This window comes from Molossus molossus, unplaced genomic scaffold (genome assembly GCF_014108415.1).
Source record: "Molossus molossus isolate mMolMol1 unplaced genomic scaffold, mMolMol1.p scaffold_m16_p_4, whole genome shotgun sequence".
NCBI lineage: Eukaryota > Metazoa > Chordata > Mammalia > Chiroptera > Molossidae > Molossus > Molossus molossus.
In genome coordinates this window covers 79,240,542-79,373,917 of record NW_023425377.1, presented here as the reverse complement: position 1 = coordinate 79,373,917, position 133,376 = coordinate 79,240,542, and the positions used below count along the sequence as shown (strand labels likewise).

The window sequence follows — 133,376 nt, the reverse complement described above, 5'->3', positions numbered from 1 at the left end:
GCGTCTCCTCACCGCCCGGCCGTATGTCAGACCAGGGTGCTGGAGAAGCACTGGGAGTCATTAGCCAACCGATATACCTCCAGGACTTTTGGCCGCTGCCACTGACGATTCTCTTGGGCCTATGGGCTCAGCCGGCTTGAGTGTCCCTGGTCCTAGCTGCAGCTTCCAGGACCCCCCAACCTCCCTCCCTTGTCCCAGGGCCCTGCCTTCCCCAGCACAATAGAGAGACCCTGGCCTCCCCAGCCCTTTCCCCCCAGTCATAGCCTTACTCATGTGACCAATAGCCCTTAGCTTTCCGTTGGGGGTAGATGGGGTCGGTGGGAGCCCCCTCTCCTCTTACCCCCTCCCAAGGGCAGGCAGCCAATCCTCCCTGCCTTCGGATCACCAGCCTGGAATTCACAATCTCATAACCAAGATCGCCACGCTCGTTGGACAAGCCCAACCTGCACTGGCCAAGCACCCCTTTGCCGAAGATACCTCTTCAAAGAATTTTTTTTTTTTAATTTTGATCTTTCTGAGCAGGTACAAAGAAGAAAAGAGAAGAAAAAATAGGGGGGGGGGATCAAACAACAATGGGTTTTTTTTTCCTAGCTGGGGCTGGGAGGGAGATCCTGTGGGGTGCCTCTATATACCTACCCAAACCGTGAAAACCCACCTTGAAGCACAGAGTCAAGTTCGTTTGGTCGTCCAGCGGGGCCGATTGCCAAACGAGGCGCCAGAGAACTTAATAAGCTCAAGAAAAATAATTTTTGGAAAAAAAAAAAGTGTTCCCTTTTGTTTCTACCAAAATGTGTTGACTGACCCAGAAAAAAAAAAAGAAAAACACATAGTAAAAAAAAAAAAAAAAAAGGAAAAGAAAAAAAAAATCTTCTGACCAACTTGTTTCGATATTCCAGAGTTTGATAATTGTTCCAAGACATTCTCTAGTGTGCCTGTGTCCTGTGCGTCTGCGTGTGCAAGCGTGTGCTCAGGGGCCGAGAGGGGGCCTCGTCTGTGTCTCCGGCGCCCACCAAGCTCCTGCCAGGCCTGGCGTGCAGTGGCGTGTGTCCTGGTCCATGTTTACTGGCTGTAAATACCATTTTTATACTCCACACCGAAGATCTACATGATTTGTATAATGTACTTTATTTCTGCTACTAGTAATTTCATGAAGTTTCAACTTGCAAACCAACTTTTGGAAACAAACCGCCACACATACATACACACACACAAAAGAAAGACAAGAAAAGGACTTAGAAGAAACTCTGGGTTGATGAATTTCGTGGCTGGAGAGGTCCTTGTCACTGTGGCGTGTTTCAGGTGAGAAGCTGCAAGCATCATCTTTATGTCCAAAATGCCTCTCTTTGATCTGGAAAAACTGAAAGTTTATTTAATAAAAGTTTTACTTGCTAAAGGACTGTGCCCTCCCTTATTTGTCCTTTCGTGTCAATAAAGACCAAGTATATCTGGCCCCATTGAGTTCCTGGAATAGAGAAAAATTCAGATTCAGAATTGGGAGACGCAGGAGGAGATATTTGAGAAGGTACGTCTGAAGTTCCTGTAGCCAAGATTTCATTGGGTTCATCCAGAATTTGAAGAAATGAAGTGTTCTTTCTCAGGAAGAGCAGGTGCCTATGTTTCTTGATTCCCACACTCATTCAGTCACTTCCTGCACATCTGTCTCTTTGCTGGCCTCCATGGGCACAGCAGTGACCAGATGGCTTTTGTCTCTACCCTCACAGAAGCAGCCCAGGAGAGGAGACTCTATACAACACACATTTTGTTATTGTTGTTCATCCTCACTTAAGGATACTTTTCCATTGAATTTTTTATTATTTTTAGATAGAATGGAAAGGAGAGAGAGAGAAGTATCAAGGTGAGAGAGACACATCGATTGGTTGCCTGTCACATGACCCCAAGTGGGGCTGGGGATCAAACCTACAACCCAGGTATGTGCTCTTGACTAGGAATCAAACCTACAACCCTTTAGCCTGAGGGCTGACGCTCTAACCACTGAGCAAAACCAGCTAGGGCTTTACAACACACATTTTTAAAAATTGGAGTAAAAGTCACATAACCTAAAATTCATCATTTTTTAAATCATTTTAAAGTGTACAATTCAGTGCCATTAAGTACATTCACAGGGTTGTGCAGCCATTACCTCTATCTAATTCCAGATCATTCCATCACCCCAAAAGCAATCTCATCTCCCGTAGCAGACACTCCCCATCTCCCTTCCCCATCCCCTGACAACCACTAACCCACTTTCTGTCTTTGTGGATTTGCCTTTTCTGGACATTTCACATAAATGGAATCACACACTATGTGGCTTTGTGTGTCTGGCTTCTCTCACTAAGCATCATGTGTTCAGGGTTCATTCACGTTGTAGCGAATGTTAGCACCTCACTTCTTTTCATGGTTGAGTAATATTCCAGTGGGTAGATGGACCACATCTTGTGTATCTATTCATCCTTCAGTGGACATTTGGGTTGTTGCCACCTTGGTCCATTGTGAATAGTTCCACCATAAATATTCATGTACAAGTTTCTGTTTGAACACCTGTTGCAGTTGTCTTGAGTAGATATCTATGAGCAGAATTGCTGGGCCATATGGCAATTCTATGTTTAGCTTTTGAGGAACTACCCAACCATTTTCCATGGCAACTGCCTCATTTTACCTACCCACCAGCAGTGCACAGAGTTCCAGTTTCTCCACATCCTCATCAGCACTGTTGTACAATAGATTTTGAATTGGAAGGTTAAGGGAGAAAGTCCACAGTTGGACCTGTAGCCAAGGACCCAGAAGTGGCCCGAGGGAGTGAGGTCTGAAGGAGAAGAAACAAGAGGAATGATGTGGCTTTGGTTCTTGCCCCACTCCAGTGGAGGCCTCAAAGTTCCTAAGAAAATTTCTGGTACCTCCAGGGGAGGGCCTGGGATGGGGGTGTGAATAGTGGAGATAGCCACACCCAAGCTGTGCCTCTTAAAATTGATGGGAGTCAGACTAACCACTTGATTTAATGAGCTCCTTATTATCCTGCCAGATACTTTACAGACTATATTTCTTATTAGTAATTCATCACACTTTATGGTTGAGGAAACTGAGGTTAGGACATGAAGTGCATTGCTATAGCACCCACAGAGAGAACACGTCTGATCTGGGATTCAAGCTGGGAAGATGAGCTTGAGTCTGCCTAGAAGGGTTTTCTGGGTGGAAAGAACAGCCTGGACAAAAGCTCACAGGCTTGAGATGGTGTGGTGGTCAGACAGTTGGCTAAGACTGCAGCACTGGGCAAAGAAACAGATGCAGAGATGACAGTGTCCGGATTACAGAGGTTCTTTCATGATGAAGCACCGTGTGCCAGACCTTGACCCTCCCAAGGCCTCAGTCAAGGAGAGAGGTGAACAAAAAATAAAAGTACCCATCTTTGCAGGAAAAAGTAATTCTAGAGCATTCTAAAAGTTGTGACCACAGTGAGATTAGCAAATCTGGGACATTACTTTAGGGCAATGAAGGGCTTTGAGCAGGGGAAGGGCATGAAAATTGGAGTGTTAGGAGGATACCTGTGGTGACCTTCAAGCTGGTGAGGTATAAATTGACACTGGAGGATAACTTGGCAGGATAATATTTCTACCAAGCATTTATTAAGCACTTACTATTTGTCAAGCATTGTTTCAAGCCTGTGTCATCTAATACAGTAGGCACTTGCTACATGTGGCTATTTAAATTTAAATCAGTTTTAATTATCATAAATTATCTTCCTCAGTCATACTAAGCCACACTAAAAAAAAACATTTTTTTTTTTTTTAATCTTCACCTGAGGACATTTTTGCATTCATCTTCAGATAGAGTGGGAGGGAGAGAGGGAGGAAGAGAGAGAGAAACATAGATGTGAGAGAGACATATCGACTGGCCACCACCCACACTACCCCAACCGGGGTGGGGGACAAACTGCAACCGAGGTAATGTGCCCTTAGTGAGAATTGAACCCAGGTCTCCCTGGTCCGCGGGCCGATGCTCTAACCGCTGAGCCAAACCGGCCAGGCAGGGCCTAAGCCACATTTTAAGGGCTCAATAACCACATGTCCATCACTACAGAAAATTCTACAAGGCAGCATCGGCCTGGCCTAGGTGTTTATGTGACTCAACTCACATAGGCTGCCACCATCCTGTGAGTATGTTCTATAAATAGCCCAACTTTATGCGTGAGTAAACTGGGGCCCAGAGAGGTTAAGTGACCTGCCTAAGGCTGCACAGCAGGAGTTGAAACCAGGCCCTCAGGCTTGTCTCTTAACCACTGCTTTATCCTGCTTCCCTGTGCTGTGTAGTGACTGAAATTCAAATGTCAGATTGTAATTCAAGTTATTTTTTATAATCATTTAAGCTTTTAAATTTAACTCAAAGTTGTTAAACATTTAGAATGCATTTTTACAATACAAATGTCTCTGTAGAGTGAACAGGTTTGTGCTTGGGATGGCTGAGCTCTGGCTGTGGTATAGGTGTTCATCTAGGGGGAGAGGCTAAGTGATATCCAGAGTATATCAGTTAGCTATTGCTGCATGACAAATTACCCCCACCCCATTTTAGCGGATTAAAACAACACAAGTTCATTATCTCACACAGTGTCTGTAGGTCAGGAATCTAGGAATGACATAGTTGGGTGGCTATGGCTTAGAGTCCCTCATGAGGCCACAGTCAAGATGTGAGCCAGGGATATCTTATCTGAAGGCTTGATTGGGGCTGGAGGGGACCCTTCTAATGTGGCTGTTGGCAAGAGGCCTAGCCCTGGACAGTTTAGCTCAGCAGTTAGAGCATTGGCCTGAGGACAGAAGGGTGTCAGGTACAATTCCTGATCTAGGGCATGTACCTGGGTTACAGGTTCAATTCCCAACCCTGGTTGGGGTCATGTGGGAGGCAGCCAATTGCTGCCTCTCTCACATTGATGTTTCTCTTCCTTTCTCCCTCCCTTCCTTTCTCCCTCTCTCCCTTCCACTCTCTCTCTAAAAGTCAATGGAAATAGCCCTGGCCAGTTTGGTTTAGCGGTTAGAGCATCGGCCTGCGGTCCAGAGAGACCAGGGTTCGGTTCCCACTAAGGACACGTACCTCGGTTGTAGTTTGTCCCTGGCCCTGGTTGGGTCGTGCAGGTGGCAACCACTCAATGTGTCCCATCGATGTTTCTCTCTCTCTCTCTTCCTCTCTCTCCCTCCCACTCACTCTATTTGAACAAAAAACGAAAAAAATGTCCTCGGGTGAGTATAAAATAATAATAATAATAATAATAATAATAAATAAAAGTCAATGGAAATGTATCCTTGGATGAGGATTAACAAAAATAAAAATTAAAAAAGAGGCCTCGCCCTGGCCGGTTTGGCTCAGCGGTTAGAGCATCGGCCTGTGGTCCAGAGAGACCGGGATTCGGTTCCCGCTAAGGGCACATACCTCTGTTGCAGTTTGTCCCCGGCCCTGGCTGGTCATGCGGGTGGCAGCCACTCGATGTGTCCCTTTCACATCAATGTTTCTCTCTCTCTCTCTTCCTCTTTCTCCCTCCCACTCTATCTTAACAAAAAAGTTGAGGGATGTCCTCAGGTGAGGATAAAGAAAAAAAGAGGCCTCAATTCCTCTCCATATGAATATCTTAAACCCTACCTTTTGTGACTTGTCTCCATGTCACACTCCATCACCTCTGCCTTATTCTATTTGTTAGAAGTGAGTCACTCAGTTTAGCCTATCGTCACAGCAGGGGATTACACACAGGCATAAATACCAGGAGGTGGGGCAGAGGCCCCCACAGAGAGCACCCCCACTGTGGAATACCATGTGGCTATTAGAGAATGGAATCATCTCCAGGTCACACTGTTAGATGAAAACAAGAGAGATGCAGAGAAATACACACAGCAGGAAATAATCCATGAGGGGTGTGTGTGTATGTGTGTGTGTCTGTAGTTTTAAAAATATATGTACATTCTCTCTGGGGCCTTGTATATGATTGTAAGAAAGAGAAGGAAAGACAAAAAGCACATACATCAGAATGATGAAGGTGTTGCCTTTGGGGAGTGAGGAACTAGGGGCCAGGATGAAGCAGTGTTGAGCCCTAGCTACACTCTTTACAAGGTAAATATTTTCAAGTATTATTTAGGAAATTAAGAATTCATTTTAAATACATTTTCAAAAGAAGAATGGAAAAGGCAGATACGAGAGTTATTTGGGGGAAAGTGCCTACATTTAACACAACTGCCCTACTGCCCTGTGGAGAGGCCCATGTGGCAAGGGCCAATAGCCAGCCAGGAACTGAGTCCTGCCAACAACCACACGAGCTTAGAAGGGGACCCTTCCCCAGTCGGGCTTTCAGAAGAGACCCCAGCCCAGCCAACAGCTTCGTTGCAGCCTATGAGAGACCCTGAAGAAGAGAACCAAGCTAAGTACCCCCTGAATTCTTGACCCACAGATACTGCAAGATAAATGTTTTAAGCCACTAAGTTTGAAGGTAATTCATTATGTAGCAATGATAACCAACACATCAGCAAAACCTTATCAACTACAACAACAAAAACTACAAAGTGCCTGAAATAAACCTCAGGAAAGCCTGGAGAACATGGAACATTTTCTTGAGAGACATAAAAAAAAAAAGCGGTGAACTGGACAATGATAGTACCTAGGGCAACTCACAATTTTAAACAGTCATTTCTCTCTCGGATGAACCTTGAATTTCTTCTGCCCAGTCCAGATCCCTACAGTAGTTTCCACAGAACTGGACAACTGGTTCTCAAATTTATATGGATAATTAGACAGTAAGGGAAATAAAACGGGAATGGGCCAAAATGAATAACTGTTTACTGAGCACCTACTATGTGCCAGACAGTTCCCAGTGGGTCTTATCTTATTTAATCACCACAGCAGTCCTAGGAGGCAGGATATAGTTCACAGATGGAGAAATACAGAGAGGTTGGCTGACTGGCTGCAGAGCGTGCCCACTTAACCTCTATGCCATGCTACCCTATAAAACACTAAGACACATTATGAAGCTATAGTAACTAAAATAGCATGTCATCAGTGCCTGCCGTGTCTAATTTACTTTTCTATTCCCTAGAGTCCGGCACATAGTAGCTGCTTACTAAATGTCCTAAAAGCATAGTGGTTAAGTCTAGAGGCTGACTGCCCAGGATTTGAATCCTGGCTATGACATTCATCAGACCAGTGGCCAATCTCTCTGCAGCTCAGTTCCCTCCCTCTACCCACCTATTAGGGCACATGCTTCTGAGGGTTGTTGTGAGAGTTAATAGTTATAAAGCCTAGAATAAGCTTCATAAGTGTCAAAAAAATCCCTTTGAAAAGTAAAAAAAAAAAAAAGTGCTTTCCAGAGGCTTCACCTCTGACCACCAGCAGGGGCCAGCAGAGACCCATGCCTTCATTCAGTACTGGAGCCTTCATTTGAAATGTCTGAAGCATTATTGAAGCCCCAAGTGCTTGCAACCTGCTTTGCAGCTGGGTGAAGTTGTGAGGGCAACTCTGGGCTCTCTCCTGGGACACAAAATCTACTCTGTGAAAATTTCTTAGCTTGTCCCACCTCCCTTCTCTCCCCTCCTTTCTCCGGATTGAATGTAGTCTGAACCCTCACCCCCGGAGTTATGCCATGCTAAATTGGAATGGAGGCATACATGATCTTTCAAGCACAGGGAACAGCACAGGCCAAGGTAGAGTGGTAGGAATTATTCGAGTCCTAGTCAGAGAATAAAAGGCCTTCAGCCTGGTTGGCCTCCAGAGGACAGAAGCAGGGCATGTGGTGATCAAACTGAAATCAAAATCGAACATGAGGCCTAGGAGGACAGAGACTGACATGCTTATCTCTGGGTTCTCAATATTTGCTGAGCGATTCAAGGTTTGCGTGCCCTTGAGCAATCTAGTTCTCTCTTCAAGCCTCAGTTTCCTTGTATGTAAAATGGAACTCATGATAGCATGAGTCCAGGTCTGTTTAAATGACCGAGGAGATTAATTAATGCACACAGATAACAGCCTTGCCATTATCATATAATAGTTTGATAAGGCAAAACAGGAATTCCTCCAAAATCAGAAAAATAAACTTTTAGACATCACTCCGACTGGATTCAAGCAGCAACGAGCATTTATTGAGTGCCTGCCATGTGCCAGGTGCTGTGGGAAGTACTGGAGACACAGCCAGGAACAAAAGGCACAAAATTCCTGACCACCAACACCCCCAGGGCCCTGCCCCCAGCCCCACCTCCTCTCTGTTCCCTTTTTCCAAGTCTACAAGAGTAAGTCATATGAGAGGGTAATCTACATATTCATAAAACCATTAGCCAATCCACAGTCTGAAGTCGGGCTTAACTTCAGAGCGTGGGTGATTATAACGTCAGGAGTGATGCATTCAGTGGTCCTTAAAGGAGAAGTAAATTGTAAATGGGTTCCATACTTCCCCTCTTTTAGAGTGACACTTACCTGCCTCTCTTTGGGGAAATCTGTGTAATGCAGGTTGGAGTGTGCACGGCATAGAAACCATTGCAGACTAATAGCACTGAATAGCTTTGCCATCCTGGGCGAAGTCCAGGGACGTGTTTTGAGCGCTCGCTCCCGCCAGGTTGCAGCAGAGAGCTGGGGTTTCAGCACTGGGGGTCGCGGACAGCTCCAGAGTCTGGTCGTGGGCTGCTGTGTGGGTGGGTGGATGGGTGTTTAGGTGGTTCTGGGGACAGGGTCCAAAAGGAATCCCGGGCCGTCAGCCTGCCCATGGGGAAAAAGGCTTAACCTTTCTCTTGCCTGTCGGACACCCATCGAAGCCTCCAATGAGCCCAGCCCTAAATCTATGAACCCACCTGACATCTCCCAGCAGATGTTACTCAGGTCAAAACTGTTCCTGGTTCCCAATCCTACTCCTCCACATCGTCTTCATCTCAACAGATGGTAATCCTATCCTTCCAAGTGCTGGGGTCAAACAGCACCTTTCTTTCTTGCTCACTCCAGGTCCAATCTATTAGCAAGAAGTGTTGCCTCTACCTTCAAAATATTATCCTATCTGTCCACTTCTCCCCACTCCTCTGCCTCCACCTGGTCCAGCCCCATCATCTCCCACCTACACCTGTACAGTCCTCCATTCTGGTCCCCAGGCTCTCCTCCTTGTACCACCTTTGGTCCATTCTCCCTGAAGCAGCCACCAGAGGGTGCGTGTGAGCACCCTCCTCTGCTCCTCTGCCCCTCTGCCCACAGCCCTCCAGGGCTCCCACCTCCCTGTGGGTAAAACAAGTTATCTCCTCCACCCACAAGGCCCTGCATGACCTGCCCCTGTCTCCTCCCAACCCTCATCTCCTTTTCTCCCCCTCGCTCACTTTGCACCACCCTTACAGGCCTCCTTGCTATTCCTCTTACATGCCAGGCATGGTACTGCCCCAGGGCCTTTGCATAGTCTGTGCCCTTTGCCTGGAACCCTCTTCCCCCAGATACTCACCTGCAAACTTGTTCTCACCTTCTTCTCACTCACGAGTATCCTGGCAGGGAGTGGAGGTGGGAGAAGTTAGCAGGGGATTAACTATGAAGGCATCACAAGCCCCAGAGACCCAGTGAGGACACTGATCTCTATCCCAAAGGCAACAGAAGTCCATAGGAAGGTTTTATATGGGGTAAAGGTTAGAAAATCACATCTGCATTTTTTTTGTTGTTGTTGTTAATCCTTACCTGGGGATATTTTTTTTTTTTTTTATCCTCACCCAAGGACATTTTTCCATTTTTTGTTCAGGTAGAGTGGGAGGGAGAGAGAGGAACAGAGAGAGAGAGAGAGAGAAAAAAAAAACATCAATTGGTTGCTTCCTGCATGCACCCCTACCAGGGCCAGGGATTGAACCTGCCACCCAGGTACGTGCCCAGGAATCAAACCTGAGATCCTTCAGTGCACAGGCTGACACTCTAACCACTGAGCCACACAGGCCAGGACCACATCTGTATTTTTAAGTCTCCCCCTGGCTGCTGTGTAGAGAACATGCTACAGGGGAGACTAGGTAAAAAGAAGAGGCTTGTACCACTTTCTAGGCAAACAAGGGTGTGGTTTAGATGAGGCCAGGGCCCCCCAGAATTCTTCCAGAATCTGTCACCTTTGTTATTTAAACATGAATGTATATAATTATGTACCTAATGTCCATCTCCTCCAGCATACTGTGGGCTCCCTGAGGGCAAAACTGTGGTCTGCCTTGGTCCTGCTATGTTCCCCAGAGCTCAGTATAGGACCTGGCATACAGCAGGTGCTTGGTAAAAGTCTGATGAATGAATAAATAAATATCTCATGCCCAGAGCTCTGGCTTGAGGACATCTGATATCACATTAAATCTCACACCAAAACTGCAAAGAGGGCATCATTAGACCCACTGTATAATGGGAAATTTGAGGCTCAAAAAGGGGAGCAAATGCACACCATATGAGAGAGTCCTCTGGTGGTCATGGAAAGTTTCCAGGGGAAGGTGGCATTTGGGTAGGGGCTGGAAGGGTGTGGGTAAAGGTCAAGGGTCAGAGAAGGTCACTCCTGGCTACAAGAAGGGCATGAGCTAGAGTCAAGTCCTGCGATTGCAGGAAGATGCGATCTAGCTGGATTTGAGCGTCAGAGAGATGTTCCAGAGCTGGAAAGGTTTGTAGGGTGCAGAGAAGAGTGCTGTGGACTGCCAACTACCATGACATCTGCCCAGCACTGCTCTTGGGTCAGCCCCTCCGCTTGGGTGTGGGCAGGACCTGTGATTTGCTCTAACCAATAGAACTTGGTAAAGGTGATAATGTCATTCTCATGGTTTGTTTATCCCCCCACCCTTGTGGTTTTTTTTTTTTTTTCAATTGCAGTAAAATACATGAAATATAAAATTTACCATTTTAACCATTTTTAGGTGTATAGCTCAATAGCATTAAAGTACTTTCACATAATTTATAACATAAGCATGTGTATTATATACAGTATAAAGAATATGAGCTCTGGCCACTTTGGCTCGGTGGTTAGTGTCTGCCACGGACCAGAGAGTCCTGGGTTTGGTTTCCGCTGAAGGGACGTACCTCAGTTGCAGTTTGTCCCCGGCCCCAGTTGGGGTCATGTGGGTGGCAACCACTCCATGTGTCTCTCTCACATGGGTGTTTTTCTCTCTCTCTTCCTACCTCTCTCCCTCCCGCTCTATATGAAGATAAATGCAAGAATATCCTCAGGTGAGGATTAAAAAAAATTAAGAATATGAAATGCTATAATATAAACATTTATATAAAATATAGTATAAATAATACTAAAAGCTCTAGTTGTTGTTTTTTTGTTTTTTGGTCAATCCTTACCTGAGGATATTTTTCCATTGCTTTTAGAGAAAGTGGAAGGGAGGGAGAGAGGGGAAAGAGAGAAACATCGATGTAAGAGAGACACATTGATTGGTTGCCTCCTGCATGACCCTGACTGGGGCCAGGGATCAAACCTGCGACCTAGGTACATGCCCTTGACTGGAAAACAAACCCGCAACCCTTTGGTTCGTGAGCTGACACTCTAACTGCTGAGCCAAACCAGTCAGGGTCACTCCAGCATTTTTTAAATTAGTGTTATCTTGGTATGTTTTTCCCATCCTTTTACTTGTAACTTATCTATATCTTTTATTTAAAGTGTGTCTTGCACCCTGGCTGGTTTGGCTCAGCAGTTAGAGCTTCGTCTCGCGGACCAATGAGTCGTGGATTCAATTCCAGTCAAGGGCATGTACCTCAGTTGCTATTCGTCCCCAGCCCTGGTTGGGTTGTGCAGAGGCAGCCACTCGATGTGACCTTTTTACATCGATGTGTCTCCCCCCACACACACACTCTATCTGAACAAAAATGTCCTTGGGTGAGGATAATACAATAAAATAAAGTGTGTCTTGCTAATCATATATTTTCTTAGCTTTTGTTTAAATATGAATGTATATAATTATGTACTTAATTCCTTCATTTCGCCTTCATTTACAAATTACATTTTCATTGGGTATAAAATTCTGTGTTGAAAGACTTTTTCTACCAGCACTTTGAAGATGTCACTCCATTGTCTCCTTGTTCACACCATTTGCAATGAAAAGTCTGCTGTTATTCTTGGTTTTGTGCCTCTGCAATATTTATTTTTTTCTGGCTGCTTTAATTTCCTGCATTTTTAATGTTATATGCCTGGGTATGTGTTTGGGACTATATTTGTTCCATTTGGTATTTTCTAAACTTCTTGGATCTGTGACTTAATGTTTTTAATTTTGGAAAATTGATGGTCATTCTTTCTTAAAATATTCTGCTCTCTTTTTTCTCCTTCTGGGATTCCAATTACACATATATTAGGTCATTTGATCTTGTCCCACAGCCCTTGGGTTCTCCTAACCTGACTTATCTGTGACAACTCTCTAATTCTTAAGTATCTTTTTACTGAAGAAAGCAGGCTTCAGACTTGATCTCTGGGTAGAGATGAATAAGATTGAGGAGGTTCTTGTTGCATTTATGTTTATAGCTGCCCTTGACTCATGGCAGCCTGTAGTTGTACTTTTCTCTTTAAATAAATCTAAGTCTCTATGTATAAATTGTTCAATAGAAAGAAAAATGTTCAGTAATACCTGGACACAGACAAAATGTGTGAGTTACAAAAAGTTGAGAGTTCCCTTTCTAGCCTTATCATTTTGAAGCTGGGGAAGCTGAGGCATAAAGTAGACCTGGGTCCTCTGCCATTGGTATTGGGGGATGGGATGTGGTGGAGGAGCTGGGAGCCTTCACAGAGATCCAGGTCCTGGCCTAGCTCAGCTGCTGCTGGAGGTTTAGGCATTGGGCTGTTCTTCAGGGGGTCTCAGTTTTCTTGAATGGAAAATGTAGCTGATAAACCAAGCCTCTCAGATGTGAGTATAGGGGATATGACCTAGAAGCCCCACAACCTGTGCCATTGGATGAGGTGTGGCTGGGTCTCTTGGCCTTTCTTGTTCTGTCTCTCTGTGTGTCTCTGTCTTCTTGGTCTCTATGTCTCTCCTTGCCTCTGTCTCATTCTGTGTTTATCTCTCTCTCTCTGTCTCCCTTTCACCATATTTACATCTCTCTGTCCCTCTATGTGTCTGTTTTTATTTCTGTGTACATGTCTCTGTCTATCTCTTTATTTCTTTTAATGTATGTTTCTCTCTTTCTCTCCCTCCTTCCCTTTCTCTCTGTTTCTACTTGTCTTCTTTTTTCTGTGTATAGTTTGTCTCTATTTCTCTGTTTCTCTCTGTGTGTCTCTGTCTCTCTATCTTTCTCTCTCTGTTTCCCCCTCTCCTGCTGCTCTCTCTCTGTCTCTGTCAATTTCTTTTCCTTGTCTTGATCTCTCTCAGGGTAGTTCTCTCTCTCTCTCTCCCTCCCTTTCTCTTCCCTTCACTCTCTCCCTCCTTTTCTCCCTCTCCCTCCCTCCTTTCCAGTTTGAAGGCTGCCTCCCACATCTGCCTTCCGCCAAGGCCCAGGCTCTGACCCGCCATCTGAATGCCTCACTCCAACCACACATCTGTGGGGTAATTGTCTCCTAGACCACAAGGTACTGAGGCAAATTATAGTTACGGGGCGGGGGCCTCCATGTGGGCGAACCGCGTCCGCTGGGCCGGGTTCCGCTGGCCTCAGCTGAGCGAGATGGCTGAGGCGTGGCCCCACTCAGGCCATGGGAGCAATGCCTGGCTTCTTGCCCCTCCCCACCCCCCTTGCCAAACCTGCATCTTTTATGCCAAGATATAAATGCCTTTTGTGAAAGTCAGCAGGAAATTCCAATGTTTGCAAAACCCTAGACCTGTTATTCATTCATTCATTCATTCGTTCATTCATTCATTCATGTATGCATGCGTTCATTCATTCATTCAACAGACATATTACTGAGTGCCTACTCTGTGCAAGGTACTGTTCTGGGTACTGAGGCCAAAGCAGTGAATAAGACAGACAAAAGCTGACATTCCACTGGGGGACACAGACAAGAAATAAATAATAGTAATAAAGAAAAATAAAGCTGGAAGGGGTGAAAGTGCCTAGGGGAGGAGGAGCAATTTTAAACAGGGTGTCAGAGAAGGCTTCCATAGGATGGTTACACCTAAGCTGTCACCTGCAGGAGGTGAGGAAGGGAGCTGGGTGAATATTTGGCTCCCCTGAATCACAGGGGTGAATTCTACTTACTGTGTGTCCCTGGACTCCTGACTAAATGTCTCTGAGCCTCCGTTTCCCTGTCTGTAAAAGAGAAACAATCGAAGTATTGACCTCACATGGCTCTTGGGAGGGTTGGGTGTGATTGTGCACCTGGCACATAGTAGCTGGATGATCAATGGTTTCTGTTAATAACAATGATTTAAATAACCAGGTTTGGCCCTGGCCAGTTTGGTTCAGTGGTTAGAGCGTCGGCCTGCGGTCCAGAGACCAGGGTTCGGTTCCTGCTAAGGGCACATACCTCGGTTGCAGTTTGTCCCTGGCCCTGGTTGGGGTCGTGTGGGTGGCAACCACTCGATATGTCTCTCTCACATCGATGTTTCTCTCTCTCTCTCTCCCTCCCACTCTATCTGAATAAAAAATGGGAAAATGTCCTCGGGTGAGGATTAAATAAATAAATAAATAAATAACCAGGTTTAATGCCCTAGCTTACCCTTTGTCAGCGACCATTGGAGCCTATTGTGTACACAGTCCTGTCCTGGGTGACTGGGAGTCCCAGTGAGTGTTCAGACCTGGGGCCTGGGGCCGGGAGGTGTGTGTCAGACAGGCATCCTTTTCTCAAGAAGACTATGGCTGATAATCTAGGCCTCGTGGGTGGGAGGTAAGTGTGTGACCCAGACAATGGATGAGCCGTGGGTGGGTGTCTCTCTCTAACCCTCTCTGTGTCTATCTCACCCTCTCTCTCTTCTTCTCTCTCTCCATCTCTATCTCTTTCTTTGCCTCTGTATCTGTTTCCCTTTGACTCTATCTAACTCTCTCACTCTGGGGGTGAGTGGGGAATGTTGGGCTTGGTTTTAAAGGATGCATAGGAGCCTGGCCAGTTTGCTCAGTGGTTAGAGCGTCGGCCCGTGGACCAATGAGTCTCGGGTTCGATTCCGGTCAAGGGCATGTACCTCGGTTGCGGTTTGTTCCTGGCCCCGGTAGGGCCGTGTGGGAGGCAGTCACTCGATATGTCTCTTTTACGTCAATGTTTCTCTCTGTCTCTCTTCCTCTCCCTCCCTTCCACCTTGTCTGAACAAAAATGGAGAAATGTCCTTAGGTGAAGATAAAAAAAAAAATTTTTTAAAGGATGCATAGGAGTCTCCAGGTGATGGAAGAGGAGGTTGTGTGCCAGGCAGAGGGGGTGAAGGGATGGGGGAAGCCAGCCCCTGTCCCAGTGGGGCCCTTAACCTGGCGACACTGGGGATCAAGCAGGGGAGGGAACCATTCAGAACCGTGTTTTAGGAAGACCTCTCCTGGTTGTTGTGGAACAGAGGAGAGGGGGCAAGCCTGTGATGGCCACATTCCCACATGCCACTCTGTCTTAACTCCCAATTCCACAGGGATCAGCCTCAGTCCCCACTTATGTCCAGCACTTACTGCTCAACATCTCCCACTCCCTCCGTCCACTCGTAATTCACAGCCTAGAAGGCCACATGAAAAACAGAGGCCAAATGCTTTCTAGCCAGACCCTATCATGGCCTTTCAGAGTTCATGGGCAGCCCCTTGTTGGGAAGTTCTTCCTGCTATCTATCTTCAGTCCCTCATACTGCCAGTATGGGGCCAGGACATCCAACCCACACAGAGCAGTGACCAGCCCCTTCTCATCTAGCTTGGACACACACTCAGCACTCCCCTAATGCACAGTGAAAATTAGATCATGAGAACAAAATAATCCCCATGGCTTGCCTCTGCTCAGAGATTGGAGAAGGAAAGAAAGAAAAGAAAATCATGACAATTACATCCCCTTCGCATTTTGTCTCATTTCCACCCTCTCACCCTTTCACGGTTTTCAGTGACTATGTGCCATTTTTAAAGTAGGTAGTGTGAAGCCCAGAGAAGCACATTGATTTGTCCAAGATCACACAGCCAGAACCTAACACCGCATCTCTTTCCTAATCTAGGGCCCTTGCCCCCGACTCTCTTCACACACTGAGATCACCTTTTCCATCTTTCAAAACATACCTGTTTACTGTCCCGTGGCTTCAGGACCCTGCTTGGAACTAACAAGGCCTTAGAGAATGTTCAGGGGTGCCCTCGGCAGCTGGCATGGAGGGCAGGGTGGTGAGTAGGTGCTGGCCCCAGGCTTTCTTCCCTGATGGAGTCGATGGGGAGGCAAATAGGCGGGGGAGGGGGGTAGATGGGACAAGCCACACTCCTTCCGGGGCTGGAGGAGGTGGGTATTCCCAATCAGAGTTTCATTCACAAATCCATGCTTTGGCATGATCATACTGACTGCTTGACTGCCGATGCGCACACACACACACACACACACACACACACACGGCCTTCGACAGCCTCCTCGGGCTGTGGGTGGCCACTTGCATGAGACTGGTGGCCTGGTGTGTCTCAGATTAACGTATCTCCATTCCTCCGCCTCTCTCTCTCTCTCTTTCTCAAGTCTATGATCTCCAGCTCTGAACTTCCCAGGCACCCTCTTCCGACTTCCCGAAGAAAGCCCCCTTGCCCAGGGCCATGGAAGCTGGATCCTTGCACCCCAGGCAGCCAGCCCAGCCCTCAAATCTATCTGAATAAGGCTACGTGGGGCCGACTGCCTGCTCCGTCCAAGCATGGAGGTGCCCGGAGCTCCGGTGTCCAGCAAACCAGGCGAGACCTCGGTCAAATGGCAGCTTTGCTACGACATGACGGCCAAAATGTGGTGGATGGTGAGTGGGGACTCAGGCGACCGTCCTGGGGGCGGGAGGGGACAGCGGGCAGCAAGGGGGCCTCTCAGATGCGTGGACACTTGAGCATTGGTACCGGGGTGTCAGGCGTGGTTGGCTGTGGCAGTGATCCTGCCCTGAGCATTTGAAAATGGGAAAGGTGATCAGAAGCGGAGAAACCGAGACCAGACAATGGAGAGAAACGCCATTACAGAGTTTTGCACTTGAAAGCATGGCCGAGACTTCCCAGATGCAATTCAGGGTCTGAGTGTGGCAGTTTCCATGGCCAGGGAGGGTGCCAAGGGCAGCCGCTGTCTTGGAAGATGGGTAGTGAGTTAGCTGGACCTGGAGACTTCACAGCGGCATCACTGTGATTCCTGTGGCCCCGGGGCCTGCAGTGGGAAGTCGTAAGTGCAGCGAGGTCTGGGGGCTGGAGGAGTGCACCCAGGTTAACTGGCCAGGAGGCAGGAGGCTCAGGGTCGGAGCCGCTGTGGGACCGGGGCTGTTTCTGTGTCCCTTGACCCCAGGGAGGGAGTGGGCACCCTGCAGCATCCACCCCTGAGACTTAGCACCTTCTGGAAGCTTCCCAGACCCAGCCAATGAGGGGAGAAGCCAGAAGTGTGCAAGCCATGGGGCCTGGGGCTGGAGGTCCAGTGTTTTTCAGGTCAGCATGAGGCCATTAGTCCAATGCACTGTTGTCTGCTCTGCTGTCCATCCATCTGTCTACCCAGGAATAGGCCTGTCACCCATAGTGAAACTCTGAAACCTATCAACATAGTTCTAGATCACACATACCCAGGTTTGAAACTTGGTGTGCTGTGTGACCTTGGACCAGTGGCTTACCCTCTCTGGTTTCCCAATCAAAAAAATGGTATGGAGCCTGAATGTCTTGGGCTTTATGGCCAGTGCTCTGTGAGTCCCCAAGTAGAACTGTGCCTCAGGATGGGATACAGCATCTTACGACCTTCTGTGACCCCTCATGGGTGGGGCTGCTTCTTGGGTTCATCTGACTCAGGCATGTTGGGGACAGTAGGAGTTGTTCCCTCTTGTCTCAGAGTATTGAGGTCTCAGGGTCCATGGGGACAGAGAGTTTCCCCACATCCCTGGGGATTGTCATGGTTGTTTTCACTTTTTATCCTTCATTCAGCCAGCTTTCATTAAACACCTATTGTGTCTCCTGTTCTCATACTGGGGACACAGCAGTGACCTAGACAGACACAGATCTCTGTCATGTTGGGGCTGATGTTCCAGTGGGAGAGATAAAAAATAAAAATATCAGTGCACAAAGTAGGAGTAAGTTATGATTGTGTAAGAGGTTATAAGAAGGGGCTTTGAGACTGAGCGGTCAAGGAGGGCTTTGCTGAGGAGGTGACATTCGATCTGAGACCTGGCAGATGACAGAATTCACTAGAAGAGAAGAGGGAAGTGTTCCAGTCAGAGGGAATAGTATGTGCATAGACGCTGAGGCAGGACCAGGCCTGGCATGTTGGAGAAACAGCAAGGAGGCCTGTGTAGCTGGAGCAGAGTGAGTGATGGGGAGAGAGGGGGGAGGGGAGGGCACGAAGGGAAATGCAGGACAGGTTGTGTAGGGCCTTGTGGACTGCGGGGACTTGGGCTTTTACTCCAGTGAGATGAGTGCCCTGGAGGGCAATAGACAGAGGAGGGATGGGACCTCTTTTACATTAAATTTTTGTTAATCCTCACCTGAGGATATTTTTCCATTGGTCTTTAGGTGGAGTGGAAGGGAGGGAAGGGGGGAGAGAGAGAAACATAGATGTGAGAGAGACATATTGTTCGGTTGCCTCCCGCATGACCCTGACTGAGGCTGGGGAGGGAACCTATAATCCAGGTACATATTCTTGACCGGAAATCAAACCTGACACCCTTCGGTCCACAGGCCGATGTTCTAACCACTGAGCCAAACCGGCCAGGGCCTGTTTTACATTTTTAAAAGCTCCCTTGGGCTTCTGTGGGGAGAAGGAATAGTCTGGGTCTGACGTGGCAGCTGGAGACCGGGGAAAGGCTGAGGCCACATCCAGAACAGCGATGATGGGGGCCTGGAGGTGGAGAGAAGTGGGTGGGTTTCAGACGAAGAACGGAGGGGACTCGGTGATTCATTTGGAAGCTCAAATAACAGGGTGACTTGCTCAAAGTCACAGCAAGCAAAGGGCAGAGCTGGAAATGGGAGGAGAGGCCTGGGGTCAGAAGCGAGGGAAGCAGTTCCTCACCCCCCATCCAGGGTCCTGGAAGACTCAAGCAGAACTGGCAATTTGAGAAAAGGAAGATGTTTCTGTGAAAATTTGAGGTCTTATCAATAGAGGTAAAAGTCAGTACAGGGGAGGTTATGGATGCACTAATCAGTCAAGGGCAGGTGTCAAACTGGGATACATTGGGAAGAGGGAAGAGGATGGAGTTCAGCAAGCTGGCAGGAAAGAATGAGAGACTTAGGACTTTAGCCAAAAAAAGAAAATGCCTGGGAGAATTCAGTTCAATAAGCCATTTCCTCCTGACCTTTCTCTGGGCTTAGCTCCAAGTTGGGTCATCTGGGTTCCCCACAGGGGATCAGTTCCAGCCCCAAGAAGGAGCCCCCAGTCACAAGAGCTGAAACAGCCAGACACAAGACAGGTCTCAAATCGTCCCAGCAGGGCAGCCCTGAAGAGGGTGGGGTGTGGGAGAGGTCTGTTCAACACCAGAGGTCAGAGCTCAGCCTCTGCAGAGTCAGTTCAACCTCCATGAGGACTTCCTCCTAACTGGCTGAAAGGTAATGAGGTGTTCATCATAGGAGGCATGCAAGCCTCAATTAATGGGAATTTCAAGCTCTTAAGTAGAGTGAACCAGGTGATTCTGAAAAGGTCCCTTTATGCTCAGAGCATCAAGGATCCCCAGGGATTGAGGTGTCCAGGCCACATTTTTGTGGGCTGAGCCCTGACCGGTTTGGCTCAGCGGTTAGAGCATCGGCCCGTGGACCAGAGAGTCCTGGGTTCAGTTCCCACTAAGGACACGTACCTCAGTTGCAGTTTGTCCCTGGCCCTGGCTGGGGTCGTGTGGGTGGCAGCCAGTCTATGTGTCGCTCTCACATTGATGTTTCTCTCTCTCTCTTCCTCCATCTCTCCCTCCCGTTCTATCTCAAGATAAATGCAAAAAAATAAAAATAAATAAAATGTGGGCTGAGTGAGGGAGAGAGGGTAGGAGTCAGAGATTCAAGCCTTAGCCCCCAAATCCTGAACAGAATCAGTGCTTCCCACAGCCACAGGAGGCATGGCACTGGGGGTCTACCAGACCTTCCGGGTCCTCATAAATATTTTAATTTTTACTTTCTTTACAATCAGAAGCAAGAAGCGAATATGCTATAATGAATATATATAAGTGAATTCAGCCTGATTCTATTTGTCTGTATACCAATGCAGCCCTGAAAGATAATGTTTAATCATTTTATTTTCAAGGAGGAAGGCAAAAAAAAAAATATATCAGACCCTCAAGTCATAATGCAACTAAGTTCATTCGATCTCTGTTCATTTGTTCAAAGAGCAAGTTAGCTCACCACCTCTCTACCTGTTTCCTGATCTGCAAATGAAGGGTCATGATTAATAGAACCTCCTCACAACAGGGCCTTTGTGGGGAATCCAATGAGCAGATAACTGGGGAGGTATCTTGCAAACTGTTAGGGACCGTGCCCAAGTCAGAAACTGTGTGATATTCACGTAGCTAAAGCAAAAGAAATTGTGGTCAGATTTCAGGAGGACTTCCACAGTTGCTCCATCTATTCAGTGAGTGCCTGTTACATGTCTGTGGTGAATGGGCCTACTCAGCCCTGCTCTTCCTGGGCTCATGGCCCAGCATGGGGAATAGTAAAAGATAAAATGAATAAATGCATGAGATAATTTCAGATTGGGGGAAAGCCGGCAGAGACTTTAGAAGAGGGTGATGGAAAGGGAAGACCTCTCTAAGGATGTGACATTGCACCTTGTGTGATCTCAATGGACCAAAAGGTCTGGGGCAGACAGAACAACAGCACGTGCAAAGGTCCTGGAGTAGAACTTTCCTGGCATGTTGGAGGGACAGTGAGGAGGCCCATGGGGTTGAGGCAGAGTGAGTGAGGGGGAGAAAGGGAGGAGGTGAGGACAGGTTGGGCAGGGCTTTGTGGGCCTCAGGGAGGACTTGGGTTTTATTCAAGGGGCACTAGAGAGCCTGGGAGGACTGTGAGCAGGGGAGGGCCACCCCATCTGCCCAAGCAGGTCCCTCTTCCAGTCTGGGAGTGCCACCCACTGCCTCCCCCACCCGGTGCCCGGTGCTAGAATGGGGGGTCGGGGGGTGTGCAGTCTCCCCAGCCCCCAGCCTGCGCCCGCCTGGCCGCCGCCCACTCTGCCCACATCTGAGGCTCCGAGGAGCCGGACAGTCTGCTGCAAACCACGGAATGTTTCCCGGAGCGCCCGGGCCGGGAATGTCGGCGGTGAGGAGGGGAAGGGTGGGGAGCCCCAAGAAGAGAGTCGGGGAGACACAGACAGCAGGCCCAGGGCAAGGAGCAGGCCTGGGCAGCACCATGGGCCAACATAAAGTTATTGTCACTGTGATGCCCCCTCTTTACAGATGGGGAAACTGAGGCACGGAGTGGCAAATGGACTTGCCCACAGAGCTGGAAAGAGGCAGCACTGGGATTCAAACCCAGACCACCTGGCTGCAGAGCTTGGGGGCTTAACCACTAACCCAATAGTAAAGGAGTCAGTGCAATTTTTTTCAGTGAATGAATGGATGGGTGAATGAATGATGTGAGTAAATGAAGACAGAAAACTCCAGCTAGCTCAGCCTCCCACTTCAGCCTGATACAAACCACAATCTTGATGGCACCCATCAGACCCTCATTGTCCAGTTCCCGGCACTTCTACCTTCTGGAAGTCCTTCTTCATATCCAACCTCAGCCTCTTCTTGATCCTTTTTCTCCAGAGCAGACAAATGTGGGGTGTTCAGACCCTTCCTTGGGCTCTTGAGGCTCTCCCTCTAGGAGAAAGGTAGAACTGGGCTGCTGCTCATTCTAGAATCATCAGAGAAGGGAAAGTCAAGGCTCCGAGAGCAATGACACATTTTCCAAGATCACACAGCAAATGGCTGTAAACTCACAGTCTTGAGCTGAGACTTCAGATAATAACCAGTTGGAGTCATAACCAGCTGAGCCTCCCATGTTATATTTTGTTGTGTCCTCCCAACAAGCTTATGAAGAGGGAACTATTATTATCATCATCTTATAGATGGGGAAACTGAGGCTCATAAAGGGGCAGTCGCTGTATGAGGTTACAGGGTAACACGATGGTTCAGCGCTCACCTGCTGGATCAGAGTGAACAGAGATATCAGCATCTGGCATTGCAATCTGCGAATGGATGATCTTCTGCGAGGTTGCTTCACCCTGGAAGTGTGTGTCACACCCTAGTTTCACACTAAGCACTCATGATTTTCTTCTTCTTCATGATTTTCTGTCCTCACCCAAGGACATTTTTCCACTTATATTCAGAGTGGGAGGGAGGGAGGGAGAGAGAGAAACATTGATGCGAAAGAGATAAATCGAATGTTTGCCTCCCGCAACCGAGGTGCATGCCCTTGACTGGAATCAAACCACGATTCTTTGGTCTGCGGGCTGATGCTCTAACTGCTGAGCCAAACTGGCCAGGCAGCACTCATGATTTTTATGATATGGTGCTTTTGTCCAACTTTGCCCCTGGTGTCTTAGCAAGACTCCAAGAGCCTGAAGAACAGAGCCACTGGGAAGGTGGAGGCACCTGGTCCTTTGATAGAAAGTCACAAGCGGGAGCTGCTAGCTTCCTGGAGGAGGAACTGCTCGGAAGTGTAGGGTGGGAAAGTGCGGGGTGTGCCGGCTACAGCAGGGAGGAGGTGAGAGAGATGGGCCAAGTCAGACCATGGCTGTATGCAAGGGAGCAGGGGCTTTCTCCCCAGAGCATTAGGGAGTCATGGCAGGTGTTTGAGCAGGGAGTGAATGGCAGGGGCAGATCTAAGACAGGAGAGGGAATTTGCAGGAGGAGATAGAGTCGTGATTCAGATGGAAGGAAAGTAGACATGAGGGAGGACCGAGTGGGTCAGGGAAAGGCCCCAGAGGGGAGTGGGCAGAACATGGGGCCTGCAGGCCATAGGGAGTGAGGGGGAGGGAGGAAATGAGGCCAATGGTTGGATTCCTGCCTCAGGGATGGGAAGTGATGGTGGAATTGACTCTTAGATGGGAACACAGGGAGGAGTGGGTTTAAGGAGGAGGATTCGAAACTCAGGGCCCCTGGGGAATGTTCTGAGGGGATGCTGAATAAGTGTTGAGAAGACCACTGGGCCTAAAACAGTGCCTGTTACCTCCTATGTGGTCAATAACTGCCTGTCAATGGAATGGGTGGATAGTCAAGGGATGGAAGGTAGAGGGAGGGAGGGAGAGAGGGAGGGAGGGAGGAATGGATGGATGGATGGATGGATGGATGGATGGACGGATGGATGATGGATAGATGAGTGGATAGACCTATGGGTGGATGGAGGAATGGATGGATGGATGGATGGATGGATGGATGGATGGATGGCGGCTGGAGACAGGAATGCTTGCTCTGAGTGTGAAAGGCAAAGGACCCAGCACAGCCACAGGAATACCCCACCTTAGGGCCAGGCAGGGGAGATTGGGGACCCCAGAAACCATGCTAGTTGTCCCCATAACTTTCTCTCAGTGAGGTCTCCCCACCCAAGTCCTTTCCTCTGCCCTCACTCCCCATAAACGACGTTGGAACTTGATGTTCCTCTGCACACACATGGCTCAGCTCTGGGGGGCCCACCGCAGACAAATCAGTGGAAAATTAAAATAGTCCCTGTGTGCTGGTGATCGGCGGCTTCAGCTGGGCCACTTAATGACCTCTTTCTGGGGATTGTTACCAGCTGGAGGTGGTTGGGGGAGGGGGTCAGCGCCAAGCCATTCAATCCGCAAGGGAGAGGGAAGGGGGCTGGAAACAGTGCTGCTGGGAGAGCCATATGGTGGTTGTGATTGATGGGGAGGGCCAGGGAAAAGTGACCCTGGGCTCTGGGAATGAACTCACCTGTGCCCCTGCATCCATGTGGGTCCTCCTTCAGGTCCTTTGCCCATGCAATTTCTCCTGCCAGGAGTGCCATTTCTCCCCTAATTTACTCAGGTCATCTTTTAGGTCTCAACTCCAATGTCACCACCTCCAGAAAGCCCTCCCAGATTAGGTCAACTCCTCCAATCATTTACTGTCCGAAGCATCTTCCCTGCCCAACTACAATCTTAACCTCCTAGATACACAGGGATTAAGAGCAAGAACCCCACTCTGCCACTCACCAGCTGTGTGTCCTTGGGCAAGTCACTTTCCCTCTCTGTGCCTTGTTTTTCTCATCCATAAAAGAGGGATGATAATAATCCTTTCCTCATAGGGTTGTTGTGGGGGGATTAAATGAGCTACTCAGGACAAGCTGTTATTATTGAGCATTTCCTATGTGCCATACATAGGACTGTCTGGTCACCAAACCCTTGCAATCTCATTTTAGGAATGGGGTCAATGAGGCCCCCAGGAGTTAGAAAAATTGACCTGATAGAATCATCATGTGCCTGGACTTGTACGATTCCTTCTGCCCTGGTCCCTTGCTCCCACCCTGGTCCCACAGTCTGTCCTCCCTAAAGCTGCCAGAAGGTGCCTTTGAGCACCTAAGTCAGGTCCTGCCCCTCTTCTACCCACAGCCCTCCAGCTAAAAGCTTAAGTCCTCCCCCAGCCCATAAGGCCCTGTGGGATCTGCCTCACTCATATGAGGTCCCTAGAGGAATCAGATTCAGAGACAGAAAGCAGAATAGTGAGTGCCAGAGGCTGGGGGAGAAAGATGGGGAGTTAGTGTTTAATGGGAACAGTTTCAGTTTGGGAAGATAAAGGGATCTGCAAATGGATGGTGGTGGTGGCTGCAAAACAACATGAATGTACTTCATACCACTGAATTGTACACGTAAAAATGGTTAAGGTGGTACATTTTAGGTTAATCACAGTATAATTTTTTAATTAAAAAAACAACAACACCGTGATGCATCCATGCAGTAGCCTCTGCAGTCACTAACAGGCTTGAGTTTTAGCTGTTCTGATGGGCAAACCACCTGTAAAATAAAGTGAGATAAGGGCTGCGATGCTCATGGGTGCCGCCAGAGGGCAGCACATGAGCGGGAGACCCACCTTCATGCCATGATCTCCAGTTCGCCTGCCCGTTGCAGAAGGTTTGCTTTCTCCTATCCTCACCACCACCACCACCCCTTTTTTTGGTCATATTTACTTAAGTATTTCTATCCCTTTTTTCCTCATTACCTTCCCTCCATAGATTAACGTTTCAATGCGTATCACCTTATTTCCATGTGTCCTCGAAAAATGTATTTTGTTTTCATATGTTGCATGTGTTCCTAATGTGCCTAAAAAGTGGTACATGGGTGAACAGGTGAGGCTGTGTGCCAATAAATTTTTATTTATAAAAGCAGGTGATGGACTGAGTATGGATCAGTGTTCTCCAGAGTAATGAGATCAATAGGGCTGTGTGTGTGTGTGTGTACATATATGCATGATGTATGTGTGGATGGATAGATAGATATAGAGAGATAGATATAGAAATAGAGATATGAATAGATAAAGATGAGGCTGGCAAGCCAAAAATTTGTAAGACAGGTCAGCATGCTGAAAATTCAGGAAAGAGTCGATGTTGTGGTTTTAAGTCTGACATCTGTAGAGCACACAGGCAGGCTGGAAACTCAGACAATATTTCTATGTTACAGTCTTGAGGTACAATTCCTTCTTCACCAGGAAATCTTGATTTTTGCTCTTAAAGTTCTTCACCTGATTGGATGAGGCCCACCCACATGACAGAAGGCCATCTCCTTCACTTAAAACCAGCTAATTGTAAATGTGAATTGCAGCAACATCTAGACGGGTGTTGGGCCAAATAGCCGGGCACCATGGCCGGGCCAAGTGGATATATACAATTTAACCATCACAGGCTGAATTTGATCCATAGGCCATAACTTGCCATACCTGGTATATTCATTTCCTGGAGCTTCGGTCACAAAGACCACACACTGGGTGGCTTAAACAACAGAAATTGACTGTCACTTCTAGAGGCTAGACATCTAAAATCAAGGTGTCAGCAAGGCTGGTTTCTTCGGAGAGCCATGAGGGAGAACTTGACCCAGGACTCTTTTCTTGGCAATGGCCATCTACATGTTTCCATGGCGTTCTCCCCGTGTGTGCATCTCTGTCCAAATATCCCCTTTCTACAGGGGCACCGGTCATATTAGATTATGGCCCACTCTAAAGACCTCGCTTTTAGCTTGATCACCTCTGTAAAAACCCCATCTCCAAATACAGTCATACTCTGAGGTCCTGCTGGTTAGGGCTTCAACATATGAATTTTGGGGGGACACAGTTTGACGCATGACACCCTGTTAAAAATGTGGGTGGTTCTTTCTCATTGCTGTATAATACTCCATCATATGAATATACCTTATTTTTTCATCTGTTCTAATATGGATGGGCATTTATGTTGTTTCTAGTTTGAGGTTTTTATGAATGAAGTTTCTGTGAACATTCCTGTGCCTGTCTTCTGGTGGACAGATGCAGCCTTTCTGTTGGGTGTGTACCTGTCTGTGTCAACTAGTAGTGACAGACTGCTCCCCAGAGGGGCTGCCACAGTCCAAACTCTCTCACACACACATGGGCTCCCAGGTCTTCATATCCCCACAACCCTTGACATCATCTATCTTTCTTATTTTTGCCTCTCTGATAGATGTAAAGTGATACCTGACTGCTGTCCTAATTTGCATTACTCAACGAGACCTGCATTTCTTCTTGAGCCTGGTGGTCTTTAGGCTTCTGTCCTCTGAAAGTTGCCTGTTCATACATGTTGTCCACTTTGCTCTGGTGGCGCCATCTTTTTGCAGTAGTTTTGAGGAGCAGAGCAGACACATATAGCACACTCCCGGGGCAAACATTCCCATTGGGACTTCTTGAAACTCAATTAGACTGGAGTGAGAATGGCTCCCCATGCAACATGCGATATAGCAGCCCTGGGAGGGAGTTTCTTGTATACTCCAGCTACCAGCCCTGCCATTGATTCTATCCTGTCATCTCTCTATTCACTCTGTTCATCGTGTCCTTCATTGACAGAAATATGTTTTTATTGTTGAAAATCAGTAAAAATAAATTGTAATTGTACAATTTACAAATAAGGATAAACACTCTTCAAGTTACTGGCTTGACATGAAAGTTGGGATAATTAGACAGGAAAAGAAAAATAACATAAATAAATACATTTAAAAAACAGAAACAAACACACATAATAAACTTGGGCATGTCGATAAAATGGTTTGTAAAGAGAAATAGAGCCCCCCTTTCAGTTTAAACCTAATTTAAATACATATGTCAAACATCTTAAGAATAACTCTGTCTGACCATTACTAGATTTGTCTATATGAACAAACAATGGAAGTTGTTAAGGAGGCACAATTACCAAGGTATTAATCTTGTAAAGATAAGTGTGGAAGGTCCAGCCGGTGTGGCTCAGTGGTTGAGTATCGACCCATCAAGAGGTTGCAGGTTCAATTCCTGGTCAGGGCACATGCCCAGGTTGTGAGCCCAGTCCCCAGTGGGGGGCATGCAGGAGGTGGCCAATCAATGTTCTCTCTCATCGATGTTTCTCACTCTCCCTCTCCCTTCCTTTCTCTCTAAAAATCAATTTTAAAAAAAAAGGTAAGCGTCGAAGCCTAGTTATGTGTTAGGGTCTCATACACATTCTTTTGTTGTTGTTGTTAGTCCTCACCCGAGGATATTTTTTTCATTGATTTTTATGGAGAGTGGAAGGAAGGGAAGGAGGAAGGAAGGGAGAGGGAAAGAGAGAGAGAGAGAGAGACGTAGATGTGAGAGATACACATTGATTTTTTGCCTTCTGTATGTGCCCCAACCAGGGCCTGGGCTCAAACCTGCAACCCAAGTACGTGCCCTTGACCAGGAATTGAACCCGTGACTCCTTGGTGTGTGGGCCGATGCTCTAACCACTGAGCACACCAGCCAGGGCTCATTCTTTTATTATTATTATTATTTTTTTTTTAATCCTCATCCGAGGACATTTTTCCATTTTTTGTACAGACAGAGTGGGAGGGAGAGAGAGAAAGAGAGAGAGAGGGAAACATCGATGTGAAAGGACACATCGAGTGGCTGCCACCCGCACGACCAACCAGGGCCGGGGACAAACTGCAACCGAGGTACATGCCCCTAGCGGGAACCGAACCCGGGTCTCTCCGGACCGCAGGCGGACGCTCTAACCGCTGAGCCAAACCGGCCAGGGCTCTTTTATTATTTTTAAATTTATTTTTCAATTAGAGTTTTTATTAAATATTATTTTGTATTAGTTTCGGGTATACAGCCTAATACTTAGATAATCATATACTTTACAAAGTGTTCCCCATGCCTGGCTGGTGTGGCTCAGTGGTTAAGCGTTGACCCAACAGGTGAAAGTTCAATTCCCAGTCAGGGCATGTGCCCAGGTTGCAGGCCTGATCCCTAGTGGGGAGCATGCAGGAGGTGGCCAATCAGTGTTCTCTCTCATTGATGTTTCTATCTCTCTCTCCCTCTCCCTTCCTCTCTCTCTAAAATCAATAAAGAAAAATTATTTAAATAAACAAAACAAAGTGTTCCCGTGATATTTCCAGTACCCATCTGGCACCATACCAATTATTACAATATTATTAACTATATTCCCTATGCTTCACATCTCAGTGACTATTTAGTAACTACCAATCTGCAGTTCTTAATCCCTTCACCTTTCTCCCAGTTCTCCAATTCCCCTCCCCTCTGGCAACCATCAGTCTGTTCTCTCACTGAATACAAATCTTTAATTTTATTTATTTATTTTTAGATAGAGTGAAAGGGAGGGAGGGAGGGAGAGAGAGAGAAACATCGATGTGAGCGAGACACATGGATTGGCTGCCTCCCACACTACCCCCACAGGGGCCAGAGATCAGCCCTGCAACCTGGGTGCCCTTGACCAGGAATTGAACCCGCGACCCTTGAGTCCATGGGTGGATACTCTTACCATTGAGCCATGTGGGCAAGGGCCAGAAATCCTTCATTTTAATGTCACCAGTTTTACACATCTCTTGCCTTCTGGCTTGCGCTTCAGAAGTTTTGTTTAAGAAGTTCTCTCTCACCCCCAGGTCACAAAGCTCTTCTCCTACACTTTCTTCTACAAACATTCCAATTTGGTCTTTCACATTTAGGTCTTTAATCCAGGTGGCATCCACCTCTACAGGTGATTCAGTCAGGAAACCAGCCAGTTTTCCCCAATGCCATTGACCGGACCACCGTCTTTTCTTCACCAGCTTGTGTTATCACTACAGATATTCAAGGCTGCATCTCTGGGCCGTTTGATTGTTGTAAACAGATCGCCCTACTGGATGCTGTCCATGAGGTCAGGACTTTGACGGTCTCCATTTGACAGGCGGGCAAATGAGGCTCGGGGAAGGGAAGAATGCTCCCAAGTCACACTGGGGAAGTTTGACAGATGTCCAGTGCCTGGTTGGTGCCTGTCAGAGAAGACAGAGGGATGGAATGGAGGGAGAGCAGACTGAAGGTTGAAAGGGCCAGAAAATCTGTGCCCTGCTTGGCAAGTCTATGGGGGCAGAAACCCTTCCTGACCACTTTCCCTGGGTCTGTGCTCGTCACAGGGGAAGGGGGTCCTTGGGAGAAGCTGCCGGTTGGGTTTAGGCACTGTGAGAGGGTATGGGTTCTGACGGCTGAGGACAGACAGCTAAGATGGGACTGAGTACATTGTGGGGTGGACCACACAGGGGCCACCCTGTGGGACAGTTTGAGGTCAAAAAGCCTCTACTGCCTCTTTCCTGCCTCTGGGGACACAAGATGCCTGAAAGGGTCAGCGGGCAGCTAGGCCAGGGGTTGGGGGGTGGTAATTCCAGCCACTCCCTGTCTAGTCCAGCTGCTGCTGCTGGTGGAGACCGTGACCTTTCTCCCACATCCCAGAGCTGAGTAATAGTTACCGGAAAAATAACTCAGCCAGCTGTGGTGCATCCTCCTGAGTGCCGGGGGCCACTGGAGACCAGGGTGCCACGGCCACCGATGTGTGACACGGCTGAGGTTCCTCCTCATGTGTTTCCTCGCATGTTGGTCCCAGAGGACCAAGTATGTCCAGAGGAACAAGTTAGCAACTTGGCCAGGAGCCTTGCCATCAAGGAGGGCTGGGTTCGAATCTCAGCTCTGGCTATTTTTCAGAGTTACCTTAAGAAGGTGATCGCCCTTTCTGAGCCTCAGTTTCCTCCTCTGGAAAATGGGAGCAACGACCCCCCCCCCTCACTTCTTGGTTTTGTGAGACTCAAATGTAATACGGACAATCTGAGCATGGTCCTGAGTGGCTATGCAATACACACAAGTGACTCAGCCACCAGTTCCCCAAACACACACAGGGCACCTCCCTGTGCCAGGTCTTGTCCTAGATGCTGGCGATACAGCATCAAACACAACAAAGATACCCACCCTGTAGAGCTGGCCTTCCAGGGAGACAGACAGACAACAAACAAAGCAGCAGCACGTGTCGAGGAGTCTGAGCACCAGAAAGAAAACCGAAGTGAGCCCTGGCCAGTTTGGCTCAGCGGTTAGAGCGTTGGCCTGCGGTCCGGAGAGACCCGGGTTCGGTTCCCGCTAAGGGCACGTACTTCGGTTGCAGTTTGTCCCCGGCCCTGGTTGGTCGTGTGGGTGGCAGCCACTCGATGTGTCCCTTCACATCGATGTTTCTCTCTCTCTCTCCCTTCCTCTCTCCCCCTCCCACTCTATCTGTACAAAAAATGGAAAAATATCCTCGGGTGAGGATAAAAAAAAAAAAAAAAAAGAAAACCGAAGTGATCTTGAGACGTTATTGTTGTTGAGATTACTGTTGACGCCCCATCAATAGACAGCCCAGACTCCAGCTTCCAAAGCCTTCCAAGGTGCACAACTATTTAGTGCCAATTTTGTATCATGCCCCAAATGCATAATCCTGCTAGCCCACTTCCCATAGGAGAAAGCACAGTCTCTGGTTTGTCAAAGGTCACAAGCTAGTTGTGCAGGGAGTGGATCTGCCAGGTCATGGCTCCTGGACCCCAACCCCCTCCCGGCTTTGATGGCACCCTTCTAGCTGCATTCACCCCCCCTCCAATCTTTCCCAAACAGGGGTCCAGGAAAGCTAAGGCAGGCACCTGGGCGGGGCAAGGCAGGGCAGACTGGGAACGGGGTGCACGCCACCCACCCCCAGGGCTGCCTGGGAAACGCCAGCGCCTAATCCTGGCTCAGGAGGACATGTTGTCCTAGAGATTATATAAACCGACCTCTCCCTGTGTTTGTTTAATTCCTGCAGGCTTCCCCTCATCTGTCACTGTTAATCGCCCTGTTAACAGGGCTGGGGGTGGGGCGCTTGGGGCAAGGCATCTTCGAGGAGGGGGATCTGCAGCCCAACCCTCCCTACCTCCCAGCCACCCCCTTCCCTCTCCATGAAGGTCCAGTGGGTCCAGCTGGTGAAGGGGCACGGGGCTGGGCATGGCTGATGGAGCATGTCTTAGCAATGGGAGCTTAGGCCTAGACTGAGGGCACCTAGTCAGGCTCTGGCTCTGCCTGACCCTGGGCATCTCACCTCCTCACTCTGTACCTCAGTTTCCTCCTCCAGAAAATAGGGGCCCTGGTGGACCCAACTTCCAGGTTGTTGAGAAAGCCACACAAGGTATGAGTGTGGCATATAGTAAGTACTCAGTTAACATGGGTTGTTTGCTGTTAAATGAACCCCAAGAGTACTGGTGCCCACACCCACACACATGGGGCACCTGGGCACTAGTGAGCCCCAGGACTGGCCCTGGGCTACTGTGACCCTGGTGGCTCTCACCAAGATTCACGAGGACAGTGCACAACTTCTCCCCGTCTAAGTCTCAGGGAGGCCCCCACAGGGAGGCCTGGTTCAAATCTCAGCTCATCCTCTACCAGCTATGCCATCCCAGTCACTTCACCATTTGTGCCTCAGTTTCCCTGTTTGTAAAGTAGGGATCATATTAGTGTGCCCTCTTCCTCCAGTGTCTCTGAGAAGAGTTAGCTCATTCATCCATGTAAAGCATTTAGAATGGGTGGGGGCACAGGTTAACGTACGTGTCCGCTAAATAAGAGAAAATTAGAACTGAAAAAGAAAAATAAACCAGGCTCATTGCACAAATAAACAAACCGAGGCTGGGGTTCACATGGTGTATCAGGGGCAGGGCTGAGTGTCGAAAAACCAAGTTGGCTGCCTCCCCTCGCTCCACCCCCGTGGTGTCGTGTGGCGGGGCGTCTGGGGCAGATGGAGAACCGAGGTGAGGGCGACCAGTCCCAGTGGGCCTGGATTCGAATCCCCACCTGGCTTCCTCAAACTAGTGGCCATCCTGCTGTGAACCTTTATTTCCCTCCTCAGTCCAACAGGACTGCGGTGGGCAGCAATGTCGAAGTACCAGCCCTCCCCAACCTGCCACCCTGCCCCTTTGCATAACCCAGCAGCAGTACAGCCGGAAATCGCAGTGCCAACGACTCCCGCCCTCTGTAACCGACTTCCTGCCGTTACCCACCACCCTGGGTACCAGCCACCCGCTCCCCACCCCCAACCCTGGGCTCACAGGAGCAGAGGGTTGCAATATCTCACCCAGAGGCTCCCACCCCAAGGAATGAATGCCCACCACCCCTCTGCTGCCCACTGGCACATTCTCCTGGATGTGTTCGTGGGCTGCTGGTGGCCATTGCCAGGCTCCTTTTGCCACTGGTTGGCAGATTGCTTGCTGCCTGCCCTCGGCTCGAAGCTCAGAGGGCAAAGGGCAAAGGGCAAAGGCCAAGAAACCCCCTTTTCAGATGAAGAGAAGCAGGAGTTGCCCCCAAAACTGCGGAAGAGAGACGAACTTCCAGTTCAGCAGGACTTCAGAGCAGCTGGGCGGGGCAAGGGCTGCCCTCGCAGAGCACAGGGAGACCCCAACCCTGGCCTGGAGTGGACATGGGGGACACGCGAGGTGGCCCCTCAGGACACTCCTCCAGCTAGCAGTGCAGTTGACAAATAATTACAGCCACAGTCATCACAGGACTGTGCCCGTTTTATAGATGGGGAAATTGAGGCACGGAGCCAAAGCACGTGGTCTGTAAGCGCAGAGCTGGGGTTTGAACTTCCAAAAGCCTGACTGCCAGGGCCTTGGGGACGTCAGGGAAGGAGGCCTGGGTGGGCTCTGTGGGGTGGAAATCATAATGCCACCACACATTTCTGCACAGAATTAGATGTCTTTTCTTCCCTGCAGCGACCCCTGCCAGGCAGGGAGGTCATGCGGGACAGACAGACAGACAGCTGAGGTGCAAACAGCAGAAGCAATCTGTCCAAGTTCCCACACAGCAGTGGGAGACACCAGCCTGGGAAGTGCCTCAGTTGGGCATTAACAGGGGACATGTAGGCGGTGTCCCTATGCCCTGTATCTCTCAGCAGCTCCCACCCTGTGAGATCCTAGCACCCTTGGGCCTCAGTTTCTTCATCTGAAGGGAGAGACTCCAGAGAGATGGGAGCGGGACTCGGAACGCTGGCCCTGGGGACCGGCATGTGTGGACAGGCTCCTGAGTTCCGGGCGGGGCAAGCCCACACCTAGGTGCTCGCGCCAGGCCCACAGGCAAAGGGCTGGGCCGAGGCATCCCCATCACCCCATGGAGTCTGGGTTTGGCTTTGGCCACCTCACTCCATGGTCTTACTGTCCCCAGATGTGCCAAGTTCAGTTCCACCTCTAAACCTCTGCCCAAAGTCACACAAAGAGTGACAAAACCAGGATTCCATCCCAGCTCAGCCCGGCTCCAAAGCCACTACATCTGGAGAATTTCAAAGGACTCCAGGGCACCAGCTGCCCCAAGAGCCAGGGGTCCCACTCCTCACAGGCAAGTGGCTGCAGCTTCTCAAGGGGCATCTGCCCCGTCTCCTCCAAAAAGGTCATCACTCACCTGCTCTTGGCTCAGGTCCACTTTCAAGGGCACGAAATGTATCCACAGTGGGGAGAAAGATCGGGTAAGTTTCCTGCTCCCCAGATCTCCAAACCTGGGACGTGCTACCAGGTCACTGGCTGCTTTGCTTCTCCTCCCAGCTGTTTACAGAGCCATGGAGAGGAGCCCAGATAGACACTGAGCATGTTAACAGCAGTACATCCCTCCTTCCAGGGGGGCTGGGGTGAGAGGCTGGGGGACCCAACTTGGCAGAAACACAGGCAGCAGCCTCTAAGTATGGGACTGTGTCCCACCAAGATGCCCGGGTGCAAGTCCGAGGTGACCTGGGAACCTACCTGTTGCTTGAGGCGAAGGAGCCCTGGAAGAGACACGTGCCTTCCTGGGCCTCAGGTACCCCATCTGTAAGACAGAGGCAATAGTGCTACCCTACCTCACAGTCAGTTTTGAAGATCCATGCAGTGAGTGTGTGAAAGATTTAGCACAGGGTCTGGCACCCAGCAGGGGTGCCACCAAAGCATTAACAGCCACCAGAGCCTGGGCTGACTGTGAGAACAGACGCTGGTTGTGGACACTGGGAACTGTCTCTGGGTGAGTGACTCTTTGGCTCTTCCTCCCAGGCGAGTGTTGGGGGGCTGAATTGCAGGAGCACCACCTACTGTGCACTCTTGTCAAACCAGGCAGCCTGCAGAGGTGGGTACAGTGGTCCCTGGGTAGAGGACAGAGAGCCCCGGGTAGAACCGTGCATTGGGGTGGAGGGAGCCTGAGTTGGCCTCGGGCTCAGTGTGTGATGTGGGGCACATGCCTCAGTTTGCACATCTGTGAAATGTGGTGAAGAGAGAGGCCCACGTCCCGGTTGGGAGATGGACTCACATGCAGGAGAGGCGTGGGTGGTGCCTGGCACATAGTAGGTTCACAATAAATCTGTCATGCTTTCACTGTCCCCACCTCCCAAAGTTGTCACAAGAATAAATGAAGCTCATTTTAAAAGGGCCTGGCCATGACAGAAAGTTCATAAATACTTGCTGAGTAAATAACAATAGCCGGACAGCCCCTTTCTTGCACACAGCGTTCTCCGACTTCCAAGATGGCTAGACTAGTCCGGCTGTGGCTCAGTGGCTGAGTGTAGACCCATGCACCAAGAAGTCGCCGGTTCAATTCCCGGTCAGGGTACATGCCCAAGTTGTGGGCCCAATCCTCAGTGGGGAGCCTGCAGGGGGCGGCGGGTCAATGTTCTCTCTCATTAATGTTTCTGTCTCTCTCTCCCTCTCACTTCCTCTCTCTCTAAAATTAGTAAAGGAAAAAAATTTTTTAATTAAAATTGGCTAGACTTCTATGCAGAGTTTCTTCCCCTTGACACCGCTAACATTGGGGCCCAGGTCACTCTCTGTGGGGGTCGTCTTAGACACTATGTAGTATGGAGCAGCATCCCTGGCCCCACCCACTCGAGGCCAGGAGCACCCCTAGTGTGAAAAACAGAGATGTCCCCAGATGTTGTCCAGTGTCCCCTGGGAGGTAGAACCGCCCCCTGAGAACCCTGGCTTTATGGCCTCATTAACATCTACTGCAACAGGTCAAAATTCTCCTTTAGCAGAAGAGAGAATTAAGGCTCAGAGAGGGGCACAGACTTGCTGGGGCACACAGCACATGGGGTGGAGCCAGGCCCTGCTCCAGGTTCCCTCACTGGGCATGACTCTGGGCCCACGTGGCAAGAGGTGGGCAATCCACACCCCCAGCCAAGCCAGGTTTCCATGAACTGGCAGAAGGAGACCAGGGCATACCACAGTTGCAACATCTGAGGGCAGCATGCCTGGCCAGTGCCACAACCTCAGCCCTGTGGGCACCGCTAGGAAAGAGGTAGCAACTCAGAACTGGGCACCAGAACAAAAGGTGGAACCCCAGGCCTGGAGATGGCCACTGGAGAAGAAGGGTCAGTTAGAGACTGCGCCTTGCTGCGTGGCCCATTAGGGCACTGCTGGGTATGTCCTGGCCAATGAGAAGGCCCCAGCCAAGTCGGGCCACACCTCCAGGTGAAGCCCATTGGCCTAATGAAAGGGTTGAAGATGGGTTCCTTAGGTCCCCCAAATCCAGCACTCTTGGTCCCTTACAGAGGATCCTCTAACAGTGCTTCCTCATATGGGGGGTGCTAAAGGTTGGTTTGAGGGAGTTCCTGGCTCAGATTTGTGCCCTTAAGCTGTTATTACCTTATCAGAGCAATAGTATGCTTAAAAGTTCAGTAAGCCATTCATTAAACATTCATTGAGGATGTGAAGCTGATTTGGGGAAAAGCCACACTGGAGAGAAAGCTTTCCAGGCTGAGGGCACAGCCCATGCAAAGGCCCTGGGGCAGGACTAGGCCCTTGTGTGTTGAAGGAATAGTGAGGAGGCTCATGTGGCTGGAGCAAAGTGAACAAGGAAAAAATTGAGGGCAGGGTGGAGATGGGGAGTTTGGGCAGGGCCTGTGGGCCACATGAAGGAGAACGGATTTTATTAAGGAGGACTTCAGATAGTGGGGAGATGTGAGGTGCCACCTAAAGGCTGTGAGATTTGGGGACAGGTCCTTTCCCTCTCTGAGCCATAATTTCCTCATCCATCATACCTACTTAGGGAACTGATGTGAAGTTAAAAACAGGGTCCAGTAAGGTGGTTGGCACATAGTAGGTACACAGCCTTCATCTGATCCAGCCTCTATCATCACTCTCCTGGACCTGCATAGTCCCTCCAGTCCCAGTCCCCTGGCTCACGTCCTCGCCCCCACAGTCTGTCCTCTCCGCAGTGGCCAGAGGGCACCTCTGAGCACAGAAGTCAGGTCCCACCCATCCCTCAGCCCACAGATCTCCTTGTGGTCCACAGAACCCTGCATTGTACCACCTGTCCCTGTCCCCTCCCTGCCCTCACCTCCTCCCTCTCTCCTCCTCAATTACTCTGCTCCAGCCACATGAACCTCCTCACGTTCCTCCAACATGGCAGGCCTGTTTTTGCCTCAGGGCCTTTGCATATGCTAGTTCCCTCTGGAACACTTTCCCTAAAGACCCACATGGCTCCTCCTTCACCTCCTTCAGGTCTCAGCCCCTTAAAATTGCACCCTCAACCCTGACCCACACTTCCCCTCTCCCTCTCCCCCTGGTTTTATTTTTCTGTCATATTCACCTTCAGCAGCCCTCAGCTGCCTTCCCACACTGACATTTAGATGTTCACATGATTCTCTTTCTGAATTAGAAGGGGAGTAAATGAAATGGTGGCCATGTTTGTGTTTGTGGGTAGGTTCCATGGCCTGCAGGCCTTGCTACGTGGTTGGCTGAGCCTCAGTCTGGACAGTACTGGAAGATGTCAGCCTGGTTCCCAGGGAAACTGAGGAGACAGATCCGTGCGGGTGTGAGCAGATGTGTGTAAGGGTCTCAACCCCTCTACCCAGCCCAGAAGCCCACCTTGGGTCATCAGGGGCCACTGAGGCCCAGGCCAGCTGAGGCCCAGGTCAGCGCTCTCCTCATCCATTTTAGGCCCAGCAGCTCTGCCATTAGCTCCAGAATCTTTCTGCCAAGGAAACCCCAGTGCTGAGGTTTTCCATGATGAACAAACAGATGGCTTCAGGCCGAGTGGGGTGGGTGTTGAGTTGAGCCCTGGAAGGGACCGGAGGTCCCTGGAGCAGTTCTGCTGCCCTCTCAAATGGGGAAACTGAGGCAGGGAGCTCCTCCATGCCTCTGTGCCCAGGGTGTGGGGTGGAGGGGGTGCTACTCTTGAAATGTCCTCAGATTTGGCCACGTAGCACTTGGCAGAAGACAGTGTGGGGGAGGGCGGAGACCTGGGCCGGCTGCCATGTCAAATTCCTCCCAGCAGCGGTGGAGGCAGAGGGAGAGGGTTTTTGTTTTTTTGTTTTTCCCCAACAGAATCAAAGAAAGAGAGAGAGAGAGAACTCTTGGCAGGAAGAAGGTATTGAGCCAAGACTAGGCGGCCTCTCTCCTGGCCTCTTGCTCAGCGCTCAGCAGCTGGGAGTGGGATGGCGGAAAGCGAGGATGGAGAGGCTCATCTCCCACCAGCATCCCCACATTTTGCAAAAAAGGGGTGGCCTCCTCAAAGGGCACCAAGCACAGTCTTCAAGGCCCCCTGGAGCTGGCTGCAGGCTCTCTCCCCCCAGTTTCTCCACAGGCAGGTCCCTCTGCCTGGGATGCCCTCCCATCCATCTCAGCATCCCCTCCGGCCATCTCGGATCTGGTCTTCCACCCCCTGGATGTACAGGGCCAATGTGAGCCAGGATGGAGCCCACGGCCCAAAGAAATATTAGTAATACCAATCATGTCTTTATTTAAACATGATATTGTCTTGATCATGGATTTTCTTTGTTCATTTGGATTCTTTAAAAGATGCGTTAAAAGATTAATTATGTTGCCCTGGCCTGTTTGGCTCAGCGGTTGGAGCATTGGCCTGCGGACCAGAGAGTCCCAGGTTCAGTTCCCACTAGAGGCACATACCAGAAAAAAAAACAAAACAAAAAAGATTAGTTATCTTGCCCTGGCCGGTTTGGCTCAGCGGTTAGAGCGTCGGCCTGTGGTCCTGAGAGACCCAGGTTCGGTTCCCGCTAAGGGCATGTACCTCGGTTGCAGTTTGTCCCCGGCCCTGGTTGGGTTGTGTGGGTGGTAGCCACTCGATGTGTCCCTTTCACATGGATGTTTCTCTCTCTCTTCCTCTCTTTCCCTTCCACTCTATCTGAACAAAAATATGGAAAAATGTCCTCGGGTGAGGGTAAAAAAAAGATTAGTTATCTCGATGACTGAGTTTTTGGCACATCCCTTCCCTTCAGTGTTGCACCCCCCACAATAAGTGTCTCACTTGCCTCACCCTCATTTCGGCCCTGGGAATCTAGTTTGTGCCAGGGCTCATCCAAAGCCCAGGGAAGGGGAAGGATACAAAGTAAGGAGGTAAGGAATAGGAAGATGGAGGTCTGGCCCCCAGCCCTGGAGACAGACCCTTGGAGACATGACCCCAGCTGACCTGGTCACACCAACTTACCCACTGTGTGACCCTGGGTGAGTCATTTCCCTCTCTGGGCCTGAACCTTGTCTATCAAACAAGCTAATAAGGGTTCCCCTGCCTGCCTCGAGGGCTGTGTGTCCATCAAATGGGATAATAGCCCTAAATGACTGCCTACACAATGTAAGCATTTATTAGGTCTTCATGGCCACCCGTGGGCCTCAGTTTCCTCATCTATAAAATGGGCATAATGATACCTGCTGTTGCTAACCTCCCAGGGCTCTGGAGAATTCAAGGAGTAATGATGATGCTTTGCAGAGGGGACATCTTAAGACTGAAAAAGTTCTGCAAAGGTGGGGACAGTGGCTTCTGCTGGGAAGTTCAGACCCTCTTCACCCCACCCCAATTATATTAACATCTCCTGCAGAAACATTGAAAAGGAAAAAAAATCGGCCAACACCGATGTTACCATTTTGATCACTTTCTTCCTTGTCCATCCCTCCCACCACCACCCCTTTTCTTTCCTGACCTGTTTTTTATAGCTAAGAGCTAGAAGGTAGGACTGTCCAGGATTAGAAAGATGGGCCTTGTGAACCAGACTGCCCAGGTTCAAATCCCAAGCTTACCATGTATTGTCTGTGTGACCTTGGGCAACTCCCTCAACCTCTCTGTGCCTCAACTTCCTTATCTGTAAGTAGGAATGATGACAGTACCTTTCATGCGGAACTATGGCAATGAATTAACTTAGGGATCAGCAAACCATGTTACAGGGGCTGGATTATATTTTGTTCAGCATGTGAGCTAAAAATTGCTTTTACATTTTCACTTTATTTTATTGAATTTTTTTTTTTTTTTAGAGAGAGAGGAAGGGAGAGTGAGAGAGAAACATCAGTGAGAGAGAAACATTGATCAGCTGCCTGCACCCCCACCCTCCAGGGGATTGAGCCTGAAACCCTGAGCTGCTTTTACATTTTTAAATGGTTGGGAGAAATCAAAAGAATAATATTTTGTGATGTGTAAAAATTATGTGAAATTAAATAAAGTTTTATTGACACAGGGCCCATTTGTTGACATGCCATTTCTAGTATCTTTCGGCTTTTGACCTACAAAGGCAGAGCTGAATTGGTGGGACAGAGACCATCTAGCTGGCAAAGCTACTCTGTGGCTCTTTACAGAAAAATTACAAATCCTTGAGTTACTTTGAATACTGCTGGGCACAAAATGAGCTTGGTCCAGGTGTGTTTGCTATTGTTAAATGTATGGTTTGTACAAAAGTCACATGTTAATTTTCCCCTGTGACCATTGCATCACAGCATTTCTCCCACACGGACTGACAATTCTTGGAGGCCCTGCCTTATTCCCCAAATGTGAAATCTCCATACTCCCACCCTGTTAGGCACTTAGCAGCTAAGGTAAAGCTGTGGTGAACAACCTCACTTCTCCAGATGTTTTGTTTGTTCTTTTGTTTGTAACAAACACTTCTCTGTCATTCACTGGGTGATGGGTCCTGTTCTAGGCACTTTGCAAATAACTTATTTAATCCTTGCTATAACTACCATGATTCCCCCATATTACAGGTGAGCAAAATGAGGCTTGGAGATTTAAGGTGATTTACCCAGGGTCACACTGCTGGGATTTGAACCCAGGCTAGGCGGCCCCTATATGTGTCTTGGGTCACTCTCCTCGTTCCTTGAGGTAAAGACTGAAAGCTGAATCCTTGTATCAAATGACAAAGATTCAAGGACTCATCTATGGGCAATCTGCCCCCACTGGACATATACAGAGATCACTTAGGGCCAACCTGAAGATTGATACTTGTGACTCAACTATGGATTCCTAGGGGCAAGCCCTGGAGTCAGTCACCAGGAGAATTAGCCATCCCTGCCAAAACTGGTGAGTGGCAGGCAACCCCTGGTTAGAATCCAGGTGTGGTGGTCCCGCCCCAAACCTGCAGCCACTCCTTTCCCCTGGGCCTGGGGGCGTGGCCACTAAACCTCTGCATAATCCAGCTCCTGCTAGATTTATCCCTCACCTGGTCCACTCCCTCACCACCCAAAGGAGGCGTCTGTTCCTCTGTTCAGTCTCGGCCACCGGAAGTGGGGCAGCTGGAACTCTCGGTCTCTGCTCGTTGGCGTGTCAAATGGTGCAACCACCTTGGAAAACGGTCTGACAGGTTCTCAAAAAGTTAAACATACACACCTACCACCGTGGGGATCCAATCTTTTACTCCTAGGTCTTTACCCAAGAGGAACAAAAGGCTGAGGACATGCAAAGATTTTTACATAAATGCACTTTAGTTGACCCATTCCACTCCCGGACATTCACCCAAGAGGAATGAAAGCGACTGTTCCTGCAAGGAGGCTCAGAGCCGCTGCAGTTGTAACAGTATGGCTGCCACAATAGGCAGCCATAAAAAGGCGTGAACTATTGGTACACGCGGCAACGTGGACGGACCGCAAAATAATTTTGCCAAGCGGAAGAAACCAGACACACAGCCACACCCATTCTTTGACTTACTATGTCTGCTTGGGTGTTACAAAGGCAGCGAGGAGTAGTAAGTAGCTTTGAGTAGTTAGTAACTCTGGGCCTCGGTACCCCCATCTGCCACTTTGTATTGTGTGGCTTTGTTTGTGTTCTTCTTACATAAATGTCAGAAGCATATCTTTATTATTTGGTGATTTGGGTTTTCTCCCCGCCATCCCCCCCACCCCGCCCCAAAACAAAGCATCCTGGAGGTCAGTTCATATCAGTGTTGTGTTTGAGGAAGCCTGGTGTGTGTGTGATTCTTTTATATGTGTATATTTACATATTTAGTATATATAATATATAATACATATTGAATATCTAACATGTACACTTTATATATGTTTATATAATAACATAATACATATTTAATAAAATACACTTATATTAATACATTTTATATATGTATACATTATATGTATCATACTTAATGCATATTTAATACATATACATTTTATACAATACATTTTGTATATGTATATATAACATAATACATAATACATATATTTAATACATATATATGGTTCTTTTAAATGGGATTTACAAGGCCTTTGGTCCCTCTGAGACTTTCATTAATTCCACAAATATTAATTGAGCACCTACTATGTACCAGGCACTGTTTTCAGTGTTCGGGATGCATCTGTGAACAAGCAGACTCTCCCCCACAACACCCTATCATGGAGCTGACAGTCTACTCTCAGCCCATTCTAATTTTGAGTTAACAGTTTAGCTATTTATTTGAGCTTTAGATGCTGGAATGAGTGTAATCCCAGTCTGACACATGACTTGCTTTCATCATTGTTCCATTAATTAGTAAATGTAAAGTTTTGCTAGTAGAATAAGTACCCTCAAACTCAACACCATCAGGATAAACAGAACTTTAGCAACAACCTGTACCCCAAAGTAAACCATTCTGAAAATGGAATTTATCCTTTCCTTACTTGAAAATAATTGTATCTCAAATATGTACTTCCCAAAAAATGTTGTTTCACTTTAGTTACTATAATTTCATAAAGAGGGCATCATGCTGTGTGAAATATTTGGGAGTTTCTTGTTCCAGTTGATGTTATGTTGCTAGATGCATCCATATGATTTGCCTATAGCTGAGAACACCACTGTGGCTGCTGATTAATAGGTTCTTGGGTGAATTTCCCACAATGCATTTCTCCATTCTCTCAGCGATGGGCATTAGGGTTGTTTCTGGGTTTTCAGCTTCTTCGCAGTACAGTGATAAACATTCTGGGGCATGTTTCCTGGGGCAAGAAACAAGGGTTTCTTGTGGCTATGTATCTGGGAGAGGAAAAGCTATGTTATTTGTTTTTTTTTTGTTGTTTTTTTTATCCTCACCCGAGGATATTTTTCCATTTTTTGTACAGATAGAATGGGAGGGAGAGAGAGAGAGAAACATCGACGTGAAGGGACACATCGAGTGGCTGCCACCCGCACGACCAACCAGGGCCGGGGACAAACTGCAGCCGAAGTACGTGCCCTTAGCGGGAACCGAACCCGGGTCTCGCCGGACCGCAGGCCGACGCTCTAACCGCTGAGCCAAACTGGCCAGGGCAAAGCTATGTTATTTGATACATGAATGTTCAGTGTTGTAATTAATGTTAGTCTGTTTTCCAAAGTGGATGCAATGTGGAAGTACCCTGTACATCTACAGCCTCTCTGACATTTAATTGGGGCAATTAAAGGGGTAAGATGGGGTTTCATTGTGGCCTTGTCATGCATTTGCTTGATCCCTATAGAGGTTGGATATCTCTCCATGCACTTGTTGGCCACTCATGTTTCATTGTTCACAATATGCTTGTTCATGCTTTTTGCACATTTTCCTCTTGAGTAGTTGTCTCCTTCTCATTGGAACTTCATTCTTTTTTATTTTTTATTTGTATTTTTATTAATCCTTACCCGAGGATATTTTTCCATTTATCTTCAGATATGAATAGAAGGAGGGGAGAGAAAAAGGGACAGAGGCAGAGAGACAGAAACATCAACGTGAGAGAGACACATCGCCTGGTTGCTTCCTGCATGACCCTGACCAGGGCCAGGGATGGAACCGCAACTGAGGTACGTGCCCTTGACTGGAATTGACCCCCGACTCTTTGGTCCACAGGCCGATGTTCTTACTGTCTTACTGCTGAACCAAACCAGCCAGGGTGAAACTTAATTTTTTTAAAAGGGCTGTGTCATATTCCATCAGAAGGCTATATACCCTTATTCATAGCATGGATTCTCAATTGGGGCAAAAATTTGTTCTTGCGGAGTTAAAAAAAAATCTCATTCTCTTAATGTACAAAACAAAGATATATAGTATATAAACTAATATGCAGTATATCGGTGGTATTAAAATTTCATGAGGAGTGATAAGGACAAAATGTCTAAAACTACTCTGGGAGGAGTGATAATGAAAAATAAAAGGCTGGGAAACACTGATTTATAGCAATTTTCACAAGTATATGGCAATGAAGATCTTTAAGGGCATATAAACCTTTTCCCAAGTTCAGGATAGACTACTGGAAGTTGGATCATATTGTCCAAACTTGTCTTAGACCTCTGCCATACTTGCCAAATCCATACACACATTTACTTCCAAGCAAGTTATAAAAATGTTTTGCCACATTCTCACCAGCACTGGATTTTATTAATTTTAAAATTATCTATTTTAATGAGTGCCAGAACATGGTATGTTTTTATTTTTTGTTATTTATTTGGCCTCTGTAAAGCTGGATATTTTTTATATGTTTGCTAATCAGTCTGTCTTTTGGAAATGTTCTAGAATGGAAGGTCTGTAGGCCAACACATTTGGAGGAAAAGGGATCCTTATTATAGAGGGGCAGAAATTTAGCTGAGTTGTGTCCCACAGTTATACAGAAAGCAGAACTTGTAAGTAAGTGATGAACTTGGATATTTGGTAGAGGGTGGTTTCCTGGTTTCTTCTTGCTGCTCATAGTAAAATGTGGACGGGAAGAACTGTTAAGCAAAAAGAAAGCAGGATTTGATGATTGGGGAGATTCTCAGTCTATTCAGATTGCAAAAGAAGCTAAAATTAGGAGATTCACTGACAGGAAAGCATCTTCCAGACCATCATCGCTTACCAGGTGTCCTTGGTCAAGTATCTAAACCTCTCTGAGCCTGTTTCCTCATTTGTGAAACGGGGATGGAGGTAACAGCATCCACCTCATAGGAGTGTGAGGGTTAAATGAGTAGACTTGTGTAAAGTGCTTACTTAACACTAGGTCTGCGGCCCAGGGGTGGCCTCAGAGGAGAAAATGATGGGTGGAGGGATACTTCTGTGCCTTTGCTTAATGCCCTTTGAATCCTCAATCCCTGCCAAACTATCAATGTATCCCTCTCCTCCCAGGTACCTAACTTCCTGAGTCTGGGGTGAGACAGAGGACTCCAGCTGGGGATTAACAGAGGCAGATTAGAGGTGCACTGAGAGAAGAGGGGGGGGGGTCTCTATCCCCTTAACCCTTCCCTTGCCAGAGCCAGAACCGGAGTACCCACACTGCTTCCTTTGACTTCAGCTTTGGGGGAGGGAAGGCCGCCTCTGGAACCTCTCCGACTCTCATCAGCGGAGGACACAAAAGAAGGCGTTAGGACTAGGTTCCTTGGGCTTCTGACAGGCTGGTTGATTCGAGGAACATAAGTTTCCCTCTCTGGGCCTCACTTTTCTCTTCTGAAAATGGGAAGACGAAAATGCAGATGAAACAGAAAACCTCCTCATCCCCTAGGAGTGAATGCCCCTGGATGGTTGAAATTGGCTACACGAAGCCGATACTTATTGAGCATCTACTATGTTGATAGGGTTGCCCTTACCACCGTTTGTCTGAGATTTCCGAGTCCCCCAGGGGCCCAGCATGGCACACAGAACCACAGAATCAACTTCCAGAAGCCCCAAGTCGCCATGGCTCCAGAAGGGCGGTCCAGGGTCTGATTTTCTTCGCTTAGGGTGCTGCCTGCCCCCACTCTACATACTGTCGTCCTCTATGGGGAGCCGCGAATCGTTTCACCAAAGGGGTCCCTGAATTCCTGGAGGGAACTGGGGTCACAGGCAGGGGGAAACCCAGACAGAAGTAAGACACGGAATCTTCTCCACCCCACCAGGCCCGGAAAAGCCCCCCTCCCATCGTCCCCCAGCTGCGCCAGACGCAGAGCTAGGAGGGGGGAAGGGGGCGGCGCCATCTCTGCGGCTGCCAGAGGAGGGGGGACTGCGGGAGAGCGCTGGGGGGGGGGGGGTGGAGCGCTGCGGCACCGTGTCCCAGCCCACAGCATCCCAAGCGGCTGGGGCGGGGGCGCTGACCCTCCGTGGCTCGTCCTCTGCCCGACTGTAGGGCCTTTGCCATTAATCCTGACCCGGGGAGGGGGCTCCCGATCTCTCCACCTATGGAGCCGCCGCTAGCGCTCCCCGCCCCGCCTGAAGCCCCTGCGTGACCCGCAGCCCCCCCCCCCCGCCCCCAGGTCTGTCGCCCTCGGTGTCTGAGTTTCTGTGTCCCCATCTGTCTTGTCTCTCAGTTGTGCGTATTTGTGACTATATGTATCCAAGACACCTGCACTCATGGGCCAGGGTGTCTGGCTCGATGGCCTAGGGCAGTGCTGCTGAGGATCAGTGTGTGGGTCAGTCCCAGGTCTGTAGTGTCTTTCTATGATTGCCAATCTCTGTTTCCGGGTGACACCCTGCAGGCTGTGAGTCCGTGTCAGGCTCTGGATGTCTAGGTGACACTCCGAAGGCTGTGAGCATGTGGGTCCCCATGTGTCTATCTGGGTGACACTCGCAGGCTGTCAGTGTGAGTCTGTGTTGGTGGCATCCTGCAAGAGGTGTGCATCCTAGACACCCTATCGGCTGTGCACGTGGGTCTCCGTGTGCTTGGGTGACACCCGCAGGTTGTCTGTAACACGCTGCAAGCGCCCAGTGTGCTGGTCTGCGCGCGTGGGTGTGCGTGGTGACCGAGTCGGAGCCGAGGAGGCCCGGGCCGCAAGTGTCCCCAGCTGTCTGTGTGTGTGTGTGTATGTGCGCGCGTGTGTGAGAGCGCGCGCGCCGCGGAGAAGGTGGATCCGCTCCGTCCAACGCGAGCCCGCCCCAGGCTCCACGACCCGCCGCCGCGGCCGCTCGCCTGGCCTCCCCTGGCGCGGGCCGGGCCGGGGATGGAGCTGCCGCAGTCGGGGCCGGGGCGCCCAGCAGCCTGAAGAGCCGGCGGCACTCGGGGCTGGGGGAGGCGGGCCGAGGGGAGGGTCCTGCAGACCCGGGGGGCGGGCGCGGCGCGCCCCCTCCCTCGCGCGCTCGCTCCCTCCCCCGCGCGCCCTCCCTCGCCGCCTCCTCCCGCCGCCTCCGGCCCCCCCTCGCCGGGGACCGAGCGCGCTCGCTCAGGCGCCGGCCTCGCCTCCTCGCAGCAGCGCCATGGTACGTCGCCGCCCCCACTTTCGTTTTCGCCCGGGGAGTTTTTGGGGTGGTGCGTGGGCTCCGGGCGAAAGTTGCCAAGTCTGGGGGGGCCGCCCGGAGGAAGGGCTCGATGCGGGGACCCCTCCCTCCCTCCCGCCACCGCAGGACCCCCGCCCGCCGACGCCCCCCCCGCGTCTAGGGGCGGAGCTGGCGAGCAGGGCGCAGCGGGGGATCCCAAGTGGGGGGGTCCCTCGCGGGCGCCGCGGTGTTGGCAGGGAGGGCGGGGCTCCCGGGAGAGGGTACCCCCCCAACCAGGCCTGGCCCCCGCCCCCTACCCGGCACGGTGGGAGGCGGGAGGGCGCGGCTCGGGGCGCACGACCCCGGAGCGCGCAGCCCACGGGGCAGCGGGGCGGAGGAGGGATCGCCCGGCGGGGCGGGGGTCGCGGCGGTCCCCGGGGGTGCCCCGGCCCGAGCGAGCGCGGCGCGCCAGCTAGCGGAAAATGGCCGCTGCGGAGAGGGGCGGAGAGCGCGCCACGGCCGCCGCCGGGCGCCTTGAACTTGGAGCCGGGCGGGCGGCCGCACTTAGCGCCACGCAGGGGCAGCCCGGGGGCCTGCCCTCACGTAGCCTGAGCCCCGCCCACAGGCCGACCCGGGCCCCGCCGTTGCTAACGCTAGATCTCAGCCGGGAGGGGTCACCAGGTCTTGCCCCTGAGCGCCCCAGACCGGCGAGCGTCTGTGCCTGCACTTGAGGGTTCCGGTGTCTGGTCCGCGGGTGTCGGTGGTATCCGCACTCCAGGGTGCATTTGGGGGCTCCAGTGCTCCCAAACGGGTCATCAAGAGAATCCGGGGTTGTGTTCATGGGGCTGTGCGGTTAGGTGGTCCTGTTTCTCCTTGTCCGTGGGTCCATGGGTCCCGATGCGTCGGGTTCTCTCCTTTATGTGTCTGCGCATCCACGTGGTCGGGTGTGTTGTGTTGCGTGTGTTAGAGCATTGTGCGGCGCAGGACAGTGTGCATGTGTCACTGGGTAACTGGGGACTGTACCGTGTATCCCTGTGGAATGGTGCTCTGAAGCTGTGTGGCTGTGTTGTGTGCCCCCGGGGGGGATGCCCCTGGGTGACCGTATAGGATGTCTCCGTGTGTGATGGTTAGGGGGTTGTCAGTGAGTGGGGAATGGTGGTGTGTGGCTGCGTCCCAGGGAACAGTTGGCTGTCTCTGTGCAGGTGATTGGTGCTGAGTGACTATCGTGGGGATGGGTCTACACTCTCCTCCCTGACCCGCCAGTTTCTTTTTAACTGCCACGGGGCAGCTGGGTTGGGGGGCGGGTGATTCCTCTATCTTACCAAAACCCTGTCCCCTCTTGTCACCCTCACCCCATCCCCTTCACTTTCCCCTGCCTCAGGGTCCGCAATGGGCGTGGACCTAGGTGGTCTCGGCTTGGGCTTAAGGTTCAGGCTCTATGTGGCGCAGGGACATGATCACTGGATCACTCGATCACTCACTCGGTGGCAGCGATCACTCGACAGCGTTGTCTTCCACCATGAGCTGGGCATTCTCAGGCGACCTATCCGGGAGGGAGGCAGAGCTCCGGGGGTTCTCCCCACTCTACTGCGGAGGAGGTTTTGAGGGAGGGTTTACAGAAGCGCAGGGGCTAGTTTAGGCCCAGGGGCGTGGTCAAGGAGACCCCCCTCATTCCCCTAGGCAGGGGGCCATTTCCCTGTCCAGCCTCCTTGCACTTGCCCAGGACCAGGGCGGGGGTCCCTGCCCAGGGCCTGTATATAATTTTCTAAATTTGAAAGCCAGAAGGTCACACCAAATCTTTGCTTTTTTACTTTAAACCTGCATCCCATTTTGGGAGGACTGTTTGAGGAGGAGGAAAAGGGATTCTGTGATTGACACAGGTATATACACACACAGCGCTCAGGGTCACATGCTCCCATCAGCTCCCCCACCCTCAGGCCCTTCCACTCATCCTGACCCTTACCTACACCAGTTACACTCAGACATAACCCTCTCCCAGCACACTCCTGTGCAGTCACACATACCTGGTCTGCCCTACACCACACCACACTTGCCTCCATCCCCATTTGTCTCAGGGTGCCCAGGGGGACACATTCATGCATCTTCACAAGCATACACCCATGACACACCCTCAGGAGGTGCCTGGTCACAGCCACACCTGTACATAACTCCGTGCACATACATCCAAACAGACCCACACTGACACACACAGACGCAAATACACCCACACTCACAGACAGGCACCTGCATTTGTGGGAGAGGGAGGAAACGCTGTTGGGAGAGTTGGTGGGGACTGTCAGGAGGGAGGAACAGGGATGCAATGTGCTATGTGCCATTGCGAGCATGTGTGTGCATGTGCCTGTGTATGAATACGGGATTCTGTTGTGGGTGTGTGTGCTTGTAAGCATGTGTCATTGTGTTTGAGGATGTGTGATTATGGGTGAGTGTCCATGTGTTGTGTTGGGGTTGTGTGTAAACTTGTGTGGGTCTCTGTATCATTGTGTGGGTTTGTATGTGTATGCATGTGTTATGTGTGTATGTCTGTGTGTAGCTATCTTCATGTGAATCTGTGCGTTGTGTCACTGTGTGTGACTATGTGTGTCTGTGTGTGTCATGTTGGATCTGTATGTCTATGTCTGAGTCTGTGTATGTGAAAATCTATGTGTGGCGTCTTTGTGTATGTCTGTGTGAATCTATGATTATATAGTGTGTTGTGTGTGTTTGTGTATTTCTGTGTATGTGTGTGTATCTGTGATTGTGCCAGGGCTAGTGTTATATCCTACCTTTGCTACTCAGGACTGAGGACCCCAACGTCCCCTTCTAGAGCCTTAGTTTCTCATCTGCAAAATGGAAACACACAGGACTTCCCCTCCATGGCCAAGGAGGAGTGGCATGGTCAGGACCAAGCATCTCCAAGGCCTGACTCCATGCTGTGTCCTCTGTTCTCTGGGTGTGGCAACTGTGGTGTTAACACTTGGGGTGCTATCCTCCTGTCATCCCTGCATGAACTACTCTGTGAATGCCACTCGCTTTTTCAAAGTTTACTTTTTAATTACTCAAGCCATTCATAAACATTTAAGGAGAGTACAAAAGTAAAAATGGAAACTTCCTCATTACCCCTACTTTGGTGGGACCTTAGACCAGGGAGGCCCTATTGTCATCCGGCTTTGTTTTAGCAATGCAGCTGGAACAGACAGACATTCTTTTAAAGGACACATGTATATTCTCATAAAGGTTACATGTATGTTCTTATAAAAGGTACATTTATATCTTATAAAGGATACATGTATATTCTTTTGTTATTGTTAATCCTCACCCTAGGATATTTTTTCCACTGAAATTCAGAGAGAGTGGAAGAGAAGGAGGGAGGGAGGGAGGGAGAAGGGGGGGGAGAGAGAGAGAGAGAGAGAGATCTGAGAGAGAGAGATCTGAGAGAGACACAGTGATAGGTTGTCTCCTGCATGAACCCCAACCAGAGCTCTGATCCAACCTGCAACCCAGGTACATGCCCCTTGACAGGGAATCGGACCTGAGACCCTTAGGTTCCAGGGCTGATGCTCTAACCACTGAGAACACCAGCCGGGGCTACATGTATATGCTTATAAAAGGTGCATTGACATCTTATAAAGGATACATCTCTCTCTCTCTCTCTCTCTACATACACACACACACACACATATAATATATATCTATATATAGATACATATATAAATATATAGATAGATATATATAAATTTTTTAATTCCAAATGAGCTCTTGAGTCTTCTGGCTGAGTCTACAGCAGGGATTCTCAACCAAGGTTGGTTCTGTCCCCAGGGGACACTGGGCAATGTCTGAGGGCATTTGTGATTGTCACGACTGGGGGTATTCCTGGCACATAGTGGGAGGAGGAATCTGGTTCAGACCTCGCTTTCCCCAGCATGTCTTCTGGAGATGTCTCCATGTAGGAACCCCTTGTTTTACGGAGCTGCATACTATTCCAGCCTGTATCCATGTTGGCTGTGTCAAACCAGTTCCTTGCAAATGAACATGGTGGCTGGCTCCAAATTGTTAGCAGTAATGTTACAGGATTTCTGTCAACACTACTGTGCATCTGTATCTGGGGCAGTTACAGAGAAGCCTAAGAGCGAATTCTAGGAAGAGTGCATTTTTATTTTTTAACAAAGGAGCTAAATTGTGCTCCCAAATGCCAGGAACTATATTATGCACCCCCTTTCTGAGCCCTTCCACACTAAGGTCCGAATAGTCCACTAGTTGCCTTTTTAAGAAACTACTATGTGCAGGCACTCTTCTAATCCCTCACTGCCCTCCCCAAACTCTCACTGGTTTACCCACAACCCAGGGGGTAGGAACTATCATTGATCACCCCATTTCACAGAGTGGGAAGCTGAGACACAGGAAGGCTAAGCTGGTTGCTGGAGATATAGATTCAGGCTGAAACCCTGCAGCACAGCTGACTTGCTGTGGACCTACTATGTGCACTGCAGGGGCCTCTCCTGCCTGAACTGTGGAAATTTATATATATATTTGCAAAAGTAGGTTTACAGTTGTATGTGAAACACTGAGTTTATATTCTTGTAGTATTTATTAATTATCGTATTATAACTGTAAACCTACTTTTGTGTGTGTGGTTGCTATTAGTGAACTTGCAGAGGCTCTACCATCCACCACAAGTAATATTTTTTTAAAATATATTTTTATTGATATTTTAGAGAGAGAGGAAGGGAGAGGGAGAGAGAGATACAAACATCCATGACAGAGAAACATGATGGGCTGCCTCCTGCACACCCCCACTGGGGATGGAGCCTGCAGCCGGGGCATGTGCCCTGACCTGAATTGATCCTGGTGACCTCCTGGTGCAAGGGACAACGCTCAATCCATTCAGCCACACTGGCTGGGCACAACTAATAATATTAATACAGTCCTCACACACATTATCTCAAGGACTCTGATATCTGCAGTCTTCAAGATGCATCCTAATGTTGCCACTTCACAGATTTGGAAACTGAGGTTCCAAGAAGGGCAGTCTGTGCTCTCCAAACTTTACCTTGGAAAAGAACCTCAACTGCTACATGAAGATTGCAGGCAGGGCGGGGATGGGGTGGCTATCTGAGGAGAATGTTCAGAAATCATTTTAACTTTTAAATGTCTGTGAATTGGAGATTCTGCCATATACGTGCTCCTGGCATCTTTTTAAATAATAAAATATTGCTTTATTTTATGTTGGTATTTGGGTTCCTAGACACCTACTTCCCCCATCCATCCTGGGGTTTGAAATGCCCACCACAGCTGCACAATAGGGATTTTATTATTATTATTATTTTTTAATCCTCACCTGAGGATGTTTTTCCATTTATATTCAGACAGAGTGGGAAGGAGAGATAGAGAGAGAGACAGAAATATCGATGTGAGAGAGACAGACACATCGACTGGTTGCCTCCCGCACAACCCTGACCAGGGCCAGGTACTGAACTGCAACCAAGGTACAAGAGGTACGTGCCCTTGACCAGAATGGAACCTGCAACTCTTTGGTCTGTGGGCGATGCTCTAACCGCTGAGCCAAACCGGCCAGAGCCACAATAGGGGTTTTAAAAAACATTTGTGAAGTGCTCAAGATGTGCTAAGCGCTGTTTGAATAACTGTCAGCCCCATGCAGTGAGGAGCACATGGGAACCAGGGAATATGTCTGCCTGTGAATCCTGCTCCCTCCTAGTCCAGCACTGGAGCCCTAGGCAAGTGTCCTGCATTCTGTGGGCCTCAGTTTCCCCCCCCCCTCGTAATACAGGGAAATATCAGGTTTGCTGGCATCTTTCATGACCCTGGGCATGGGGCAACTGCCCCATGTTGGTAACAGGGTGTCATTGGCCTCAGAATGTTCAGAGAGACTAATCAAAATTGCCAAGCTTTCTAACAGTGTGTTGGTGTACATATGATAGGAAGTCAAGGCTCTGCTAAGTAACATTATCCTTATGCCAACTGACCTCATTGGGTGGGCACTGCTAGGCCACTTTACAGCACAGGACACCAAGGGATAGAAGTGAGGGACAATGTCCCCCTAGTCTTTGAGGTGAGAAGTAGTGCTTGGGCAGCCTCTGAGCTACCTGGGAGAATTGGGGAGTGAACTCAGGAGGGGAAGAGTTGAGGCCAAGGTCATCAGGCACCCTGGGGACTCAGACTGGGGAGGGGGCAGGTCTGTGCTTAGTTATTTTAAAGGGAGAACAATAGAGGTTGAAGAATGTGGGCTACTAGGCCAGATGGCCTGGCTCCAAACCACTGTGCCTCAGTTTTCAGATCTGTGAAATGGGCACATGGCTAGGGTCGGTGGGAATTAATTGATGCCTGGAAAGAGGCTGCAAGGGCTTATCTGGCCGGCCTGAGGTTCTGTCTGGACATCTTCCTTTTGGGGTGGTGAGGAGACATATGGGGGGCCAAAGTCACCCCCTCCCCAGTTCCCCTTTGGTGCTAGCAAAAGAGGAAAGAGCAGATTCCTAGAGGATCCTGGGTTAGCTGAGGTCCCTCTGGCCATTGAAGGCGCTGTTGAAGCCAATCCCCTCTGCCTGGGCACTGCAGCCCCTGTTTGGCTCTCGGGGGACCAGGGGGAGGGGTTGCAGGGGACCCCCCTCTCGTGCCACGCACCCCAGGACGTACATCTTTAAGGGAAAAGCCGTACGCTGCGCGGCCTCTGCACACGTCACTGCTTCATTCTCCACCCCCCCCACCCCCACCCCCTTGGCTCCTTTCCCCAACTTCCCGGCCAGCTCCGGGCGGGTTGGAGTGGGGGTGTCTTAAAAATCCACCTCCGGCCCCCAAAATGTCCAGCAACAGCCCGGCGCCTCCACCCCACTTGACTTGGGTGGGAGGTCCTGGGGGACCCTCTGCGGTCTCATTGCTTAGGGCCACGGGTCCCCAGCGGGTATTACGAGCTGTGCCGAGCGGCTAGAAATTCGTAATTGCAATAATGGGGTTCATGAGGCATAAGGGGAGCGTCTCTCCTTCGTTCGCGCTCTTTTTTTCCCTCGTTTCTTTGAAAGTTGGATGTTGAGAAGTGGGAGGTTCGGGTGGGAGGGGAGAAAAATTGGAGGAGAGGGAGGGAAAAGGTTGCCAGAGGGAGGAGAGACAGAGACACAGAGACGGAGGAGGGAAGAGGGAGAGAGAAGTGGGGAGGGGGGGCAGGAAAAGAAGAGAAAGGGAGAGAGAGACGCAGGAGAGAGGGAGGGAGGGAGCGGGAGGGAGGAGGGAGGGAGACCGAGGGAGGAGGCAGCGAGGAGCGCGCGCCGGCCGCGTCCGCGGGGGGGGGGGGGGGTTGGAAAAATGACTCAGTAAGTTCAGCGCGCCCGCTCCGGCCGGCCCTGCGCCTCCCGCCGCGCCCGGGATGTATTCGTCCCCGCTCTGCCTGACCCAGGTACGCCCCCTGCCCGTGCCGCCCGCGTCCCGGCCCCGGCCCCGGCCCCGTCCCCCGCATCCCGGCGGGGGAGTTTGGAAGCCCGAGGAGGCGGGACGAAAATGGCACGCGTTCCTCCCGCCGCCCCGGCCGGATGCCCTGACCAAGGACCAGGGACCGGTGGGGGATGGGCTGGTCCGGGACCCCCTCCTACACCCCGAACACTCACCCCGGACTCCTGCTGCGCCGCTTCACCCCCGCCCCAGACTCCCAGGACCTTCCCCCCATCCCGGACGTGGGTCTCCGGCTGCAAGTTTGCCCACCCTCATGCAGGACGAGCTCCCCCACCCACTCGGGAAGGTCTGAGCGGCGCCCCCAAAGACAGGGCTCTGCATGAACCCTGTGCCTAGACTGGGGCCTGCCCCTAAGAGGAATTGAGGGGGTCCTGGCTGGTTTCTAGGCTCCCCACCACTCTTGATGTGTTCCTGGGATCCTCTCCCCACCAAGGTTGCACCCCGTCACTCCGGCCGCCTTTTCCCCCATTATTGGCCCACGTGTGCGTGGAGGGGGAGAGGGCGCACGAACTTGGAGGCACCAGCCGTGGGAGGAGGGGTGCTCGACTTCCCGGGTAAATCTCCTGCCCCCCCCCCGCACTCCCGCCCCTGCGTGCTCCCACCACGGTCCCGATGTTTTCGCCGCATCGATTTTGGGATTACTGAGCCGCCGGGAGGAGCCGGGAGGAGCCGGGAGGCCAGTGCTCCGGGGTCTGGCAGGCACTGCGGCGCTTCTCACGCCCTCGCCTACCGGCACCTGCCCCTGCCCCCTCCCGTAGTCTCTCACCCCTGGCCGAGCTCCCGAGCTGCCCAGTGGGCCCTGGTGCAGTGACGGGTGGGTGAACTACCCTTCCCCAGGCCGCATCCAGGGACGTCCCAGCTTCCTCACAGACAACACCCCCCTTCTGCTCGTTCTACCTTTCAGCATTGCCCCCCATCCCATTGTCTTTGAGTGTCTGTAGGCCATTGGGGTTCTGGCCTCAGTTTCCCCTGAGGTGGCATGGGGCTAAGACAGGTTCTGGAGAAAAGGACAGCACGGCCTCCAAACTGTAAAATGCAGTCCTGAGGAGCACTGTGTGCGAGTATGGCAGTGACCAGTTTGGGCCCCAGAGACTGTCAGTGGCTGCCAGGGGTCCTACCACTCATAATCCTGGGGTCCTCCTCATTCACAGGATCTTTGTCACTGGCCCCTTCCAAGCACCCATTGAGGAGTTCCTGGCTCTAAGCAAAGACAGTGAGGGCTGGTGCTGAGGGGTCTCAGGCTTGTCTTACCCGTGATCTTCTGGGTGACCTTGGGCAAGTAGTACCTGCCCCTCTCCAGGCCTCTATTTCCCCCTCTGCGCAACTTTGGGGAGGGTCCCTCAAAGTAGTCAGCGCTGGCCTAACTAAGTCTCTCAGTCATCCTGAAGTTCCCCAATAACAAGTAGGCTTCTAGTCCAGTTGCTGCATGACCTTGGGCCTTAGGGGTAGGTGGCCTGGTTGGCTCTGGGTGCCTCTGCCCCTCTGCTCTTCTGCACACTCCCTAGAGCCACAGGGGGGCCAAGCAGAGGAAGGCTATTCCAGACCAGGAGGTTGGAAGGCTGCCTGTTGTCACTGCGCCCTGGAATTCCCCCATCAGGACGCCTCAGGAGACAGGCCTCCATCCACGTTGCAGAGAGGGGGTGGCAGAGAGAACCGGAGCCCTGGCATCACCAGTGAACTTGGTAACTCACTCGGCGTGCCTTTCTCCAGGAGCAGGGCAAGGATCAGCCAGGTGGCTCTTGGGGAGAAACATGAAATTACAAAAATCAGAGGTTGCTGGGTGCAAGGGACAGGGAGACAAAGAGACTGAGACCGGCAGAGAGAACCAGAGCACTCCTGCTGGGATAGGGAGGGAGCAGCCCAAACGCAAAGGCTCCCCCCACTCTGTTTATTCTCCCATGTGCCCTCCCCCATCCTGGAGGGGAGCCTCCAACCCCCCAACCTCAGTTTAATCCTCGCAAGCCCAGCAAGGTCTAGAGTCTCTAGCTTGAGGACCTGAGAGGACCCTGAGAGCCCCTGCAGGACCCTCACCCCTGGCTGTCTGGCTCAGTCTCCCTAATCTGCCTCCACCCCATTTGTCTCTGTCTTTATCTCTCCCTCTCCCTCTTTCTCTGTCACTATCTCTCCATCTCTGTCTCTCCCTGACTATCTCTGCTTCTATCTCTGCTTGTCATTCCATCTCTCTATCTCTTCCTGTCTCTGTTGTCTCTCTCTCCATCTCTCCACCTTTATTTCTCATCATCTCTTTCCCCTCTTTGTCTGTCTCTCTGCTTACCCCATCTGTCTCCCTGTGTTTCTGTCTCTGAGCCTCCATGTACCCCCTTGACGACTAATTTTACAACCTGAGTCCAGCCTAAAATAGCTCCCTTTTAGCTGATCCCACCCGATCCACCTAGGAGCTGAGACTGGCTTGGGGGGTGAGGGGAGTAGCTCTGGTGCCAGCCGCCCTGTGCCCCCGGCCCTGCCCACCTGGGGGGGTGGCCCTGAAGGATTCTGGGAGCCCCGTCCTTGTTTCAATGGTGGTGACTCAAGCGCTTTTTCACTTTTACTCTTAAGAGGAACTGTGTGGAGCAGCCGTTACTTCCATAAATCCTGCCAGCGGGAAGGCCGGCCTCCCTGTGCTTGCCCCACTCTGGGCCTCCCTCCCTGCCTCCCTCCTGCCTGCTGCCACCGCCACGTTAGTTATTCTGGGTTTGGGGCCAAATCTCTCTTGGCTGCAGTGCCCAGGATTCCCGGGGCCACAGCCAGTGCAGCTGCCAGGGCCCCCTCCCTCATTCATTCATTCTTTCCTTCATTCCTTCACCTGGGTCCTTCTCAGGGAGGCACTTTTTACTGCCATTTCTCCAGCAGGAGGACTAAAGCTGGGAGAGGGCCCCCAACTTTTGTTTGATTTAATAGATGTTCATTAAGTACCTCTTATGGGGATGAGGGGAGGCAGAAAGCAGTGAGGTCTAGCCCTGTTATGGGCTCTGCCAGGGTCCAGCTTCCCCAGCACCTCTGGGCTGGGAAAGGGGCCAAGATCAGAGAGAGCCAAGGCCTGCCCAGGGCAGCACAGCATGGCTGGTGAGGCCAGGGTTGGAGCCACTTTGCACCTTGTTGGTTGGTCACACCTGGGCAGGTGGGCACTCCCTGTGTGCCCCCCACCCAGGGTCTGATGGCCTCTGAATAGACCCGTAAAAGGGACAACCTTGCTCCATGTTTCTGTCTCTCTCTATCTCTCCATGTCTGTGTCTCTCCCCCTCCCTTCTCTGCAGTGGATGTGCCTCAGCACCAGGGCCCAGCGCCTTGTAAATCTGCTGGGATTCTGGCCTAGTCAGCATTCTCTCTCTCTCTCTCTCTCTCTCTCTCCTCTCTCCCTCTCCCTTTCCCTCCCCCTCTCCTTCCTTCCCTCTCTCCCTCCTTCTGTCTTTCTCCCTCTCTGTTTCCATCTCCCTCTCCCTCATTCCCTCCCTCAATCCCTCCCTCCCTCTGTCTCTCTGTCTCTTCTCTCTTCCTGCCTGAGCCTCCCTCCCTCCCTGTCTCATGACAAATGGGTAGAAAATGCCAAGTCCTGGGGCCTCTTGCCCCATGCAGCCCCTGCCCATGTTCATGCACCTCAGTGCATGTTGGCCTGTATCAATAGTGCAGGGGCACCCTCCACACTGCCATGCACACTCACTGACATCACACATATGGGGACAAAGCCTGCCCCACTTCAGATGTGCTCTAAGGCAGGAGGGGGAAGAGAATCCCCCTAGGGGGTCCCTCACACCTACATGCAGATCTTGCTCAGGAGGCTCAAATGGAGTTCTTTCCAGCTGTGTGACTGGGCTGGTGACCTAGTCCTGCCATGCCTCATGTCCTCCTAGTGCATTGAAATGACCAGTAACCTGCAACTCAGGCTGTCCGAGGATTCAGGGAAGCAGAACACCTTTGAGGTGCTGGGCATAGGGCCTGGCACACAGTCAGTCCTCATAAATAGTTGTTGCATGAATGGATGGCTAAATGGATGGATGGTTCTGCCAGCTGAAAGAAGGCACTTGAGTCTCTCTGAGCCTCAGCCTCTCTTCCTATGTCCTCCAATGGAGAACATAATCATGCCTTTTTTTCGATTCTTCACCAACTTCACTCAGTGCTTGGTATACAGTAGGCACCAAATAACTGCGAGTAGTAGTGGCCCCACAAAAACTGGAGCTTTGACCCAAGAGGGTTTTTCTGTTGAACTTTCCTCCTGGCTCAGCCCTGTCTAGGTTTGGTCAGACTAAGTGGGTACCAGCAGCCGCTGTTAGTTGGGGTGTGTGAACGGGACCAACAGGCAGAAGATGAGATTGTTCCTTCACTGATCTGGATTCTGGAGATAGAGCAATGAACAAAACAGATCAAATCCATCCCCTAGAGGGGCTTTAGTTTAGGTGGGGGTATGGGCAGGAAGCAAGGTGATGGGGCAGGACCAGACTGCCTCTTTGGCTGGAGTGGGTCTCCCCAAGGAGTAGGTGGTAGGGGCGTGTGGCCCAGAATGGAGCAGGGGAAGGGAACCTCACAGAATTCAGAGAACGCATACAGACTGCAGAGTGAGCATCCTTAGGGAGCCCCACCGATGGCGTCAGACCACGTGCTCAAGGGGCCCAGCAGGGGGTGTTGAGGAGTCGGGAGGTCCACAGTCATAGGGACTCAGGTTGAAGGGACCCAGCTCAGCTCCTTCCGGGCCCTGTGACTTTGGGCCAGTGACTTCATTGCTCAATGCCTTAGTCTCTCCCTCCAGACAGTGAGCACAGTAAATGCTCAGCCTCCAAAAAGCACAACCTTGCTCCTGTCTCTCTTGAACACCATGGCCCTCTCACTCAGCCCTCATTCTCTTCCTGGGATACCAGAAAGGGAAATCAGAGATCCAGGGCTCACACTCACTGGTCAGTTTGTTAGGGGTTTTCACTCTCTGGTCTGTTTACCAAAATTCCTCCTCTCAACCCATAAGGTCCTGCAAAACCAGCCTCTATCCCCTCCTGCCCTCACCCCCTCCACTCTCCCTCCTGTTCACTCCGCTGTAGTTTCACCTGCTTCCTCCCTGTTTCCATAAAATGTTAGGCACGGTCCTGCCTCCAGACCTTTACCTGTGCTGGTGCTGCTTTCTCCACCTGGAAAGCTTCTACTCGGGATTGTCATCTTTCAGGTCTTCGTTCAAGTGTCCTGTCCCAGCCCTGGCCGGTTTGGCTCAGCGGTTAGAGCGTCGGCCTGCGGTCCTGAGAGACCCGGGTTCGGTTCCCGCTAAGGGCACGTACCTCGGTTGCAGTTCTTCCCCGGCCCTGGTTGGGTCGTGCGGGTGGCAGCCACTCGATGTGATGTGTCCCTTTCACATCGATGTTTCTCCCTCTCTTCTTCTCTTTCCCTTCCACTCTGTCTGAACAAAAAAAAAAGGAAAAATGTACTCGGGTGAGGATTAAAAAAAAAAAAAGTGTCCTGTCCCATAAGAACCCTCCCTGACCACCCCCAGCTGAAAAACAACCTCCATGCCCTGGCCCCCTTCAAATACAAAGCTTTAAGTTTCTTCAAACCACTTAGTTCAACCTGATGTTTTATTACATAATTGTTGGCTTGTTTAATGTCCATCCCTGCCCCAGATCAAGATCTGGGTGAGGGCTGAGCCTAGGTCACTGCTGGGTCTGCAGCACCATGCATGGAGCTGGCACCCAGGTCTGAGCACTCAGTAAATGTTTGTTGAACAACTGAATGATTCTCTCCCTCATTAGATAAGAGCTGTTCATAAGCTCTGATGCTCTGAGTTTGGGGGTAGGGGGGACCCTAGGTTAGGATCCCTGACTCTGGTGCCATGTGGGTCTGCATTCACATATGAGCTCTGCTGTTTGCCACTTCACCTGAATTTAACCTGGAGAAGGGGACATTGGAATCAGGGCTTTGAAGGATACATAGGATATTAAGCACTTAGGAGGTAGATAAGATAGATTCTCAGTAATGTTTGTTGAATTGCTGAGTGAATGAAGGAGAGAGAATCCTTCCGGGAACACTTTTGGGGTGAGAATTGGAGTTCTGTGTGCTGGTTTGCTTCCCTGTACTGTCGGGTTGGGAGGGATACAGGGAGGAGCACTGCCCAGTGCACAGTTGTCCAATCCATAGGGCCCAGCAAGGGCTTAGACCCAGGTGCCTACCTCCAAGCTGCTGTGCCCTCTTTGGCCAAGAAGTCCCAGTAGACCAAGTTGGGTTTCTGGGAAAGGCCTAGCCTTGCTCCACCTCCCTCTGCTCTCTGGTTACCAGGGCAATAGACAAGCTCCCTAACCCCCAACAGGCCCTCACATCTCTTTCTGCCCATTATACAAAATGAGAAACTGAGGCCCAAAGTGGAGCAGTGATTTGTTGTTGGGTCATATAGAAGGTGAAAATGGAGGCTGATGTCACCCAGCCTCATTCCCTCACAGGGTCTTCCTGACAATGAGTGCCTCAGCCCTGGGACTGAGGGTTGGAGGAGGAACAAGAGCTGGACTCAGACCCCACAGCTTGTGTGTTCCAAGCTAGGTCTGAGGGAACCCTGAGGAGAGCAGGAAAGGCTGCCTGAAGGAAGGAACACTGGAGATAGGGTTTTGAGGGATGTGTAGGAGTTTGGGAGGATTCTCAGAATCCTCAGCTGTCTCCTGTGCCCTGTCAGCCAGTGAGGGCATTGGGAGTGCCTGTAGAAGAGGCCTTGGTGGGACAAAGAGAGTGACAGGCCTGCTTCTCATCTGGCCTGACTTCCCTGGGAGGACGAGGGAGGCTGGGGCAGCAGGTCCATGACCCAGTTACGGACTGTTTGTCTTCTTTCCTCCAGGACTAGCTAGGGTCACTGGTGACGTGGGCTCCCACCCCTGCTCGCCTCCCTGGCACCTTTCCCCAGAGAGGGTGTATATCAGAGAGGGGGAGGAGGACTCAGAGAGGGAAGGAGCTGGAAAAGGGACGGGGACTCGGAGATGAGGAACCCAGACCAAGAAAAGGAATTGAGGGAGAGGGACTCAGAAGTCGGGAAGTGCTCAGGGAGAAAGGCAGTTAAGGAAAGGAGTCTGGGGACTGTAGCATACCCCTGCTGCCTCTTCCAACTCCCTCTTATCAGGGCCCCAGTAATCAACAGAACTTGGGTGGCAGCCACGGCCCAACGGCCCAACATCCACACCGTTGCCTTGGCATCCCCTCCACAGGACAGTGACCTGTGCCTCTGTCGACCTGGCCCCTGGTTCCCCAGCCAGATGGCCTGGGTTCTGGTCCTGGCTCTGTTGACTGGCTGTGTGACCCTGGGCGGGTGGCTTCCCATCTCTGGGTCTGGCATGTCAAGTGGCATCCAGGCACAGTGCAGGCAACTCAGGTTGGATAGGGACTGGCAGGGGATGGGCCCCTCAGTCCTTCCTCTGCCTCAGCAGGTCAGCGGGTGGAGGCAGCACAAAAGGGCCCAAGGTTCAGTCCCTGCCACAGTTGTTCCAGTGACTCACACTTTGGGGCACATAGGACTGGGGAGCTGGGCCCATAAGCCGAGCCCCCTGCCATGCCACCCTAGTGAGGGCAGGAGGCTATTTTCAGAGCCTGGGTAATAGGTGAAATCTGAGGTCATCTCCCTCCCCCACAGCACCCCATGGCCAGAGATGGCTCAAGGGGAGATGAAGCACAGAGCAGGGAAGTTATACCCGTCAGGGGGTACCATGGGCATCCAGGTCTGGAGGTAGGACTGAGCTGATCCACACCTATCTAGAAAGCAAACCAAGAGCCCAGCGCAACTGTTACTCTCTCCGAGACCCCAGCCTGGCGGAGAGCAGGCTGTTCTGAGAAAGGGGTCTCATGGCCTTCGTGAGGGTGGGAATCCTGTATTATCCTCACACAGGCCCTCAGAGTGGGACCTAGACCAGGTCTCCACCCCTCTCTGAGCCTCAGTTTCCCCATCACTCAATGTATAGCAAAGCCATCGGCCTTTTTCTGCCCCCTGGAAGATTGCAAGCAACCAAAGTAATCATATCAACATCAATAGTGAGAGTAATAGCTAATGCAGCTTTTTGAGAGCTGGACAGATAATGGGGTTCATAAGCCAGGAAGAGATATCACCCCATGCAAGAAGCCTAGCACAGTCCAGGCGAGAGTAGGGAGGTAGGACCAGTGTTTTTCTTTTGTCTTTGTTTCTCCTTGAATGTCTCCCTCCTTGAGACTAAGAAACCAGGTCCTGGATGTTCTGCAGACTGTTTCCCTTGCTAGAAAATGGAGAGAATGATGCAGTCCTCACATCCCCTTAGAAGAGGATGGGGTTTCCCATGTGGCTCTCCAAGGGGCCCTACAAGGGCTGCTGCTTTCATGGGGGAAGTCAGATGGGTGTGGGGTCTAGTCCCAGTCCCTCATGACTACTAGGTCCTCTCTTGGGGGCCTCTGTTTCCTCATTGTGGGCTCAACAACACTGATTAGGCACAATGGGAGGGAGGTGTTGAAGTCATAACTCTGGCAAGGTCTCAGCCTCCCCAGGCCTTAGTTTGTCCATCTGTGGAATGGGTCTGTGGGGTGGAGGGAGGTGAACTGGCTCCCAGGGGCCCCTGTCTCTAGCTTTGAACCTCCACAGTCGAGCTACCCTGTCCCTAGTGTATTCTGACCTATATCTTGGGCCTCAGCTTTCCTTGCCCCTTCAATGGGCTTATGCAGGAGCCCCCATCTTTCTATCAACCCCTGACATTCAGGTGTCCTAGTCTTGGCCTGTGGGCCTCAGCCAGTCCTGTCTGTACATGTGGTCTTTAGAAGCAGCTCCTTATCCTCATTTTTTCCGTCAGTGCCCATGGCCAGTAGACGTAGCCTTGGACCCCGTCTGGTGTCAGCTTCCTGTGCTGAGCAGTGGGTCTGAGCAAGGAGCCCCCAGACTATTCCCCAAGCCTGGTTTCTCCTGCAGCCATTAGGACCCACTGTGTGCTCGGCCCTGCTCTCAACATTGGAGCTCACGCTACAACCTGGGGCCCTACATCAGCCATCTGTTTTTGTCAATAAAGTTTTATTAGAATACTACTCTGCCCATCATTTACATCTCACCTATATTGCACTTGCAGTGGAGTAGTGACAACTGAAATATTTACTATCTGGTTCTTTATGGTATTTTCAAACCTCAGTTCTAGAAAGCAGAGAATGGACACATGACATCCTCATTCTTCTGACTTTAGTTTTCCCACCTGTACAATGGGTCCCCATCAGCCCTCACCTGGGACCCTCAGCTTGTTCTGTTTTTGGGTGCAAGATAGCCTTTCATGAATGTCTTCCTTGGCCTGGACTTTCCACTCAGTCTAAGTCTCAGTTTCCCCATCTGAGCAATGGGTTCTGGCCTGTCCCCCATGAACTTCTGCTGGGTCCCTTCGGCTTTCCCCAGGAGGTGGAGAGCTCTGCAGTGACCCCTGCCCACATCTGCCTGGCTCTCTCCCACTTACTGAGTTAGCCTGGGGGTTCTGGGACTTTAGTCTTCTGGTCTGAGCAGTGGGTCCCTAGCACCTCCTGACTTCCGGCCTCTCCCACCCACAGGATGAGTTCCACCCATTCATCGAGGCGCTGCTGCCTCATGTGCGCGCCTTCGCCTATACCTGGTTCAACCTGCAGGCGCGGAAGCGCAAGTACTTCAAGAAACATGAGAAGCGAATGTCCAAGGACGAGGAGCGAGCGGTGAAGGACGAGCTGCTGGGTGAGAAGGCCGAGGTGAAGCAGAAGTGGGCGTCGCGGCTGCTGGCCAAGCTGCGCAAGGACATCCGGCCCGAGTGCCGTGAGGACTTCGTGTTGGCCATCACCGGCAAGAAGGCGCCGGGCTGTGTGCTCTCCAACCCTGACCAGAAGGGCAAGATGCGCCGCATCGACTGCCTGCGCCAGGCCGACAAGGTGTGGCGGCTGGACCTGGTCATGGTCATCCTCTTCAAGGGCATCCCCCTGGAGAGCACCGATGGCGAGCGCCTGGTCAAGGCAGCTCAGTGCGGCCACCCAGTGCTCTGCGTGCAGCCCCACCACATCGGAGTGGCAGTCAAGGAGCTTGACCTCTACCTGGCCTACTTCGTGCGGGAGAGAGGTGAGCTGGGAGGAGATGGGGTGCATGTGTCCAAGGGGAAAGGTGGGCTCAGGCAAGGTCAGAGGGAGGAGGCAGCATATGGGAGGTCTGATGTAGGAGGTGGGTCTAGGCATAGTTCGAGGGAGGTGGCAGACCAACAGGAGGTCCCAAGGGGAAGGCGGACCCATGGGAAGTCCCAGGGGGTTTGTGGGCTATGGCAAGGTCCATGGGGGAAGACAGAAGAGGGAGTAGGCAGACCTAAGCAAGGTCCAAGGGAAGAGGCAACCTATATGAGGTTGGGGTGGGGAGGCAGGACTTTGCAAGGTCAGAGGGAAAAGGTGGCCCATGCGCTGTAAGGGGGAGGTGGATGCAGTGGGAGGGCCTCTGGGGGAAGTGGGCCTACACTGGGGTTAGAGGGGACAGGCTCATGCGATGTATAAGTCTAAGGGAAGGAGATATAGTTCATGGAGAGTCTGAGGAGGGAGGCAGCTACATCCTGAGAATCTGAAGGTAGAGGCAAGCCCTGGCCTTGATGTCTGAGGGAGCTGGCATGCCCTTGAGGTCTCAGGAGATGAGACCTTGTCCCAGAAGGTCTGAAGGACAAGATACGGCCTGTTGAGAACAGGGATGAAGACAGGAGAGTGACTGATGGGAGACAGACAGATGGGAGATGAACAGTCTGATCCCCCTGGGGACAGCCGGGAGAGTGCTGGAGTTGTGCACTGTGAACACTGGTTGATTGACTCAGACCTGCAGCAGAGGCCTGATGAGGCACACATTTGCACTGTGAGTGGGAAGCTGAGGTGTGCTGTATGACCGGCTAGGTCACCACCCTCTCTGGTCCCTAGTGTCCCCAGCTCTGGCCCTTCCAGCTGGGCATTTGATGGTTCTGTGGTCAAGTGCCTGAGGTTGAGACCAGCAGGGGTTTTGAGACTGGGGGAAATCCATGGCAGCTTCCTGGAAGAGGAAGTGTGGCTGAGCTGAGCTCTGCAGGACAGCTGGGCAGTGATGGGCGTGGAGGTATTCCAGGTGGTCAGCAGCCTAGGTGGAGATGTGGAGGATAGATATGTGGTCCAGCCTCTCAAGGTCACAGGTGCTTGTGGCCAAAGCTACAGCCAGTTTCCTGTCTGTGTTTCTGTGTTCCAAATGCAACCCCCGTGTGACTCTGGACGTCTCACTGTTCTGTGCCTCAATTTCCCCCTCTGTACAATGGGGATAACGGCCATGCAGACTGCTAGCGCTCGTATAAGGATTAGATGAGGCTGTGGAGCTCCAGGTCTCCAGGGTGTGTAGGAGGAGAGCCAGGCAGAGTTTCCCAGTCTTGACCTTGATTCCTTGACCTTGACCCCATCTGTTCCCTGCCCCACCTCCGCCAATTAGCAACAAGCCCACTGGACAGGCAGTAAAGCAGTGTTGGCAGGGTGTGGAGGCAGGGAAGTGGAGGAGGTGGCTGTCTCAGGCAGGGGGCAGGGGGCAGGGGCTGCCTTGGCTCATTACCATGCAGGTCCAGGTCTCCCCCTCCACATCCATCCTCTGCACCCAGCCCCACCCCCACCTCCTCTGAGCTGAGCTGATAAAATTTTGAAGCAGAGTTTTCTGCCAGCGTCAGCACAATCTCCGGGCGCCTCCCCTCCCCCACCTGGCCCCCTCCCCCCCTCAGCTCAGCAGGCAACCTATGCCTCCAGGCCTCCCCAGACACCTTTAAGCCCCACTACTAGCCTTTGCCGGCCAGTCTGGTTAACCTCCTTGAATGAGGGCCAGGAAAGGTCAAGGCTGAACCCTCCCCTGTTTCCCGCCCACTTGATTATCCCAGGGGAATCCCTGCTCACACTGGACCCAGCTGACCCAGCCCCAGCTGGCCTGGAGTGAGGGTGGTGTGTGAGAGCTGGGCCTGGATTCCAGCCCTAACTCAGCTGCCTGCTGCTGGTTGATCCCGGGCAAGTTGCTTAACTTCTCTGTGTCTCGTTTTCTTGTCTATAAAATGGGAAGCTCACAAGTAGCTGCTGGTAGGAACATTGGGTGCTCATGGTTGTTGAAGACAAGTATCCGGCACAGGGCTAGGGTTCCATGGATGGTCATTGTACGTCCTCGTTAGTTATGATTTCCCACCTCCAGGCCTTTGCCCATGCTGTTCCCTCTGACTGGACTTTCTTTCCTGTATGGAAAACTCTTCCTTATGTTTCAAAACTCCAACTCCTAGCTCCACTTTCTCTCTGTCAGGCATTGTTTTCTGACAGCTTAGCAATTTTTTCCCTTCTCACAGCAGCCCCATGAGTCAGGAATCATTGTTGTACCTGTTTTACAGAAAAGGAAACAGAAGGGAATGCCCAAGGTCACACAGCCAAGGGAGGGGAGAAGTGGGATTTGGATGTAGGCAGCTTCTGAGTGGACACCCCCACCCCTACCCCCAGCCGTCCACACTCAGTGGCAGAAAGGCAGAAAGGAAAATCGTGGTTTGCAGTATGGGCAGCCAGTCATCATGTCTTGGCCACCTCTAGGCTGAGTCTGTGTTCTAGGCTTCCAGCAGCCAAGGTCTCATCCAGCACCCCCTGCTGAGCCCAACTCCCTGACATTTAACCCAGAACCCTTGTCCTTGTTCTGGGCCAGAGTTAAGTCTGTTCTCGGGCAGGCAGATGTCAGTCCAATGGCAGAGAACTGGCCACCACCTCCCTGCTCCCACCCTATGGGGTCCAGGGCTGGAGGGGGTCCCAGACTAGGCCAGAGCACAGAGTCCGCTTTACTCAGCCTTACAGGGAGGCATGGGGTTGATAAGGGGTAAGGACGGGCCTCAGTTGGCCTCTGGAGGGTTGGATGATGAGGGGAGCGCTTGCTGTACAGCTGAAAGGAGGTTCCACCTCCAGCAGCTAGAGTGGGGCCTCAGAACCGACCGAAGGGGACACACACACACGCACACATGCACACACACACGCAGACAGAAACACGGAAAGACAGAGGGACCCAGAGACATGGAGAGACACAGAGAGACTCAGAGATACTGCACATGCCTGCCCTGTCCTTGGACAAGGCCTGGCGCCCCCCACCCACCTGCCTAGCCTCCCCACCTCTCCCAAAAGGTGTCAGGTGGACTTGTGGGACTACACCCCAAAAGGGAATCCCAGGCTTCCACCCTTGGGTGTATTTTGGGGGATGTAGGGGTGGGGACTAGCCATGAGAAGGTCTCTTTAGTACTGGGCTGTCAAAGCCTAGGGTACCTCTTGGACCTGAATCTGCTGCCCCAGGCATCCATCTGTTGCCACCATGGACATAAGAGCCTGGTTCCAGGGGCTGGATGCAGTGTGTGCCTCAGAGTCAGCCTAGGGGACAGCTTGGGGGACTGTGATGAAGGAGTGATGTGAGTTTCCCCTTTGGACATTGGGGGCTGCCTGCTAAATGAGTACACTTTGGGCAGGAGGTGTCATGAGCAGGGGATGAAGAAGCTGACAATACACAGTTCAATTAATAAGAATGTGATGTCAGGGAAATGAAGGAGGGGAGGGGGATGGAGAGGGGCCAGTGGAGTGCACTCTAGACAGGAAGGAACTCTTAGAGGATGTGACTTTTGAAATGAAGCCTGAGGGAGATGAAAGAGATGTGGAGGGATTGAGTGAAAGTGCATTAGGCAGGGGCACAGCCAGTGCAAAGGCCCTGGGGCTGGAATGGCCCAGAGGCTGCAAGGAGTGTTAGAGAAGGAGGTGATGAGGTGATGGGGAGGCTAGGAGCGGGTGAGCCTGGCGCTCTTCAACCTGCCTTGCATTTGGGAAGGTGCCTGGAGGAAACAGGGCCCAGAGAGGGAAGCAGCCTGCCCAACCCTGAAGCCCAGCCAGGCCTCCCTGCCCCCTCTGGCAGCCTGAGAAACCTGAGGCTGGCGGGGCGCAGTGCCAGGGGTGGGCAGGGGAGGGGCTGCCAGGCCTGCCCGCTCCAGGCAGCTGCCAGCCCGCCCCAGCCACCAGCCCAGCTGGTGCCCATTTGCTGATGCTGCCATGCGCCGGCCTCCCGCTCCCGCCTTGTGCAGTGCCAACCTCCCTGAATGGCGCTGAAGGTAGGAGCCAGCTTGGGAAGCTTGAAGCGGAGAGGGGCAGTACACGATGTTCCAACGAGGAGGGGGCAGGAAAAACTGGGAGGGGGGTCCCCAACCCCTTCTGGATGGAACCAGGAAGCAGTAATAACAAAGTTAATAGTAACTGTGACTATGTATTGAGTGCCCACTGTGTGTCCGGTTCTGAGCCCATTCCACATCTCAACTGGTTTAATTCTCTCCACAACCCTGGGAGGGAGGAAGCTTCTCCCACATTTCCCATAAGCAAACAGAGGTCCTGAGATGATCAGGCATTTGCCCACAGTCACACAGCTTGTAAGAGGCAGAGCAAAATTGGAACCCATGGATCTTAAGCCCTCAAAACCCCTAAAAGAAAAAAACTAATAAAATGCTTTTGAGGCTATAAGGTGGGACCCACACTCACCCAGTTGTACAGATGGTAAAAAGGGCAGGCCCTGAGTACACAGTGAATAAATGAATGAAGAGGAGTGAACCCTAATAAAGTGCCTGCTGTGCCCAAACCTGGGGACCAAGGTCTTCATAAAGGGTACTGTGGGGTAGGATGGCAGGAGAAGGGGCCTCAGCCTGGAGCAAGAGGACCCGGGTCAGCCACAGCTCTGCCCCTGGCTTGCTGTGTGACTTAAGGCATAGCCCTGCCCTCTCTGGTTTAGGATTAGGGATGGAGGGGAACTGAGGGCAGGAAGGAAGGGCCTGAGTAAAGCAAGTCAGGCCTTGACTGAGGGGGGTCCCTCTGTCTTCTGGGCGCTGTTAATCTTTATCTCAGCACTGGGTGTTGTGCTAGGAGACAAAGGGTGGACAGAAGGGTGCATGAAGGTACCTATTTCTTTGTATAATGGATACAGTTTGTGTCCCTGCTTGCTCCAGGCTGTGTGAGGTACGTCCCCCTTTCTGAGCCTCAGTTTTGCCATCTATAAACGGGGTGAATATCAACTGTGTCCACTGAATTAAGGGATCAGAGTCAGTGATTCCAGTAACGCACACCAGAGGCCCTGACTAAATGCTCAATCCCTTCCTGGATCCTCTCCCCAGCTGCAGGAGGCAGTGGGGACACCTCAGTTCTACTCCGAGACCCCGAGCCATCCTGCTCACAGTGAACCCACAGGGGCACATATCACCCAGGACGGCCACCTTGTTGCCTCTGCAAGTCTCTGGGTGGCAGAGAGGTGAGGGGCTCCCGGCAGCTTTGATTTCCCAGGGCCAGGCAGCCAGGTGTGCCAGCCGTCTCTGTGCAGGGAAGGTGGCTGCACGAGTGTGGAGGCCCAGACACCAGCTGACAATATATTTATAGCGATGGTAGGAGGCCTCTGGGCCCAGGGCTCATGGTTATAGTGACCAAGAGGGACTAACAGGTGAGGATACTGCTAACGCAGCAGGCCTGGAGCCCACAATTGGAGCTGCACGGTGGGAAGTTAGGGGCATACGAGTGGACTTAGTGCCACTGAACTGTACACTTAAAAATGGTTCAAGTGGCCCTGGCCAGTTTGGCTCAGCGGTTAGAGCGTCGGCCTGTGGTCCGGAGAGACCCGGGTTCGGTTCCCGCTAAGGGCGCGTACTTCGGTTGCAGTTTGTCCCCGGCCCTGGTTGGTCGTGCGGTGGCAGCCACTCGATGTGTCCCTTTCACATCGATGTTTCTCTCTCTCTCTCTCCCTCCCACTCTATCTGTACAAAAAATGGAAAAATATCCTCGGGTGAGGATAAAAAAAAAAAAAAAAAAAAAAAAATGGTTCAAGTGGTGCGCTGGCCAGTGTTCTCAGTGGTTAGAGCGTCTGCCCATACACCAAAGGGTCTTAGATTCGGTTTCCGGTCAAGGGCACGTACCTGGGTTGCAGGTTTGATCCCTGACCACGGTCGGGGCGCATGTGGGAGGCAACCAATCCATGTGTCTCTCTTACATAGATGTTTCTCTCTCTCCCTCCCTCCCTCTCTCCCTTCACTTTCTCTAAAAATCAATGGAAAAAATACCTCAGATGAGGATTAACAGCAAGAAAATGGTTAAAGTGATGAATTTTACGTTATCACTATTGTATCACAATTTTTAAAATTATTTGTTGTTAATAAAAATAATAGTGACGCTTTCTATATGTATAATGTAACGATAAATCATTCATAAATGTAATATCATTGTTGGTAATAGAGTAATAGTTATTATGATCATAACCTCTGTCATCATCATACTGTAGTTCTAGGCCCAGCTCTGTCCTCTTGCCCACTGGGCAGCCTTGGGCAAGTTAGTGCCCATCTCTGGGCTTCTCCTTTGCAAAGTCAGCACAGGGAGTATCCAGCAAAGGGAATTCAGATAATATCTAAGAGAAATAAACCTCTTAGCACGTGGTGAGTGCTCAGACATGGGAGCTCCTGGTGAGAAGGTCCTCCCCACTGCGGGCACCCCTGCTCGTGCACCTGGGCAATGTGTGCACACACGCCAGTGCATGGGTGCCCAGGCTGCCCATGAGGGCGTCTTGTCCACGAAGGCAGGGCCCAGCCCTCCAAGGAGCCAGCAGAATTGGAAGGCATCACATTGCACCTGTGGTGGCCATACTGGCTTGGCAGGGCTGCAGTTGGCACTCTGGCCCTGTGCCCAGGGAGCTAAGGGGTGGCTGAGGGCAGCTAGGGACATCTCTCAGCCGCCCCTCCCCAGCCAGCTGTCATGCCAGCCCCTCTCCTCCAGCTGGGTGTGGGCAGGAAGTCACAGATGGTCAGAGTTGGTGAAGGATGAGGGAGGGGGCACTTAGGGACATGGATGTCTTGTCCACATGGGGAAACTGAGGCACAGAAAGGGTGAGGCACTGCCCAGGGTTACACAGTAAGGGCCCTTCTTCTGGTCCATTCTGACCCATCTTCTGTTCCAGGCCAACTTGTGGGGTACCAGGGCAGGGAAAGGGAGGACCCTCGTATCTCAGCGTAAATGACTTGAAGTCAGGAAGGGGTTTCAAGGCTGGGGTTGGGAGGACTATAGGATGCCAGAGCCTCCAGGGGGTAAGTTCCGGAGTTCCAAAGGCCTGAGTGCTAGAATTTCTAGAGCTGGGATCTTCTTCCAGGTGATTCTAGAATTCTAGATGAGTTTCAGAATAGCATGGCCCAATAGAAATACAATGTGAGCCACATAATTTAACATTTTTCTGGTATCTATACTCACAAGTGTGAACCTATAGTGGAAATTAATTTTAACAACTTACTCTATTTAACCCAGGACATCCAAATAGTGTCATTTTGACATGTAATCAGTATGTAACAGTTATTGAGACGTTTACTTTTTTTGTCCTAAGTCTGTGAAATTCAGCACGTGTTTCACACTCACCTCCATCCGGCTGACCGCATTCCAGCTCAGCCCCATGTGGGTCAGTGCCTGCCATGTTGGGCAGCTCAGTTCTAGAACATCTGAATTCTAGAGTATTTTCAGGCAGATCTCAAATTTTCGAAGTTGGGTTATGAGAATGCAAAGAGTGGGTTCTAGAAGGTCCCACCTTGGGGTTCCCCCCCAGCACTGCTGCCCTTGGGGCAGGATCATCCCTGTGGGTGGCTGTCCCGGGTGCTGTGGGGTGTTAAGCAGCATCCTGGCTTGATGTCAGAAGCATCCCCCAACTATAACAACTATAACAATCCAAACATCATCCAGTGTCCTGGGGTGCAGCCTCACTCCAGTGAGAACCTCTGCACTAAAGGAAGCCTTAGGGTAATTGAAGTTAGGTTATTTTGCCACCCAAATGGTTCTAGAGTCTCACAAGCTGGCTCCTTGATCAAGCATTCCTCAACTGTATTCCTGACATCCAGGAGAAGGATCCAGAATTCCCTGAGTTGGGTTTCTGGGTGTCTAGAAGCAAAGCCCAGAATTTTTTACATTGGGTTTTTGCTTGCCCATGGACAAGTTCCGTGATTCCGTGAGTTGGGTTCTAGAACATCCTGGGTGGGTCTAGCATTCTTCAAGGTGAGTTTTTACAGCGTCTGGGAACAGCTCTCACATCTTCCAAGCAGCGCTCTCAAGAATGGGAGGTTAGGTTCTAAAACTCCCAAATCTGTTATCAGTGATGTCATCCGGTATTGGTTTTACTAGTAGCCAAGAAACCCTTAAGTGTATTCTGGACCACTGACGACTGGTTGCAGAATTCCTTACGCTGAGTTTCTGCATGCCCAAGGACAGGCTCTGGGATTTTCTTGAGCTGGTTTCTAGACCATCCATGGGGCAAGTTCTAGAATTCTCAGAGTCAGGGATCCAGAAAGTTCAGGTCAGAGTTGAATAAGCCTGTCCTCAGACATCAGCAACTGAGCAGAATATTCTGGAAAAGATGCCTTCAGAGGGAGAAAGAAGTAGAACTTAGTGTCTCTGAGGTTATGTCCAGACTGGCGGAGGCAGTCTTGGGGCAGCCAGCTAGAAGGGGGCCCCTGTGTGGTGTGGGGTGTTTGGGAGCAGACGGTGGGGATATGTGGCTATGAGAACCTGGAAGAAGAGTGGAGACTTGATTTAATCTCTGTAAAAATCTGTTGTTCACTGGATGCAGGGCCTGGAACCTTGGCCGTTTCCAGAGGCTGTTGTGGAGCCAGGGCTGCTTAGTAGCAGGTCCTCAGTTGAAGGCAGCAGCTGTAATGGGTGATGGTGACATCTGGTGGGAGTAAGGGGTTGTCTGCCTGTGTGTTTTGAGTGCTGGGGTGCTTACAGGGGAACTGCAGGCATATTGAGGGCTTACCTAGTTAACCCCCCAGTAAATGTTAGGAATTATTAGCACCATTTTATTTCACCTTAATTCCACTGAGGTAGGGATTATTATGAACTGCATTTAACAGGGAAATTGAGGCCGAGAGGCAAAGCTGGTGTCTCTGAGGGCCCACAACATTTCCCCAGAAAGGGGCTGTTTGGGGTGCCTCAGAGACCTTCCCTGGATGTCCCAGGAGACCCCTTTTGGGCCTAGAGTTCAGCTGGACAAGGAGAATCTTTGGGGGCCGCAACCTAACTAGGGAGTTGGATGAGCCTCAAACCCTCAACCTGGGGAAACCAGAGAGACAGAGGTGCAGCCTAAGCCAGCTGTCTCCCTTTCTGTCTCTTTGTCTCTGGGTCTCTCTGTCTCTGTTTCTCTCTTAATCCCTTTCTTTGCTCTGTGCACCCTAGTCTCTCCCTGTCTTTGTCAGTCTCCTCCCAGCCTCCCACCCCAGCCCAGCCTGTGGGCTGCCCGGAGGCAGCAGCAGCAGCTGAATGGGCCCCTTGTTCCTGACCACACCCGCCCTTTGGGGTCACCCCGGGACAAGCCCTGGCAGCCTGCTGCCTTAAAGAGCCAGTATCCAGAGAGAAGAGGGAGGAGAGGGACCGCCTCCACTCTTAAGCCCCACCCCTCCCAAAGATGGAAGAACTGATGTACAATGTGGGAGGGCACCAAAGCCAGCTACCACAACCCCATGTGCTCAGGCTAGGGAGGCCTGACTGGGGAAGAAGACAGTGCACGCACGGTAGGGCTTGGGTTTGACCATGGATATAACCCTTTTACCCTCTGTGCCTTGGTTTCCTCATCCGTGTCTGGGGCTCCTTGAGCCCCACTCCCAGGGTTTTGTGGGCATATGGAATAGTATCAAGGTCAGGATTTGGTACACAGTCAGCATTCTCCCTGTACCCACTGTGCAATTATACAGCACCTGCTGCCTAGGCATCTTGTGAGTGGGCATTCGCCTGCCCTTGGACAGAGCATTCACTTCCCTTTTCTCTGTGCCTCAGTTTCCTCAAATGAAGAATGTGTTCAATCAGCAAGGATTAAGCCAGTTAATAGAATTAAAAAGGCATTAGAGCAGGGCCCAGCACCAAGTTTCAGGTTTCATTAATTGAGCACCTATTGCACACCAGGCCTTGCTGAGAAAGGTCCTATTTGCAGCCCTGTGTTAGAGGGAGGAACTAAGAGATTAAAGCTCAGGCTGAGACTACAAAGCCCAGATTTCACCCCAGCTCTGCCACCTCCACCCTCCATTCTGGGCTGTGCAGCTCCAGATTGCTCACTTGCCCTCTCTGGACCTCAGTTTCACCTTCAGAGCAATGGGAATAGCCCCTGTCTACTTGCACACTAGAAGCCTTTCACTTTCTCCTGTCCAGAGGGTGCTGTGTTTGGGAGTCAGGACATCCCCCAGGCCGGAGCCGCACCTAGTGGCCACTCTGTGTGGTCACATCTCTCCTTGTGCCTTAGGCCAGCCCCACAGACAGCCTGGGACAGGTTGCTGGGACAGGTTGCTGCCGGATGGACAAGCCTGTTCCCTGCTTTCTTATGTAATCAGGTTATGCAAGGGCAGCTGGCCTGCTTACATAAAGGAAGGCGGGCCAGAGCCCAGCTGGGGAAGGGGAGGCTCTTAAAGGGACCTGAGTGCCCTGAGTCTCTCCTTAAGGGCCCTGTATGAACCCACAGAGGGTAGCCTTATAAACCCGTGCCAATTCTGTGCTCATCAATGCCATCATTGTCATCATTATTATTATTGACATAGATGTTGTTTATTGTCACACTATTTTTTCCCACTAGCAGTGGGTCAGTCGAGTAGGGCACCAAGTCCTGGCTTGGCCTACTCTTCTGCTACTCAGTTAATCCCTTCTCTCCCCGAGCCTCAGTTTCCCTATCTGGGCAATGGGGAACATCAGGGAAGAAAGGCAGTGGGGCATAATGAGGGCCTTGCCCCTGCCACTTACTCACCATGTAACCTCAGGCAAGTGGCATCTCTCTCTGGACCTCAGTTTCCCCATCTGTAAAATATTTCTGCGTCATGGGGATGCTGAAGGAGACATGAGTGAAACCACGCAAAAGGGTTAGGACAGCGTTGTGCACACATGCTCAGTGCTCAGCCAGTAGAACTACTCTGTTGTCAATAAATATTTATTAAGCACTTACCGTGCCAGGCACTTTTCTAGGTCCTGGGGACACCACAGGGAACACCACAGACAAAAACCCAGCCCTCATGGGGCTCACAGTCTGTTGGGGGAAACGGACAAAGAGCAAGGAATAAACAAAGAATAAGAAACTAATGTCAGTTCATGATAAGGGTTATGAAGAAATATAAAGGAAGGCAAGGGAATAGAGAGTGATGGCCTATTTGGGGGAGGTCTGTCTGTGGACTTGACATTTGAGCTGAGACTTGAGGGTTGAGGAGGAACCAGATGTGTGAAGAACTAGGGAAGGGCATAACAGGCAGAGGGCACAGCCCATGCAAAGGCCCTAGAGTAGGACCCAGCTTGTCATATTGGAGGAATGGTAAGGAAGTCCATGTGACTGGAGCAGAGTGAACGGGGGTGGGGGGTGGGGGATTATGTGAGGGCAGAGGAGTAATGGGGCCAGGGAGGACTTGGGCTCTTATCTGGAGGGAAGTGGGCACCCTGGAGGGCTGTGGACAGAGGAGGGACTGGACCTAACTCAGGGGCTCACAGGTACCCTGTGGCCACAGCAGTAAGGACAGACTCTGGGAGGCAAGGATGGGAGTTCAAAGACACAGGCTGAGGCCCCTGCACTGATTCAGGCCAGTGATAATGGGGGTCTGCCAGGCAGAGGTAGATTCTAGAGGTATGAGAATCCGTTGGCTATTGTCAGCCTGGTCCTAGTGGGAGAGTGCAAGGTAGTCACTAGAACACCACAACTCCTAGGCTGGCATTGGCCCTCCTCCATCTTGCCCTCCGCCTCCTGCCTGTAGCAGCACCTGCCTGGGAATATGCAAGGAAGGAAGGGCCAAAACAAGGGCACGGCACCCCAGACACACCCAGGGACACTCCTGGAATCAGAACGTTGTTAGCAGGCAAGTTGGGATGTGGCTCTGGTGCCCAGGTGGCCCGCGGGACTCTGGGCAGGCAGGGTGGGAAACTGCCAGCTGCCCAGCCTTAAGCTAGGTTTTCACCTGTACAGGCACTATTTTTCCCATTTTTATTCCCAAGCTTGCCAGGTGAACTTGGGCCAGCTGCTACCCGACCCTGCGCCTGTTTCCCCCTCTGTGAAGTGGGAGTGATTGTCTGTTCATTGTTCAGCGGGTACAGTGATCTTCTAGCAAACAGTAGGTGCCAATTCAGTGATTGGCAGCAATAAGGGAGGAGGCTGGGGGGAATGAAGTCCATGGCATGGGAGGCATATAAGTAAGAACCCACAGTACTCACTGAGACGGGCCACCGGGTGACTGACTTCCCCTCTTTGAGCCCCTGTTTTGTTCCTGTAAAATGGAGACCACAGCTACAGAACTCCCATGGTGCTGGGTCAAATTCCTGCTCAGAAAGCTGTCTAGACTGATGTTTTGCCGTCTCAGCCCCGTGTGACAGCTGGAGAAACTGAGACCCAGAGAGAGCCAGAGACTGGCCTGGAGTCATACAGCCAATCAGGGAGAAAGGGAGGCCATGAGCAGCCTTGCCACATGGTTCTTACACAACAGGAACAAGAATCAGCCCCTGGAACAGATGGCCTGGCTCCAAGCTGTTCATTGTGCCACAGTTTCCAAATTCATAAAATGGGCTCATGGCTGGGGTCATGCAGGAATCCCTGGACACTTGGAAAGAAGCTGTAAGGACTTATCTGCCCAGCCTGCAGTTCTGCCTATACACCATCCTCCTGGGGTACTGGGGAGACATTTGGGAGAGACCACCTCCCAGTTTGCCTTTGGAGTTGGCAGAGGAGGAGAAAGTAAGATTCCCGAGGGCTTCCAGGTTAACTGGTCTCCGTCTGTAAGCAAGCCCTTCGGCACAGGAACTGCGGCCCCTCCTGCCTCTGGGGAAGCAGGCCTGGTCTCACTTGTCCAGTAGAGGGCTGGAGCTGGACAGTCTGTCCCACCTCAGATCTTTGCTGCACAGCCTTTGTGCACCTGCCCAGTCCCTGTCAGACCCAGACACATTTAGCAATGCAGCAAGCAGTGCATCTGTCTCTCTGCATGCACCCAGATCAATTGCTTAGCTTCTCCAGGCCTTCATTTGCCCTGCTATAGGTCTGTATATAGCTCCTGAGATTGTGTAGCTCCTGGCATATAAACACTCAATAAAAGAAAGTGATTATTACTATTATTTTCATACACTAGTCTCTCTCCCCACAAGCCCATTCTGTGTCTGGCAAACTCCTACTTATACATCAATGCCCCAACTCAATGTCCTCTCCTCCAGGAAGTCCTCCTTGTTCCCCAGGCCAGGTTCCTGTTACCTCCTTGGGCTCCTTCTGCCACAGGTCTTTTCCTTTGATATCTAGGACCTAGAGCAATTGGTTGGGCTTCTCAAAAGAGGATTTCTGCTGATTCTCAAAGGACCAAGAGGACAGAGATGGGCAATGCTTGGGTTACATTTCACATCCTGTTCTGGGCCTGTTGTCAGAAATCCTTTATGTAACCATTAGTTGGAGTCTACATCCCCCCCAAACCTGGTGTTTCCCTCTGAATATCCCCCAATTTTTCCAATGTTCCTTGGATTCCTTTGTCTGACAAGCATTTATTTTGCTCATACTGTATGCCAGGCCATACCAGGATGATCCCTATTACTCTATCAGTGAACATGTGTTGGGTGCCTACTGTATGACAGGCTCTGCTGAAATAATCACACTCACTTGTCTTCAAGCGTCTGTTAAGTGCTGGCAATATGCAAGCATTTATTATTGAGCACGAACTCTATGTCAGACTCCAGGAAGACAGGCCATGGTTGGGGGTTGTCTCCCACTACGCCCCTCCCTTCAGGTTTGGGCCCTCTACAGTCCAACCTTCTCTTGCATTTGAGGCAGCAGGTTAAAAATGTGGGCACTGGCGTCCTGGCTGGTTTGGCTCAGTGGGTAGAGCATCTGCCTGCAGACCACTGAGTCGAGTTCTATTCCAGTCAAGGGCATATACCTTGGTTGCGGTTAGTTCCTGGCCCTGGTTGGGGTTGTGCAGGAGACAACCAGTTGATGTGTCTCTCCTGTCAGTGTTTCTCTCCCTCCCTCCCTCCCACTCTATCTGAAGATCAATAGAGAAATATCCTTGGGTGAGGATTTAAAAAAAAAGTGTGGGCACTGGAACCACAGCCGCTGGGCTCCAACTCACTTGTCCACACACTGCCTGTGTGACCTGGGGTAAGCGTCTTGGTCCCTGAGCCTCATGTCCCCCTCTGTGAAATGAAGCATCCAGCAGTCTTGTGTGTGTGCAGTTCAACAGTGTATCTGTTCCCCCTTTCCTCAAGCAAAACTGGGACGGGATTGCTCCTGACTCCACGCCAGTGCCAGGCCCAGAGAGGGGCAGGGCTTGCCTGCAGCCACACAGCACAGAGCTGACGCCCTGCCCCTGGAGCCCTCCTCGGGGCCTGCCTCCCCGACCCGGCTGCCGAGCTCCGGCCGCCCACCTCCCCTGGGGCCGCTGGGTCAGGGACGGGCCCACAAACATCAGAAGGAAGGGGCAGCGGGGAGGTGCCCCCGCCCCTGCCCGCTGGGCCACCCCACCCAGCCCGTACTTGGCAGAGGGTGTTTGTTCTCTGGCACTTCCGCCCGCTCCGTCCACCGAGGCCACAAATGGCTTCCGGGCGGCCGGGCCGCCTGTGGGCCGCACATGTGTGTGCAGCCGCGGGCACATGTGGCTCCCGGAGTCCCCCAGGCCCGCCCGGCTCCCCCGTCAGCAGCTGCCGAACCGGCGGGCCTGCCAGGGAGGCGGGAGGAGGCCTCGGCGTGGCTGCCAGGGAAGCCAAGAATTTGCTCCAAATGTAAACAGCGAGTTATTTTAAGGCAGCCCCCCCTCCCGGGGGGTGTTGACACATTTGACATTGGAGGGGGGGCGAGGGTGCGCGGGTGGATATTTTTAACCTTGTTGTTCACATCCTTGGTGCCACCCGGAGAGTCAGGTTTGCGCGAGTGGCAGTGATGGGGGCTGCGGGGCTGCAGACCTGTGCAGGGTGCCGGCCGGCTGGCAGCGGGCATGCGCCCCCGGGCTGCTGGCACGGCCGCCCTGCTGGCACCCACGTTTTAACCCCTCGGAGGCCGCAGAGGAGGCTGAGGGGGGGAGGCAGGGCAGCCTGGGCGCAGGCAGGGAGGCCCCCACGCTCCCCACCCGGAGGTGGGCCTGCTCCAGGCCGTGCCAGCCACTCCCCCTGCGCACAAAATGGCCGCCGGGCCGAGAAGCATCTGGAAGCCGGGAGGGAGAGTGGAGAAAATGGCCGCCGAGCGGTGATGTCATAAGGTGGTGTGGCTGCCAAAAGCGTCCTGGGATGGGGCGAGTCCGTGCCTGCAGGCCTCCGAGTGGGCCCTGCGGTCGGCAGGGGCCTACCCAGCGGCTCTTCAGGCCGGACATCCCCAGCCAGCCAGCGCAAAGCCCCCGGAGCCCCGGGGCCCCAGTGCAGCCCGCAGCCTCCAGTTGGCCCGGCCCAGGCCCGGCCCGGACGCTGGGGCTGTGGACGGCCATGGCCCTGACCCGCCGGTCAGCGCCGTCCACGAGCGCCCGGCGGGGACCGCAGCCAGGCCATGGAGCAGGCGGGGTGAGAGCTGGCCGGTGGGAAGAAAAAAGAAACTTTTCTTTGAAAGTGATTCCGAAGCAGGTTGGCTCGGGCCCAGGCGGCCAGAGGCGGGGGAGAGGGAGATGGAAAGTGTGGTCCAGACTCGAGGAACTAGCGGGTCAGGAAGGACAGGCGGGGGAGGCCCTGGTGGAGGCTGGTGTCCAGGAGGTCTCCCCGGCCATGGCCTTTTGCCTCTCGGGTTCACCACTTCTTGTCCAGATTTCCCAGACCACTCCCTGGGGGCGGATTGGTGCCATGAACGTCTAGCATCTGGCTTTTTTCCTTTGATTTGTCCAAACAGCCCCTGGAGAAGGGCGGGCGGGGGTTGAGATCCTCTGTAGGAAGACAGTCAGGCACAGGGAGGGAGCGGGCTCCTTCTGAGGTCACACCCCCCCGGGACACTTCCAGCCGGTTCCTTCGGGGCCAGTGCTGTGCAGCCTACAGGGGCCGGATGGACTATCTCCAGGAAATTCCTTGAAGCTCAGGGCAATTTTGGTCTGGTCCTCCTGCCACGCTACCAGGGAAGTCCAAGTTCAGTCTAGTCCAAGGCCCTCGTGCTGTGGCTCAACCCCTGGCCCTCCTCGGGGGTGGGAAGAAACCCATGACTGTGAACCTCCCGGGGCAGGACTCAGTGTCTGCTTTGTTCATTGCTGTGCTCCCAGAGCCTAGGACAGGGCCTGGTAGCAATAGGCACTCAGCACATGTGTTGAATGAAAGAATCACAGTTTCCCCGTATGCTTGGGTTTGCACAGACACTAGGGTCAAAGGGAGTGGAGGCTCAGGACACCAGGCAGTTTGTAACATAACTGCACGTACACAGAATCTGTTGTCACATTTCTTGGGAGGGACACCAAGTAACTTGCTGAACTTGCCCAACATCTCGTCAGATCCAGTGCTTGGTCCTCTGGACACATAAACCACATTTGAGAAGACACTTGAATGAGTGAGGGAGTAAGCCAGGCAAGCATTTGCAGGAAAGGCATTCCCAGCAGAGGAAACAGCACATGCAAAGGCCCTGGGGCAGGATTGTGCCTGGCATGTTAGAGAAACAGTGAGGAGGCCCATGTTGCTGGAGCAGAGTTAAGGGGGCGAGAGGGAGGAAGTAAGGGCATGGAGGGGGCAGGGGTAGGTCATGCAGGGCCTTGTGAGCCATGGGGAGGGGTTTGGACTTTCATATAATTATAGACCCAGATTCATTCCAGTGTGATAGGGGCTAGGACAAAGGTTTGGACAAGGTGCCAGGGGAGGGTATTCCAGAAAAGATGTTAAAGTGGGCTGGAAAAGGTGGCTAGAGTTTGCCTGAGAGGAAGAGGGGCAGAGAAGATGCCTGGGAGGAGCATGGTAGGGGGAATGAAGGCCAGGGTCACGTGTACAGCATGGCCTTCCAGGACAAAGAAAATTGAACCTAGCTGACTAATGTTTAAAAATGGCTAGTGATACCGGGAGCTGGGAATTCCAGGGCCTGGCTTTGGTTCTCTCTCTAGCTGGCTGGTGTTAGGAGGCAGACGTGGCAGCCCAGCAAAGCCAGCTACATTTGGAAGGCTGCTAAGGTTGGAAAATAAACCAGGTGAGCTCACCGTGGCAGCTGATGCTGGTCCAGCAGACAAGCCACTGGGCCCTAGTGGGAATGCTAGGCTCTCCTGTATCCTGCTAGCTTTTCAAATAAGTGTAATTATGGTTTCAGCAAGTCCTGTACTTTCTACATCCCAAAGATTAAATAAATATGACTCCTCCGTCCATCCCCAGGCCATCACCCTGGGCCAGGTTGTTATACCAGCCAGGGACGCCTACCCACGCCTCCTCCATGCCCTCCCAGCACCCGAGTCCAGAATTTACTCAACAGCCAGAGACTCTGTGTGTTTGAGTGTGTGTGTATGTGTGTTTCAGTAAAATATAACATAAAATTCACCAGCTTAACCACTTTTCAGTGTACAGTTCAGTGACGTTGAGCACATTCACATTGTTGTGCAACCATCCCCACCATACATTCTCAGAACTTTGTCATTTTCCCAAACTGAAATTCTGTCCCCATTAAGCACTAACTAACTCCTCATCCCTCTCTGCAGCCCCTGGCACCCACCATCTACTTTTTGTCTTTATGGATCTGACTCCTAGGGACCTCCTATGAGTAGAATCACAAAATATTTGTCCTTTTGTGTCTGGCTTGTGTCACCGAGCCTAATGTCCTCAAGGTTCATCCACCTTGTAGCAGGTGTCAGAATGTCCTTCGTTTTTAAGGCTGAATAATATTCCATTGTCTGGATGGACCACATTGTGTTTATCCACTCATTCATCGATGGACACTTGGGTTGTTTCCACCTTTTGAATTTTTTTTATTATTTTTTAGAGAGAGAGAAACATCGATGTGATAGAGACACATTGATCGGATGCCTCCTGCACACCCACCACAGGGGATGGAGCCCACAACCCAGGCATGTGCCCCAACTGGGAATTGAACTGGGAGCTGTCAGTTCATGTGATGACGCTCAATCCACTGAGCCTCACTGACCAGGTTGTTTCCACCTTTTGGTTATGAATAATATTGCTATGAACACATAGGTATACAAATATCTGTTTGAGTCCCTGCTTTCAGTTCTTTGGGGTATGTACGTGGGTGTGGAATAGTTGGGTCATAGGAAAATTCTGTGTCTAACTTTTTTTTTTGAGAGAGAAACTTTGTTTTGTTATTCCACTTATTTGTGCATTCATTGGTTGATTCTTTTTTTTTAATTCTCACCCGAGGATATTTTTCCTTTTATCTTCAGATAGAGCAGGAGGGAGGGAGGGAGGAAGGGAGGGAGGGAGGAAGGGTGGAAAGAAGGTAGGGAGGAAAAGAGAGAGAGAGAAACATTGATGCTGAGAGAGAGACATCAAGTGGTTGCCTCCCACACAACCCCAGCCAGGGCCGGGGATGAACCACAACAAAGGTATGTGCCACTCTGGCCAGTTTGGCTCAGCGGTCCAGAGAGACCCGGGTTCGGTTCCTGCTAAGGGCGCGTACCTCAGTTGCAGTTTGTCCCCGGCCCTAGTTGGTCGTGCGGGTGGTAGCCACTCGATATGTCTCTTTCATGTCAATGTTTCTCTCTCTCTTCCTCTCTCTCCCTCCCACTCTATCTGAACAAAATATGGAAAAATGTCCTCAGGTGAGGATAAAAACAAAAACAAAGGTATGTGCCCTTGGCCAGAATCGAACTTGGTACTCATTGGTTCATGGGCCAGCACTTTAACCACTGAGCCAAACTGGCCAGGGCTCATCGGTTGATTCTTGTGTGTGCTGTAACTGGGGATCAAACCCACAACCTTGGCGTATCAGGACAAGGCTCTAAACAACTGAGCTACCCGAGTAGGGTTCTGTGTTTAACTCTTTGAGCAATCTTCAAGCTGTTTTCCACAGTGGCTGTACCATTTTACATACCCATCAATGGTACATGAGGGTTCTACTTTCTCCACATCCTCATAGTCAGACATTTAAAAATATAACAGATCAAGTCATATCACTCCTCATTGTGCTTGAGAATAACACCCAAGCTTCTCACTGCAACCCACATGGCCCTGAGTGGTCCAATTTCTCTCCCCTTTGATCTTCTTTGCTCACCATGTTTGAGCCACATGGTCTGTCTGTTCTTCAAACATCCCATGTTTATTCCTGCCCCAGGACCTTTGCACTTGCTGCACCATCTGCCCCAGCTCTCCCTATGGCTGGCTGCTTTCCATTCCTAAGTCCTCAGCACTAATGTTACCTCCTCACAGAGGTTCTGCCTGACTTCTATTTTGAAAGTCATCCCCAGAGCCACTCTGTCCCCTCACTCAGTTTCATTGCCTTTGTGGAACTTAGAACCATGTGAAATTATCTCTGCTTTCTCCTGTTTGTTCTTTTCCTGTCTGTCTCTCCTCCCTTGGCTCTCTGCTATTTCCCCAATGCCTGGCAAGTAGTAGGTGGTCAGTAAACATCTGTGACATTAATTCTGGGTGGCACATTGGCTCCCAGTTATGAACAGTGGAAGATTGAGCCACCAGGATGAAAGGGGTTGTAAGGTGCAAAGGCAGTGGGTGCTCCAGGGCAGGAAGGGCAGCACCAGAGGCCAGGGCAGAGTCTTTGTCATGGGCTGGGACAGACCAAATTTGGGCTCATGGCCACAGACAGGAAAGAACAGTTTGTACACTCCGTCAACAGGATCCAGGTTACATTTCTATTGTCGCCATGATCATGTGTTTATTTGAGCAAAAGGCTACAGGGGATGGTGACATTCCAGCTGCACATGAACACCCTCATGGGCCTGGGAAGTAAAGAACTGGTCACCAGCCAAACAAGGGTGTCACTTGAAATACAGCTCCTGTTGAGGGTTAGACTCTCACTTATACTAGCATGAGTGTGGTTAGCTGTGCTTCATGCATGGTGCTAAAGAGCCTCGTGTGTCTCTCTGAGGAGATCTTTGAGGAAGGCTCTGGAATGAAGGGAGAATGTGAGCCATGTAGATACCAAGGGAACAGTACCATATTCCACGCAGAGAGAACAGCCTGTGCAAAGGTCCTCTGGCAGGACTGAGCCGAGCATTTTGGAGGAACAGCAAGGAGGCCTGTGTGACGAGCAGAGTGAACAAGAGGGAGAGAGGGGAGAGGAGAGGGCAGGGAGGGCATGAGGGCAAGTGATGCAGGGCCTTGCTGGCCACAGGGAGGACTTGGGCTCTTACCCTGAGGTAGGTAGGAGCCCTGGAAGGCTGTGGGCAGAGGAGGAACAAAATTCATTTAACTTCTGAGTTTGGCAAAATGCTGTCACTGAAACAGTTTTTATCCCCTTATTTGTGATTGGTCCCTCCCAATCCTGAGCTCTAAACGCCTTAAACCCATAAGTCAGGGAACAATTGAGAATGCCCACTTTACAGATGAGGAAAACCGAGGCTTGGAGGGGAGAGAGACACAAGTAGTCCAAGGTCCCACACCAGGCTGTGCCAGAGCTGTGATGCAAACCCAGGTTTTGGGGCATGGCTATAGCTTCCAGAAGATGCCCAAGTTCAGATGAGTTTGGGATCTGCCGCCTCTTCTTTAAGACCCCAGTGCATTTTATAGGCTCTGAAAGTCCCACACTTGCCCTGGGAACTCCACAGTGATGCCTTTTGGCCATGGAACCCCATGCTCAGTAATGTGTATTCACATCTCTGGGCACCCTTGTAGGAATTCCCCAGCTCAGCTGCTGACAGCATGAACTTTGGTTCACCGGCTTCCGCAGGCCTACTTCAGTTTTTACAGTGTGTCCGTCCACATTTTCCTCCTGCTATTGAGACTACGTTCTGAGCAGCACCAAGGGCCAAACTGAACGAGCTGACTGCAGAAAACGGATTTGGGGTGCAGGGTAGGGTCGACAAGGTCAAGAGAAAACTCATGAACAAGCAGTGTTAAAATTCAATAAGTTGTTCATTTTTATGTTTGTAAGAGAGAGCAAATAAAACCAGGTCAGCGTATCCAGTATATCTTTGCTGTGTGACCTTGGGTAGCTTACTTCCCCTCTCTGGGTAAATCAGGGCTGTGAGCCTTAGTCAAGGACTGCTGTAGGGAATTGGGTGTATCAGTTTCTCCGTCTGGAATATGGGCATGATAATCACGTTTCTCCTGAGTCAATGGAGGCAAACTTGCAGCCTCACATAATCAAAGGAATAACTACTAAGTGTTAATCAACTATTGGATGTACCATCTGAAAAAAAAGTGACCGCCCTGGCCAGTTTGGCTCAGCAGCTAGGGCGTCAGCCCACAGACCAATGAGTCAGGTTCGATTCCGGTCAAGAGCACGTACCTCGGTTGCGGTTTGTCCCTGTCCCTGGTTGGGGTCATGTGGGAGGCAGCCAGTAGAGGTGTCTCTCTCACATTGATGTCCCCCCCCGCCCCCATCTGAAGATAAATGGAAAAATATCCTCAGGTGAGGATTAAAAAAGAAAAGAAAAAGAGTGACCTTGTCAACCTTCCCAGGAGCCAGTCTCAGCCCCTCATGCGTCAGGGGCTGCCATTCACCTCTCAGGGTTGTGTGACCTCCCTTGCACTTGGCAAAGCCTGAAATTATCCTCCTGATTTGTATGAGTACTTACTCATTGCCTGTTGCTCCCCTCATTAGGACATCAGGGCCACGAGGGCAGGGGTTTTTGTCCACCTTGGTCATTGCTGTGCCCTCTAAGCGTTTGGTACCCAGGAGGCACTGAGTGATCAAAGGAGAGAAGTGGCTGATACGTGTCAAAGAACTTGCCTAAGAACACACAACAAAGGGCCAGATAGAAAATATTTTAGACCTAGCAGGTCACATACGGTTTCTGTCGCATATTCTTTTTCTCTTTTTACAACCCATTAAAAATGTATTTGACCCTTTTTTTCCATGATTGCCTCCCCCTACAGAGCCTTTTTAGACATTTTTTCCTTAATCACTTCACCCCGTGAAATTTTAATATCATGGGTATATTATATACCTATTTGTGTATAGTGTATATCTATACATATATTTGTTTTATACATAAAAAGAGCAAAATTCTTTAGCCCCTTTATCCCCTCTAAGAACCAGTTTTTGCCCCCTCTGAGAATGGATAGATTTGGACCAGGGTCTCCACTTGGCACTGCTGAAATTTGGGCCGGGTCACCCTCTGTGGAGGGCTGTCTTGGACACTGTGGGTTGTTTAGCAGCATCCCTGGCCCCACCCACTCAATGCCAGGAGCACCCCCATTTGTGATAAGCACCGATTTCCCCAGACATCATACTGAGGGGCAGAATCTCCCCAATTAAAAACCTTTGTGCTAGGCAGACAATTTCTAACTGATATCAGCTTTGGGAATAAACTCTGTGCTGGGCCTCAGTTTACCACCCTCATCAGTTGGGTGGATTTAATCAGATGGGGCCACGAAGCTCTTAACACAGAACTCAGCAACTGAAAGTTAGTTGCTCACTTGGAGGCTGGGGCATCTTGGGGCATTGAACATCAGCCAGCCTTTAGACATTGCCTACTGTGGGTACATCTGTTCACACTGAAAGAAGATCCATTTTAGGGCTGGATGTCTTAAGTACATAGGAGAAGGAGGAATTATCTGTGTCTTTTTTTTTTCTCCTGACTTTTCATGGGACATCCAGAGCAGCTCAGCCCAGTAGAACTTTTGGTGACGATGGCAGTGTTCGGCACTGTCCAATTTGGTCGCCACCCGCCACATATGGTTGTTGAGTATTGAAAAGTGACCAGTGCGACTGATGTCCTGAAATTTTAATTTCAATTCATCTAATTTTTTTAAATTGCGAGGACAGTTTTTTAAAAAATTGTTTTTCCTTTATTGATTTTAGAGAGAGAGGAAAGGAGAGGGAGAGGGAGAGAGAAATATCGATGAAAGAGAACATCGATTGGCCGCCTCCTGCATGCACCCCACTGGGGATCGGGCCCACAACCTGGGCATGTGCCCTGACTGGGAATCGAACCGGCAACCTCTTGGTGCATGGGTCAGTGTTCAACCACTGAGCCACACCAGCCGGGGTCAATTAATTCATCTAATTTAAATGCAAAGTCACATGTTGCTAGTGGCTCCCATACTAGACAGCAATGGAAGCTGGAGAATTTTCAGGAGCCAACTGACAGGCAAGGGGTCAGCAGGTGGATAAAAAATATTTTGAGGTTTTAGAGATGATTAAAAATAATATTGCATAGTAAAAATGAGGGAAATTCTTACACAGACTACAACATGAATGGACCTGAGGACATTATGCTCAGTGAAATAAGCCAGACACAAAAGGACAGATACTGGGTGATTCCATTTTTATGTGGTCTCTGGAGGAGTCAGATTCATAGAGACAGAAAGTAGATGGTGGGAGCCAGGGGTCCAGCGAGGGGGATGGGGAGTTAGTGTTTAATGGAGACAGAGTTTCAGTTTGGGAAAATGAGGAAGTTCTAGAGATGGATGGTGGGAATGATTGCACAAGAGTGTGAATGCGCATACTGCCACTGAGCTGTACACTTAGAAATGGTTAAATGGTAAATTATATGTTACGTATTTAACCACAATCAAAATTAAAGTTAAAAAAATGTTTAATGATGTAGCATAAAAGTATAGCATCATATTATTTAGAAACTACTTATTTAAATTAAAAAATATTTCCCAGGATTATGGAAAAGGAAGATCTTCAACCCAATAAAGAGTTCTACAGCCCTGGCCGGTTTGGCTCAGTGGCTAGAGTGTCGACCTGCAGTCCGGAGAGACCCGGGTTCAGTTCCCGCTAAGGGCATGTACCTCGGTTGCAATTTGTCCCTGGCCCTGGATGGATTGTGCGGGTGGCGGCCACTTGATGTGTCCCTTTCACGTCGATGTTTCTCTTTCTCTCTCTCTTCCTCTCTCTCCCTCCCACTCTATCTGAACAAAAAATGGAAAAATGTCCTCAGGTGAGGATTAAATAAATAAATAAATAAATGGATCTACAGAAACTCATAGCTAAAATCATACTTGGGGGTGAGAGATTAAATGTATTCCCTAAAATCAGAAATAAGGCAAGGGCACCTGATCTCCCTACTTCTATTTAACATTGCTCTGGAAATCCTGGCCAGTGCAATAGGGCAAGAAAAGGAAGTCAGAGGCATACAGATCAGAAAGGAAGAAATAGAACTGTCCCTGTTTTATTTGCAAAGGATATCATGGTCTACATAGAAAAATCCCAAGGAATCTATTTTTGTTGTTAATTGTCACCTGAGGATATTTTTCCATTGATTTTTAGTCAGAGTGGAAGGGAGGAAGGAGGAGAGAAACATCAACGTGAGAGAGACACATCGATTGGTTGCCTCTCTCACGACCCCGACCGGGGCCAAGGATTGAACCTGCAACCCAGGCACATGCCCTTGACCAAGAATTGAACCCGAGACCCTTCAGTCTTCAGGCCGATGCTCTAACCACTGAGCAACCAGCCAGGGCAGACAATCCCAAGGAATCCAAAAAAAAACTCTTAGAACTAAGAAGTAAATTCAGCAAGGTTGCAAAATACAAGGTACACACAAAAACCAATCGCATGTCTAGTTGCTAGCAATGAACAATTAAAAACAAAAATTAAATTAAAAACATAGTACACAGTATCATTTACAATCTGCCCCAAACTTACCATGTATTGATTGGCAATTTGGTGGCAACTGTTTTACACTTAATAATTAGCTAACTAGGCAGCTCAACAAACCCTGGGAGGTGGGGTTTATCATCTTCCCCATTTAAAAAAAAATTTTATTTTTCGCCTGAGGATATTTTTCTACTTATTATCAGATAGAGTGGGAGGGAGGGAGAGAGAGAGACAGAGAGAAACATCGATGTGATAGAGCCACATCAATTGGTTGCCTCCTGCATGACCCGACCAGGGCCGGGGATGAACCGCAACCGAGGTACGTGCCCTTGACCGGAATCAAACCTGAGACTAATTGGTCCGAGAGCCAATGCTCTAACCACTGAGCCAAACTGGCCAGGACTTCTCCCTTTTTTTTTAAATCCTCACCTGAGGATATTTTTCCGTTGATTTTCAGATAGAGTGGGAGGGAGGGAGGGGAAGAGAGAAAAATATTGATATGAGAGACACACATCAGTTGGTTGCCTCCCGCATGACCCTGACCAGGGCCCAGGATCGAACCACAACTGAGGTACGTGCCCTTGACCAGAATCAGACTGGAGACTCTTTAATCTGCAGACTGATGCTCTAACCACTGAACCAAACTGGCAAGGGCTATCTTCCCCATTTTATAGACAAGGAAACTAAGGTTCAGAGAAGTGGTGTGGCTGGCCTGTGGTCACAGAGTGAATGAACAATGAGAAAAGGGCTCCAACTAGAGCCAGCCACAGCCTAGTGCAATCGCTTTTAATGGATACAAAGCAACCAAGGCACAAACAACAGAGCTGGTAATAGTAAGAAGGGTCCTCCTTTATTTGGTAAAGTACTTACTGCACACCAGACTTTGTTCCAGGCACTTTATCGCATGCATTATCATCTTTTCCCTGATGAACAGCCTTCGAGGGAGGTGCTGTGGTTATGCCCATTTCACAGATGAAGAGAATAAGGTGCAGAGATAGATGAGGTATTGCATTGAGGCCCACAGACTTGTCTGCCTGGTTCCATAGCCATAAGCACAGAGGCGGTGCTGAAGAAACATTCCCACTTCCGAGTGCCAGCTGGGCACTGTTGCCTGCTGAGTCCATGTGGGCACCAGTTCCGGAAGAGGGTCCTGTGCCCGAGGCCCAGAGCCCGACGGATGATTGCCCAGGCTGGGCACTTCCCAGTGGAGTAGCCACCCATGCCCAGCCACAGGGCCAAGCGGGACTGGCCGGCTCTGAGGGGCTGCTGGCTGCCCAACCTGGGAGTGGCCACAGGGCTCAGGGCCCAGCCGGGCACACTCCCCTCAGCTGCTGCCCAGCCATGCCCAGCCCAGTCAGCCAAGGCTTGAGCTGCAAAGCCAGGTCAGGAAGGGGCTGCCCTCATCTGCTCCTGGATGAGAAACTGAGGCACAGGGCCTTGCACAGGCTCGCTCCTGTGCTGTTCATGGCACCCTCAATCTTGGCAACCAGTAGGTGTGCAACACACAGTGTGTGCAAAGCCACTAGCACAGTGCCAGGCAAACAGCAAGAGCTCGTGACTGTTTTAGGAAGTATCATCATTATTATTATCTCCATGACAACACTGAGGGAACAGAGGCCCCCAGAGGGGAAGTGACCTCCCCAGGACCACACCTCCTCTGAGGCTCCCAGACGGATGGGAACTCAGGCATCTGATCCCAGAAGCCAGATGGCTCACGCACGCGCAGTGTGTTAGATGTCTGGCCGCCTGCCCAGACAAATGAAGAAATGCAGTTGACCCTTGAACAACATGGGTTTGAATGATGTGGATCGACTTATACGTGTTTTTTTTGTTGTTGTTGTTGTTCAGATAGAGTGGGAGGGAGAGAGAGGAAGAGAGAGAGAGAGAGAGAAACATTGACGTGAAAGGGACACATCGAGTGGCTGCCACCTGCACGACCCAACCAGGGCCGGGGACAAACTGCAACTGAGGTATGCGCCCTTAGCGGGAACTGAACCCTGGTCTCTCTGGACCGCAGGCCGACGCTCCAACTGCTGAGCCAAACCAGCCAAGGCATTGTTGTTTTTTTCCAATAAATACTATAAATGTATTTTTCCTTCCTTATGCCTTTTTTGTTGTTGTTATTCTCACCCGAGGACATTTTTGCATTTAGCTTCAGAGAGAGGGAGGAAGAGAGAGAGAAACATCAATGTGAGAGAGAGACATTGACTGGCTGCCACCCACACAACCCGCACAGGCGCCAGGGACAAACTGCAACCAAGGTACGTGCCCTTAGCAGGAACCGAACCCGGGTTTCTCTGGTTCACAGGCCAACACTCTAACTGCTGAGCCAAACCAGCCAGGACAGCTTTTTTTTTTAAATCCTTGCCCGAGGATATTTTTCCATTGATTTTCAGATAGAGTGGGAGGGGGAGAGAGAGAGAAACATCAATGTGAGAGAGACACACTGATTCCCTCCCTGAGATATGTGCCCTTGACCAGAATCGAACCTGAGACCCTTTGGTCTGTGGTCCAATGCTCTAACCACTGAGCCAAACTGGCCAGGGCAATTTCTTATGCTTTTTTGAGTAACTTTTCTGTTCTCTGGCTTACTTTATTATAAGAATACAGTATACAAAATATGTGTTAGACAGTTTACATTATCAGTAAGGCTTCTGATCAACAGAAAGCTAATAGCTAATAGCTAAGTTTTTGGAAAATCAAATTATACAAGCATTTTTAACAGTGCTCCTAACCCCCACATTGTTCAGGGTTCAACTGTGACCCTCATAACAGCACAAGTGTATGGGGTGGGGACCTTTCCATCATTCTAACCTTGTTTTCCTTGCATATAAATTGGGTACAGTTAATGATGCCACCTTTGTGGCTATCTTAAGGATTCAAGTGAACATATAAAATGGGAACAATAAAGTGCCATATCTGCTAGGGATTTAAAAATAACAATAATAATAATATAATAATAATGTGATGGACATTACTATGTATGCCCAAGCGCTTCATGTACATTATTCTCTTGTCACCTCCTGGCAACCCAGTCAGGCCTGGGAGATGCTCACACCCATCTGAAAGAGAAAACTGCAACCCAAAATAGACAAATGACTTGCCTAAGGTCACACAGCGATTACTGTCAGCTTTGGGGTATGACAGGTGCAGCAGGTGGCGGGGGGGCTGATTCTCTCTCTCTGGCATTTGATGGTGATTCCCACCACCTTTCTCTTTGACCTGAGAGACAAACGGGTGGTTCCTGGGTTCTGTCCAGCTGACCTTGGCCATGTCCCCCCCTCAGCCTGGTCCTCGGTGGATGTGGGGGATGCAGAGGGAGCTGGCATGATCAACCTCCATCCAGGCCACCGGAGCCAATAAAAGCTGAGCTCAGCGTCTGTCTGCTACACTCCTCTGCCAAGGAGCCTGATTATTTTTAGATAAGATGGATGGGCAGGTGCTGGGGTAGGAGGTAGCTCCCAAGCCAGGCGGGAGGGTGGGGGCATTGCAGCTGCAGAGGGATGTCCCTTGGCCCCTCTCTGGAGACCCTGAGTGGGATCCCAAGACCAAGGGCTGAGCCCTCAAGACTTCAAGGGCAAAGGTCAAGAGGAGGGGGCCCAAGGGTTCAAGTACTCATTTCTCTGGCCCTCAGTTTCCCCATCTATAAGATGGGCATGATAGCTCCTACCTCCTAGGGCTGAGGCAGGATTAAATGAGCTACCCTATTTCACAAATGAGGAGATTGAGGCTCAGGGAAAGAGCTCTAACCTACGACTGAGCCAAGCTAGCACATGGCTTCTCACCCTGTGTGAGGCCACATTCCAGCCCGTGGGTACACATGAGCCCTGGATACCTGTGCTAATGTCTGCAGGTGCCCAGCCAAACGTCCATGACCTTCTGGGGCAGCAGCCAAGGGAGGAGCTAAGCAGAGACCCCAGGGCCTCGAATGTTAAGGGACTATCCTGTGTCACCAACTCCTTCCTCTCTTTGCAGATGCAGAGCAGAGCGGCAGTCCCCGGGCCGGGATGGGCTCTGACCAGGAGGACAGCAAGCCCATCACGCTGGGTGAGTCTGGGGAAGGCTAGGGGTGGAGGGCACAGCTTGTCCCCATCTTTTATTTGGGAATCATTTTCTGAGTATCCCCTGTGTGCTCTGGTGGCTTTGTGTGAGCCTCATACATATGAGCGGTCCATTCCTCAGTTATGCTATAGGGTAGCTGCTGTGTTATGCCATTTTGCAGATGAGGAAACTGAGGCTTAGAGAGGTTAAGGGGCTGCCCAGGGCCACCCAGGGAGCATCTGGGCTCCAAGGTATTCACAGAACAAGAGAGGACCTAGAGGGCCCTGCAGTCCCGTGGGACATTTAACAATCAGTAGGAAAGTCAGTTCTATGTTGGGAGGTGGAAAGTGGGAGAATTTGCCTGAAGTAGGGCTGGGAGCAGAGTCCTAAAGAATGGAAAGGATTCAGAAGCTGCTCTGCCCTGCCTTCCCCCTGATCCTGACCCCCACACTCTGTCCCCTCCAAAGTTCCCAGAGGGCACCTGTGAGCACCTGAGTTAGGTCCCACCCCTCCTCTGCCCAAAGCCCTCCAGGGCTCCCACTGGGTGGGGGGTGAGCCCAAGTCCTTCCTACAAGGCCCTGCACAACCTGCCAACACCCACCCCACCCCACCCTCCCATTCATGCTGTCTTCTCACTCTTTCTGCCTCACTCACTCTGCTCCAGCTACATGGGTCTCCGCCTTGTTTCTTCAACATGCTACGCATGGTCCTGCCTCAGGACTTTTGCATGTGTCTGGACATCTATCTGCGTTTTCTCTCTCTCTTTCTCTCTCTCTCTCTCTCTCTCTCTCTCTCTCTCTCTCTCTCTCTCCAGATCTCCCAGGTCTCAGCACAAATGCTCCCCTCTCAAGATCTTCCCTGAGCCCTTCAGCTCAAGCAGCCTAAGCCACTCTCAATTGATCACCACCCTCTGTTTTATTTCCTTCAGAGAAAATTAATGATTGCATATGTGTTTGCTTATTTCCCCTAATAGAACATCACCTCCTCGAGGGCAGAGGTTTTAATCTATCTTGATTACTATTGTGTCCTTAGTGCCTAGAATAGGACCTGGTACACAGTAGGTGCTCAATAAATATTTGTAGAGAAAGAAAGAAGGAAGAGAGGTATGAAGCAGAAAGAAGAAGAAAAACTAGAGAGATGGTACATCAGGGACGAGGAAAGAGGAGAGATGAAAAAGAAGGAAGGAAGGAAGGAAGGAAGGAAGGAAGGAACAGTGACTGTGTGAGGACATCCTGTTGAATGGACCAGCACAGCCGTGCCCAGGGAGGCTGGCTGGTTCCGGGAGGTTCACAGGCCTCCAGGCCACTCCTTACTGGCCATCTGTGACTAGAGTCCTCCTTGGCCTCCTGAGATCCTCAGGAGCCTCCCTCTAACTCAGATGTTCAAGGCAGGCTGGGGTAGCTCTACAAGGTTGGCCTAGTCCCCTGAGGAGCTCCAGTGTCTGGTGGAGGAAATCACTTCCTCTCCACCCGCCAGGGAGTCCCCTGGAGATGGAGCTGGGCGAGTGCTGCACAAACAGGAAACCCCGGTTTGGGGGAGGGCAAAGGGGCTTGCTGACACCAGCTGGCCAGTTGGGTGGGCAGGAAGCAGCCGTGGCCACTTGCTCTGGACACTGGGGGTCCACTGCCCTGTCCTCCCTGTGATGTTGTGACCCTGTGCCTCCCAGCATGCGCCTGGGAAGATAGTAAGTGCTCAATAAATGGTGGGAGCAAATCTTGTCATCAGGAAGGCTGAGGTTCCCGGACTGTCCAGGGTGTGGGACAGCTGGGGAACTGAGCACCACGGTGAGCTCCGTGCAGCTGGTGCTGCCCCCTGGGGGCCAAAAGAACTGCTCCCAGCACATACCACCCACCCCTCAAAGCCTAGAAGTTCCTGCCTTCCAGCCCCACACCCTCTCTGCCCACTCTCCCAGAAGCAGGTCTGGAAGCAGAGACCTGAAGAATGGAAAGGATTTGGAAGTTCCTTCCACTCCAGCCCTGTTGGCCTCCACCTTGCCAAGGGCGTTCCAATCCCAGGGCCTTTGCATAGGCCATTCTTGCCACCAGGAACTTTGTGGCCCCCAGGGAGGTGGCGAAACATCACATTTATGATCATCCCAACTGGGATAGCCAACACTTACAGTGCGGTTACCCTGTGCCACATGCTGTCTTTGGCACTTTCTAAATTTTAACTCATGCACTCCTGCTATCGACTGGTAGGTACCCTGAGGTCTTGGTAAAATGCTGCCATCTCCGCCAGCTTTCTCTGAGCCCTTTGTGCAAGATGAGTCCCCTTCCCAGTAGGCTCCCTGGGCAGCCTTACCCCAGCCTGATATACCTCACGTTGGACTTAATGGTATTAAAACTTTATTCTATTGTGATAAATACACAAGATAAATTTTATGATGTTAACCATATTAAATGTAAAATTCAGTGGCATTAAGTATATTCACAATGTGCGACCATAGCCGCTATGTAGTTCCAGAACATTCCACTACCCCAAAAGAAACCTCATCCCCTCTTGGCTATCACTCCTCACACTCCTCCCCCAGCCCCTGGCAACCATGAACTAACTCTGTCTCTGGATTTGCCTGATCTGGACATTTTATACAAATGGAACAACACCCTGTGTGGTCTTTTGTGTCTGGCTTCTCTCACTGAACATTATGTTTCCAAGGTTCATCCATGTTGTGCTGAGTGTTAATACTTCATCCTTTTTTTATTAATCCTACCCGAGGATATTTTTCCATTGATTTTCAGATTGAGTGGGAGGAAGGGAGAGAGAGAGAGAAACATCAATGTGAGAGAGACACACCAATTGGTTGTCTCCCAAACGACATGATCAGGGCCAGGGATTGAACCTGCAACCAAGGTACATGCCTTTCTCTGGGACTCAAACCCGAGACTCATGGGTCTGCTGGCCAACACTCTAATTGCTGAGCAAAATTGGCCAGCGCACTTCATCCTTTTTATTTTATTTTATTTTTTATCCTTACCTGAGGACATTTTTCCATTTTTGTTCAGATAGAGTGGGAGGGAGAGAGAGGAAGAGAAGAGAGAGAGAAACATCGACGTGAAAGGGACACATCAAGTGGCTGCCTCCTGCACGACCCAACCAGGGCCAGGGACAAACTGCAACCGAGGTACATGCCCTTAGTGGGAACCGAGCCCAGGCCTCTCTGGACCACAGGCCAACGCTCTAATCGCTGAGCAAGACCGGCCAGGGCCACTTCATCCTTTTTATGGCTGAAAAATATTCTGTTGTCTGGATGGACCACGTGTTTATCCATTCATCCATCGGTTGACACTGAATTGTTTCCAGTTTGTTGTGAATCATGTTGCTCTGAATATTTGTGTACAACCACCCCAGCCTAGAGAGGAGAGTCTCTCTTCCTTTGACTTTAGCTGGAAGTGGTTCTGGGTACACAGGATTTAAACGGCCCATGATCTGGGCACTAGTTTAAGTTCTGGTCTAGGCACTAAGGACAAAGCAAGGCCTAGGCAGACATCCCTGCCTTCGTGAAGTTCCTAATCTGGAGGGAGAAGGATACTAAATGGCAGTATTGCCTGGGGTGATGATTGATGCAAAGAAAGCAAGCCTGCCCCTCCTAGGTAGTTTGGTTCATACCTCACAACCACCCAGACAACAGAGTATCTGGTCCCCATTTTCTAGATTAGATAGCATATAGGGGAAGGGATTTACCCAAGATCACCACCGAGTGGGTGGCCAAGCTGAGATTTTAACCTGGGTCTGGCCTCTGCTTGCAGCTTGCTACAGCTTGGGGAACCCTAAATGAAGGTGAGGCTGGATACAGACAGGGCCCACCTGGGACCTCCCCGAAGAAGGGGAGACTGGATGCAGATATTAAGAAAAGGATGTCCGCTCCAGCTGTGCAAGGGCAGAGGGACTCTCCCATCTCACTGGAGTAGCTGGATAGCTCCACCACCATAGGGCTGCAGGAGGGAAGGGGGTGACTGCCCAGGCTGAGTCCAGCCCCCCGAGTCTGGCAGCACTGGGGTGCTGAGGAGGGAAATAGACCCACTGACGCCCATTCTCTCCCTGTTCCAGACACAACCGACTTCCAGGAGAGCTTTGTCACCTCCGGTGTATTCAGTGTCACCGAGCTCATCCAAGTGTCCCGGAGTGAGTGTGCCCCCTCCCCAGGCTGGGACCCAGAGGGAGGGGCAAAGGATAGTTGAAGGGGCTTTAGGATGGAAGCTCCAAGAGGGAAAGGATCTCAGGGAGAGGGGAGGGGCTCAGGGAGGAGGAAGGATCCCATCACAACCCCCCCCCCCATCTTCCCCTTGTCCTCTCCAGCCATCTGGTCACCAAGCCAAGGTTCCTAGGAAGGCCAGAGCCCAAGGTCAGGGTGCCATGCTCCTCCCCAGGAAATAGACTCCTTATGCTGGGTAGAGGGGCTGAAGAACCTCTTCCCAGCATCTCTCCTTCCTGGAGTCTCACCCTGTCCCAGGAGGGGACCCCAGAAGGTCCAACCCCCTGCCTATTTTGCTTCCTTGCCCCCTTGCCTTCCCTAAGAACCTACTGGGGACTCACCCCACTCCCTCAGACACTCCTATTTGAATCCTACCCCAGGAAGTTCTGCTTAACCCTGACCATCATCTCCCCATCCAGATGAGTCTCAGGGAGTGCTGGAAAGCTTGGTCTCCAGCTCTAATTATGCCTCTGCCTCACACCATTACCTTGGACTCTCTTGATGGCCTTGGTCTTTTGATCCATTGAATAAAGCCAGTTTCAGCCAAATCAGGAACCAGGCCAATTTGGGAAGGGGTTCTCTCCACCCTTCCAGGGCAGATTGCAGCCCTGGACTTTGCTCTCCCCTCATTCTCCTCTCTGTCACTCTGCAGCACCTGTGGTGACTGGAACAGGACCCAACTTCTCACTGGGGGAGCTGCAGGGGCACCTGGCATATGACCTGAATCCAGCCAGCACCGGCATGAGGAGAACGCTACCCAGCACTTCCTCCAGTGGGTATGTGCCTGGGTCCCTATCACTGGGCATTTTATGACCCCTTGCCCACCATTACCTGGCCCTAGCTGATTCATTCCTCTCCCTGGAATACCTGTTTTCATGATCAACTTGGGAAACACCTACTCAAACTTCAAAACCCAGCCCCCAAGTGCCTTTTCCCCATCCCTAACACCTCACTCTGAGCTTAAGTCCTACAGGCCCAGACCTTGAGACTCCATGGGAATGAAGACACCGTTTCTTGTTGACATGTGCTATGTGAGCACGAGCTGGTCACATTGTTTTTGCCTCTGTTTCCTCGTCTGTAAAATGGGATCATAATCCTATCGGTTCTGAGGATTACAGCAGACCAAGTCACCAGTCAGGACTAAGGGCATTAATCAGCACTCTGCAGTCATGTTGTGTGATCTCACCTGGGTCCCTCCCTGCCTCTAGCCCCACAGTGCCTCATCTAAGCAATGGACAGGTTGAAACAGGTGTTAACCGAACTGGCGGAAAGTCTGCGGCTTACATGATGTCTCGCGAGAGCATCCTCCTGGCCCGCCCCCCCAAGGACCGGAAGTGGGTAAAGCCCGTCGCCTCCGCCCGCGTCTCCGTGGTAACCGGCCTGCGCTCTTCTTCCCTCGCCCTTTAGGAGCAAGCGGCACAAATCGGGTTCGATGGAAGAAGACGTGGACACGAGCCCCGGCGGCGATTACTACACCTCTCCCAGCTCTCCCACGAGTAGCAGCCGAAACTGGACGGACGACATGGAAGGAGGTGGGGCTGGTGGTGGGGAGAAGCCCGTCTTCCGGTCGGTGTTATGCGGCAGGGACTACGTATTCCGTAGCGGGAAGCGGCCTGGATCCGTGAGGCCTCCTGGGAATTGTAGTCACGCGGCTGAGCGCGGCATAAAGACTGGGCTCAAGTTCCCCGACCTCTTTGGTTCCGCAGGCCCGGGAGTACTGAGCCTCACCTACGCCGAGATTCCTGCCCTCAGGGGCCAATCTTGGTGGGGTTCCTAATCTATAGAATTGGCTCAATAGCGATTCTGATCAACAGGGTGCTTCTTCCATGGGTCTGCCATAGACCTCATCCAGAGGGTCCTGAGATGTAGGATCCCTTCTCACTGGGGTCCTCCGTGAAGTTCCTATGTTTACGAGATTCCCATCTCCGTGGATCTCCCCCCGTATGATTTCAGGTCTTCTCTCATAGCGCTCTTTTCCAGGGGGATTTTGTCCTGTCGCTCTTCTGTCTGCACAGGGACCTCTGCAGACTCTTTCTTACTAGGTTTTTATTCTATATGACACAGTTCCATAGTCTCTTCTGTTGAGCGCTAGCTAGCTTCTGGAGAGTATTTGTTTACATATCGTCTCCCCAAGCACTTTCTCCAAAGAGTCCCCTTGTTATAATTTTTTTTTCTTTTTCTTTTTTTATCCTCACCCGAGGACACTTTTCCATTTTTTGTACAGATAGAGTGGGAGGGAGAGAGAGGAAGAGAGAGAGAGAGAGAAACATCGATATGAAAGGGACACATCGACTGGCTGCCACCGCACGACCAACCAGGGCCGGGGACAAACTGCAACCGAAGTATGTGCCCTTAGCGGGAACCAAACCCGGGTCTCTCCGGACCGCAGGCCGACGCTCTAACCGCTGAGCCAAACCAGCAAGGGCGTTATAATTTTTTTTTTAATCCTCACCCGAGGCATTTTTCCATTTTTTTGTTGTTGTTGTTCAGATAGAGTGGGAGGGAGAGAGAGAGAGAGAAACATCGACGTGAAAGGGACACATCGAGTGGCTGCCACCCGCACGACCAACCAGGGCCGGGGACAAACTGCAACTGAGGTTCGTGCCCTTAGCGGGAACCGAACCCAGGTCTCTCCGGACCGCAGGCTGACGCTCTAACCACTGAGCCAAACCGGCCAGGGTCCTTGTTATAATTTTTAAAAATTCTCACCCGAGGATATTTTTCTGTAGAGTGAGAGGGAGGGAGAGAGAGACAAACAGAGAAACATCGATGTGGTAGAGTCACATCAACTGTGCCTCCCCCTCGACCCAACCAGGGCTGGGAGGAACTGCACCAAAGACACATGCCCTAGACCGGAATCGAACCCGCGACTCGTTGGTCCGCGGGCCAAGCTCTAACCGCTGAGCAAAACCAGCCAGGGCAAGAGTTCTCTTATTTGGGGTCCCCATCTCCACCAAGATTCTCATCTAAAGAATCCCTTTCACCTTAAGGTTCACTCTAGTGGGCCAGCATTTGCAACTCTCAGGAAATTGTGTGCGAAGTCGCCCACAGGTTTGCATTACACTGGGGCAGGTGTTTCTGTTATTTCTCAAATTCTCAGCAGGATCTGTGACCCCAAATTTTAGAAGCATCTCTCTTTCCAGCCCCTTATCCCTTATCAGGATTTCATTTTGTGAGGTAGCCTAGGGGTTATAAACAGCTTCCTGGTGACCCCACCTCTCTGAACCTCAGTTTCCTCATCTGTGAAATTGGGACATTAATACATGCAATACCCACTTTATAGGTTGTGGGGATTAAGTGAATTAATACATCTGAAGTCCCTAAAATAGACATGGCACATAATAAACCAATGAACCTTAGGATTTGTTTTTTCCTCCCCTCCTCCTCTTTTCTTCCTCCCTGGCGCTGTAGAGCCTGCTTTTTTATAAAGATTTGTATACACAAAATGTCTACACAGGATTCTTTTTTTTTCATCCTTACCCGAGGACATTTTTCCATTTTTTGTACAGATAGAGTGGGAGGGAGAGAGAGGAAGAGAGAGAGAGGGAAACATCGATGTGAAAGGGACACATCAAGTGGCTGCTACCCGCACGACCAACCAGGGCCGGGGACAAACTGCAGCCGAGGTACATGCCCTTAGCGGGAACCGAACCCGGGTCTCTCCGGACCGCAGGTGGACACTCCAACCGCTGAGCCAAACCGGCCAGGGCTACACAGGATTCTTAAAAAGCAACATCACAATAAAGAGGGCAGGTTCAAGCATCAGAGAGACCTGGGTTTGGATCCCAGCTCTGCCCTTGACTCGCTGTGTGGGCTGTGTAACTTTGGGCAGCCCAAACTGAGCCTCAGTTTCCTCATCTCCAGAATGAGGGTGATGACATAACATTTCTTTCAGAAAGTTGGAAGGAGGAAATGGTAGAATGTGCATAGAAAAACTGTCTGGGGCATGATAAGTGCCCAGGAAACAGGAAAGTTTATTGTTGCTCATGTCTTTTTTTTTTAATCCTTACCCGAGGATATTTTTCCATTTATCTTCAGATAGAGTGGGAGAGGAGAGAGAGAGAAGCATCAATGTAAGAGAGACACATCGACTGGTTGCCTCCTGCAGAACCCTGACCAGGCGGGGGACCAAACCGCAACCAAGGTACATGCCCTTGACCAGACTCAAACCCACAACTCTTTGGTCCACAGGCCGATGTTCTAACCACTGAGCCAAACCGGACAGGACTTTTGCTCATGTCTTTATAAAATTCCCATCTTGCCCTGCCCATGTGGCTCAGTGGATTGAGAATCCCTTGGAATGAGAGGTCCCGGTTTGATTCCCAGTCCCATGCCCAGCTTGTGGGCTCATTACCCAGTAAGGGGTGTGCAGGAGGCAGCCCATCAATATATCATTTCTCGCATCAGTGTTTCTCTCTCTCTCTGCCTTCCTCTCTTTCTAAAAAATCAATAAAATTTCCGTCTCTGAATCAGTCTCTAACACACCTAGTTGACTTTTGAAGTTCCAAGGCCCCTCCCTCTTTCACAGTGTGGGCTCCCAGAGCAGGTACATAACCCAGAGGACCAGTCTCTGTATTTATTAAGCTCTAATTTATGGGTCATAGTGTCTCTGTGGTTCTGTCTCTGTGGGTTCCCTTCTCTGTCAGGTTTGTCTCTATAAAGACCCTGTATTCAATAAGCTTTGTTTGTGAGAAACAGAAAACAAAAGGATAATACATTTCTTGCAAATAAATGTCCAGCCATCAGCAGCCCCGACAAGTGGGATGTAAAGGACTTAGGCTCCTGCCTTATACTCCACTGAATGAGTTTTTTTATTTCCACCTTATGGTCCAAGACAACTGCTGGAGCTTCAGCCATCATGTCTGCATTCCAGCCAACAGGAAAAAAGGGTTAAGAATGGCATGTCCTCTTCCTTTAAGAATAATTCTCAGAAGATGCACTTACCTCTTCTGCTTATCTTTATGTCCCTGAGTTAGTCATGTGGGCATACTCTGCTACAAGGGACACTTGGAACCGTAGTCTTATTTTGGGCAATTATGTGCCTATCTCAAATTTAAGGGTTCTGTTACTAAGGAAGAAGAGTAGAGCAGATATTGGGAGACTTCCGCCCTGTCATTTACTGATTGGGAACTCAAAAGCACTTCTCATTAACTCCGATTGAAGAGGCTGTCTGCATAAAAAGTATATACCATTTAGAGCTGAAAGACAGTCTCTGTGGTGTAGCCACAGCAGCCCTGAGAGGTAAAATTATAGCCTTATATCTATTGATTAGGAAAAGAGCAATGTCAGAAGTAAAGAACCTAGCTTTTAATTCAGGAAGCTTAAAAAAGAAAAAGTTTTAAAAGAAAGGAAATGTTAGAGCGAGTCACTAAGGCTTGGTGCGACTTTCCTACCCTGAGAATGGAATGGCACCGATGGGGGAACAAGGAAGAAATTTGTAGCAGCTTCTGGTATGTGATGGGGAATTATGGAGCTGGAAGGGAATGCCACAGGAATCTATCCCCCTCCAGCTTCCATTGGTTGCCTCCAGTGATGGCAAACTCACTTTCTCCTATGGGAGCCTCAGTAAAGACACCTACTATATGCCTATCCCTGCCCTGCATCTACTCACAGCCTAGTAGGGGAGATGGATTCATATGTCCTCCTTCCCCACTCCACCTCCCCCTCTCCTTTCTCCTCTTCCTGGCTTCTTCCAGCTTCCTGTCTAGACAGCCCCCAATTAGCTGCTTATTAAGGGGATTAAGCTGATTGGAGCATTCTCTCCCTTCTTTTGTTGTGGCTGCCAAGGGCAGTGCTCAGCTAAGCCCACCCCCTTACCTCCAGCAGCCATACTCTGTTGCTTGGGAAGGTTAGAGGTCTGGGGGGGTCATGCCAGCCCCACCCAGGCAAGACCCCTGCAGCCACATCTTTCAGGCCCCATGAGTCAGCCTCCAGGCCATTGCCCCATCCATGCCTGGACCAGAAGTGTTCTTTCTCCTCCTGGCCACCTCCTGAGGCCTTTCCTTTTTTTTTTTTTTTTTTTTTTTTTTTTTTTTTTTTTTTTTTTTTTTTTGTTCAGATAGAGCGGGAGAGAGAGAGAGAGAGAAACATCGACGTGAAGGGACACATCGAGTGGCTGCCACCCGCACGACCAACCAGGGCCGGGGACAAACTGCAACCGAGGTACATGCCCTTAGCGGGAACCGAACCCAGGTCTCTCTGTACCGCAGGCCGACGCTCCAACCGCTGAGCCAAACCGGCCAGGGCGGCCTTTCCTGATTACCCATCCAAGTGGGCCAGAAAGAGGGCACTTTCTGCTCAGCTCCCAGGGTGCTTTGTTTTTGTTGCTTCTGTGGCCCTTCTCATACATGGTTATAGAGGTGAAGCAAGCAACCCCATCTCTTCTCTGCCCCCTTGTGTGGTGGGGCATGACCTGTGAAGTTATAGAGTTGGGTTTGAATCCAAGCTCCACCATTTGTTAATAACTCTCTGGCCTTGGGCAAGTGAGTTTTTCCATCAGGCCTTAGTCATCACATCTGTGAAGTGGGGGTGACTCCTGTAAGCCCTGCATGAGGCAGTTGTGAGGATGATGTGAGAGAAGGCTCAGAGTGTTCTGCCCCATACCTCGCAAAGGGTCCTCACCCAGGGTGACTCTGCCCTCACAGTGCCAAGGGAAAGGGGCCTTACCATGTAGTAAAATGCTCACTGAACAATGGCTAGTCTCAGCAGAACTAAGCACCCCATTCACCACATACTCTCGTTGACCACCCTGTGTTCTAGGGCACTGAAACCCAACGGTCAGCTAGAGTGGACCCCCCACCGCCTGTGACTTACCCCTCAACCTGCTTCCCTTATGTCACACTTGAATAACCCACAGCAGAGCTGGTCCAGTGGGAGAGCCTTGTTCTACAAACAGGCTCAGATGGGAGACATTGAAGTGTGTGCTTCCATGGGGACAGACAGGCATGTGTATGTCTTTTTTATTTATTTTTTATCCTCACCTGAGGACATTTCTGCATTCATCTTCAGACAGAGTGGGAGGGAGAGAGGTAGGAAGAGAGAGAGAAACATCGACGTGAGAGAGACTCATCGAGTGGTCGCCACCCACCCGACCCCAACCGGGGCCAGGGACAAACCTCAACCGAGGTACGTGCCCTTAGCGGGAACTGAACCTGGGATTCTCTGGTCTGCAGGCCGACGCTCTAACCACCAAGCCAAACTGGCCAGGGCTTTAATTTTTTTCTTTATTGTTTTTAGAGAGAGAGGGAGAAAGAGACAGAAACACCTATGAGAGAGAACATTAATTGGCCGCCTCCTGCAGGCCCCCCACTGGGGATTGGGCCCACAACCTGGGCACATGTCCTGACCAGGAATCAAACCAGCGACCTCTTGGTGCATGAGTCAACGTTCAGCCACTGAGCCACACCAGCTGGGCATGTGTATGTCTTCAGCGGGGGCATACAGGATGCCGGGACAGGGACTTAGAGATGTGTGTGTTGAGAGAAAGATGGCTGCTCAGATGGGAGAATATTACAGGTTAAATGGAGAGGCAGGGGCTTAGATGGAGGACATACAGTGTGTTAACTGACAGCAGTGGCTCAGTTGGGGCATTACAGGCTTGTTTTCTGAACAAAAGGAGTCGGGGGTGCTTGCTCAGGGCCCTCTGCAGCCTGCCCTGGAGCACGAAGGGTTATTCTTGCAGCACCCACTAGGTCTCCCCTCCCCCATGCCCTGCCCTGGCTCCCAAAGGCCCCATCTCAGGAAGCTGGGGGGGGGGGGGGCGGGGCGGGTCCACAGTAGTCTATTTCCATCCAGGACAGGCTGTTCTAGGAAATCCTCCTAAGTGAGCATCTGACAGTCCTAACCTGGTTCCGCCATAGCCCTGCACCAGCACAAAGCATGCCACCTTTCCTCCTGCACACACACACACACACTCACACACTCACACACACTCAGCCTACAGAGCCAACCTCCTTTCCTGCCTACAGCCCTCCATCCCACCAGCTCCTCCTGTTCCCTGGGAAAGCCTAGGCCCTGGCTCCCAAGGCCCTGCCAACCCACATGCCAGGATTTGCTCACTCAGACAGTGTGGTGCGTCCTCAGGGCCATCAAGGGCAGCAGTGTTTGTAACAGCAAAAGCAGTTGACAGCCTGAGTGGCCTTAAGGGTCCTGGTTTCCAGATCTGTTCACCCCAAGCTCTGCTGTTGGAGAGGAAAGGAAGCTACCTACGTGGAAAGGGTGCGACAGCATGCTGGGTGGGACAGAGCTAGGGAACGTGCAGATGCCCACCCACAGAACCATGGGCGAGAGACCCTGGAAACAGTGACAGCATGCTTCGGAGGAGGACTGGTTCTAACTGGGGTGACTGCCCACAGGGGACACTGGACCATGGCTAGGAACATAATTGGTTGTCACATGGGGTGGGGGAGGGCTGCTGGCCTCAAGTGGCGGGGGCCAGGGATGCTGCTCAGCACCCCACAGTGCCCAGGACAACCCTGGTGTCAGCAGTGCTGAGGAAAAGTTCCGGAAGCAGGGTGCCTTGTGCTGGGTGTCAGGACAGTCAGACCTCATTATGATCTCAAATGGTACATTTCACCTGATGTAAATTTAAAAAATAATTTCTAAACATGTCCATCTCTGGGCCCCACTTCTTTGAGATCCCAACTCCAGAGATGAGGCTGGGTTTTGTATTTTTCCAGGCGTGCCATCATCCTTAGCTCTCAAATTTGGAGGATGCTGGAGGTGGGGGTGCAGGGAGGAAATTGAGGGGTACTCACATGTCTTCAGGGCTAACGCATGCCTGGCCCTGATGTGGTCCATCTTCCATATCATGACAGTGGCTCCTTCCTAAGCCAGTGTTTGCTCTGTACCAGGGTCTCTGTGGATTCTGCATGTGCCCATTTTACACCATTCATTTATTGAGAAGGTTCAAGGGGCTGAGCTGTCAGGGTTCCCGAGGGCCAGGGCAGGGGAGGTAATGAGGCCCCTATCTTCTGAGAAATGACAACAAGTAATTCCAGCAGGTGGGCGTGCACCAGGCCCTGGTCTAATGGCTTCATGTGTTATATCTTATTTAATCCTTGCGATGACCTTGCAAGGAGGGTTCTCTTCCTTCCCCTGTAAGGATGAAGGAGTGCAAGCACAGTGCCTCAGGTGCTTGTCTGTGTTCTCTCAGCTCTCCAGGGCCCGATCCTCCTGTCTGCTCACCCTGCTGCCTTCTCTGGTGCTCTGGCATCTCCTTGGAGGACCTATTTCTGGAAGAAGAGAAGGAGGGGGGAGAGGCTGGGATATCAGTGACCCATGTTGGCATCAAGGCTGTGAACCGTGGGCAGCCTCAGTTTGCTCCATCTATAAAATGGACCCCCAGCCCTGGCCGGTTTGGCTCCGTGGTTAGAGCGTCAGCCTGCGGTCCAGAGAGACCTGGGTTCAGTTCCCACTAAGGGCACGTACCTCAGTTGCAGTGTGTTCCTGGCCCTGGTTTGGTTGTGCAGGTGGCAGCCACTCGATGTGTCCCTTTCACGTCGATGTTTTCTCTCTCTCTCTCTCTCTCTCTCTCTCTCTCTCTCTCTCTCCCCCTTTCCTTCCCACTCTATCGGAACAAGAAATGGAAAAATGTTCTCGGGTAAGGATTAAAAAAAAAAATGGACCCCCAGCCCCTTGCCCATAGGCTGCTGGGAGAAAGAGGGGCAGAGGCTTTGGTAGGGAGGCTGAGGTCCTAGGAGTGGACCCACCCTGCCTGCAGCCCTGTAACCCTCTGGTCCTTCCCCACACAGGCATCTCATCCCCGGTGAAGAAAACAGAGATGGACAAGTCACCTTTCAACAGCCCGTCTCCCCAGGACTCACCGCGCCTCTCCAGCTTCACCCAGCACCACCGGCCTGTCATAGCCGTGCACAGTGGTGAGCACTATGGGCCCACATGGGGAAGTGCGGCTAGGCACTCTTATCAAGTTCCCTCGAGGCCAGGAAAAGTCCCACTGGCTGTCTGAGCATGAGTCTTGTTGCTATAGCTCCCTGCTGGACAAGGAAACCTGGATGTGCCATAATGGAGAGCGCCCAGGCCTGACTCTATCTCTTAGAGCCTCAGTTTCCCCTATTGCATGGGAAAGAAGCACAGCCTGTGGCTTCCCCCTCGGCCTGCTTCCCTTATGTCACATTTGAGTAACCCATAGACACCACAGTGTCAGGCAGTCACAGAAGGAGGTAGATGTGCCTGGCCTGCGGAATTGTCACACTAATAACAGAGGGAGACGGACTCCAGCAACCACAGGGTGTAAGCTGAGTCAGGCACTCTGTACGGGGCCCTCCCTAATGTCACCTGTCAGTTGGGGCTTCCCCTCTCATGGCTATCATTAGGACTGAATGAGTTAGTTGTAATAAGCTCTCGAATATTATTGTTACTCCATTGTTATGATGATAATGATTTGGTTCCATACAAGGGCAGACACACAAACAGGGAGGCAGGCAAAAATCACAGCACAGTGGTTTAGACCAGTGGCTGACAAACCACGGCCCTCAGAGCCTGTTCTTATAAAGGAAGTTTTATTGACCCACGGCCACACCCATTCTGTGGCGGCTCACAGGCTAGGATGGCAGAGCTGAGTAACTGCAACAGAGACCACGTGGCCCAAAAAGCCAAAAATATTCACTATCTGGCCTGGAGCCGGAGAGGGGGCGTGTGTGACAGTGATTGGGCACAGGGCTTCTTTCTGAGGTGATAAGAATGTTCTGGAATTAGAAAATAAATATACTAAAAGTCACTGGATTGCCCTAGCTGGTGTTGCACAGTGGTTAGAGCAGCCCAAAGGGTCTTGGGTTCGATTCCCCATTGAGGGCACATACCTGGGTAGCAGGTTTGATCTCTGGCCCCAGTCGGTGTTGTGCAGGAGGCATCCAATCGATATGTCTCTTACATCAATGTCTCCCCCCCTTCCCTTCTAATCTAAAAAATCAATGGCAGAAAATATTCTTGGGTGAGGATTAACAAAACAAAATGCAACGCAAAAAGCAGGGATGATACCAGAATCCTGAGGGTTTTCCATGAAAGTTTGGGTGTGTGCATTACCATAGGGCCTGGCCCTCACTGGCACTGCTGAGTCCTGCTGCTGTCATTGTTATCAAATGCACCGAGATGCAGGTGCAACCCATAAGTGCAGTCAGAACAGAACAGACTGGGCAGAACCCCCCAATAACTGCCCCTTTCTGTCTCTGCAGGGATTGCTCGGAGCCCTCACCCATCCTCGGCCCTGCACTTCCCCACCACCTCCATCCTGCCCCAGACAGCCTCCACCTACTTCCCTCACACAGCCATACGCTACCCACCTCACCTCAACCCCCAGGACCCGCTCAAAGATCTCGTCTCACTGGCCTGTGACCCAGCCAGCCAGCAACCTGGACCGGTGAGTTTGAGGGGTATAGACCTCCCCTCCCATGCTCAGCTCCAGGCAACCTCCCTGGGGCCCTGGGCTGTCTCTGGTGGCTTTCTGACATGTATCGTCTATTTTAAATGGTTTTCTGAATCACAGAGGTCCACAGTTCTCTTCTGAAGCACTTGGAGCTGGGCTGGTTCGGAATTCGGGCTTTTCAGATGTTAGAATTGACAGCATGTATTTTATGAAATCCTTTGAAATCAAATATGGTCCTATGGCTCAGGCCCACTTTTGCCTAACTTCCACAAAAAGCTTTCAGTGTTCAGAGCTTTTCGGATTTTGGAATTGCTGGCAAGGTGGTAGATGGCTAGGTCCCGGTAGTGAATGAGGAAAAGCATGTAGACCACCCGTGAGGTCGACCCACGTTGTTTAGAACAAGGCGGCATCTCGTGGAAGGAAAGCGAGTGGATAAAGTGGCCTAAGGAGGAGACAAAGGGAGTGTGTGAGCCCAGGATGCTGGAGCCCGCAGGGCCCGTGGTACCCACTGAACTCGTCCGGCCATGCCAACCTTGTCCCCCAGCAGGACCGTGGACAGCAGCCAGAGGCAGATGGGGTGCCGCCACCTTAACCACCTGTCTCTCTGTTCCCCCCAGTTAAATGGAAGTGGTCAGCTCAAAATGTCCAGTCACTGCCTTTCTGCTCAGATGCTGGCACCCCCGCCCCCTGGGCTGCCGAGGCTGGCGCTTCCCCCTGCCACCAAACCCACCTCCGAGGGAGGAAGCACGTCACCGACCTCGCCCTGTAAGCACTCGGGAAGCGGTGCCTGTGGCAGGGCGGGCGTCCCCAAGGGGCCCCCTCCACTCCCCTCCCCGACTGCTGGGGTTGGGGGCTCAGGCCCAGCCTGGTGGGTACTGGCGAGTTCCATGGGTCCCCAGATAGAGGCCACAGGGTCAGGCCCACATGGGACCAGGGCAGCCTTAGGAGAGGCAAGGGCAAGTCTGCAGTCTGCCCCGATTGGCCAAGTGGCCTGGGGTTCCCATTTGTCCACTCTGGACCCCTAAGCCCTCCTCTGCTGACAATAGATGAAGATCCCCAACTGGGGGCCTGGGGGCTAGACTGGCCCACAGCTGCCCTTTGTGGGAAATGAGAATCTATTGTTGTTATGTTAAAATCAGGACATTTCACATAAAAATTCCTGAGTTTCAAATTTTGGGGTCAAAAACGACCACAACAGGCCCTGTTTTTACCAGTGACCTGGGCTGAATCATACCTATAGATAGGACGGTCCCCACCTGCCTGCCTGATGCCCCAAAAGGCTCTGGATGAGCTCTCTTACCTTCTAGAAATATCCATTCCTGATGTGTCTCCAGCTGGTAGCCTGGCGGAAGCCCCTGGGTCCGTCCCCTCACCTCTTAGAACTTTGCACTCTCTGGATATGGCTCCAGATTACCACTCGCTGACCCCTGTGCACTCCCCACGTCTGCAGCTACTCCAGGCTGGGAAGCCACCCCCAGATTCCGCATCCTGGGGTCTACCCATCAACAGGGCCTCTGTGCCCAGACTCTCCCTGGACCCCAGAGCAGGCTTGGGTGAGCCATTCACACTGCCAGGCTGCCTTGCTCAGGCCACCGACCCCACCATCCTTTCAGTGCCCAGCATCCAGAGCATTTGTCCTGCCTCCTCTCAGGTCAAGCAGCCTTAGTCGGGCAGAGAGTTTCAGAGCCCCCAGACTTCTCCCCAACGTCTCATTCTGCCTCTTTTTGAGAATTTCTCTCCCTCGCTCACCAAATGAGATTCCTCACCCCCGAGCAATAGGGGCCAGCAGTGCCACCGAGGCCCTGTTGGCCTTCTCCCTTGCATACAGCAGCCCCTGCCTCCAGCATCCACTGCCTGCCAAGACCCAGGGCAGCTTCAGGTACAGACGGGCTTTTTCTGAACACCAGATGCAGTGTAGGATGCTAAGTTTGAATCCTGCCTCTGGAACTCACTCCCTGTGTGACTTTGGGCAAATGTCCTCCCCTCTCTGAGCCTCAGTTTTTTCAGGAGCAAAAGACTTGTAGGGTGGTGGAGAGCAAGTCAGTGAAATAGATCAGGGAGAGCATTTAGTGTAACGTCAGGCACAGACCTAGAGTCAGTATGCAGTGATGGTGATCACCAACTACCTACTGTCTCATCTGTGAAGTCGGGAAAATAATTATGTGGACTTCATTGAGGCCACTGAAGTTTAAATGGGATTATGCCCAGTGTCTGGCATATAATAGATACTTAATAGGTGCAGAGTAAACATGGATTCCCTCTTCTTCCCAGTACCCGGTCCTTAACTACAAGTTTAGTCTGTTTCCCTCATATCCCCCTGAGCCTCACTGCCTCCAACTTACCTTCACCCCAGCCAAGACCACACAGGGACCCTCTGCCACCCCAATCCCAGCCTGTCTCAGGCCCCTGTCCCATAGTGGCACCTAGCCATGAATTATTCACTCACCCACAAAATGTGATGGGTGAAATTAAAATACAAATATATGCATGTGGACGCACGTGCCCAGCCCTCCCCAGCCTCTCCAGGAGGAAATTAATGAATAAAATAGCCTCAGTAATTGATGGCGCCCTGTGCAGGCTTCAGGCTGCCGTCGCAGGATGGACCAGGCAGTGGAACACCCTGAATAATTCACAGGCGGTTTCTGAATTATGAGTCTTTCATCCTGCACCTTTGCTCCCAGCAGATGCCCTTCCTGAGTGACCCAGGGGCCTGTGACTGTGGGCTTTTCTGGGTGCCTGGATTGGCTAAGGGAGGGCACTGGGTGCTCTGTGACCCTGGGCAGTGGCCACCCTCTCTGGGTGCTCCTTTGCAGCCAGCCCCCTTTGCTAACGGGCTCTCGGTCTCTCTCCTCCCCGCAGCCTACTCTACGCCCGGCACGTCCCCTGCAAACCGTTCCTTTGTGGGATTAGGACCAAGGGATCCAGCGGGCATTTATCAGGCACAGGTAGGGGCCAAGAGGCCGGCTGGTGGTGCGGAGGGAGGGCCAGGGCAGAGGGACCAGCCTGGGTGTGCAGGGAGAGGCCAGCCTGCTGGGTCCCATGCTACCCCCAACCTCGACCCTGCCATACCCATGGCACAGTGGCCATTAAGTGTGGCAGGGGGACCAACCTCCCATACCCTTCTAGGGCCTCAAGTAAGCTATAGCCCCTAACCCTCCCTGCAGCTTCCTGCTAGAAAACCCTCATGAGCTATTGCCACCCGGCCATTTGTATAGATGGGGAGACCAAGGCCCACAGAAGTGAGGGGATTTGCCCAGGATCACATGTCACCCCAAGCCCCAGTCTTCATCCCTTTCGTGTCATTGGCCAAAGGGACCTGGGGGAGGTAGGCAGGGGGTAGCAGAGGACTCCTGGATGCCAGGGGCAGGTGAGGAAATTGAGGCTGCCTGTGACAGGTGATGGGGCCTCTCAGTGAAGCACACATGCCCCCCTCTCAGGCTACAGCCTGCGAGGTGGGGAGGGTGGCGGCAGAGGCAGAGTTGGTGTTAGTGCAGCTGAGTGTGTATGGTTGGGGAGTGTGGGCTGAGCACGAGACCAGGAGGCTCAGAGAGGAGGAGCAGGTTGCCTGAGGCTGCACAGCAGTGAAGGACAAAACCCCATTGGGTCCAGAACTGGGACTGGCTCCAGCTTCTGGTGGAATAGGAGGTGGCCTCAGCTCCCACCCATGTGCCCAGCTCCAGCCCTCGGGTTAGGGTTCGAGTCTGTGCTGTGTGCAAGCCAGGGGTGTGTTGGCAAACAGTGTCCAAGGGTAGTGGCTGGACCCTGGACCCCCCCAATTTCCAGATGGTGTTGAGGAGCGGGTTGCAGAATGTAAAATAGCCCAAGGACAGCACCAGCTCCCACAGGTCCTCTGAGGCCCAGATGCTCAGAGAAACCCACCCAGGGCTCCCCAACAGCTGCAGATCACCAGAACCACAGAACGCGGAGATTTGTGGAGTCCCAGGGGCCATGTTCAGACCCTCTAGCCACTATAGGAGGGTTCTTTGCAAGAGAGCCCACAGGCAGGGGTGGGGAGGAGGTGGAGAGGTAGCCACATCTCCCATTCTCTGCTGAGATCAGCGTCTGCCACGCTGACCAGGCCCAAGGAACCACCCACCATAGTCTGGCATCCTGGAGACCCTCCAAGGCTAGCCTGGTTACAGCTCAATGAGAGAGTGTGTGGGAAGGACATGGCCCTCCACCTCCCTCACAGCCCAGGTCTCACACCCAGTCCTGCTTTATCCATTCTTAACCTCTGTCTCTTCTAGCCTTGGGTACCTCCCCAGAAGCCTTTGAGGGGTCTGGAGTGTTAGGGGACCAGTTTCATCTAGAAAGAGTATCAATAGGCCAAGACCCCCCCACACACCCCCACATGCCCACCTATTAAGTGATATGCCTTGCAGAACTCTGGCCGGGATCCAGACACAGGGCTCACTTGGTCGAGTCACCCAGCAAGCTGGGGTGACCCCAGGACTCCCCGCTTTGGGTTTTGGGCCTCCACGGCATGGCCATCCTCCCTCAGTCCCAGCAGCATAGATGCCCCCCCCCCCCCCCCAGTGCTCAGGGAGCTGGGCGTTCCCTCTCCTGCTCCCACTCCACATCCCTACGAGGCTCGGAACGTCCCGATTGCTTCAGAAACCAAAGTTAATAAAAACAACAGGGAAGGGGCCCTGCCTGCCTAACTGTTACCTAGCCACTGTCTACCTCACTTTCTCCATTGTCCTTCTCTGCATGGGGAGGCCACCCCAAGTGGACAGCCTAAAAGGGGAGGGAAACTGAGGCAGGCAAGGACAGGCGCCTTTGCTTTTACATGCTTTTTTTTGCCCCCTCTTGATCAGGGGGATGATGGGGACCCAGAGAGGGTAGGACAGGGCTGGTGAGGGTCCTGCAGGGCGCTGCCTGGGTAGAGAGGAGTTGGATCTCAGTAGCAAAGGCCGTCCAGGCAGAGAAGGATGAGGGTGTCTAGGTCAGGGCTTGGCACTGACAAAGGCTAGAGGTGATGGAGAAATAACTGGAATGTGGAAAAACTCGAACATGGGGGCGGAGTGGTGTGGGGAGCCATGGACAGGTTTAGAGTGAGGGAGGGGCATGGCCAGATCTGGGAATTGGAAAGAATTTTCTGGGACTGCCGTTGGGGGCAGTGAGAAACGGAAACAAGATGACAGATTGACGAGAGACTCCCAAGCGAGCCTGGTTATGGGGAAGGCAAGGCCCCCAACCTGGGTGAACAGGGAGGGCAGGTCTGGGGGGATCCCACCGGCACTGTTCAGGCTGGACCCTGGGTCACTGGACTAAGGGCACCTTAATCCCTGGGTGGGATCAAGCCCCCATTCCCCACAGAAGGGAGGGAAGTGGGAAGGGAGAAGCCGTGAGTGAGACCATGCTCTCCCTTCTCAGAGCCCCTGTACAAAGGCCTCAGAGCTCAGAGGCCTCTGGTTTCTGGCCCAGTCAGCATTTCTGTCTCCACCTTCATTATTCCTGGCAGGTTTGCTCTTCTCTGCCCCCCTACTCGAGCCTGCGATGGCTTCTCTCCCAACCCACGTGCCCCCTTCCATCTCCTACCATCCACCTCATCAGTGCCCTGTCTGCCTGATCTATATCCCCTCCCCCCATCAGTGGCCCTTCCCCCTGATCAATATTTCCTCTCCCATCAATGTCCCCTCCCCTTAATCAATATCCCCTACCCCCCTCAGTGCCCCCTCCTGAACAGTGGCCATTGATTTCCACCTGATCGATTACCCTCCATCTCCATACCCCCCACTCCCTGTCTTTCACCATCAATCCCCACAATCCTGAGCCAGCCATCACTTTGGCCCCCAGAGGGGTTTCCAGGGGCTCTGACCCCTCGCCCCATGTTTTGTGTGATGGGGTCCTCCTGACCAAGCATTTTACACCAGGCCCTTTCTGCTCAGGGGCCCTTTAGCAGATGAGCAAACTGAGGACTAGAGGGGTTAAGCCACCGTGTGCCCAAAGCCATACTGGTAGCTCCGGCCAGCCCAGGAGAGTGCTGGAGTCCAGACCTCACCTCCGGCACTGCACTACCTCAGTCTCCCTCTCAGCTGAGGGGCCAGAGCCGGGCAGCTGGCCTGGGAGGGGAGGAAAGAGGGAGGAAGGGCCAAAGGGAGGCCGGCCACCACTGGAGAGGGCCACGCCCAGAGTCTGTCTGGTTGCCAAGGGAAACCAGACATGAGGTAATGGCCAAGATGAACTTGAACTTGGTTGGAGGTGGGGGGCAGGGAGCCACAGCACCAGTTTGGTGGGATGGCCCAGCGGCTGCAGGGCAGTCTGGTTGAAGGCCTGGTTGAGGGGATGCAGTTGATTTACAGCAGGGGTGGGAACTGCACTGCTGTGACCTCAGGGAAGGGGTAGTAGTCCCCAGGCCCACCCACACGGGCAGGTTGCATTTCCAGGGGAAGTTCAGCAGCTTCCCTGTGGAGACTGTCCAGTGCAGGCCTGGTTTCCCTCCAGGAGCCTCTGTCGCCCACTTTGCAATGTGGGAGTCTTGAGTTCCTGGGGGCCAGTCCTGGGCAGAGGGAAATCGAGGACTGGAGCCTCTCGGGCCTGAGTGCAAATTCCAGCTTTCTGTTTCCCACACTGGTGGCCTTGGGCAAATCACTTGACTTCTGTGATCCCTAGTTTTCTCCACTGTGAAACAGGGTGGTCCCTCCTGCACAGGGTTTGGGAGGATCATTAAATGGGAGAGTGTTTGTTTAAAAAAAGGAAGCAACCCTGGTCACAGTGCCTGGATGTGGGGTACTGCAGAAAATGCATTTGGAGCACAGTGAAACCACGTATTCCCCCATCTACGTCAGGGCAGTGAGGTTCAGCGTTCCTGTTGCCTGACTTGGCAAACAAAATTCCAGGATGTTCAGGTAGATTTGAATTCCAGATAAGTGAAGGATTAAAGCTTCTTTTTTCTTTTTGGTATATAAGTATATTCCAAAGGTTGCACGGTATACACTTATACTGAAAGGTTCCCAGGGCATTCAGATTTCCCTGGCCTACTGTGTTTTATCTAGCAGCCCTGCTCAGGGGTGAAGTCACTTGGCCTGGGGTCACCCAGCAACTGAAGACAAATCTGGGTTGGAGGGGACAGAGGTCACAGGTCACGGGGAGGTGGGTAGGGCAGACATGGGTGTGGACAGTGGCAGAGCCTGACCCCACTTTCTTTCTCTCTCCCTCTCTATTTCTGTGTCCCCTGTGCCGGCTAGTCCTGGTATCTGGGATAAGAGAGATTTCTTCCCACGCCCTGCTCCTTCATCCCAGGTGGGCTGCACAGCCGGCCCCCAGCCCACGTTTTCGGTGGAAAGTTAGAGCAAGCAAGAACACCCTGCCGACTCCCAGCCCGGCTGAAAAGACAAAACACATAGACACATACACACAGGAGGAAAAAAAGAAAAAAAAAAAAAAAAAGACAAATGGGAAAAAAATCATAAAAATAAACCCACCCAAGCAAGAAGACAGAAGGTAAAGACGGCAACGCTTCAGACTCTCGGGACGCCACGGCTGGACCTGCCACCCCTCGCTGGACCTGCCACCCCTCGGCGGACCTGCCACTCCTTGGTAGTGGGCACGAGGACATGACAGTGCCACAGGGGTCTAAGTTACTCATCTCTCACTGCTGCTCTGGAAGGGCAGATGCCCGCCTCCACCTCCACCAGGACCAGGTGAGCGCAGCCTGGTGCTCGTGCCCGGGCCCCAAGGGGCAGGACACCCAGCAAGGCCACCTCTCCCCCACGCCCCATCGTCACCACCACCAGGATGTCGGCCAGGCTTCCCACACTGGTGTTGGTGTTTCCAAGCAGGAAGGCAGGCGCCACGGAAGCCGGGGTGGGCAGGGAAGTGACAAGGGCAGAAGAGGGTTGTGGGAGACCCCGGGCATCACCAGGGGACAAGGACGTGTGACAGATTCTTTCTCAGGAGTGTTCTGGGGTCCATCATGGGATCTCTACCTGCCCCAAAGCGTGCACGTGCTGGGCGGGCTCGGGACTCGGTCTTTCAGCCCCATGCCTGTCTGTTTGGGAGGAGAAGTCTCTATGCAATTGCCCCCCAGCCCCACCCGGCGGCATAGAAGGCCACCCCCCACCACACCCGCCTGCAGCTCCACACCCCCAGGGGAGGGATCCACGTTGCACACACTGTAAGAAATGCACTTTCCAAGGAAGGGGCTGTGGGGGCGAAATGGAAAGACCCAGAGCTCAAGAAAGAAGGTCATCTGGCGTCTCCATCGGCTGAGCCCTGGGAGGGGAGGACCCCTCCCACTTACCCAGAGGAGGAGGGAGGTGAGAGCGAGTGGATTAAGTGCCTGATTCCCACTGCCCACCCCCTCTTTGTCCAGCTGAGACGTGAGAGTGGCCGTGGGCATCCCCACCCCTCCCCCACAACCCAGCCACCTTCAGTCCCCAACCTCTCATTGCTATGCTCCCCTCAGAAAGATGGGGACCCCCAGTGGGCCCAAGGGGCAGAGCTGGGTGTCCCCCAAGCATCCTGCTGTGCTGGGGCGCAGGGGGGTGGTCTGGGGAAACTGGTGTGCCCCCCCACGCCTCCTCTGCCAGTGCCTTACATCCTGGAGCGACACCCCCTCCCTGGTGCCTCTCAGCCCAAAGGGGGACTACGGTTTGCACTTTTATCTCCCCCCAAAGTGGGTGCGGCCGGGGAAGGTACATTGCAGCTGGGCCCCCAGAAGGATTGCAATCCTCGATGGGGTAGGGTTTCTGGTGGAAGGGGGGTGCCAGCCCTTCTGGGCCCCCTGCGGCTGCATAGGGGACCTCCCATCTGCTAAGCGTTTTCCGTTGAGCCGCTCCAAAAACACTAAGCTGGGGATACCGGGTGCCCCCCACCCCGGCTCCCCAGCCCCATCCCTTCCCCTGGACCCCAGTATGGCCATCTTGGGTGGGGGGCCTGGGAAGGAGTGTAAGGTGTTCTAGGGTCACCAGGCCCAAACGCAGGGACCCCTCCTGGCCCATCCGAGTCCCCACTGGCCGCCTCCAACCTCCATGCCTGGCGCTGAGGAATATCTACACCCCCATGACTCCCACCCCGGGCCTAGGCCAAAGCTATTGCCCTGAGCAGGGTCTCCGCCTCATCTGCTCCCAGCCTGGCCCTCAGCTCCTTCTCTTGGTACCCCTGGGCCTGGCCAGCCTCCCCCCACCTCCAGAAACCGGACTTTCCTCCCAAACCAGCCCAAGGGGCTTGGTGAACCCACTTGATAATACAAGAGAAAGACCCAGGACCCTTCCCCACTGACTCCCCCTCCCATTGTCCAGAGGGATTCAAGAACCTTTGGTTCATCCATGGATCCCCAGGGCTCCTCCAGGTGGCCATTGGGGACTAAAGAATGGGCTGCTCTTTAGGAGGGCAGGAGGGGTGGGTCATGCAGCTAGGGTATCCGGAAGCTTCTCAGCTGGGAACCTTAGGGTGCAGGTAGGCGTGGTAGGGGAGGGGGCGCCTGGCAGCCCCCAGCGACCTAACTTTGCATGGTGCTTAGTCGAGGACTCCTGTGACCTGGCTCCTGCTGTCAGCTCACTACAGCTGACACTGCATGGCAAGTTATACCTGGCTCTATCTCCCACTCCTAGCCCCCAACCCCCACGGCTCCCCCTCCTCTTTAAAAAAAAGATACAAAAAAAAATACCTTTAAAAAAGTCCATGTTTCCTAATTTGCACGAAATTTTCTACCACATGATGTGCCTTGCCTTCCGAAAATAAGTATTACCTTTAAACAATATCAGCGCAAAGGTAGCTGCATGCCCTGCTCGTGTAGTTAAAAAGAAAAAGACAAAACAATGACATGAAATAAAAAGTAAAAATGGAAAAGGGATGTATTTCTATTTGTAAAAAAATAAAAAATAAAACACAAGAACTTTAAAACAAATTACATGCTAAAAAGCAATCCACTGAGCAATTGCCCCATGATCTGCCCCACCACCCACGCCCCACCTGCCCTGGGCTCTGTCTCCATGGCTCCTGCTGCATTGGGGGTGCTCCCTGGTGCTCCGCCAACCCCAGCCCCACCCCCGGGCTCCAAGGGGTCATTTCTGAAGCTCCCACCCACAGCAGCAGACAGACCTCAGGAGTGTGCCCTGGCCCTTGGGCCACTGGCCAGTCCCCCAGATGCCAAGCATGCACGCATGACCACAGGCAGTACCCCCATGGGGTGGCCACCCTGCTGACAGCCAGACTCCCCCATCCCACCTCTGATGCAGGCTGGCGTTCCTCTGGCTCAGGGTCAAATTGCTCTCCCACCCCTAAAGAGGCCCCCTCACTTCCCCTGTATACCCCTCTTTTTTGCCAAAGGACCCACTTGCTCCTATCCCTGGAGACCGGCCTTGGGTGTCAGTTCCCTCCTGCCCTCTCCTTGCTCCCCAACACCCAGTTCTGTGTCTTCCAGCTGTGACTGTGGAGGTTCTCTGGTATGAAACAAAAACCAAACTTGATATATGCAATATCTGTCTGTACCTGTAGGTCTAGCCCAGCCATCAGAGGCCCAGTTAGAGAGGCCAGTGGGGTCAGTGACCGTCAGGGGGACACCCCATCATAGGCCTCTGTCCGGGTGGCTGGCCATGCTGTTGTCTTTTTCTCGTTTTTTATTTTCTCATTTCGGTTTCTTTTTTTTTTTTAAGCTCCAATTTCCTCTACCTTTAACTCAATCAAAGGTAAGACAGTAGCAGATGGTTAGCAGGGAGGACCAAAAGGCTGGGTTCTCCAACCTCAGGCCACCACCTGAGCCCCCACTAGCATTTCCTATGGGGACACACCAGTTGGACGATGGTCCCCATTTATTTGCCTGCCACCCCCTGTAGAATGTCTCCAGAGCAGGGTGGGACTTTGCAGAAAGGTCCCAGCTTTTATCAGCCATCAAACACTCATGCCATGTCTTCTTCCCCAAAGAGCCTCAGCGAGCCCCAGGGAGCAGAGGGAGAGCCCAGATCTTGGCCTAGCTGACCATGACAGTGCCCTTAGGAACTGTCACTTAGCCAGAGAGCCCAAGGCCATGTGTGTCAGTTTTCATGTGGCTGATTTCTGTCTTTATTCTCTCTGCCCCCCACCCCCATCCTGCAAGGGCTTGGCTGGGACCATTCTGTCCCTCCATGGATCGCACCCCACAGTGCCGCCCTCCTTTGTGAGACCTTGCCCTTTCAGCACCATAGCTGAGGACTCCAGGCAATTCCTTCTCAGCCAGTGTGTTATCCTGGGGTGGTTTGTTTGTTTCCATTTCTTGGGAAAGCTACAGGATCCCCATTGAGCAAAATTCCCAGGCCCCTCGTTGCAGGCAGAATAAGGCAGAAACGCCAGGAACCAGACCCCTGACCTACCTCTGCAGTTTGGGTTTATACCCCGAGGTGGAGGTAGGGGGCCTTTGTTGGGTTGTTTTTGTGTGTGTGGTTTTTTTTTACATGTATGAAACTGACATCTTCTCAAACCCCATCCCCTCCCAAGCCCACGTCACCCACTACTCATCATCCTCACCCGTGCAAAGCCCCACATCCTGACCCTGGGATCCAGCTCATGCTGTGGAAAAGAATAGGGAAGCCTCCCACATGTATGCACATTGCTCCCATCCCTGTCATGGTTGAGGGCACCAGAAACCCACCAGGGTGGAGAGGGAGGGGTGAGAAGACCTGGCCTTACCTGACTGGAAACAGGGATTGGGGTCCCCCATGCCTAGGTCTGGAACTCAAGTTCTGGCTGAGTTCTGAGCCCCACCCTGAGCTAGACAATCAGACCCGAAAGAAACCCCAACTAGAGGGGCTGATGCAGCTCCCCCAGCAGCAGGCAGTTCCAGCCTCAGCCCCATGGATTATCTTACCTGCCCCAGAACCTTCTATCTGTCCCCAGAGACAGCAGTGTTCCAGGGGCAGGCAGACTTGACTGGACAGTAGCCTGTGAGGCAGGACCCTGGGGTCATGAGAAGGGTGTAGACCCTGTGGAAGAGGCAGCGCACGGGATCCCTCCCCACTCTGGCTTCTCTCCAATGGTACTTTGATCTTCAGTGTAGGGATATATATATTTTGTTCTTGTAATACAGATTATACAGTGGCTACTTTTTATTTTGACCTGGATTCTCTCTCTGAGACCCTGATTTTTACTTTCTTTTTGGAGGGTGTTGTGGGAAAGGTTCCAGAGATCTACCCTCAAATCCAGCTTCTTCCACATCCTCCCATCTTTTCCCATTTCTGCACCTTTGGACACTTTCTAAGAGTCCCAGCTCCAAGCTGACACAACCTCCCCCCATCCACCCATTTCTAAGCATGTCAGAGTGTGTGGGGTCCAAACTGGCTCCAGAGGCTTATCCCCCTACCCCTGCCCCCAGCAAAGCAGGGAGATAGACCCAAAGCAATACCAGCAGGACTTGTTGCCAGTGATACCAAAACAGACTTCCCAAGCAGTGCCTCACATGTCTGCTGGTGTGGCTTTGGAGTTCTCCCCATCTCCCCAGGGTGGGGATGGGGGCAGGCCTCAGAAAAGAGAGACAGGATCTAACAGGAATAAGGGCTCCCAGAGGGGAAGGAAGTCACACACACCCCAAGCTACAACCCTCCAGGCTAGAAGGGGACCCTCTAGAAAGGGGACAGGAGCTTCCCCAACCCCCCTCCAGTTGGGAACCCCAAATCTCACTCTCAAGATGCATCAACACTTCTGTCTGTTGACCCTCTTATCTTGGGTCCCAGCCAGGCCCCCCAAAACCAAAGCCCCTTCAAGTCAAGGGGTCCTGGCCCTTGCCCCCAGGTTCCTGCTCTTCCACCTCCCAGGACCCCACATGGGGGAAGGACAAGCAGAGTGTCTGAGCAAGGAATAGAGCACACAGTGTGGGGGGCGACAGGGAGGAGGGAGAGAGACCCATTTTCCTCTGAATTTCCTTCCTTCCTTCCTTCCTTCCTTCCTTCCTTCCTTCCTTCCTTCCATCCATCCATCCATCCATCTATCCATCCTTAAAATTTTTGGTGTTGTTGCTGTTCATTTTCTCTTAGCTCTGAAATATGTTTTGAGGTTATTTTTTCTCATTTTGTATTTTACTGATATTACCAGGATAGTTTACTCTGTTTCTTGCTTTCTGCTTGCCGTACATACCAGGTAACACACACACATACACCCTGTGCTCATCGGGGAGAAGTTCTGGCTAGGTCTGCTCATCCTCCTCCCCAGAGTGGGGACCGATAAGGGACAAGGGGATATCTGGGCAGACCTGGGCCCGCCTTCTCCCTCCCCTGGCTCGCCCACCCTGCTCCCTCACATACTCTGATCATAACCTTGTATATTATGCAGTCATTTCGGTTTCGCAGATGCGCCTAAGTACCATTTACAGAAAGTGACTCTGGCTGTTATTATTTTGTTTGTTTGTTTCCCTATGCAAAAAAAAGAAAAAAAAAAGAAAAGAAAGAAAAAGGGGGCTCCATAAAAAATTCAATAAAAGGCAAAAAAAAAATGTGTAAAAATTAAACAAGCTACGCTTTGACTCTTTCTGGCTGTCTTTGGTCCTTTCTGTGTTCAGTGCGGACTGTTCTATGTTCTGTGTCAAAGTGAAGGGAAGAGGCTGGAGGAGCAGGGCAGGTAGCCACAGGAAACAGGGACCCCAACACTTTGGGTGAGCCAGCAGGTGTCCTGAGACCTTTAACTCAGAGTACATTTTACAATGTCTGGGGACATCTGTGGATGTAATTGGGGGACGCTACTGGCATTGAAAGGGTGGAGGCCAGGCTTCTGCTCAACACCCCACAGTGCCCAGGACAGCCCGAACAGAGGATGATTTAACCCCAAAAGTCAGCAATGCTGAGGGGGAGAGACCTGCTTCGGATGGTGGGTTAGGGTGATCTCGGGGTCCAGGCTCTTCCCAGCTGCGCCCCTGGTGGCTCCAACCCCCTCCAGTCCGAGGCTGCAGTAGCGCTCCTGCTCTCGCAGCAAGGTTCTGGCACCCCCTTGTGGGCGGACTGAGGACCTGGGCCCGGAAAACAGGTTCTGGGTGGAGGGGTCAGAAGGCAGTCCGCACCCACCTCTGTCCCCAGCTCCACGATCCAGCCCCTCCCCACAGCGGAAAATGGGGGCACTAGCTGGAGCTCCTTTTGGGAGGGCTCATCTCGGGTTAGAGGCCCAGCTGAGGATAGGGAATCAGCTTGAGTGGGGGCTCAGCTGGAGGGGCTTTAGATGGGTTGAAGGTCTCAGGGGGTCGGACTGGGAAATTCTTTCTGGCCTTCCAACTCAGGAAAGCCTCAGTGTTTTTCAGCCATTGGCCCCTAGGATGAAGCAATTACTGGCTTTGGGGGGCTGTCCCAGCACTGCAGGCTGTTTACCATCCTTGAGTCCCCACTAAATGCCATAAAAGAAAGCCAGGCTTGTGACAACCCCCAAAAAATGCCCCCCTTCTCCATTCCCTCCCTTCACACTCAGCACCCCACCCACCAGGAACCCCCAGACTGTACGCAGAGGAGACTGGAGGCAGAAAGTTCCTGCATTCCCAGAGCTGCAGTCAGGAAACACACCCTCTGACCCTGGCCAGTGTGGTTCAGTTAGTTGGAGAGTAGTCCAAAAGGTCACTGGTTCGATTCCCAGTCAGGGTCTGTCCCGGTCGGGGGTGCGTGCCACAGGCAACTGGCCCATGTTTCTCCCTCCCTTCCTCCCTCTCTCTCTCAAATCTGTAAAGCATGTCCTAGGGTGAGGATTTAAAAAAGCAAAATAAGAAAACACACCCTCTGACCTTCAGAATTTCCCTAGTCTGCCGAGGAAGTCATTCACCCGGTCCCATCATCACCATTTCAGCATAACAAAAAGCTGACATTAACCGCTTTTCAGGTTCTGGGTTCTGTGCTCAGGAGTTTTGTAGACATTATTTAATTTAATCCTCATGAAGATTTATGAAAGAGCTAGTTCTTCTCCTCCCCTTTCACAGGGCAGGACACTTAGACACAGAGAGGTTAAGTTACTTGCCTGGGACCACACAGGAAAGTGGGGAGTCCAGCTCTTTCTCCATGGAGCCACCACCAGGAGTGCAGGACAGGAAGAGTGGGGTGATGATGATATGCACCCCCAAACCTCAGCTCCTGGATGTCAAAGCTTCCAGGACAGAGCCCTGAAACTCAGCATATGGTGGGTGGGGCCCTCATCTCCCAGGAAACAGTCCCCATGCTGAGCCTGTTCAAAGTCCACGGTCAGGAACAGCAAAAGCAAGATTACGGGAGGAGGATGGCTCTACCCTGGGTCATGCAAAGACAGCAGAACCATTTGCAGTTTCTCCCCACCTTCCCCTTTGCCAGTGGAAAGGGGGCTCCGGCCGCCCCCATGTGGCAGAGATGCAAACGAGGCCCGGGGAGGGGCTGGGAGCCAAATAGTTCCTATGACCACATGGGAGCAGGGTCTCAAAAGGGGCAGGAGGAAGCCCTGACTTCGCTGATGGAAACCAAAGGCCAGCAGAAATCAGAGGTGAGAAAAGAAATCAGGCAGTGAGTGAAATGAGATCCCTGCAATGTCGCCTGGGTAGAGATATGAGATGGTGGGGGTCTCAGGGATGTGGCGATCTCTTTGTCCAGGGGTACCCTCTGAGCTTGAGAAAAATTGCCAGGTGGAGACCAAGCTTGGGAAGGGGGTATGCAATGCCCAGGGAATGTGCAAAGAGCCCGCCAGGAGGGACTTGGGGTGGGTCCTGGGCCCTCTTCATTCAGGGACACTTCACCCTGAGAGAGTCATTTTGCTGGCCCAGAACCAGGTCTCTGCTCCTGGGGTGCAGAGCAGGCACTGGCGCAGGCCCGGGCACTGCCTGGTGGCGGCGAGGGACGCTCACAAGGAGTTCACCATTCTTGCATGGTCTGGAGGCTCTTCTTTCTCCTTCAGCTCCAACCCCCGTTGCCCACTCCTTCCTTCTCCTCTAACAGTCTCCTCTTCCTTCTCTTTATTGCTTTGGATACAAGAAGGGCCCAGATAACCCAATTTAATATGGACTTAAATGTTCTAGGCCTCTTATGATTCTCTCAGAAACTGAGTCCTGCACCCTTGTTCCCATTGTCCAGAGGGGATGCTGAGGCTCAGGTAGGTGAGGACATTTGCCCCATTTGAACAGGAAGGAACTGGAGCCCAGGCTTGAGCTACATGAGCCCAAATCTGGTGCCTCTGGCTTCCTGGATCTCAAAACTGTGAGTGGATAGTCAGGGGCTTGGGGGATGGGCCGACTGATGTATGCGAGTGGATGGATGAACAGATGGATGTGTGGACACATGGTAGGAAGGCAGATGGATGGGTGAACGGATGAATGATGGATGGATGGACAGGCAGAGGGATGGACAAACAGAGGAAAGGATGATGCAGGGTAGAAGGAAGTAGGGAGGGTTGAATGAATGGATGGGTGAGTGGATGAGAAGAAGTGGGGATGCATAAGTGAATGGGGTCAGAGGGGAGGTGATGATGACTTTGCAGACCCCATTTGAAGCACATATAGGGAGGGGGTTCTCCCTGAAGAAGCCACTGTGTTTGGCAGGTAAGTAGTCAGGAGGGAAGTCAGTGAGATTATGTGAGGCCCCCATGGATTCTGAATCAAAGAAAGAATTACAGGAGGCTGAGAGGAGAGGGGTTTTAAGAGGGGTGGGGCTCAGAGGGGAGAGGGTTAGGGAGGGTGGGGCTCACAGAAGATGGGGCCACCTGTCATGAGACTCGCTGCACCAAATGGTGAAGATGAGGAAGAAAAGGCCAGTGTGGCCCCATCAGCCACGGCTTCCACTGCAGGCGGAGGCAGCGCAGGGTCAGCAGCCTGGCCTGGCCGCCAGGTTGAGGTTCTCCCCCTCCTCCTCCCCCTCCCTACCCACCAAGGCCTTATAGGGTTGGACCAGAGAGTTGCCGGGGGTTATCCAGAATCTGTCCATCCTGGTCTGTCCTCGCTCCTGTCCAGCAGGTTCTGGGGTGCAGCCCTCACTGGAAGAGGAAGTGGGCTGCCCAGGGCACCTCAGGGCAGGGTGTGGACAGTGCCATAGGAAGTGGGAGGTGAGGCCCCCTTCCTTGGGTTCCAGGTTCCCTGGCGGGGAGCCCAGGGTCCCAAGCATCCCAGCACCTTGTCTCCCTGAAGTTCACTCTGACTCCTTTGCTCCCCACAAAGCCATGGCGGGGGGGGGGGGAGGCTCAGGAAAGGTGGGGAACTCATTTTCTGAGAACCTGCTATGTGCCAGGCTTTGCAATGGCCCTTAAGCCCAGGTGCCTCCTTCAAGCCTCAGACTAATGGTCAGAACTCATCTTCACATTGCAGAAGAGCCGACTTGAGACTCAGAGAGGTCAGGCCACCTCCCCCGGGGCCACACAGCACTGCAGAGGAACACAGTTCTCCCAGGCAGGAACCACAGCGAGGAAAGAATACCCCCACCCCAAACCCCACCACCACCACCACCCTAGGACCTGAACCTCCAAATCTGGCGTTATCCACAGCCTGCAAACACGCCCATATTTTCGGCAGCCTGACCTTCCATTCCGGCTCTGCCAGTAACAGCCAGGGAAACCTGCCCCAGTGTCTTCCCTCTTTCAAAGCCTCAGTATTTTCACCTGGAAAATGGGGCTAATTTGGCACTGACAGACTGAGAGAGGATAAAGATGCTAGGCGTTTAATGGGAGCATCTATTAGGGCGTTTATTTTGTTTGTTTCTATATGGTTTTCCTGCCCATCTGCTGGGCGATCCTGGAAGCGTTCTTAAACGGAAGCACTTTGGGTGAGATCCCACCACCCCAGCTATGGGTCCCAGAGTGGAGCTCCAAATGTGTACTTTGTCAAAGTCCTCTTTAAGAATATTTATCTATTAAGAAATAGTTAAGGTCCAGAGCAAGGTCCAGGGCCCAGAGAAAGTAAGGAGAAGCGGGAGGCTGGAAACTGGGAGGAGAAAACGCTTGTTCTATGCCAAGAAAATGCAGGGCCCTGAGGCCTCCCTCCAAGACCCAGTTCTTAGAAATGGGGTTACAGAGTTACATGACCCAAAACTTGGGAGAGGAGGAAGCAAGAATTTCCCAGGAGACAGCCCTGGGTGCTCAAAGTCTAGGGCTCAGGGCAGCAAAATCAAGATTGCTGGGGAAGCGTTTACTGTGCCCAGGGCACCTGGGCAGCCTGATCTTCCATACTTGCCTGGGCACTGCCCCCAAAACCAAAAGCTGCCTCTCCCGGGGGGAACAATCCCGAGACACAACAAGAGGCCTGAAAGGCTCTGAGTAATTCTTTAATGCAGGCCCCCAAGAGGCAGTTCCTGGCACACACTGGTCCTGAGGGTGGAGTTCTAACCAAGAGATGTCAGGCAGAGGGAAAGAAACCACACAGTGGGCAGAAGCAGGGGCAGCCTTGAGATGGGAGGGGTTGGGGGTTTCTTCATAACAAGTGCAAAAAACATCACCACAAAGGAAAAATTGGGAAGGAAGGCACCTAAGGACCATGTAAGGAGCAAAGAGCCCACCTAATGGGGGTGAGGCAGGTCCCAAGACTCTTCATTTGGACACTGTATTCCCACCCCTGTTGGAGTTATTTCAGTGGTTTCAGGTTCGGGTCATTTGTTACAGGGTGTGGAAGGGGCATCTCTGGGGGTCTGCCTGGATGAGGTGGGCAGCCAGTCTTCACATGGTCGTGATCTTGGTTTTCTCCTGGTCTCTGGGCTCCTCTCTCTCTTCCAGGTCCAGCCCCAAGTTGCTCTCTCCTTCCTTCTTGGCCCTTTTCTCCTCTTTCTTCTGCCTCTTGACTTCTTTACTGTAGAGACACAAAGGCCCCGGGCAACAATAAGAAACACAACTGCTCCCATTTAACGGAAATGTACCTGTGCCAGGCCTCGTGAGGAGTGCTGTACAGAAAGTATCTTCACTGAACCCTCAAAACAACCCTAATGAGGCAAAGTTGTTGTTTCTGCTTCACAAAGGCAGAAACTAAAGCCCAACTGTTCTTTGGAGGAACAGGTGGATGGATGGATGGATGGATGGATGGATGGATGGATGGATGGATGGATGGCACATGTTGGGTTCAGCTGAGAATCGTTCAGCCAGGATGGTCTCCTCCCAGCTCCTGGACTCCTGTCCCCAAGCCTTTGCCCCTAGTCCTGACCGCATGGCTGTAGGACTCAGTGTCAGGAAAGCTGGTGGTCAGGATGGGCCTTCTGTGAGGAGAAAACATCTGAGAAGGAACTGAAGAAGGAGCCAGCCAGAAGATACGGAGAAAGGGGTTCCAATTAGAGCCCACAATTAGTGCAAAGGCCCTAGGGCAGGAACGTGTTGAGGTGTTCAAGGACAGAAAGATGTCATTTGTGCACACTCATTTTCCCCAGCATGGGGCTCACACAGACCCTCTGATCCCCCCCACCCCACTCACACATCTACACACACTCACACAGGCAGTACCTCAGCTCCGTGTCCTGGTACAGGTTGGTCTCCATTCTGAACATGGATTCCTCGTCCTCAGTGCTGTAAGAGAGATGGAGACAGGGGTGAGGGTGGGTGAAGGATGGCAAGTGGGGATAGCCTCACCCCAGCCAGCCCAGGTTTGGGGATCATGAACTCCAGGAACAAGAAGGGGTGGGCTGCGTGGCTCTCCTGGTCTGTGGGATGGGGGTCTAAGAAATAGCAGGGAAATAGGGAGATGGGAGAAGGGGCCAGAGAGGGTCAGGAAGTGGGAGGGGGTGCCCAGCACTCTGGGGAGTGGAGGAGCGTGAAAGGACAGGCTGTGGAGGGGCTGGGGGAGAGAGGCTCCCACCTCCCTTTGGAACACCAGATGCGGTTGGCCAGCATGAGGACGAAGACTATGAACAGGAACCCCACAACCGCAGCCAGGCCCGTCAGCCACGGCTTCAGGCGACGTTCTGTGGCTGTTGGAAGATGGGGGAAGGTAGGGCTCAGAGATGGGGAGCGTAGGGCCCCACCAAAGGTGAAGGGGAGACGGGAGCCAGGGTTGCTTAGACAGATGGGGTCTTGGAAAGGGCTGGATGTCTGAGATGGGTTTTAGAGAAGGGAAGGGGGCTCCAAGAGGGGCCCGACCCCTTTACTCTTGTACGTGCTCCCTCTTCTCAGGGTATATGGTGAGGTCATCCTCATGGCCCCTCCCCACCAACCGCCCCATCCGTGGGCCCCCTACCCTGCTGGGCTTCAGCGGGCAAGAGGAGCAGGGCGCTGAGCACAAGAAGGGTCTCCAGGGTCTCCATGGCCGTGGAGGAGCCGGCAGCTGGCGTGCGCAGTGCAGATGAGCAGTCCTCTTTGGCTGGGTGAGGCCCTGCCCAGCCCTGATATGGTGTAGGTGGATCTGGGGCTGGGCACAGGCCCTCCCTTTGCCCTACCTGGTTGCCCCCAGGAGGGCAGACTCTGGACCTGGTGTAACAATTAACCCAAGGAGTCTGGCACCCTGCCCTCTGCCCCCGCCCAGGACTGCCTTCACTGAGGTCCCCAAACTCCCTGCCATGGCCAGGCTGAGATGGCCCTAACCTTCTCTTCTAGGCCCAGGCTCAGCACTTCTATGTGTCATGTTTTTTCCTTCTCTGAACACCCCACAAAACTTGCTGCCTCCATTTTACAGAAGCTCAGTGAGGCCAGGAACTCAGAGGTTGTGCAGAAATAGCCATAGCTGGGATCTGACTTCGGGTCTCCCTCACCACTAGTTCTATGCTGCCTCATCCTGGCTCCCCAATCCCTGAGGACCCACAGTCACTGACGAGGTGAGCACCTGAACTAGACAGGATGGGTGATGTGCCCACCAGCCACCACCAAACCCAGCCACGTGGCAGGAGGGCAGGGGAGGTGGGGGGGGGGCTGGCATTCTTCAGGCCCATGGGCACCTCTGCAGGGTTCCTGGGGGCTGGGGAATGCCAGCATCATTACACATGCATTTATGGAGTGCCTAATGTATACCTGGAACCTCCTCCTTTCCTGAGGTCTGACTGTAACCAACGTGCAGATGGGCCATTCATGTGACATTGCTCAGGGCCACTTCAACCAGCCAGCAGGCATATATGAAGCTCCTACTGTATGCCCTGTCCTGTGCAAAGCTTGGAAGGGAAGGAAGCCTCAGGCACTGTCTTCCAGTTCTCAAGCTAATTGGGAAGTCAGGAGCCCCAGAGACAGAGCCAGCGACAGAGCCCCAGAGCCGGGAAGGAGATGGGGAGTGTGTGGTGGGGGTGGAAACGATTGGGAGGTACGGGAGCCCAGCAGAGCAAGTAGGGGCAGAACCCCAACCAAGTCATTTGTGGGCTGTGTGCCTCTGTTTCCCCATCTGCTAAATGGGAGCACTAAGTCCCATTCAGAGGATTAAATGAGATAATACATGGAAAGGGCTTACTTAGCACAATAGCAGGCACATACTAAGCACTAGGTAAGGGCTGACTACTATGATTATTATTATCATTTTAAAAATCTTGGTGCTCTTGGTTTACAGATTGCCAACAGCTTGGTGGAGGCCGGGTGGGTTACTCTCTGGGAGTTCGGGAAAGCGGGAGTGTGGAAATAGTCAGTGAGCACAAGTCAGTCTGTACAACGCCAAAGTGGTTAGCATCTGGGCCTTGAGTCCGAGGCAGCACCCAGCTCAGCGCAGCCTCCAGAAGGAGCTTCGGATAGGTGGTTCCTTGAAGGCGATGGAGGGGCAGTGGGGAGCCCCGGCGGGGGCTACTTCACGGGTCCCCTCGCCACCCCCGCCAGTGTCCTCATCACCCCGCCAGGCCAGGGCCAGCTGCAGGTCTAGCTCCTCCAGATCCTCACCCTCCAGGCTTGAGTGCAGCTCCTGGGGGGCGTCCTCCTGGTCTGGTTTTGGGCCAAAGGCCCAGTCTGTGGCAGGAGGCTGGTGAGGAGCCTGCCCAGATCCTGCCCACCCTCTATCCCTGCACTGACCCCATAGAGGCCCTCAGCCTCCCCAAGTCCCCTGTCCTCCCTTCTACTCTCCCTGACTGGGAGAGGCCGTTGGACAACCACCTCTCCCCCAGGGGCCCAGCACTAGCCCAAGCCATGGTTGGGACTCACCGGCCAGGTCGTGGGCGAGGTCCTTGATGAGATGCCCAACAATGGCATAAGCCACAGCCACCACCAGGAGTGCAGCCAGCAGCAGGTACAGCACATACCTGGGCAGGCGGATGGAGTCCAGTGGTGGTGGGCGGTACTCTTCATACAGCGGCGGGGCCCAGCTCCAGCTCTCGGGCCCCTCCTCATCCACCAGCCCCGGCATGGCGGCCACCTGGAGCAGGAGAGGCCCAGAGGTGACTCGCACAGCGGAAGTATTAAGGGGCTTTGGGTAAGAAGATTGGGGCTTCCCTGTGGTCACCATCTGCCTGAATGAATCACACTGCAAATCACTTCTCCCCACTGCCCTCTCCGTCACTCGACTCTAACCACACCGGCTGCTACCCTACTACCCTGCTACCTTAGGGCCTTTGCACAGGCTGTTCCCTCTCCTGGGAAAATCCTTGCCTTCGTGAAGGTGACATTCAAAGTGGGGAAATGCACTGAAAAAAAAACATAACCTTAGAGTAAATGATGTATTGGGTTAGAAAATGCAGAGTAGTACTTGGAGGGAGGGGCAGAGACCATGGTCTAAGAGGCTGGTACTGCTAGGAGGGGAGGTAAAATTTAAAATAGGGTAGCCATGCCGACACTGAGACAACATTTGAGCAGAGACACAGAAGAGAAAGGGAACTAGCTATGGAAGTACTGGGGGGAAAAGTGTACCAGGCAGAATCAGCCTGTGCAAAAGTCCCAAGGCTAGACTGTGCCTAGTGTGTTGGGGAAACAGTAAGGAGACCCATGTGGCTGGAGCAGAGTGAGCAAGGAGGAGAGAGAGAGAGAGAGAGAGAGAGAGAGAGAGAGAGAGAGAGAGAGAGAGAAGGTGAAGGCAGGAAGGGGACAGGGCAGGTTGTGCAGGCCCTTGTGGGCCTTGGGAGGGACTTGGGCTTGCCCCCAACCCAGGGAGGTGGGAGCCTTGGAAGACTGTTGACTGAGAAGAAACCTGACTCAGGGGCTCAGTGGCGCCCTCTGGTGGCTTCTGGGGGAGAACAGACTGTGGCGGACCAGGACTGAGGGAACTGAGCTGGTCCAGATTGTCTATGATGGGGCTGGACCTGGGTGGAGTTAGACGAGATGAGGAAAGTGAGTGGATCTGGAATAGGGTTTAAACCGGCCACACCTGAATGTTTTTAGGCTGAGCATCTAGAATGATGGAGTTTCCATTTCCTATGGGAGAAGCAACTTTGGAGGTAATATGAGGAAATTAAGGGCAGACATAGGCTTTGGGGTGCTTCATCAATATTGAATGGAGATGTGGAGGCGCAGCTGGACCTCGAATGTGGAGCTCAGGAGAGCCCTGGCTGGAGACGCGACGCAGCACAGATGAGGTTAGATCCCCTGACAGTGGACCAGGCTGCCCAGAAGCATTTGGACCAGGGAGGGAAGAGGCCCCAGGAACCAGCCCTGGGCAACAAGGGAGAGAGGGAGACTGAGGGGTCCCGGAGTGGGGGAGGAAAGCTGGGCAAATGCAGGGTTCGTGAGGAATTTCCAGGAAGAGGGGATGCTGGTGACACTGAGATAAGAAACATATTTGATCTTCATCCAGGTTCCTGGCACCGAGCTTCTAAAACAGTCATTTCCTGAGTGATGAGGGTGAGAGGGCCCTTTTGTGCCTTCGTTTTTTAAAAATGTTTTTATTGATTTTTTAGAAAGAGAGGGATGGAAAAACATCAATGTGACAGATACATCAATTGGCTGCCTCCTGCACGCCCCCTACTGGGGATCGAGCCTGCAACCTAGGCATGTGTCCTGACCTGGAATCAAACCAGGACCTCAGTCCATGGAATGACACTCAGTCCACTGAGCTACAATGGCCAGGACCCTTTGTGCTTCTCAGTTCATCCCTCCCACTATACCTAATGAGGCTAATGAGGCTAATGAGGATGGGTGAGAGGGAACTTTTAGCCCCACCCCCAAGGCTGCCTGCACCCGACCAGGAGTGATTTCATCAAGGTGTTAAAGTGATGGACACTCCATAAAAACCTGAAATGAAGGGGCTGAGAGCTTCCATGTGCCAGGAAGGCAGTGTGCCCATTCCACAGGGACAGAAGCAACTGCTCTGGGGACCCTTCCGGACTTAGCTCTGTGTGTCTCTTCATCTATCCTTTATAATAAATAAGTCCTTTCCAGAGTTCTGTGAGCTATCCCAGCAAATCCTCAAATGTGAGGACAGAGTGGTGAGAACCCTGATGGGTGAAAGGTACAGGAGGCCCTGGACTTGGAACCATTTAAAGTGGTGGCATTGTCTGGCTGGTGTAGCTCAGTGGTTGAGCATTGACCCATACACCAAGAAGCTGCCTGGTCGATTTCCAATCAGGGCACATGCCCAGGTTGTGGGCCAAATCCCCAGTGAGGGGCATGCAGGAGGCGACCAACTGTTCTCTCATCGATGTTTTTCTCTCCCTCGCCCTTAAAAAAAATAAAGTGGTGGTGTTCCTGTGCCCTGAACCTGTGGGATCTGCACTAATTCCTGGTCATTAATGTCAGGACTGAATTGCAAGACACCCAGCTGATGTTCAGAGAAATGGAAAATTGCTTGCTGTGGAAAATTCACCCAATTCAGTGTCAAAAGTATTGAGAGCAGAAAACAGTGTTGTAAAAATGGGTCATAGTGCCCTGGCCTGTTTGGCTCAGTAGCTGGAGCGTTGGCCGGCAGACCAATGAGTCGCAGGTTCAATTCCAGTCAAGGGCACTTATCTCAATTGTGGTTCATCCCTGGCCTTGGTCAGGGTCCTGTGGGAGGCAACCAATGTGTCTCCCTCCCTCCCACTCTATCTGAAGATAAATGGAAAAATAGCCTCAGGTGAGGATCAAAAAAAAAAAAAAATTGGGTCATAACCCTGGCCAGCTTGGCTCAGTGGTTAGAGTGTCGGCCCATGGATCAAAAGATCTTGGATTCGATTCCCTGTCAAGGGCACAAAGCTGGGTTGCAGGTTCGATCCCTGGCCCGGGTCGGGGTTGTATAGGAGGCAACCAATCGATGTCTCTCCCTCTCTCTCCCTTCCACTCAAAAAATCAATGGAAAAATATCCTCAGGTGAGGACTAACAAGGGTCATAGCTGTGCCTGAGAACCACACCTCCTGGTACCTGTGCCCTCATGGAATCCCCTCCACCTGCATCAGGGCTATTGCTGACCCAC

At 51.8% G+C, this 133,376-nt stretch overlaps 2 protein-coding genes across 7 annotated transcripts; one reads left to right on the top strand and one right to left on the bottom strand.

Annotated features, from left to right (window-relative positions):
- The first annotated feature begins 46,637 nt into the window (after nucleotides 1–46,637).
- NFIC (nuclear factor I C) lies at nucleotides 46,638–118,081 on the top strand. 6 transcript variants are annotated; one of them, XM_036282092.1, is made up of 11 exons: nucleotides 46,638–46,695; nucleotides 63,637–64,168; nucleotides 92,651–92,722; nucleotides 96,764–96,838; nucleotides 97,561–97,684; nucleotides 98,316–98,440; nucleotides 106,661–106,786; nucleotides 108,101–108,285; nucleotides 108,909–109,056; nucleotides 111,151–111,236; nucleotides 115,482–115,665. In XM_036282092.1, the coding sequence occupies exons 1-11, from the start codon at nucleotides 46,693–46,695 to the stop codon at nucleotides 115,497–115,499; spliced, it is 1,494 nt and encodes a 497-aa protein (XP_036137985.1). In that variant the 5' UTR covers nucleotides 46,638–46,692; the 3' UTR covers nucleotides 115,500–115,665. The 6 variants fall into 6 exon arrangements, with proteins under 6 accessions (XP_036137985.1, XP_036137987.1, XP_036137989.1 ...); XM_036282091.1 differs by lacking the exon at nucleotides 46,638–46,695 and adding an exon at nucleotides 54,020–54,094 and having other exon boundaries at nucleotides 115,482–115,626; XM_036282094.1 differs by lacking the exon at nucleotides 108,909–109,056 and having other exon boundaries at nucleotides 115,482–118,081.
- An 8,750-nt stretch (nucleotides 118,082–126,831) lies between these two features.
- SMIM24 (small integral membrane protein 24) lies at nucleotides 126,832–130,425 on the bottom strand. The gene is made up of 5 exons (XM_036282240.1): nucleotides 130,201–130,425; nucleotides 128,333–128,419; nucleotides 127,955–128,066; nucleotides 127,603–127,665; nucleotides 126,832–126,961 (listed from the first exon to the last, which is right to left on the bottom strand). Exons 1-5 carry the CDS (start codon nucleotides 130,400–130,402, stop codon nucleotides 126,832–126,834), a joined length of 594 nt encoding a protein of 197 aa, XP_036138133.1. The 5' UTR covers nucleotides 130,403–130,425.
- Nucleotides 130,426–133,376: the final 2,951 nt, after the last annotated feature.

Coding starts and splice junctions, on each gene's coding strand:
- SMIM24 (XM_036282240.1), bottom strand. CDS start 130,402: ATGCCGGGGCTGGTGGATGAGGAGGGGCCCGAGAGCTGGAGCTGGGCC. Junction 128,067..128,332: donor GCCCGCTGAAGCCCAGCAGG/GTAGGGGGCCCA, acceptor ATCTTCCAACAG/CCACAGAACGTCGCCTGAAG. Junction 127,666..127,954: donor ATCTGGTGTTCCAAAGGGAG/GTGGGAGCCTCT, acceptor TCTCTCTTACAG/CACTGAGGACGAGGAATCCA.
- NFIC (XM_036282097.1), top strand. CDS start 54,065: ATGTATTCGTCCCCGCTCTGCCTGACCCAG. Junction 54,095..63,636: donor CCCCGCTCTGCCTGACCCAG/GTACGCCCCCTG, acceptor TCCCACCCACAG/GATGAGTTCCACCCATTCAT. Junction 92,723..96,763: donor CAGCAAGCCCATCACGCTGG/GTGAGTCTGGGG, acceptor TCCCTGTTCCAG/ACACAACCGACTTCCAGGAG.